Here is a 144179-nt window from a genome sequence, read left to right as displayed (position 1 = left end):
CAGCAGGTGAGGGGGACCCTGAGCGAAGGCAGCAAATAGGCTGGAGTGGCAGGAGTCCGAGTTCCACCCATGAGCCACGCCCCCTTTAACCCTCGGCAGCCACGTACCAATTCATAAAGCGGAGGCCGAGGTTGCAGACAGCCAAGCAGTGAGGGAAAGCACAAACGGAGGTAACCAACAGGCCGGTATAGAAGCCGGAATCCTGCACATGCCCTTTAACCTTTAGCAGCCCACATTCAAAACACAGCACTGGAGATCAGGAGCAGAGCACGCTGAACGCAAGCGTGTTTAGATCTCACCGGCACTGCCCCCAGCAAGTTGTCTGTGCGGCTGGCACTGGGGCAAAGGTCAAGACGGGAGGGCCATAATAAATAATTCTAAAAGCAAACAGAGCCATTGCAAGCAGTGTAAAGGAACCACAAAGCAACAACTATTGAACAAACTGCAAATCGATCAAGGCAAAGCAACTTGGTACAAAGGAAACTGGAAAGACAACAGTTATGAACAACTGTTACGTATGTTATGAGATTAAAGAAACACTGACGGCAAAGCAACTGAAATCTCTTTTCTGCTGTTTATGACACTTACAGGCAGTGTACACTAAAAAATTACAGAAGGGGCATACAAGGACAGCCAAAGGGTGACGCGCCTTGGCTGCAAGAGAGAAAAGCAGAAAAACCGGGGACTGCAGGCAAGGGTGACGTGACCTGTGTTTTGGCACAGACAACAAAAGCAGCAGCCTGTGAAGCAGTCGGAGACAGCCCGCGAGGGTGACGCAACTCGGCTGTTAGCCTAACAGGCAAAGGTAGTTGAGGACAGCCCGCAAGGGTGAAGCAGCCCGGCTTTAAAAGAGGAGTACAGCGGGCAGAAGGGGACAGCTTGCAAAGGTATATACGGGACACAGTGCCAGGGAGTAAAGGGCAGAGGTCAGACAACCTAGACACAAGAGGGCTAAAACCAGAAACATACAAAAGGGGCACACTAGGACACCCTTACATGGTCATCAGAGCCATGGACTTGGACAGTCTGATACGGCTGGCGGTAAAAGAGTGCTTCAGGTGCAAATAATTATTGATATATTTTCACTTTTGGAGAAACAAGTGGAAGGTTTAGACCTTACCGCATTTGATAAGAAGGAGGAGGAGGAGTATAAAAGGGAAAGGAACAAGTTGATAAATGAGAAATTTTGACAACTGGCTGCATATTTTCAGGATTATGGCCTGCGTCATAGTAGAGAAGTTTCCCCACTACGCAAAGGACCTATGGCTTTGTGAGTCAAAAATACATGAGGGACAGAGGCACTTTGTAGGGGAAGCTTGACTGGATTATGACAAAGGTTTCAGTCTACAAATTCAGGCAAACCCAGACATGGAATAGGATGAGGAGGACGTGTCTGGGTACATGCACAAAATGATGATTGCCAGGGAAGCCAGAAGCTGGTCCGGAACGGACGATCAGCCCTTTCGTGTGAGTTCCCATACGGGAAGGCAGGATAAGCAAAAGCACTTTTACAGGCAAACACACTACACGCACTGGAAGGGTGCACAGGATGGGAAATGGCCATCATCAATATGTTTCAAATATGACAAGGACGAGCGCACATGGTGTCCAGCTTGCAAGTTCAGGCACGTATGTTCCATCTGCAGGGCCACCACAACAAAGGGAGACTACTAAAAAGGCGGGGAATCCAGCCACAAGAGAGATAAAGAGAAGAAGAAATAGCCCATTTAAACCCAAGAGCTGGGGTGCTGGGGGGTGGGGGGTGGAGTTGCCTAGGTCCCCCATAGATACCCACAGGCACAGACAACTAGCCAATGGATATGACAACAAAAAGGATGCAAGGATACTGAGCAAAGGTTTTGAGCAAGGTGATAGAATCCCATTTAAAGGGGTCTTTCTAACAAGGAGCCAAAGATCCTTCACTCAGTAGACAAGTACCCTGAGATAGTCAAAAAGAAAATCATGAAGGTGAAGAAACCAGAGAGGGTGGAGGGCCCCTTAGGGAGCAGCATTCCACTGGGCCTGGTTGCCTCGTCACTTGATCTGGTGCCCAAAAAAGACCCAGGAAAATTCAGACTAATTCACCACCTCTCATTCTTGAAAGGGGGCTCAGTCAACAATGGAATCAACCACAAAGGTGTGCCTTCGTAGAGGATGCAAAAGAGATTGTGCGCACAATGGGGCCGGGGGGCCCAGATGGCAAAGGCAGACATTGAGCTGCATTCAGAGTACTCCTGGTACATCTAGAAAGTTACTATCTCCTGGGATTGAAGCTTAAGGGGGACACTTACTCTGACAAAGTGTTATCCAGGGGTTGTTCAATATCTTGCGCTTATTTTGAACGCTTCAGCAACTTCCTAGAGTGGATCAAAACGAGAGAAACTTCATCATCTGAATGATTTCCTGTTTGTAGGCAAGCCCGGGGGTTCAGAGCTATTGAGAGCTTTCCAACACCTAGCGGCAGAGTTAGGACTTCTCCTGGCAGAGAACAAGACAGTGGATCCAGCTACAAAGCCGACATTCTTGGGCACTGAGATGGACTCCACAGCAGGCACATCGTGCATACCTGCAGATAAGGTGCAAGATCTGAGAAAAGACATCAAAACACTAGTAGGAAAGAAGGCCATGTTAAGGGATCTCCATGAACTTATTGGTAAACTGAATTTTGCAGTCTGAGTTATCACAGAGGAAGGGTGTACGCAAGGAGACTCATGCACTTGACAAGGCAGTTGCAGAAAAACATCGTCACACAAGGTTAGGACAGGGGTAAAAAGAGCCTCAAAATGTGGCTAACATTCCTGGAAGATTTTAATGAGATCTTCATCTGGAGAAAGGGCTGAGTGTCAGACCGGCAGAAAGATCTATATACTGATGCATCCAGCAGCCTGGGTTTTGGGGCTACACTTAGGAGCAGGTGGTGTGCAAAGAAATGGCCCCAAGAGTGGGCAAGGGCAGCACTTATCAGAAACATTACACTCTTGGAATTATTCCCCATAGTGGTGGCTCTAACAATATGGTAAGATCAGTTAAAAGACATGAAGATCACACTATGGTCAGAAAACCAGGGAGTGGTTCACGCGGTTAACAAGGAGGCAGACAGGTGCCCGCAAGTATTAAAAGAACTCTGGTAACATTGCAGCTAGCAAGAAACCTAGGTGTAAAAGCATGGCATGTCCCGGAGGTAAATAATGCTCAAGCAGATGCACTCTCTCACTTCCAGATGGGCAAGGTTGGGAATCAGAGCAGCAGATGACACCATTCCCAGACAGCTTGTAAACAGTAATGGATGTGACCTGTCCCACCTAATAGCACACGGGTTAATCCCAAAGAAGGCCAAATACTATGCAAAATACACACACACTGTCCAAAAGGTGACGGGGCTAACGGTTTTTGCCAATCATGAAGCAACAGGCATGGCAACGGAGATATTCATACAATGGGCTTTCAACCAAAAGAAGTCAACATTATGGGTGCAGGCCCACATGAGGGCAATGGTGCATTTCAGCAAGATCAAAGCAGGTAGGGCCCCCACAGCTCAGCATACATAAGGGCAGCCATAAAAGGGTGGGGGAGGCTCGAGGGTTCTACAAAGGATACAAGGCTTCCAATCAAATTTCACACACTAACACAGCTAGTGGAGGTGATGGAACGTTGTGCACAGACAGTTTAGAGTCAACACTGTTCAAAGTAGCATTCACACTAGCATTTTTCAGAGCATTCAGGGTAAGTAAACTAGTGGCCACCTCAAAGCAAGGGGGAAGCGAGGTGAGCTTACAGAAGCAGGACACACAGCTAAGCATGGGGCAGATGCAAGGCATACTAAGGATGTCCAGAACAGCTGGCTAAAGAGGTCAAGGTACAACTGAAGTGCCTCTCCAACCTTACCTTATGCCCTGCGGGCAATATCAGGAGATACTTGGTGGTAACGCCAATCGGGATGGGGGTTCTGTTCAGACCCATCAGCCAGAATGCTTGAGGCTTTTTCTGTTCAAGACTGTTTTAAGGATGGCACTGACCAAGGCAGGGCTGCCAGCAGATCATTTTAGCATGCACTTGTTCCGTATTGGGGCAGCAACCTCTGTGGCTCCTTTTCGGCCTTTGCCAGAAGGCGTCAAAGTGGTGGGGAGAGTGTGTTCCAATGCATATAGAAGCTATGTCAGGGGTTCGCACCCCGGGCAAAACTAGAACTGGGCAAGCCCCCCTAACCAACAGCAAACACATCCGCCTCAGGGAATACATCCCGGTTGAGCAAGGAGGAGGTGTGGGTCTGACTGTTCTGCACTTACATCACAGCAGGGACAACACGCAAAGCTGTATGGGTAGTCGGGCACTCATTCGTGCACAGAATCCAAGTCTCGTGAAAACAGGGGGCAGGGCAAAGAGGGGCAATCTTCCGCAACAGACAGACATTGAGTGGTTTTGGCTGCTCGGAATGCGTTGGGAACAATTGGGGGCTACCCTTGAAGAGTTACATGACAGCCGGCCAAGGAAACCGGACATCCTGAATATACACCAGGGGCAAAGACCTGGGTAGGAGGGAGCTCCTGGCTTGCATTAGGATTGATTTAGCGGAGGCATTGTAGTTATTTGGAAACAGTGCCCTGGTCTGGTCTGAGATCATACAAAGCAGAAATGGAGGTGCTTGGTCAACAATAGCCCTGGATAAATCAGGAAAGAAATTAAACATGGAAGTGAAAACATTTTGCATCGAAAACAGATGGAAGAACATCTGACACGGCCTCATCAATCTACAGAGGTTGGAATTCTGTCACAGTGACAGTGTACTCTTGTCCCCGGAGGAGTCGCAGGTGTTCTGGTCCAATTTGTGGGCAGCCGTGAGGCTACCTGGCTGCAAACGAAAGGACCAAAGGCTTGGGGGGAGCCACCATTGGGCTGGTGACGTGGTGGAAAGGAACTCATGGATGAAGGGGAAGCCACAGCTGACATAGCAGGGTGACAGAATGGCATGGAGGGGATACATGAAACACAGTGCTCGCTGCCCAGGTCCGCTGAAGGGCAGGAGGCAACAAGCCTTCAAAGGTAGCGAGTTAAGCCTACAAGAGTTAAAAGGAGTACACCCCCCCCACACACACACAAAAGGGGAAACACCAGAACAAAGACGCTAGTTCCTTACAAAACCTTGGATTGATTTATGGCAAATTGATTTATGATTGACAGGTGGTGACAAGGCAATGATGCAGAAAGTGATTTATGGTCCTGCGGATTTGGTGCATCATAGAAATGTCAAATTGATTTATGAAGGTAGGTCACACATGATTTATGACCCCTGGTGGGTCATAAAAATGTCAACATGAGTAAGCCTGTCAAGAATGATTTACATTTGGGAAGGGACACATGCTGTGAGTCAATGTTAAATTAACTGTCAATATTTCCAACCTACTAAAAGATCTCTGTGTATCATTGTTTGGGAGTAAGATGCATGCAGGGGTTTAGGGTGAAGGCTGTGGTAGACCCCCCACTAAGGTCAAGGAAAAGAGTACACTCAGGAGTAGAAACCACACATAAAAGACAATGGGCCCAGGAAGTGACGCCCGCGCCCCTTTGGCAGAGAGTGAGATAGGGGGTGCAAGAAACGCTGAACAGGGGAAAAAAGGTGCAAAACACCAGCGGCCAATCGGAGGCCTGGTGTACATTTGAAATTACACCTGAGGGAGGCCTTAAGGTTTAAAGGGGGCTGCCAAGGCATGGGGTGGCCGGGCAGGGAGAAGAGAGTAAAGCCACCCACTTGCACCTAGGAAGGCGAGAGCCCTGGAAATGTCACAGGCGGGGCTGAACTGAAGGGTGATGGAAAGGAATTCAAGGATCATGGGGAGGTTACACCCAACACAGCAGGGTGGATGGACTACATAGCTTGGGATACCTTACAACAGGGTATGGAAGTCAAAGGAGGGGGTACAGGAAACACAGCACTTGCAGCCTAGGTCTGTGGGAAGGCAGGATGCAACGAACCTTCAAAGGTAAAAGTTAGCGCGTTAAGCCTACAAGAGTTCAAAAGACAATGTCAAATGAACTGCAGCTATTTTTATCAACCTACCAAAAAATCTAAATGTATCATTATTGGGGTTAGGCCACAAACGGGTTTTGGGTCTGAACAAAGGGTTCAGGAGGATGGTAAGAGAATAACCATCTTCCTGTTTCCTTTGCTTACCTGAGGGTGTGACTGGAATCCCTGGATCACCCGTATATTGAGTGTGGAAAATCGGCTTTACTATGCCTAGCTGCATACTCTGTACCTGGTTGGAGCCTGTGGGGGGGCGGTTTCCCTTCAGGATGCACATGCTACTATCTCAGCCCATTTATGTTTTATACAGGGAGAGGCCAGGACCACTCTTTTAGCTGCAAATGGGCTGTAAAAGGGGTGCTTGCCAATGGCTGGGAGGAGCTGCAACACAGGTGGGGTCCTCAACAAAGCAGCTTCAGTAGCTTTTTCAGCTAATGAAATACAAACGATCTTGAATGTGCAAAAAAAACTCAAGATGTCCTGGAAGTGTGCCCTTGGTGTTTCCTTCTTACATTGAACCTGTTAAACCTGTTTCAAAGTGCAGGCATGTAGTAAAATCAGTAGACAGAGGCACGGGGAATGTATGATTTGCCCAGGATCAAACAATTTGTAACATTAATGGGCCCAAGAGTGTAGCAGACTGTATCTGCTGGAAAGGTTATACATTCACCACTAAATTGCATTTTGGTGAATATGCCATGAGACGGGGCACTTCTGCCCAAGAGCACACAATTTGTCCAAATGGGGGGCCAGGATTAGAATCTGTATTTCCTGGTACTGCATTCCACTAGATGACAACTCAGTGGTAGTGTTTCTCAGTCGCAGCTCGCGGGGTTAAAAGGGGCAGGGTGACGTGTGGCGGAGGAGGATATTTTAATAATATAAAAAATTTAAATAGTAAAATAAAAAACTTACCTGCTGCGCCAAAACCTGCTTGCTTTCTCCTCAGCAGGCACAGGCTCCCAGCCTGCCCTGCGGCCAGTCCTAACACTGCATGAAAGCAGCATAAGGATTGGCTGGAGTGCCAAGCCAGGGCGCTCCCAAGCAGACTGGGATCCTGTGCCTGCTCTCTCCAGCCCAGCAACACAGTGCCGGGTTGGAGGGAGCACAGTGCACATGTGTGTTTGTCCGGCCCGAGAAGCTGGCCAAACACACATGCGCACTGAGGGGAATGCACAGTGCACTCCACATTGTCCCCGTCATCCCCCATGGCCCCGCCCATTTAACAACAAAACGATAATAAACGTAGTTTATTATCATTTCATTGTTAAAGGTTTGCAGTGGCTGCTGCTTGTAGGGATGAGGGGTTGAGGGAGGGAGGGGTGACGCTCCTCCGCCATAGCGGAGGAGCCGCCGCTGGTGATTCTGGTGGCAAGGCCAAGGGGCTGCCTTTCCAAGGGAAATGCCACTGTGTTGTGGGCCCTGCCCAGCTTTAGAATGCAGAGTTTATTTCAAGCATATTTAGGTCAAGTGGTAAAGCTGAGACTCAATGCCTTATAGACTATTTCTATGGCTAAAATATACCCGCTGGACCAGGTTTAGTGGAAGTAGGTGGCTACTGCCAAAAGCAGCAATAGCGAGCATCAAGCTTACTCCAGGAAGCAGTGAAGGGATTAGTACTCAAATACATTATGGATAGCTGTCACGTTTGGTAAACTTAATCTCCAGTTGAGTTATCCTCGCTAGACATCTTCTAATGTCTCTACATGTCTCTGCACACATAATGTGTCTCTATACATGCAAAGCATCCTGTGAAGTGATAATGGAAAGTTGCCCCAGCTAGGTGTAGGCGACACTACCATGGACGTGCTGCTGTGCATGTGGTTGGGGTGACAAAGCAGTCTGCTGTCTAGGTCGTGTACAGGATAGACTGCCATTTTGGGATTGAGCATGGTTCTGTGTCATTGCCTATGGTGCTGGTCTATTCTGCTCACATTCACTGAAGCATTAGAGCATAGAAAAGGTCCAAAGGCCCAGTTCTTCTTTGTTGTACTTATTTTATAACCATGCATTTGGTACTCTGACCGGGGTCCATGCTATACTAGATCTTCTGTGGAAAGTTAGAGGGCAGAAAAGCCGCTGGTAAAAAGGGCTGCATTTTTAGGCAGTTTTCAGAAGGTATAGAGTATACAGTGCAAGTACGATCACATCCCAGAAAGGGACTACGGGGTTCTGGGTCATGGAATATTAGATGAAGTGGAGGCGCATATGGTTTTCTCCATAAAGGAAGGTATTCAGGAGCCGGAAAAACACTAGAGAGACAATAGCAGAAACTATCTAACTTGACCAGAAACATATCCCTCACTCAGGGCGAAGAAGAGGTGTGGGATACTCTGTCTACATTGTGCCAGAAGGTCAACCAGCCTGACACTCACACAAAAGTTAAAAGGAGCCTTGAAACCCCCAGCGAAACTGTGAACCTTTCATAGGCTAAGAGAGGTTTTTCTAACTAAGCAGCTACTGCTGCAGCCACCACCCTCGGGCCTGGGAGCCAGCTGTGAGCACAGATGTTCGTGACAACACAGTTGCCCCAAAATGACACCATTGCTTTTGAAGAAGGCACAGGCACAGGCCAGAGGAGGGGTTAGATAGGGAGGAGGTGTTGGATAAGGTTCGACTCATCTCCTTTTTGAAGCCCCGGCCAAAGACTAACATTGAAAGGTGGATCAAGATCAACGACTCAAAAGACTCTGACACAGTAGATTACAAAGATGAGGAAAGGAGACTCATTCCTGATACATTATAAGCCTAGTTTCTCTGAGTGGACATGCTCTGACAAAGTAACTATGAGTATATTGAAGTATTTGCTCGAGCCCCTATATAAATTATTAGGATGGATCCCAGGTTGAGAGACCTGGTGACACCAGAGATGGACCTATGGGCCAATGTTATCTATTTGGTGACTCTTTCATTAAAGAGTTGTGAAAGTTTCTTGACACTTTTACCACCATAGACAAGATAAAGGCATTCCCTTGCCAAATTTTAGCCAAGAGGATTTTCTAGGGACCCATCATAGCAGGGGAGACCTGACTAGTTGACAATTCAGTGAAGGACTTTAAAAAGGTCAGGATTTGAAAGGGCAGCCAAAGGAACATCTCCCAGTCAGAAGCAGAGAGGACGAGCCAACGGGGGCAAGGAGTAAGGTTTCTTGGATTTCGCAGCATGCTATGCATGTATGATAAGTTAATGTTATGGAGTGTAGGTATATTGTTGGCAACAGTTCCTAAGGAGTCGGACTATCAATGCACTAATGCATACTCTTGTTTTTTTAGGGGATTAACAAAAACAAGAATACAACTGTTTTTATTCTGAAAGTCCTTCAGAAGAATACAAGGTGATTCGGTGCAAAGGAAGAGGGAGTTGCTGAGGCTCACTATCCTTTGTTGGAGGAATTTTATGTTTTCATTGGTAACTTGAGTCACAAGATGTTGGTGTTGTTACTTCATATTTTGGCTGTTGAGAAAAATGTTTAAAAAACCAGAGCATAACCGCTGCCTGTATGTCCTTAACAGAATCTAAATGTTCCTTGATGTTAGCTAATAATAAATATATTTTATATCCATATGGAAGCAAATACCTGCATCAAACACATCACTGTTAAAAACGCATCTCCACAGCTAGGCAGCACATTTTAACCATAAGAGCCTCCTTTCCCCTTTCCTCCCGAATAGGAACATTTCTTGGGAGCCATAAGTGTCACCGTGGAAATAAATCCTGAGATAGAGGGTTATACTGAAGGGAAAGCTCTGGCTTCTGAGATTTTGAAAAACGAACATTATTTACGTTGCGCATCAGATGGGGTGTAGGTCGTGTTGTTGGAAGGCATACAAGAAACATAATCCCTGCTGGACAGCCTGATGCAGAAGCTAGCTCCCTGGGGGCGACCTGTTTTGAATTCACCTCATTAGCAGCGGCTCTCAATGGATTCGAACCTTCCTCTGCGCGGGAAGGCATGAGATCCACCTGCAAATGCTTGAAGGACCAAGCGTTGCAAAGCCAGTATGTTTGGCCTTGGCAAACTGGCACTTGCCACAAAAGGACAAAGAAGAAGAAAACAAATAAAATACAATACTGCCTAAACATATTGGCACACCAGCCCTGGTACTAAAGTGAACCTATTTTTAAGTGGATGTGCACATCAATCAATCATTCAGTTTTTGTAAAGCGCGGCTACTCACCCGTGAGGGTCTCAAGGCGCAGAGTGGGACCCTCATCCGAAGAGCCACGTCTTGAGGGTCTTCCTGAAGATGGTGAGTGACGGGCTTTGTCTGAGGTGCAGGGGGAGGTTGTTCCAGCTCTTTGCTGCGATGTAGGTGAAGGATCGTCCTCCGGCAGTGGTTTTGCGGATGCGAGGGATGGTGGCCAGGGCCATCTGGGTGGAGCGGAGGGGTCTGGCGGGGTGTGGAAGGAGACGCAGTGGTTCAGGTAGGCTAGTCCTGCATTGTGTATGGCCTTGTACGTGTAGGTGGATAGCTTGAAGGTGATTTGTTTCTCGACCGGGTGCCAGTGGAGGGTCCTCAGATGTTGGGAGATATGTTCTCAGTGTGGGAGGTCCAGGATGAGTCTGGAGGCGGCATTCTGGATGAGTTGTAGCTTTTTGATGTTTCTAGTCGAGGTGCCAGCATAGAAGGCATTGCCGTAGTCAAGCTTTCTTGTGACTAAGGCGTGGGTGACTGTCCTGCGACAGTGTGCAGGGATCCATCTGAAGATCTTCCGAAGTTTGCGGAGTGTGTGCCAGCAGGAGGAGGTCTAGGAGTAATCAGATGTCATTGGTGGCTGCCAGGAGTGCTGTCTCCATGCTGTGGTTGCTGCTGGAGACGGACTGGGAGCTGTCCAGGGAGTTGTTGGCCTCAATGAAATTCCGTAGTTGTGCGTTGATTGCTTTCTCCAGTACTTTGGCAGGGTAGGGTAGCAGCGAAATAGGCCAGAAATTCTTTAGTTCTGACTGGTCGGCCGAATGTTTTTTCAGGAGAGGGAGTATTTCAGCGTGTTTCCAGTCCTCGGGGAAGGTGCCAGAGTTTGATGAAGCAGTTCATTGGGTTCTGGAGCTCAGGGCGACGGATGCGCTGGCTCTGATGTATATGTGGTGTGGGGAGGGGTCCGTGGGGGCTCTGTAGTGGGGGCTGTTCATGATGCTGACTGTTTCCTCCGTGGTGAGCGTGGACCAGCGGTGGATGGTCTGGGTGGGTTCTGGGGTGGGAGGGGTCTGTCACAGGTTCCGGTACCAGGATTTTTCGGGAGGAATCTGTTGTAGATGTCCTGGATCTTGCAGTGGAAAAAGGTGGCAAGTTTGTAGCAGAGGTCCTACGACAGGGGGATGCTGGTGGCTCTGAGGGTGCATCTGTGAACTCGTTGATGACTGAGAAGAGTTCCTTAGAGTTGTGTGTGGAGGACTTGATGCACTCCCAGAGTGCGTCCTTCCTTGTGTTCTTGATTTTTCGGCAGTGGATGCAGCTCTGAAGGTGGCGAGGTCTTCGCTGGTGTGGCTGTTCCTCCATTCTGTCTCTAAACGTCTGCGGGTACGCTCTGATTCTTGGAGTTCGGTGGTGAACCAGCTGGCTTTCTTAGGTATGCGTTTGGCCGATGTCAGCCGGAGGGGGGCTAGGGTGTCAGCGCATTCGGTGATCCATGCGTTGAGATTGCGTGCTGTTGCGTTGGTGTCATCGGAGGGAGGGATTTGGTGAGAGATGAAGTGAGTTGCACGTTGGTGATTTTGTTCCATTTTCTGTGGGGAGTCCTGGGGTGCGGGTGCGGCTGCTGGGTGCGGTGATTGTGAAGTGTATGCAGCGGTGGTCGGTCCACTGTGGGGTGGAGATGGTCTTGGTGGTGATCCGGTTCATTGAGGTGAAGATGGGGTCTAGTGTGTGTCCTGCGATGTGTGTGGGTGTGGAGACCAGCTATCTGAGGCCGAGGGTGGTGAGGTTATCGAGTAGAGCAGTGGTGTTTGGATCGGTGCGGTCCTTGAGCTGGAAATTCAGGTTGCCAAGGAGGAGGCAGTCGTCTGACCCCAGGGCCTGGGGGATAGCAATGTCTACAACGCCGTCTATGAAAGCTGGGCAGAGGCTGGGTGGACTGTACACCAGGGTGCCGCAAATGGAGGAGTTGTGGTTAGAGTGAACCAGGAAGTGAAGGTGTTCCATGGCGGTGCATTGTTCTTCTGGGATGGCCTTGACACTTAGTGAGGACTTGTGTACGATGACGAGTCCTCCGCCTGGGCGGGAGGGCCGGTCCCTCCTTAGGATGCTGTATCCGTTGGGAACGGCGACGGCGATGTCTGGTCCCAAGGTGGGGTTGGTCCAGGTCTCGCTAAGGAAGGCGATGTCTCTTCGGGCGATGTTGATCAAATCCCAGAGTTCGGTGGAGTGTTTGTGGAGGGAGCGGATGTTCAGGAGCAGGCAGTTGATGGGGTTGTGGAGGTTGTTGGTATCTCTATGTGGAGAGTACCTTCAGTTTCTTGAGGCTGCCGTTGAAGTTGCAGTTCCTGCAGGTGAAGGATCCGTGGGTGTCCTTTGGGGAGATGATACAGCAGTTGCTGAGGCGTCCGGTGTTGAGGTGGTGGAGGGTCTCGGCATCATAACAGGGGCAGGCCAGGGGGTGGTTTAACGGAGACCCAGGGTTCACTGGGCGCAGTGATCAGGTTATTCACCTCACTCACTGTGCGAGAGAGATAGTGACTAAAGTGGGCTGACCCACTGCTTATGCTTTGTTCTGTGGGGATGGAAGCAAAACTTTGAATTAGAGCTGAACAGACAATGAAGGAAGAAGGCAGAGCTAAAGTCTTCTATTTATGTATCTATGCAATGTAGTAACAGAAAGGGTTCCGCTGCATTCCTGAACTGGCAGAGTTTTTTAATTGATTTTATGAATGCAATAAACATACACAACATGCTGGTATCAATGGTGCAGAGCGAGAAATAGAAGTTTAGTACGAAAAAAAACGGCATGATATCTCCCAAGCCTGCTTAAACTTTTCCAATTCTCTCCTTCTAACCAAGAATCCCAAAAAATCAAACAGTGCATTAGGGCCGTGACAAATGCACATGCTACGTACACACATTTAAATTAAGTTCCTCCATCCCCAATGTGCTCACCCAATGGGCCCCCGCGACTTATCAAATTTCCTCGAATATCTAGGACCCTTCTTTTTTTGTAGACAGGTTTTATTGGGTTTTAGTGGTTAGACATGCACATGTTTTATACAAACGGCTTCTATCACTGATATTTTTCCCTGCGATATATAGGTCAAAAATACATTCACATATGCTGTAAGTGACATCTATATTAGCACTTGGGGCACATTGTAGGCAGCTCCATATTTTCATATGTTTCATCCTTAAACAGTTCGAACTATAATTTTTTAATATTCTAAAAGCCCCTTGTTTCTAATTCACTGCCCACCCGTATCTTGTGCTATAAGTGCCCCACAGTACGTTATGCGTAAAATATAGTAAGTGATCTTGCCTGTGTAGTTCCCGTGAAGATGCCTCACTCTGCAGGGTGATGCTACGTGTTGTGGGTTGTGTACTGATATCTGTGTTACGTGCGCTCCTTGTAGATAGCTCGCTATTTGTCGAGCCTACTCAGATGTTGTATTGCAGTTATGTCTACCTTATCTTTCTTAACGGGAAGAGAAACTGTTCAACGTTCAAGTCCCATAGGATTTCCTCCCAGGCTCTAGCCGTTTCCATGGAGCCCTGTCCTCTTTCAGCCTCTCTAAGGATGTCAATGTTTCCCAACGTGGCCCATCGGAGAAGTTCGCTTTTCCATTTAACTATCCCAGGGCTCCTTGCTGGGTTTCAGTTTACTGCGATATGTTTTTGCAATGATCAGTGCCAGGTCAATACATTTCGAGGTGACTTTATACGTGGCAGGGCGTGGGAACTGACCCAGCAGGCATGTGGTTGTTTTAGTGATGCTGTGTGAGTGATATCATTTATAGTCTCTACAACGCCAGCCCAGTATTCATTTAGGTGTGTACAATTTCACACAGTGCTTAATTTGTAAATAAAAAGGTGCCGTTGCCCAAAGCCCTCTTCTTAAACACGTGGCATCTGCAATTAAATGTGCGAACACAGAATACAGAGGCAGCGTAATCCGGAAACCATCTCGGACCTCTTCAATCCATTTAAGCCACTCCCTGCCTCTTCAGCTCACACCTGCAGCTTTCTGCTTTCTCTCAGTGTGGCGCTTTTTTGTATATTTTGCTCGCAGCAAATGCTTGAGGCAGAAGTCTAAGGGGGTCATTCCGACCCCGGCGGGCGGAGGGGCGCCGCCCGCCGGGCGGAAACCTCCAAAAGACCGCACCGCGGTCAAATGACCGCGGGGGTCATTACAACTTTCCCGCTGGGCCGGCGGGCGATCTCCAAAAGATCGCCCGCCGGCCCAGCGGGAAAGCCCCTGCAAAGAGGAAGCCGGCTCCGAATGGAGCCGGCGGATTTGTAGGGGTGCGACGGGTGCAGTGGCACCCGTCGCGATTTTCAGTGTCTGCAAAGCAGACACTGAAAATCTTTGTGGGGCCCTGTTAGGGGGCCCCTGCACTGCCCATGCAAGTGGCATGGGCAGTGGAGGGGCCCCCAGGGGCCCCACGACACCCGTTCCCGCCAGCCTCTTCCTGGCGGTGTAATCTGCCAGGAACAGGCTGGCGGGAAGGGGGTCGGAATCCCCAAGGCGGCGGAGGATTCCCTGGGCCAGGGGAAAACCGGCGGAAAACCGCCGGTTCCCCTTTCCTGACCGCGGCTTTACCGCCGCGGTCAGAATGGCCCGGGAAGCACCGCCAGCCTGTTGGCGGTGCTTCCTCTGCCCTCCACCCTGGCGGTTTGAAACCGCCAGGGTCGGAATGAGGGCCTAAGTGCCGGCCCTCAAAAATAAGTGCCGGTGCTCAGCACCGGAAACAACAAGCACAAATTAAGCACTGATTTCACACCATATGGAGCACGTCAGCGTAGTATACTCCACATCTGGGACACCCTGTGTGAGCGTGTGGGAAATAAATTACTTTTGCAGGGGATAGAATATGCCCTGTGTAGATAGCAGAAATTAATTTCCGTGAACCTTGCATTCCTAGAACATTTTGGGACTCTCTCCAGCACTGTCACCTATCCCACGACGTCAGTTTGTGCACCAATATTGTCCGCCCACCTGCCTCGAAGTGTAAGGGCAGACTCATATCTGTCCTTACAGCTCTGTATAGCCTGGAACTGCCTTCTGTTTACCTGTGCTCCTGCATTTTCTATGGCATCCCTGATGAGGTTAAGTTCCTCCAGGCCCATCTTCCATTTTTTAGGGTCGAGCCTGCGTTGCATGCGCTCGCGCATGCGTATCGCAGCGAGACGCTTTAGTGTTTAGAAAAGGGCTCGGAGCCCGGTCAACGTCATGTCAGTGTTTTTTATTGGTTCGTGGGCTTGCCTAATAAAATCTGCTTGCTTTCATTAGTCGAAGGCACGCATACGTCATGCCTTTTCCGGTGGCTAGCCCTCCTCGAGCGCATCGACCAAGTACAGAAAACATGCGAGGCTCGCTGTTTACCATCGGGCTCATGGACTTCTTTTTCTCTAATTTACGAGCGCGATCTCGCTTGGCAAAAGTCGAGCGCTTTACATAGTTAATTGCACTTTTTCGGGTTACGTATATAAATGCACTTTTGCCCGATAGGTGAAAAGTCGGGTTAGGAGTTTACAACACTATCAACTCTAACATGAGCAAACGCGAGACCCGTTGCATTGCAAATGCTTGTTCTTTATGGTCACTACCACTGTTCCGTAGAAGATGAATTGTCCCGCGGACGATTCAAACTCTGCCCAGAGCTCCTCAAATGGTTGTATTTTCCTCCTATTGTACATGTCTCCTAGCATGTTAATCTCTTTATCGGTCCATTCCTTCAAGCAACCCTGGGTGGTAACCTGCACAAGTGTTGTTAGTGATTGCAGTGGGAGGTCCAGAGAGGAAGGGTTTTCTATTCTAGTCTTTTATAGGCAGCACAAGGCCCGTAGTTTATTAGATCCTGTTTGCACTTGTTTTGGTTCTAGTAGTGTCTGTAGTAGCTCCACTCATGAAGGTGGACCCTCTTCCACGTGTCACCCTATTAATTCTAGTATTCACCCATCTCATGAGCCATTGTGTTTACGCTGCTAAGTAATATGACTGGAAGTCTGGGGCTGCTAGACCCACACCTGTTACTTGACGCTGCAGTTTAGTCAGGGCTACTCTTTTTCTTCCCTTGCCCCATATATGATCAACGAGCAGTGAATCCAGCTTGCGAAACGTGTCTGGGGACTATCACTGGCAGGATAGTAAAATAATATAGTAAACATAGTAAACATAGTAATACTATCATTTTCCTGAACGCAACTCTCCCCACTACCGACAGAGGAAGCGTTTTCCAAAAAGTTATTCTTGTCCACAGTGAGGTGATAGCTTTTCCAACATTCCTCTCTAGTATACTTTGGTCATCTCTGTATAATCGAACCCTAAGTATTTCAGTGATGTTTCTACACATCTAAACCCACTGGGGGTAAGTGCTCATCTTGTTGTGATCTGAGGGGCTGGTCTTTTGCCAGTTGATGCATAAACTGGAAATTTCACCAAATTCATTCAACAATCATGTAGCTTTTGCAGAGTCGGACTGGATATCATTCAGAAAAAGTATCATAGGCCAGATGTACGTCTATTTCATTTTACGAGTCTTTAATAGCGACTTTTTTCGAGTCACAATCAGAGACTCGCAAAATGAAATACACAAATGAGTCTCAGACACATTTAGCGATTTTCAATGGGGTTTCAAAGATTTACTGCATCAATATTCATGAGGTAGGTCGTAATTTTCGACACCGTTGGCAATGGCTGCACTCACAAGAATGGTGGCCTGCCGGGACAGCAGACCACCATGTCTGTGCCTGCTTTTAAATAAAGCCATTTAAAAAAAAAATGAAGCCTGTTTTCTTTAATGGAAAACGGGATGCATTTCAAACAAAAAAATGAAAAGTTTTCTTTTCATTTTTTCAGGGTGGGCAGTGGACCTCGGGACCACTGCCTGCTCTGAAAAAAAATGTACGCTTCCATTCACAAAAGAGAAAGGGCCCAGGTGACCCCCAAGGACCCCTTCCTGTTTGCAAATGGGTTACCATTGCTTGAAGTTCGTGGTAACTGTGAATGTTTTGCGACCAAGTTTATGGTCGCAAAACATTCCTACATGCCAGTGCAATTCGGTATTAGGAAGGGACGCCCTAAACATGCCCCTTCCTAATACTGAATGTCAAAAGCAAAATGTGATTTGGTAAACAAATTACCGAGTATCCTTTTGCTATGGTACATAGCAAAAAAACATTTTTCTCTTTGTAGTCACACAGTTAAACACTGGAGTTTTTCTACATAGTCTGCTAATTTTTCTTTTTCTTCTAGTAGGGTTGTGTGTAGGTTAGCATTACCTGGGGTTTCATGTCCCTAAGTGTTTTTTCCTGGCACCTGTTTCTTGTAGAAATATGCAACATACTTCACTCGTTTCTGCTGTGTATTGTCCTCTAATTACTGTCTTAAATGCATCCCATTCTATCAGTACAGGTGACACTGTATGTTTATTTTCTACAAAATAGTTTCAGATCCCCTCCCCAATAGTGTGATGAAAAAGTGAATCATCTAGTGATTCAACCATTAGTCCCCAACTAGGGCTACATGTTCAAGTCGGAACCCAATCCAATCTGATACCAACAGAGTTGTGATCTGATATGGTTCTGACCAAATATTCCGTAACTATGATCGCTATTTGAACCTCTGGGGTGCACAGGAATTTGTCTAACCAAATGGGCAGGTCATATAGTGTGGCGTAAAAATAATGTTCTCTGTCCTGGGGGGATCACTGACAGAATATCGATCACAAAAATATTATATAGATAGAATACAGTGTCAAACATATCAAGGACCAAAATACAGAGAAAGTAAGTGCAATTATGTAAGTATAGATTTACTATTCCTAATTCTACATTTGTGTACATTGAAGATATATATATTGTCAAGGTACATATATGTAAAGTTATACATAGGACTTTGCTTACCTATAGAAACTTACCTTCACAATATTTTGTCCTAAACATTCTTAATAGGATATTTTGTGCACACAATATTTTTTCTCAATATTTTGTCTAAACACTGTCCTGTGGGTGTGTCACTCTCCACGGGCCATGAGTCCCCAATGGGTCTGGCATTCACTAAACTGCCTAGATAGTTGTTTAGTAGGGGAGTCTGGTAGTGGTGGATGAGAGCGGTGTAGTTCAGGGTTTCCCACACAATTAAAGTCCCCGCCCATAACTACTGCATGGGAAATGTGTATAGTCAGGAGCTGGAAAAGTTTGTCTAAGAAGTGGCCTTGGTCTACTTTGGGGGCGTATATATTAATTTTTGTTATACTTCTACCACCCAATCATCCCTAGATCGCTAAATATCATCCGTTCTTATCTATCTTTTATAAGGTGTGAAATATGTGTGAGCCTTCTATCTCTTTTGTAGTGCCAGTCCCTCCGCTGCTGTTAGATTGGTCTCCCACAGGAGTGCGATGTGAACCCCTCTTCGTTTTAAATAGGCCTGCACTTTATATCGTTTAACCATATTGCTTAAGCCTTGTACATTCTGTGATATTATTTTATAATTATTACCATGTCCTGCCATTTGGTCATGATATATGACTCATCACAAATAGGTGTTGTTGTGGGCCCGTCTTGAGAGGTGAAGCAGGTAGTGGTACTATTTGTAAGCAACCCATTGGACCAAAACAGCAGACCCCTTAAGCCCTTCCCCAGGATAGTAAGGCAACATTCCCCAAACCAATATTAATAGATCTAAAATTGGGTGCTAGTCGCACAGTCCCAATAAGTGAGGTAGCGGGTATCGATGCAGTCAAGGCCCCAGGTCCCCCAGACCCTATCCATTCCATGATATCCATGAGTTATCAACTCCTCCCACCCCTGTATTACCTGCAGATGTCGGTGGGAATGCCCCCTATTGATCTCTTGCACCCCTTGCTTCTTAAACCACCCTGCTTGTGTCAAATAATGTCTTCCACTGAGAGATGTGATTTTGGGAGATCATTCTCTAAGTTCAAGTTGAGGGTTCAGTCTGAGTCTGTATCAATTTCTGATAGTCGATCCTGTTCCGCATTCCTTAGGCCAGATGTTGCCTCCACTGCACGCTGTTTGTCCCTCTGTGACTGTTCTTTGGTGGGGAAGGGGTTCCACCCAGCGCAGCCTCGAGATCCCGGTCGCCAAGATGTAGGAAACTGGTGCCGAGGGAGTGGTGTGGGTCTGGTTCATGGTTGTCTATTTATTCCCACACTTCTTGCGGACAAGTAAAGAATTTATCACCAGAGTCCATTACAACTTGGAGTTTGGCTGGACAGAGCATGGCATATTTCATTTTCATTTGGCAGAGTTGATTTTTAAACTTCCACCAAAGAGGCCCTTCACTTTGCAGTTCTCCATATGACTCTCCCCTTTTCCGTGTGCTTTGTTCAAGATGAGGTCTCTGTCTCTATAAAAATGCATTATTGCCACTACTTGGTGTGAGGGGCGCCCCTGGTGGTGATGGCCTGGCTGGGACTCTTTGGGCACAGTCAAGGGCAAATAATTATTCAGGAGTCAACAAGGCCCTTATCTATATTCCCAGAAATGCTATCATTTCGACACCTTCTATACGCTCCAGGAGGCCAATGATGCAGATGATTTTTCATGCTCTGCCCTCTGCATCTTTGGCTTTTTGCTCCAGCATCCACAGTCTCTCTTCTATTGCAGTTAACTTTCTTTTCGAATCTCCAACTTCAGGTTTCCCTTCCTTTATGCTTTTTTCATTGATACGTATTCTCTCCACCAGTTGATGCTGACAGTCATACAGAATACAAAGGTCATTGACCACTGTTCTATTTTGCCTCCGAAGGCCTCCCTAGTGTCTCGGACTACTAAAAGTATGCAGTCTAATGTGGCCACAGGTGTGTTGTCACTCTGTTGGGATGATTGGAATGATGTTTCCTCTGCAGTGATGTGGGAGATGGTCAAAACTGATTTTTCGCCATCAATCTCAGTGCAGAGGTGTCGATTGCGTGGTAAGCTGTACTTTATACTGCCAACTCTGGGTGCGCAGGTTTTCCTTCCCTCCCCCCCCCCGACTCCAGTTGCAAATATGACTGTATGCAGTATAATCACCCCCTGACATTGCATCTGTGGGCTGCACCTCGCTTCAGGGGGTTTTAGAAGGGCTCCAATGTAGAGTTAACTGACAGCAAAGCTACCCGAGGATGTACAGTGGCCGTCTTTGTTTTGCCTGCGCTAACAGTGGTGGCGCCTTTGTTTCTTCAACCACTCAGTCAGCACCAGCATTTCTGCATCTCGCCAGGGTCATAGCCCCTTTCGGCACTTTTCTCCTTGTGTTTGGTATCTCAATGCATTGGTATGGAGATAGAGTTAACTCATCTTACTGCGGGGGTTGTCGGTATTAGTGCTGTCAGTGGGTGGAATCGCCTAGGTTCATAACTGGCTAGGGTGTTTCTACTGCACTTGGCGCTGCCTCCCGCGCACTGCACAGGCTGTCTCATTCAGACTGTCTACTCCCTGATTCCAGTAGAGGTCAGATGCCCCGCTTGGCAGCTCCAGTACTCCGAGACCCAGGCAACCAGGCACGCACCCCCAGTTAGCCTGAAAGGGCTTCAGCCGCCCCTCTCACAGCTGGGGGTGGACAATGAATTCTGCTCTGCTGCCAAAGTTCCAGAGTTTTGCCCACTCCGTGCAGAGCATGGAGTTCCCAAAAACTCAGTGGAGTGGCGCGGAGCAGAGTTTTTCTTCTCGTTCACGCTCGCAGAGTTTTTCTTCTCACTTACACTCACCAACTGTAGGTTGGCGAGTGCATGTGAGAAAAATCAAATAATAGACCGGTGAGATTTCTCAGAGCGAGCGATGGCTGCAGGTCTTTATGGTCACGTTGAGAAACCTGCCGCTTGCGTTGAGGAAGCTGCTGTTCGAGTAGAACATCTACTCGAGCGGCAAAAAGAAGCAGTGCCCTCTTGTGCTGAGCATTGTGCCAATCATGCTGATTTCACAGCATGGCATTAAAAATCAGTGCGAGCAGCGCAACTAATTGCACTCCGCCGCTCACGGAACTCCGAGTAGTGTGGCAGAGTTTTTTCTGTACTTTGCGGAGTCCTGTGAATGGCCAGGTGCTTTAGGATTACTCATTGAGATAATGATTGCCCATTATCACTGTGATGAGGGAGGCAGCATTTCCACTTGAAAAGGATCCCTGCCAAGGCTGGTCTGACTGTAACAGGCATTCCCCAGTGAGGCTGGACAAGTGGGGGGGGGGGTGCTTTTGTTACTGGGGGCTGGTTTTGTAGCGGTGCAGATTTTGTTGTATACCCAACAGTTTTCAGGCAACAATAAAGTACCAAGATAACTATGGTGATTAATGTACCTCTTGGATAGAGCTCAGAGTTTTGCCTGGTGGCAGTTTTGACTCAACTAAGGTAGCACAAAGAGTTGATGTGCCTGCTGCACAGATTGTGTAGTATGCAGAATACAGAGCAGTATTTTATGTGCATAAATTAGTGGGATGCTGCTTTCGTCCCAGGGATCCTTTTGTTACTGTGCAGTTCATAAATTACAATCATAATCTAGCACAGCGACCTATGAACTGCAATCAAAGAGCTGCATGCAAACTGCATGTTACACATTAGAAAGCTATGTTTTTTCCCAGTGTTATCCCAGGGTTATCCTAATTTTGCTAAAAAGGGTTTGTTTGGGTAGGAATAAATTGTTATTAGTAAAGTCAACCATAACCACTGTTACGCTCTGAATCTTGAGTTGATGCTCTCAGAGTGCCCAAGTCAGCATCCGGGCTGTGCACGATTCGGGTCCCCCGTCACAGCAGCACCCGCAGAGCACTCCTGTCTTTCACCACGCATCTCATTCTAGGTGGGCAGGGCTCTAGAGTCGATGAAGGCAGTTGAGCCCATAAAGGTTGGTGGTCCAGCCCACACACCCTACACTGCTGTGAGGGCCTTCTCAGAGGATCAAGTTGGGGAACCTCTCAGTCTATTCATTAATGTTGCTCCTGACCAGGAGTCCCTGCATCAGCCACCGCACCTCGGGAACCACTCTGTACTCACATCAGGATGGCAGTGTCCATCATTCAGAGCCCCTCATCGAAGCCGCAGAGGCAGCCGTCTTGTTTTTCCCGTCTCGGTCCATCGTACAAGCCGGTTATTTCAATCAGCTCAGGGCTGTGGTACCAAATCGGTCTCGTTTTTTTAGGAGGGAATGTGGCCCACAAACACCTACACTGGAGTGGGGCAGAGGGATGTCGTTGGATGGCAGTGGGGTTCTGGGAGCTCCAGAAGTCACCTCTTACTCCATTAGTGTCCAGCCACAACCCCCATCCTTCTTAACATAATTTTCCATGGCCATAAGCTAGTCCGTACCTGGGATCCATGCACCTATAGTAGAGGGCCTGCCTTTCCCCACCAGCCTTCACATTCAAGGCCATCATTGAGTATTGCCACCCTCAGGCTTAAGTGGTACATTAATTTTGTATATTTCAGCAGAGGGCCATTGCTCCAAATACCCAATAAAAGTAGTTTTGGCCTGTCACTTGTGTGGAATTTTGTGACATGTGAAAGGCAACACTAGCTCAGTACCCAAAAGGGTTTCAATTGAAGGCATATCCATAAGATTTGGAAAAAGGTTCTCACCTGTACACATTCTCTATGAGGCAGATCGGAGTCAGGGTTGCTAAACTTAACATTTTGCGCTCACGTATGTACATTTTGTGGAGAATCTTAATTTGCACCAACCTGAACCCATTCTGATGGACTCCTCCCGTAGGCATTAAAAAGCTTACTCTCTGTCTGTCTCATCCATCTGCCACAAATATGCTCCCTATCTTCTCCGAGTTCTTCCTTAATCTATCAGGTGCATTGCTGATTAAGGTTTAAGATACATTGGAAACTGCTCTCCCTCCTTGTGGCTCTGTCAGGAGCTTGTTTTCTAAATGTGAGCAGTTTTCGATTTGTACATCACAAGAGAGGTGGGGCAAAGGGTGTTTGTTCTGGAAACAGCAGAGCACCTCACCATGTGTTAAGTCTGTATTGTCTTCCCAGCTGTTCAAAATATATCATTACTGCTTGTCCACAAATGTCACATAACTTGGTAATAATTACAAGGTATGTTTCAATGCTACCTCTTGAAGCCTAACTCCCCCTTGTAGTGAAATATACTTTGTCAGTGTTTTGTCCCTACCTAGACACACATTTGAATCCTCCCCCATATCTTTTCACTGACCATGTATGATTGGTCATCCACGTCAGTCGCCTTTTAAAATACAGGGCATATAAATCGCTACAGGGCTCCATTGCGTGTTGTTCCACATAAGCGTTGGCTTGTCCTGGGATGAAAAAACTCAGTCATTGAAACTACTAGTTGAGGCGCCAAGTAATATTCATGGCTATTTGATAAAGCTATACCTCTTCCATCATCCAACAACAGAACTTTTGAAGAGACATCTTAGGAGGGCCACCATCCTAGAGCAAAGCAGCATTCAGGCTTCTACAGAAATTGACTGAAAGACAGTGGGGTGGGTCTGGAGCAGTTACAGGAACCATGACAGTGTCATCATCTTAAAGAAGGCCTCTTGGCCTAGGAGGGTGAGTGGTATAGGGGTGTGGAATTTAATAAAATATCTACTTTCCCATGGGACAGGTTGCTTCTTAAATCTATTTGTCCTGTAAAAAGAAAATCTGCTTGTCTCCTTGGTGCCATGTAGTGCTGCGACAAATTACGACGGCAATCTCATTATATAAGAGCTCTGATAATAGCCTCTCTGATTATGCCGGGGCTACTACCATAGTAAGGTTTGAACACTTGCAATTTCGATCTCTACTATAGCAATTTCCTTATTTTACCACATTTCCGCAGATCTACATACTAGGGCTGAAGGAAGCAGTAAACAATAGTTCCATGGCTGGAATGTTTTTGGGTCTGCAAACCTACTAACTTGCATGTTTTAAGGATTTTCACCAGCTCTTCTCTAATGTTTTCCCATAATGAGAAAGGTTTGAAATGTACTCCTGAAAATGGCAGAAGTTGTTCCAGGGTTGGAGAAAAAAAAAGTGGCTGGAGTGAAAGTTAACTTGTAAACGCTCAATAGATTTTCATTTGAGCACATCTACACATGCATATTTGCTCATCCTAAAATACAATTCACAAATATTTTCTAGGAGTATGATTTCCTGATCTACTTCTGTAAGTTCTTGTGAATCCATGAAAGCCACTAATTCACAGACATATACCATGGGTGCGCTTTTGTGAATTTCTTTAAAAATTGGGTACCTAATTAGGTCTGGCATTAACAAAGACATTTTGGGGGTGATTCTCACCCTGCCGCCCACCAGAGTTCCCCCCTCCAGAATACCGCACCGCGGTCATTAGACCGCTGCGGGTATTCTGTGTTTTACACTGGGCTGGCGGGCGACTGCCAAAAGGCCGCCCGCCAGCCCAGTGTAAAACTACCTTCCCACGAGGACGCCGGCTCAGAATTGAGCCGGCGGAGTGGGAAGGTGCGACGGGTGCAGTTGCACCCGTCGCGAATTTCAGTGTCTGCAAAGCAGACACTAAAATTCTTTTTGGGGCCCTCTTACGGGGCCCCTGCAGTGCCCATGCCATTGGAACAGGATGGCGGTATGGGGTGTCAGAATCCTTGCTGCGCCGCCATGGAGGATTCATTTGGGCAGCAGAAAACTGGCGGGAGACCGCCGGTTTTCCACTTCTGACCGCGGCCGAACCGCCGCGGTCAGAATGCCCAGCGGGGCACCGCCAGCCTGTTGGCGGTGCCCCTGTCATTTTAGCCTTGGCGGTCTTGGACCGCCAGGGTTAGAATGAGCCCCTTTGTTTCTATTATTATCTATTTCTCTATCTATTGGTTGGCTTTATTGTGAGTGAACACATTCTGCTCTTCCACAAGGAGCATATTGGCACACAAAGTTGTTTTATTCACTGCCAGGAACTACTGTGCCAATCAGTGGCGTAACAAAACTGTAGGCCCCCCCTGCAAAGAACATGGAGGGCTTCCCCACCCCCTTCCAGACTCACTCAGGGCAGGTTCTGTTCTGAGGGGGACCCCTGGAATGGGGCTGCGAGACCTTTGCTATGCCACTGGTGGCTATGTGTGCTTTTTGAGACCAAAAACGTTTTTTTTCTTTTTGCCAGTTATTGTTAGAATGGTGAGGGCCTGGCAGCTCCCACAACAATAACATGTTACAAAAGCCTTGTCAAAACAAGACACGCATTGACGAAACTAAAAGACTCACAAAAAATGTTGGCTCCGTTGGCTGTGCCAGTGCTTGTTCATTTTCATGTTTCCCATAATCTTGTTGAAAATGGTAACATTGATTTTCCATTAGGAATATTTTTGGGAAATACTAGCATCCAATAACACATTCTACTAAATGACGCTTCAAAGAAATAGTACCTACAATTTCACGGTAGGGAAACATTTTTTTCCTACTTGTATTTTTTTTTCTGAACATTTTATTTTGAAAGCAAAGAATCATCACTCATGCTTACAAGCTTCTGCAAACATTTGCCTGTCTCTCACAATACAGTCTCCAACCCCTTAGTGTGTGTCTGGGGCAGGGCCAGTCAAAGGCATGGTCTTGTGCACTACAAAGACCTTCCTTTGAAGTTTGCCCACTTCAAAGGCAGAAATGAGAATAATTATTAGACTGCTGATCCCACAACTTCATATTACTTCTGGATCAAGAGGAACCTCTACCATGGAGAAGAGCTTGATGCTTGAGGAGGACCTACCATTCTGCCTGTTGCTTTGCTTTGCTGTGCTGGCCTGCTGCTGCTGCTTCTGCCTTAGAAGGAAAAGGACTGGGCTTTGCTTTCTGAAATTCTGCTTGTGAAGTTTCTCCAAGGGATTTGACTGAGCTTGCCCCGTGTTCTGAATTATCAGGGGCATCAAACACTTCATGTGCCAGTGCCTGAGCTCTTCTGCTGAGAGTCCTGACTTGCTAAGTGGTGCCAAGTCCAGTTCCTGGGCCCTTAGACGTGGAATCTGGTAACCTGCGGGAGAAAATCCACGCACCGCTATGTGCCCATCAGAAAAAAATCAACACAGCTCCTGTCCTCCCGCTTAAAATTTGACACAGCGCCTGCCTCATGGCTTGAGAATTGACACAATGCCTGTTCTTAGTGCGGACCCTTCGCACAGCGTGTCGGAATTTTCCATGCATCGACCCTGGCGTCAAAATCTTCAACATCACCGCACAGACCTGAGGCTGCTGGTCCAGACATCGAAGCGTCCATTCCCTGCGAGGAAAGAATTGATGCATCGCTTGCCCGGAGGGGAAAAGAAACAACGCACGGCCTCACTTGCGAGTAAAGAATCAACGCATCAGCATACAGTGCAAAAGCATAGAAGCTGAGAACAGTGTGGAATGGAATAGGACATGCCTAAATAATATCTTCAATTTCTATATAGTAGTATAAATTTGTTGAGTCTTGAAACTAACAATATTATTTTTATTACAGATTGAAAGTTAAAATGGATAACTTATTGTCTCTTTTTATACAGATTAAAGGACGTTTTTACTGCAGTAATTTAGGTGACTAACTACATATCTCTATCCATAAATGTACCCAATTACAGATAGTTAATTATACTAATACACCAACACACTAATGTAAATATAGCTATGTATATAATTATGTATAAACTAACACACTCAGGAAACACTGATGCTTAACCTTAAATACTAAGAGAATCACTAATGCATACACTGATGAATGAAAGCAAACACTGGTATAGACTCTGACACATCCGGTCACTCACTTATGTACAGCTTTATACATGCAGGTTTGTCGAACTACTGGCAGTGATACAGCTGGTGACACACTGACTCATACATTGCACACCTAGATACACACTAATGCATACACTAACACATCCAAGCACACATTGATACACATCCTGATACACTCATGCCCATACTGATGCATACACTCACACACCCAGGAACACACTGCTGCATACAGTCACACAGCCACATGTACAATTATAGATACACTGACACAGCCAGGCACACACTCATGCATACTATATTACACTCAGCCATCCACTCATGTACATGCTGAGACACCAATGCACACAGTAACACACACACAGGCAGATATTTCATGATACACATACTAACACACTCAGTCACACACTGGAGCATCCACTAACACAGCCACTCACACACTGACACATCCAGGCATTCACTAACACACACTGATGCAAACACACTGACACACCCAGGCACACACTGACCTGTATGCTGACACACCCAGTCACACACTGGAGCATCCACTAACACAGCCACTCACACACTGACACATCCAGGCATACACTAACACACACTGATGCAAACACACTGACACACCCAGGCACACACTGACCTGTATGCTGACACACCCAGTCACACACTGATGCATACACTAACACACCCAGCCACATAATGACACACCCAGGCATACAATAACACACTCCGACACACACTGATACAAACACACTGATGCATACACTAACACATCCCGCCACATACTGATGCATACGCTGAGACACCCACACAGACACTGATCCATACAGTGAAACAGCCAGGCACAATATGATACATACAATAACACAGCCAGGCACACAATGAAGCATACACTAGCAGAACAAGGCTCACACTCATACATACACTTACACACACAGGGACACACACATACATACATATATATATACTAACACACCCACTCACACATTGAAGCATACACTGACACACCCAGTCACAATGATGCATATACTAGCACACCTAGGGGAACCTTGATGCATACACTACCACACAGAGCCACACACTGATACGTACACTTATACACCCTTGCATACACTAATGCATACTCTGACACAAACAATGTGTACAATAATACATGCACTGACACAGCCAGACACACACTCATGCATACACTAGCACACTCAGCCATCCACTCATGTATATGCTGAGACACCCAGATACACACTTATGCACACAGTAACACAAAGGTACACACTTAACGACACACTCAGTCACACACTCATGCATACACTAACACACCCAAGTACACATAGAAGCACACACCCATGCACACACTGATGCATATATTCTGACACACTCAGAAACATACACTAACACACCCAGGCACACACTGACACATACACTTACACACCCTGGCACGCACTCATGCATACACTGATACACACAGAGACAATTTACTGACATACCCTGTAACATACTCATGCATACACTAGCACACCCAGGTACACACTGAGACATACACTGACACACCCTGTCACACACATGCATATACAAACACACCCAGGCACAAATAGATGCACACACTCACAAACCATGCATACACTGATGCATATACTGACACACCCAATCACACACTGAGACATACACTTACACAGCCCGACACACACTCATGCATACTCTGACACACCCAGACATACACGGTCACACCCTGTCACACACTCACGCATACACCAACACACCCAGGCATGCACTCAAGCATACAGTAAGACACCAGGGCAGACACTGATACATAGACTAACACAGCCAGGCACACAATGATGCATACACTAGTAGAGCCTGCCTCACACTTACGCATACACTTTTACACACACACACACACACACACACACACACACACACACACACACACACACACACACACACACACACACACACACACACACACACACACACACACACACACACACACACACACACACACACACACACACACACACACACACACACACACACACACACACACACACACACTGATACATTCGCTGACACAACCACACAGACGCACAGTGACAGATGGAGGCACACAAACATATACTACACAATAAATCTACACACATATTCTAATAGAAGAAAAAACGACACAGCTGTTCTTTCAGGGAATGGAGTGGTTCTAACAAGAACCTTTTTTTCCCCAAAAATTTCTGATCTTTTTTTAACTTTTTTTGGTGTTTGTTTTGTGACAAAACTGGCTATAAAACAGAAGAGCAAACGAACAAACTAAGAAGCAACATGCTTCATCATGAAAAACACTTGAAAAGTGAGTTTAATGATAGAAAAGAAAAACTGTCAACGCTGGTTGCCAATGGCATGAAAAAATTCTGCCATCAATGACACGTTTGCAGGTAGTAAAATATGTCATTTAGAACAGCAGGTAACTGTTGTGCCTATGTCTGGAAAAGTGGATGGCAGTTATTGAAGGTGAAGACTGTCCCTTGCCACTGGTTGAAGTAGCAGAACCTTCCCTCTCACGTAGGATGCTGTTCTATGTTCTTTCATGGATTGTCTTCAAGTGCTTCCACATGGAACCTGTTCCATGGGAATACTTCTTCGCAGTCCCGTGTGAGAGTTTCTTCCCGTAGATATTGCATGTGACATATTTAGCAGTCACTTTTTTTCTCCAGGGCTGATAGTGAAGTATCTCCACACTTCATTTTCTTTCTTTCTTTCTTTGCAGGAGGTGCACCTTCCTCTTCCTCCATGCTGGGATCCTCTGGTTCCACTAGTGCTGAAGAACTAGACACCTTCCTTGGTGGAAAAAAGTTGGAAAGCAAAATAGCCAAAGGAAAAAGTTCCTGAAAACACTCTCTTCAGAGAGTTTAAAGCCGACATGAACACTGTAGGATGTGGATGGAACTGATATAGGGTGTGGCCCACAAACAACCAATGATATTAGGTTATTTCTCTTTCATCATCGGGTGGCTCCGCAGCTCCCTTCGTGGATCTGTGGTTTCCGATTACACATAAATGAATATATTTACATATAAAACAACTATAGGAGAAGTGATATCTAGATGCAACCTGACTCCAATATAAAAAAAATAGATGTCTCTATATACTAAAAGTAACCTTATAAAAAGTTGCGAGAGCCGCGGTGCCTGTCTGATCACATGATCGAACTAAAAAAAACATAGAGTACAACCCTCTGAGTTTTCAGGCACTGTGGACCCGGATCCACGGAGCCAGAACATTTTGTCCAAATAATAATTATAAACAAAACATATCTAAATGTATTCATACTTATTAGATAGACAGAAACTATGTATCCTGCAGTATCATATATACTTACCGGCTCATACAGTTACTATCATATGAAGAGAAGACCTTTTATTTCTTAATTACTGAATAAAATAATTACTCATTTAACAGTGTTTCTAGCCTATTAGAGGTGAACGTTCATGTGGATATTTGTTGTCAGATATACTTTTAATTACTCAACCTATATAATAAGAGTCATACTTCTATTTTAGAAGGATAAAGTTACACATACGGAGTATTACGTACAGATATACAGCATACTATGGAGTTAATAGATGGACAACTTTGAGTTGTTGTGTTTCAGTGTGTTATGAGTCCACTTGTAGACTAATATACCTATTTACATATGAACTCTGCTATCTGTACTGCAATTTTTATAAACATACACAACACTGTAACTGTGAGAAATGGGGTCTTTGGTTGGCAGTCAGGTTACCCCCCTGTCCAAACAAGGACCCTCACTCTAGTCAGGGTAAAAGAGAATCACCCTCAGCTAACCCCCCTTACCCCCTTGGTAGCTTGGCATGAGAAGTAGGCGTAACTTCAGAGTGCTAGGTGTAAAGTATTTGTACCAACAAACACAGTAACTTAATGAAAACACTACAAAATGACACAACACAAGTTTAGAAAAATAGAGAATATTTATCTAAACAAAACAAGACCAAAAGAACAAAAACACACAATACACAAGTCAAGTTATCAATTAAAAAGGAAAAAAAAGAGTCTTCATGTAGTTTTAAACACACACTAACATTGTTAGCGTAAAAATGTACCTTGGGTGCGTCAAAAATAACCCAGCACGGGAGAGTGTGCATCAAAAAGGGCTTGTGATGCGTTGATTTCACTCATGAGGGAGACCTTGTGTCATTTCTCCTTTCGTTGGGTCGGGCGCGTAGTTTCTTCTCTCAGCAGGAGAGCGATGCATCGATCCAATCAGACCTCTCAGGTCTGGGCAGGCGTTGCGTTGTTTTTACATGCCGAGCGGGACTTGCGTCGGAAATCCAGCCGCATGATGATCCGAAAACCACGCAGCGCGGGTTGCGATCTTCCAGCCTCTGTCAGCGATGCGGAGCGTCGTTTCTCCAGCTCCGTGCGTCGATTCTTCGGTCGCTTTGCAGGTGAACGTTGATTTTCAGCCGGGAAACTGGCAGCATGTCGATTTTTCAGCCGCGGATCGGAGTCGCGTCGATCTTTTCCCAGCACGGCGTTCTGTGCAAGGATTTCTTCCTCTTAGGCTGCCAGCTTCTCCTTAAGGGTCCCAGGAACTGGATGGGCACCACTTGGCACAGCAGGGGTCTCTCCAGAGACTCCAGGTGCTGGCAGAGAGAAGTCTTTGCTATCCCTGAGACTTCAAACAACAGGAGGCAAGTTCTAAATAAAGCCCTTGATCTTCCCAAGATGGAAGTCCCGCAAAGTCCAGTCTTTGCCCTCTTACTCTGGCAGAAGCAGCAACTGCAGGATAGCTCCACAAAGCACAGTCACAGGCAGGGCAGCTCTTCTTCCTCAGCTCTTCAGCTCTTCTCCAGGTTCTTCTGTGGTTTTGGGTGCCCTTCTTATACCCAATTTCTCCTTTGAAGTTGGCCTACTTCAAAGCAAAGTCTCTCTTTGTGAAATCCTGCCTTGCCCAGGCCAGGCCCCAGACACTCACCAGGGGGTTGGAGACTGCATTGTGTGAGGGCAGGCACAGTCCTTTCACGTGTAAGTGACCACTCCTACCCTCCCTCCTAGCACAGATGGCTCATCAGGAAATGCAGACTACACCCCGGCTCCCTTTGTGTCACTGTTTAGTGTGAGGTGCAACCAGCCCAACTGTCAAGCTGACTAAGACAGGGAATCTACAAACAGGCAGAGTCACAGAAATGGTATAAGTAAGAAAATGCTCACTTTCTAAAAGTGGCATTTTCAAACACACAATCTTAAAATCAACTTTACTAAAATATGTATTTTTAAATTGTGAGCTCAGAGACCCCAAACTCCACATGTCCATCCGCCCCCAAAGGGAATTTACACTTAAATCAGATTTAAGGGTAGCCCCCCATGTTAACCTATGAAAGGGACAGGTCTTGCAACAGTGGAAAACAAATTTAGCAATATTTTACTGTTAGGACATATAAAACACATTACTATATGTCCTACCCTAACCATACACTGCACCCTACCCTTGGGGCTACCTAGGGCCTACCTTAGGGGTGCCTCACATGTAAGAAAAGGGAAGGTTTAGGTCTGGCAAGTGGGTACACTTGCCAAGTCGAATTTACAGTTAAAACTGCACACACAGACACTGCATGGCAGGTCTGAGACATGATTAAAGAGCTACTAATGTGGGTGGCACAACCAGTGCTGCAGGCCCCCTAGTAGCATTTGATTTACAGGCCCTGGCACCTCTAGTGCACCTTACTAGTAAATCAAATATGCCAATCATGGATAAACCAATCAACCATACAATTTACACAGAGAGCATATTCACTTTAGCACTGGTTAGCAGTGGTAAAGTGCTCAGAGCTCAAAAGCCAACAGAAACAGGTCAGAAAAATTAGGAGGAAGGAGGCAAAAAGTCTGGGGATGACCCTGCGAAAGGGAAAATTCCAACAGTAACAAAACACACAATACCAATTTATACATTCATACATAGATTCACAAAACACTGAAGTATAGTGTACTGTGGTATGAAGTCAATAAATTCACATATACACCATTCATGCAGCCATTCACTCAAGGATGTTACAGTAACTAATTAAAATTTAAAAAACATAGAAATTCACTGAAGAAAACAAAGGTTATAGGGATGTTATAGTTAAGAAATAGAATTTAAAAAAAACAAAACGAAAAAAACCTTAGAAATTCACTGAAAAAACAAAGGTTACAGGAATGTTGTAGTTAGGAAATAGAATTAAAAAACCTTCGAAATTCACTGGAAAAAAAACAAACGTTACAGGAACATTATAGTTAGGTTCTGAATGTACTCGTACAAAAGCAGAGAAATCCATCAGTTATAGTTACCTCAGCTAACTATAACTTGGGCAACCATAATGCCCTGCTTATGACCTTGTATTAGATCACTCATGACATGGTCAATGACATCACTGATGAGATATCAAATGACATCATCCAGTAAATTTTTGTGGTTGTATAGATGTGTGAGTGGGTATCTGAGCGACTATATGGGTGAGTGAACGATTACTGCTAGGCAGGGGTGGTGTTGATTCCTTATGGTTGCAAGGGAGGCGAGGCAGCGTTTGTGGCAAGACATTGGTTCCTTATGACAAGGCAGGGGTCGATGAATACAGCAGGTCAAGATGCGAGGTGTCAACATTGCGGTGCCGTGATCACACCACAGGACCAAAGGTACTGCAACAGAGTCTGGTGTCACGGACGTCGGTGTCAAGGCACTTGGGACTCATGCTGTGGTGGGACTTCAGAGGCACTGGGGTGCCGTCCGGCCTGTTTTACATGTTGCAGTCGTTGCACTCAGAGGGGACCATGGCTCTGGTGCAGGCAGTGGCATGGAGTCAGAGAGCAGAGCTGGTTCCCAAATCACTCTAGGGTCGATGTGCTCAGTTTCTTCTTAGTTGCACCAGAGGTCACTTCCAAGGGCTCAGGAACTGGATTTGACACCACTTGGCAAGTCAGGGCTTTCAGCAAGAGAGCCCAGGCGCTGGCAGGTAAAGCCTTTGATGGCTGTGAGATTACTTAACAGGAGGCAAGCCCCATTCAAGTCCTTGGAGAACCTTGGACAGCATGATGTAGAAAACAAAGTCCAGTCCTTACACTCCCAGAAGAGAAGCAGCAGGCCAGCACAACAAAGCAACAGGCAGAGTGATAGTCCCTTCTACAGCATCCACCTCTTCTTCCTGGCAGAATGTCCTCAGTCTAAAAGTGTACTACGTGGCATCAGAAGTCCAGTACTTATACCTATTTCAGTCTTTGAAGTAGGCAAATTTCAAAGAGAAGTCTTTGTAGTGCACAAGACCCTGCTTTTCCCTGCTCCGGCCCCAGACACACTCCAGGGGTTTGGAGACTGCTTTGTGTAAGGACAGGCACAGCTCTATTCAGGTGCAAGTGTCAGCTCCTCCTACCACTCTAGCTCAGGAAGACCCCATCAGCCTGGTGATGGGCCATCATAATACGCAGGGCACACCTCAGCTCCCTTCGTGTGACTGTCCAGAGTGAATGCACAAACAGCCCATCTGTCATTGTGACCCAGACGTGTATTCTGCAGAATGGTTAAGCAAGGAAATGCCCACTTTCTGAAAGTGGAATTTTCAAAGTTACAATTCAAAAAACAACTTCACCAAAAGTTGTATTTTTAAATTGTGAGTTCAGAGACTACAAATTCCATAACTCTATCTGCCCCAATGGGAAATTACAGTTATAAGATTTCAATGCAATCCCCATGCTACCCTATGGGAGAGATAGTCCTTGCAATAGTGAAAAACACATTTAGCAGTATTACACTATCAGGACATGTAAAATATACCAGTACATGTCCCACTTGTTAAATACACTGCACCCTGCCCATGGGGCTGCCTTTGGCCTACTTTAGGGGGTGCCAGGTCGAAATGTCATTTTAAAACTCCACACAGACACTGCAATGACAGGCCTGAGACAGGTTTGCAGGACTCCTCATGTGGGTGGCCCAATCAGTGCTGCAGACCCGCTACTAACATTTGATCTACAGACCCTGGGCACACATAGTGCACTTTACTAGGGACTTACAAGTAAATCATATATGCCAATCATGGATAAACCAATCACCAATACAATTTACACAGGGAGCACGTGCACTTTAGCATTGGTTAGCAGTGGTAAAGTGCCAAGAGTCCCAAGACCAGCAAAAATAAAATGCAGCACACAGTCAAAAACAGAAGGTCAGAAGCAAAAAAGGCAGGGAAAACCAATGGCAGAACACTTGTGTCTACCTCCTCCCCCACCACCTGAAAGTGGGGAGAACTACCCAACCTCCTTGGAGTTCTCATCACTAAGGCAGAAGAACCGGAACAGACCATCAGCATTGGCGTGTTCTGTGCCAGGGCGGTGTTCCACTGTAAAGTCCATTCCCTGTAGGAAGATTGACCACCTCAACAGTTTTGGGTTCTCACCACTCACCTGCATTAACCATCTGAGAGGCCTGTGATCTGTCTGAACTCGGAAGTGAGTCCCAAACAAGTAGGGTTTTTAGCTTCTTCAGTGCCTAGACCACAGCAAAAGCCTCCCTTTCAATTGCACTCCATCTCTGTTCCCGTGGGATTAACCTCCTACTAATGAAGGCTATAGGTTGATCTAGGCCCTCCTTGTTCAGCTGTGAAAATACGGCCCCCACACCATGCTCTGAGGCATCAGTCTAAATGAGGAACTCCTTGGAGAAGTGGCTGCTTCCTAGCAGTCAGCTCTGTCAAGGGGGCAACAATAGTGCCATACCCTATGACGAATCTGCGGTAGTACGCAGTGATGCCTAAGAAGGCTCTCACCTCTGTCTGAGTCTTGGGGAGTGCCCAAGCCAGAATGGTGCCAATCTTATCTTGTAGAGACCCCACCTGGCCGCTTCCTACCTGATGTCCCAAGTACACCATAGACCCCTGCCCTATCTGGCATTTACTGGCCTTGAGGTGGTACAAGTGGTCCTCCCAGCTAGAACTGAAGACCGCAGTGTGGTCTAGGTAGGCAGTACTGAAGTCCTCCAATCCAGGCAGGACCTTGTTGACCAATCTCTGAAATGTGGCAGGGACGTTCTTCAACCCAGAGGGTATGACAGCACTGAAATTGCCCCTCTGGCATGGAGAACGCAGACCTCTCCTTTGACCACATGGTCAAGGCAATCTGCCAGGACCTAGACGTTAGATCAAACTTACGGAGGAACTTGGCAGCTCCCAGACGATCGATGAGCTAATCAGTTCAGGAGGTGGGGTCACGTCAGTCTTATTGATTAAGCCCACGCAGAACCAGTTTAGTAGTGACACCTTTGGGGCCAAAACCACCAGGCTGGACCAAGGACTGGTGGAGGGCTCAATCACACGCAAAGTTAACATCTTGGAAACCTGTTCCTTGAAGCTAGCCCTAACTCAGTCAGTCAACCTGTAAATATTGTGCTTCACAGGTGGGCCAAGTATCAATGTCATGAGTGCACAAATGGGTGACTCCTGAGGGGAGTGAAAACAGAGTTGCAAACTTTCCCAGCAACTGGCGACAGTCACTCTGCTGCTCGAAGGTCAGTGTAGGGGAGGGGATCACACACTCCACTGACCCATCCTGCTCCTGGACAGACATGAGGTTAGGGAGAGGGTCACTTTCCTCTTCCACTCCATCATCATTTGACAAGAGCATGGTCAACTTTGAACTCTCGAAATGGGGTTTGAGGCAGCTCATGCGCATGACCCTGAAGGGGTTCTTATGAATCTGCAAGTCTACCAGGTAGGTGATGTCACTCTTGTGCTCCTTCACCTCAAATGGGCCAGTCCACTTATGTTTTAGAGCGTGGGGTTCCACTGGCGCAATCACCCACACCTTTTAACCAGGCTGTAATGCAACCAGAGTGATATTCTGGTTGCACCAATGTTTCATGTCCTTCTGCCCAGGTTCTAGGTTCTCTTGGGCGAGGTTCCTGAAGTGGGCTGTTTGGTTCCAGAAGGCCAGCATGTAACTGATGAATACATCCTGAGGTGGCTTCCTTGGAGCTTGCTCCCAGCCCTCCTTTACCAAACGGAGAGGTCCCCTCACAGGGTGCCCATACAGAAGCTCAAAAGAACTGAAGCCAATCCTCTTCAGCAGTACCTCACAGTAGGCTAACAGAAAGCATGGTAAGAGGACATCCCACTTAGGTCTCAGGGGTTCTGAAAGGCTTATAATCATGCACTTGTGTTCAGTTGAAACTTTCAACCAACCCATTGCTTTGGGGGTGGTAAGGAGTGGTGAATTTGTAGTTCACTTCACATGCCTTTCACATGGCTTTCATGTACAGTGACTAAGTTGGTACTCCGGTCAGATACCACTTCCTTGGTGAATCCCACATGGGTAAAGATCCTCTACAGAATGCAACTAATTTTTTTCTCATTTGCAGCTAGTAAAAGTGGGTGACAAGTCTGTCAAAGGTCTTGCCCTGCCCCAAATGACCTGTCAGAGGCACATCATGAGCTTAAGAAGGCTCTGAATCGCTGGGGTATCACCAGCACATGGGCTGCCCCAGGTTCAGCAACCTGAGGCTCCCAATGTAGGAGGCCATTCTCCCAGTAGATCAGGTGAGATTCAAATTCTTTGCCAGCACCCTGTACCTCGGCTTATTGCAGAGGACCCACAAGAGTGGAGCACTCTCTCTGCGCTGCATAGAATTTCTCCCTGCTGGGACCCCTTTACGGTGCCAATGGGTCAGCTCAGGCAGGTTTCCCAGCTCAGCCTCTTCCTCCCCTGTACATCCGGGGTGTACCTCTCAGGTTCAGCCTCCTCCTAGACCGAGGGAATTTCTGGGGTGAGTTTTTGGCACTTCCTTCTCTTCCTGACAGGCACCTGGGCCACTTTTTCAGGCTCCAGATCCTTCTGATCACCCTTGGCTGCCATGAACCGTGTGGTCAGGCACGCCCACTCAGGTAATCCCAAGATTTCCAAGTGCGACCTGTACTCCACCTTCTTCCAGACAGTGTATTCCAGGTCGTTTCCAAGCTGACAGTCCACTGGCATGGATGGGCTCACAGCTACACGCAAGGAAACGGAGATCCACCCCCCCAACACTCAAAGGGAACCTGTGCCACTTTACAATGGCGCAGACTATTGTATAGTGCAACCACTTGGTGGAGTATTCTAGGGATCGCTTGCTCTTCAGCCACCAGGTGACACCTGACAGTGGTCACACTGGCTTCTGTTTCTCTCAGAGCCTCAGCCCTATGTCCATTAATGGTCACCCACTGCCTGTATTCCTTAGTGTTATGAGGCATGAGGGTTCTCTGGACCATCGCACTGTCCCCTAATTAAACATGGGTAATCTCCACTGGTCCCCCACACCTACTTGGGACCAACTCCCACCCAAGCGCAACACTGGCTACCCCCTGTGACCAATACATGTCCTACCTTTTAAATAGGTGGGCACCCTGCCAGAGCGGCTCCCTTGGACCTACATTACGGGTGACTTGCAGTAGTAAAAGGGAAGGTCTGGGCCTGGCAAGTGGGTGCAATTGCCAGGTCGGAATGCAGCTTAAAACAGCACACACACTCTTCAATGGCAGGCCTGACACATGTTTGCAGGGCTACTCATGTGGGGGGCATAATCAGTGCTGCAGAACCACTAGTAGCATTTGAATTACAGGCCGTGGGCACACAGTGCTATTTACTAGGGACTTACTAGTAAATCAAAAATGCTTGTCGTGAATAAACCAATACAATTTACACAGGGAGCACTTGCCCTTTAGCACTGGTGAGCAGTGGTTAAGTGCCCAGAGTCCTAAAGCCAGCAAAAACGAAATGCAGCATACAGTCAAAAACAGGAGGTTAGAAGCAAAGACAACAAGGGAAATTATGCCAACCGAAGCCAGGTCTAACACTTTTGTGCAGGTTAACAGTGAAGGCGAGACTTGGCCTGCTCTCTGCCCTTCCGATTGATAGTTAGTATGTCCCAGCCAATTACAACAGCCAACCCAAAAGGGTTGGAGACCTGAAGGAAAGTGAACAATCGCTTAAGAATGGAACAGGTTTTGTGGACCCCAGCACAGGGAAATCCCAGAATTGTAGTGTGCCAAGTGCAGTGTTAAATGCCAGTTACTGCCATGAGTAGGGGCTGTGAGGGGGGCAACATGTGCCATTATGCTCCCAATCAATTAATTCTGAGGCTTGACCTGCTTCCCAGCAGTGTTTGCAATGGAAAAAAAATTACACACTCTACACTCAACTTAGACTGGATAAGCATCGGAGGCAGGGATGCGGACACCAAGCAACTGAACACAATACATATAGAAAGATCCAAAACAAAAGGGCTACCGATCAACTACACATATTCAATGTTCCTATGTTTACTTATCCTTCTATTACTAGAACACTAATTTATAAAAGGTACATCTATACAACACTTGCATTCCTAATTAACTAAAGCACAAAGTCCTGCAAAACAAATTTACGTCAGTGTGAGAAGGTAGTACTCATCCATCTCTGGAGTTGCCGTACAGGATGTTTCAGTGCATTTTAGTACCCTGGTTTCACAAGTGCCAGGTGGTAGGAGGTTCTAGCTATGTGGGTGTAAGAACTTGAAACTGACAGGGTGGTTTGATAGTGACAAGGTTATTATGAGAATATCACAAATTTCAGGGAGGTGAATAGCGATACAGGATGCCAGAAAGTTTGATATGGGTACATGCCATTCAGAGCCATGGATACAAGTGTTAGCAGCTTATTTATGGCCCCGATTTATGAAGTCAGTCTGCTTTGTGATGCTATGTTGATGTGGAAGCATGCCTGGGTAGATTGTGCAGTTTTCTGGACTCTGATGAAGGCTGACTGGAAGTATTTAGGATGCTCCCTTCTAAACATCAGCAGTAATCAGGCCTGCCTAATACTGGTGAGTTAATGAGTATTTTGGATGTCCTGAATGCGATCCAAGACTAGATCCTATGTATGTTTAACATTTGGCTGCAGACTCGGCGTCCTTGTTGGCTTTGTGGGATCCCATTTTAAGGTTGCAGCCTACCAGACAACACACCTGTCTGGTTTACTAAAGACATCTTGGGGACTTTCAGAAAGTTGACCTAGGAATGCATTCCACCTGTTGATTACCATTGGCTTTGTAACTCACATTTTCTGGCTTTCTATTGGCTGGCTGTATTTGCTTTAGGCTGTCCAGGGTCAGTTCGTCCCTCCCGTTGCTTAAACAGTGTTTACTGTATTCATCCACAAACTCCATGTATATAGGCCTTTAAATCTTGTTCTTCTCGTGTCACACTTGCTGTGCATTCAAAGAACGAGGTCAAATGTCAGGCACGGTCTTCTGAGGGCGCTTGTTTACTTTTCTTTCTCAGACTTCAACGTGAGAGGATTTATGCCACAACCTTGCTGGATACTGGGGGTAGGAAAGAGTTTTTTTCTAGCACACCACAACATTTAAATGAACTGTGTAAGTATTTCAGAATATATCAGAATTAGGAACACAAATGAAGCACATTTTTGTTATAACTGAAGTGTGTTGGAAACAAACACTTTGATAAAGGCTTCTCCAACGAGTAGCTCCTAAGCTACTGGTAGCGCCCCGTTGACCCATAAGTAGCTCTCCTGTATGCAGCCCAGCCCATTAATTTTGAAGCTTTTCTTAGCTGAATAAATATAAGCACACCAACATTTGGGAAAAAGTGTCTGAATTTTCAAAATATAGTTAAAGTTGGTATTTGAGTGATAAATAATGTAGCACTGGGGCACTTATTACTAGTGTTATTACCTTGGTGCCAGGAGGATTTAAGCTATGTAGTACTCATGTAAAGTCACTCTTAATCAACAAATCCCTTTTCACATTACTGCTATCAACCGTGCCTGCTGCACAAAGGTGTTCACTGCTGGTAATCTTGCACATGGCGGCCACTAATATAATCCTGTTTGATGTGGTCACTGTTACAACATCAATATTAGTAGCTCTGGATGATTTTCATTAACTAGTAGCTCTCATAATAGAAAAGGATGGAGACCCCTGCTTTAATATGATTGGGGGAAAGAAAATTACACTAGGTGATGCAATTTCCACACATTTCTGTTTGTGCACTGTATAGTTTTATTACTAAAACTACGTCTGCGCAAATGGAATGGTCATTTTAATTGAAAATGTGTTGTCTGTAATGGCAGTGCGATACCATACAACGCATATTCCGCTCTGCACCCCTTCACACCACTGCACTCTACCCTGCACCACTCCACTTTATGCCACTGCACTCTATGCCAATGCACGATATGCATCCCTACTCTGTCCTGTACCAATCTACTCTATGGCACTGCACGCTTTGCCACTCTACATCACTTCACTCTACATCACTCCAGTCTAGGACAAGCCAATCTACTCTGCACAACTCCACTCTATGCCTCTCTGAGGCGGTGGGTGTAAATGGAGAAAGATTTGATTGTCAACGGAATAAAGTTGATTTAACAATCCAAACGAAAAGCTATGCATTCCTTTCCGCCAAAGTGCAGGACGCCCAAACCCAGAGCAGCTATTGCTGTAGGGGGACAACATCCAACGCAGGCACCTTGGCATTCTATGCCAATACACCACTGCATTCTATGCCAATACACTCTAAGCCAATACACTTTACTCTGTAACACTCAACTCTACGACCCTGCACTCTACGCCAATCCACTGCATGCCACTTCACTCTACTCTGAAACGATCTACTCTGAAACTATCTACTCTGTGCCACTGTACTATGCCACTGCACTCCACTCTTCATCACTGTACTCTACACCACTGTAATCTATGCTACTCTACTCCACTGTACTCTAGCCACTCTATTACACTGTACTCTACACTACTTTACTCACTCTGTATCACTGTACTCTACACTACTCTGCACCACTGTACTCTACTCCACCCTATACCACTGCACTTTGACACTACAACACTGAACTTTACTGTGCATTAGTTCTCTCTGCACCACTTCACACATCTTCATTGTATGCTGCGGAGTTTAATGTCACTGCAGTCAATTCCACTGCATCCTACACGGGTCCACTCTACTCTGTGCCATACCAGGGTACACCACTCTATGCAACTCCACACTATGTCACTCCAATACATGACACACACTTCCACTCCAGACTAGAACACTACTCCACTCTACGACACTCCACGAATCTCACCTGTACGTCACTACATTTTAGCCATGTTTAACAGCAGCCACGCTTATGTACAACATGACTAAAACTAATTGGCAAAGCCAGTTGCTCTTGCATTGGCGAGACCTATTGGCTTTGCCAATTATTGTTATTCATGGGTTGAAAAGAATCTAGAGGTTTCTGGCTGAGGGGGCGAATTCCAGCCTTTTTGGGGGAAAGTAGATCATATTGATTAAAGAGACGGCAGCTACAGAGGAGGGAAAATGCACAATCACTGTTTTGGAGGAGTTTAGCATGATTGGCCTTAAAGCCACCCACGATTGAATGGTGGTGAGGCAGTGACTGAAGGTGGGTGTAAATGTAAATGGAGAAAGAGAAAGATTTGATGGTCAACGGAATAAAGTTGATTTAACAATCCAAACGAAAAGCTATGGATGCCTTTCTGCCATGGTGCAGGAACCACGAGCCCAGAGCAGCTATTGCTGTGGGGGGGGCAACATCCAACGCAGGCACCTTGGCCCAGGCAGCAGCTGCCAAAAGGGAGCACCTCAGCTGAAGGGAGGGTGAGCACTGCAGCTGACAACCATGTGAGCAGTGCCCCGGAATAGAAGAGACAGGAGACCCGCTCAGTACTACCTTATCTCTACTGTTTCAGTCATCACCCACCCCCCCTTTAGAGAAAGCAGTACAAGGTGGAAGACCTGAAGACTCTGGCGAAATGTAGCCTAGCAGTCACCTCACCCCCATATGTTTAGAACTGTTCCATCACCGAAACACTTATCAGCAACGCCCCTCCCCCCGACTCCAAGATAAATGTGCATTGTGTGGCACTTCTTCAGTTTATTTGATTTTAATCAGCAAAAGCCAGCATTATACGAAATTCTGAAAAAATAAATACGCTTTCTGATGCCCAGTGTGTGGAGAGCGGGTCAGGCAAGGTCAAACCTATTCCATTTGTAAATACTTGTTTTATAAAATTGCCCATACCCATAATTTCCTTGAAGGTGTATCTGAACCATTTATTGGCGGTGTGGGGGTACAATTTCAAGCCCACTGGGGCACATTAAGCGAAGACCTGGAAGGGTTTTCAATTAAACAACATACAGTTCGTATTTTGCTATTTTATAATGTAACATTCTATGGAGAACTTACTTCCTTGAAAAAATGCTTTTCTAGTTCCTGCATCAGGAACTCAGAAAAGCTGCCACAGGCCAATGTTTGGTTTATTCACTAAGGGCACAGTGTATATGAAGGTAAGTCGAAAGAAGCAACGCCATTTACAACAGGAGCCTCAAACCGTTTTTGTAATAGCAGCTACTTATGCTCAATGAAAACCATCCCAAGCTACTAATGTTACTAGTGTGAAAGAAAGCACTTCATACATAAATACATTAGAGGCTACCCCATGCAAGATCACCAGCAATGACCACCTTTGTGCACCAGTTAGGGTTTCAAATAGTAATGCGGATTTTTTTTTTTTTTTGATTTCGGCATAGGTACACGGAGGAGAGGCATGCCTGTTGTCAGGCAGACTCCCAGGTCCCGGCTTGCTCGCCTACAATACCTCCATCCTTGCCTCCATTTTGAGATGTATTGTAGGAGAGCAGGCCAGGCGGGGACCTTGGAGTCTGTGTGACAATAGGCACGCTTCTCCTCAGTGTTCCCATGGACCACTATTAATTGCCTCAATATATACCTATTTACAGACATCAAGTAAGCGGTTTATGTGTGCTTGACTTATGTATGGTAAATTCTCCAGCTACATCAGCATTATGGAATAGATGTGGATTGTGGTAGTATAATTGGCCCTGAACAAAGTCACAAGTATTTGGGAACATAAGTGGCAGAAACATGTTGACCCTAAGAGGAATTAGGGGTAACTAGGGCCCCAGGACGTACTAACTTTTCCCCCTGTTTAATACCAGATTAAAATGTTAGGGCTACCAGGCAGGTATTTTTTAATAAGTAACACTAACCCCACTTGCTACCCTATTTCTTTTCCAACGAAGTGCTCCAGTGCATCTCATAGGGTGGAGCACACCTGTTCCGCAACGGAAAGGAACTTGATGAAGCATTACACCAAGGAGTACCCTTCGTGGGTGATAGTTCTTTAATGAAGAGATTTTTTCTCCTTAGGTTGACGGGAAGGTTCTTACATTGATCCAACACAGTTGGGGTCTTTAGTTTGTGTAAAGATCTGGGCCAGAGGAACTTTAGCCCATGCTTTACAGCACCTTTTCACTACCCTTACTTTGTTGATGTGGCCCTTTGTAATTTACACTTTTTTATTTCAGAACGCTCCTCAGTTCTACATCACCTTCTCGCCTATCTCGCATACATCTTCAGGTCACCAAGAACAACTATTAAAAATAAAAAATAAACACCACAGAAAGCAAATCGTATTGTGCCATTTTCCAGTTTATTGCAGAGCAAATAAAATCTGACATACTTAAGTCCCAATTTGACTTTATAAAGTACCTTTTTCCACCGACCCTTAGTGGAACAGGAAGGCTGGATGATTAGGGCTGGCTGTAAATCACAGTCACAGCCTGTGTTATGCAACATACAACCCTGCCCATCTGCATCAACATGCCCTACAGTAGTGTCAACATAAAGTAAAAGGTTTGAAAAGGCCTCCGGATGTGTCAAGTCCGTCTCCGACAAACACCACAAGACACAAGTTGTCGGTATGTGGGCAAAATATTTACTTACTCAACTAACGACCAGAAATAAGTAAACGCAGTTAAAGGAAGTGCAATAAAGAGGACTCCTGTCCAGCTACGAGTTGCCTCACCACCACCAGCCAACATTAGCAACAAGATTCCATTCTGGTACAATTAAATTGTACACATAGCTTTCTATCCAAAGGAAGACATTAAATCTAGATATGTAACTTTGTGCGTGTCATTTTTAGCGGTATGCGGTTGTCCTCGCTAAACATTAACAGGACTTAGACCCTGCCCAAATCGGCTCACATTATAAGTGCTTTGTTTTGAAAAACTGAACATACAGTGAAAATAACCATTTTATCTGAAGGGCCATAAAAGGTGCACTGTTTAACCCCATGCAGACACTGTACCAACCGAACAGAAATGGCCCACCCTGGATACTGCTTCTAGCTCTTAAGGCAGGTTAGTGCATGATCCTAACAGCCCTGTTGTGCATGTAGATCGTAGGTGTTTGAATAGGATCCTCGTTAAATAGAGAGGTAAAATGATCAACTCCTGTGGACCCACAATGGATCCCATACTGGCTGAAATTCCAAATTCCTCAGGTTACTTATGGGATGGGCACCAAGTGGTCCCTGAATTATCCTGTTACACTACCCTTTTGATAATGCAACATTTGTCATTTGGGGGGCAAAATTGCCCCACTGGTAAGCTTGACACCTGTCACTTATAAACAATGATCACAATTAGCGAGGAGGGGCGACTGTCTTAATGACGAATCTGATGAAATAGCCTTGGAGCGGTAACACAAGGTTCTCTGTACCATTCAAGGTCCTCAGCCATCAACTGCACCATGTTGGGACGAGAGAAGCAGTCACAGTTGAAGAGGACAATCATGCTGGTGAAGAAACATTATAAAGAGGAGGGCCCAGGGGAAAAGGGGGGAGTGGTAAAAAAAAAAAAAAAAAAAAAAAAAGGGCAATGAAGAATGGGAACACAAGCAAGCACACCCAGTTAAGCTCGAGTCTGCATAGAGGTACTGTGAAAAGCTTTGCTAACAACCACTCAGAGCTGAGACACAATATTGTTGGCCAGGCTGCAGCTCAAGCCGGTGCCATCTTCTTCGACGTTGATAGACTTCACGATGCCATTATCGATGACCATAGAGAATCTGGGGAAGAGCACAAAGAAAGAGAACCCATGAATTCCAAGCAGTCTTTAATTTAGAACATGTAACGCCAGCCTAGATTTACTTGTGCTAGGTAAGAAAGCATATGGGCTTAAGCAGGACATTCACTATCCACCTGGCTATGCCTTGTTTTGATATATGATTACCAGAATGGGGTTTTTGGAATGCGACGAACAACTGTTTAGTTTTACGAAATTATTTTGTTCTGTTGATGTAATACATTAGAGCTCTTTTAATATCTAATGTATGTAGTGCTCTTTCTGCCACTGTGTCTGGCTGTGGGAAGAAGACTGGGAGTTCCACTGTTTGGTTTAAATGAAATGGTAAGATGACTTTAGGTAGAGATTTAGGGTTTGTGCGGAGTACAACCTTATGTTTGTGTACTTGTATAAAGGGTTGCTCAATGTTGAATGCTTGTATCTCACGAACTCTTCGTAATGAAGTGATTGCAACTAGAAATACTACTTTCCAAGTTAGGAATTGAATCGGACAAGAGTGCATGGGTTTAAATGGTGGACCCATGAGTCGTGTAAGTACAATGTTAAGATTCCATGAAGGTACTGGTGGTGTTCTTGGAGGTATGATTCGTTTTAGACCCTCCATGAAAGTTTTAATGACTGGTACCCTAATTAGAGATTTGGTTTGTTTATTTTGCAAATAAGCAGAAATTGCTGTGAGATGTATTTTGATGGATCGAAAAGCTAGATTTGCTTTTTTAGGTGAAGTAAATAACTTACGATGTCTTGTATGGATGCATCTAAGGGTGTTCTGTGTTTTGCTTGACAGTAGAAAACAAATATTTTCCATTTGTTAGCATAACACTGCCTGGTAGTAGGTTTTCTTGCCTGTTTAATGACTTCCATACACTCTGGTGGAAGGTTTAGATACCCAAACTCTACGATTTCTGGAGCCAGATTGCCAGATTGAGCATCGCTGGATTGGGGTGTCCGATCTGCTGTTTGTTCCGTGTCAGCAGGTCTGGCCTGTTTGGGAGTTTGACGTGTGGTACTAATGACAGGTCTAGCAGTGTGGTGTACCATGGCTGGCGTGCCCACGTTGGTGCTATAAGTATGAGTTTGAGTTTGTTTTGACGCAGTTTGTTGACCAAAAATGGAATGAGCGGGAGAGGGGGGAAAAGCGTAAGCAAATATCCCTGACCAGTTGATCCATAGAGCATTGCCCTTGGACTGAGGGTGTGGGTACCTGGAAGCAAAGTTTTGGCATTTTGCGTCGTGGTTGGTGGAAAACAGATCTAGGTTTGGTGTCCCCCCACTGACGAAAGTATTTGTGAAGTACCTGGGGGTGCATGTCCCACTCATGAGTTTGTTGGTGATCTCGACTGAGGTTGCCTGCTAACGGATTGTGAATCTCTGGAATGTATTGAGCTACCAGGTGTATATTGTTGTGAATTGCCCAATGGCAATTAATTTGTGCTAGAAGGCAAAGTTGTGATGAGTGGGTTCCTCCTTGTTTAAGTAGTACATTGTTGTCATATTGTCTGACAAGAATGTGTTTGTGAGCAAGAAGAGGTTGAAACGCTTTTAGTGCTAGGGAGACTGCTAGCAGTTCTAAGTGATTTATGTGAAGCTGCTTTTGTTTGTTGTCCCACTGTCCCTGAATATTGTGATTGTTGAGGTGTGCTCCCCATCAAATCATTGAGGCATCTGTTGTGAGAATGGCGTGAGGCACAGGGTCTTGAAATGGCCGCCCTTTGTTTAAATTTGTGGGATTCCACCACTGAAGCAAAATGTGCGTTTGGCGGTCTATCAACACTAGATCTTGGAGATGACCATGTGCCTGCGACCATTATTTTGCGAGGCACTGTTGTAAGGGCCGCATGTGTAACCTTGCGTTTGGGACAATGGCAATGCATGATGCCGTCATACCTAGCAGTTTCATGACAAAACGGACAGTGTAGTGCTGGTTTGGCTGAATTTTTGGCAATATGGTGTGGAACGATTGTACTCTGTGGGCTTGGACTTTAAAGCGCCTTTTTTTGAGTGTTTAGTGTAGCCCCTAAGTACTGCTGAATTTGTGATGGTTGCAGGTGTGATTTTTGGTAATTTATTGAGAACCTTAGTGTGTGTAGGATGTCTATTACATAACGTATGTGATGTTGACACTGTTTTTGAGTGTTGGCTTTTATTAGCCAATCGTCGAGATATGGGAATACATGCATATGTTGTCTCCTTATGTATGCTGCGACTACGGCAAGGCATTTTGTAAAGACTCTATGGGCTGTTATCCCGAAGGGTAATACCTTGAATTTGTAATGTTTTCCTTGTATAACAAACCTGAGGTATTTTCTGTGAGCTGGATGGAAGGGTATGTGAAAATACGCATCTTTTAGAACCAGTGTTGTCATAAATTCTCCCTGTTGTAGCAGTGGGACTACATCTTGTAGTGGTACCATCTGAAAGTGTTCTGATTGAATGTAGAGGTTGAGAGTCCGGGTATCTAATATTGGCCTTAATGTTTTGTCTTTCTTGGGAATAAGGAAGTACAGGGAGTAAACCCCGGTTCCTTTTTGATGATGCGGCACCAGTTCTATGGCTTGTTTGAGTAAATAGTGCCTATACTTCTGTTTGCAACATTGCAAGATATTGCGATGAAAGTTTGTGCGCTTTTGGGGGGTGGGGGGGGAATGTCTGGAGGAAATTGTGTGAACTCTATGCAGTAACCATGTTGGATAATGGATAGTACCCATGTGGCTGTTGTGATGTCTAACGATTGGTCGTGCAACATTTTCAGTCTTCCTTCCACAGGGGAAGTGTGTTGAGGGAAGGTGATGATAAAGTCACGGTTTGTTATTAGTGGCTTGTTTTGAGGATTGGAATTTTCCTCTAGATTTGGGGGAATTGTCCTCTATAGGATCCCCGAAATCCCCCTCTTTGGTATTGTGTCTGGCACGAGGGCTCGGATTGTGAGGTGGATGGCTTGGAGGGCTGTGGCCTGAAGCCTCCCCTGTATTGAGGCTTCCAAAATGAGCCTCTATTGGGATGAGTAAAGCGCTCCCATCGCTTTGGCAGTGTCAGCGTCTTTTTTCATCTTATCTATGGCCGTATCCACCTGTGTGCTGAATAATTGTTGCTGATTAAAAGGCATGTTGAGGGCAGCGTGTTGGATTTCAGGTTTAAAACCTGATGACCTGAGCCATGCAAGCCGCCTAATGGTGACAGCCGTATTAACAGTCCTTGCGGCTGTATCTGCTGAGTCTAGCGCCGATCTTATTTGATTGTTCGTAATTGCCTGTCCCTCCTCTGCTACCTGCTGAACTCTTTTGTTGTTCTTTAGGGAGATGCTGAATAATGTCCTTCATCTCATCCCAATGAGCCCTATCGCATCTAGCTAGAAGGGCGTGCGAATTAGGTATGCGCCACTGATTGGCTGCTTGTGACGCCACCATTTTCCCTGCAGCATCAAATTTTTTGCTTTCTTTGTCTAGAGGGGGTGCATCTCAAGAGGACTGCGAGTTAGCCCTTTTCCTTGCTGCGCTGACCAATACTGAATCGGGGGACAGCTGTTGTGTGATATAAACTGGGTCTGAGGGTGGTGGTTTGTATTTTTTTTTTTCCTAACCTTGGGGTTATAGCCCTTCCTTTAACCGGTTCTTGGAATGTGGGCATGTTTGAGCATACCGGGGAGCATGGGTAGGCTTTGGTATGTGGCATGAGTTGAGGACAATGTATTGAACGAGAAGTCGTCCTCTAGAGGTTCTGTGTGCATGCTCACGTTGTGGAAAGCTGCTGCCCTAGCTAGAACCGGTGTATACGAGTTGCTACCCTCAGGTGGCGATGGCTTAGGTGGGTAGCACTCTGGCCTATTGTCTGAGATTGGGTCGTCATAGAGTGCCCATGGGTCTGTGTCCTGATGTGACTGCATAGTTTGTGTTGGAGACTGTGCAGTGGGAGTAGGAGGTGGGGAGAGTCCGTTGAGGAGAGTGAGGATGAGACTGGTGAGGAGAAAACTGGGGAGGCGGAGATTTCTCTCTTGGCACTTTAGCCGTTGGCTGATCAGTGTCCAAACGTCCCTGGAAGGCCAGTTTTCTTTTTATTTTGAGAGGAGGTGCTGTGAGGATCTTGCCAGTGTCCTTGTGGATCTGTATTCTGGCTTGTTTGTCCTCGAAATCCTCCATTTGTTGTAGTTCTTCTTCAAATCTATGGCTTTCTCTTAACTGTTTCGAAAGTCCATGCTCCTCTGTATAGGAATGTTTTTTCGGCTCCGAAGCTGTTTTTTTTGGCACCGAAGGGCCTGGAGTAATTGTTGGCCTCGGTTCCGAAAGTGACTTCCGGGGTCTCGACTAGATGGGTCTGTGTTGTATGCTTTCGGAGCCTGTGCCTCTGCTCGAGCCGAAGGCTTTGTACCGGGCGTGGCCTTTTTCGGTGCCGAAGATGTTACTTGGTCACCGGTCGATTTTTTTACGGGTGGAGCCATGGCCTTCTGGCAGTGGCGTCCCCAAGGCCTTATGTTTGGGCTTGGTTGGGGCAAGCGTACTCACATGCTGGCCCGCTGTTAGTGGTCGGCTGACGTCGGACTCTTGTTCGGAATCAGATCCCTGAACAGAGATGGCGGTGTGAATCATCTCCTCCTCTTCTGCGCCGAGGCGTTCGGTGCTTCTGGACGCCATCTGTAACCTTCTTGCTCTTCGGTCTCGTAAAGTCTTTTTCGAACGGAAGGATTTACAGGCTTCACAAGTATCCTCTTGATGATTTGGGGATAAACACAGATTACAAACCAGATGTTGATCTGTGTAGGAATACTTGGCGTGGCACTGAGGGCAGAATCTTAAGGGTGTCCGGTTCATGAGGCTTCGACAATACTTGTGGTCGGGCCGACCAGGCCCAAGTTGGGCGCGGGTGCGCCGAAGGGCAACCGAAGATGTGTATCCTTCGGTACCGAGGTGTCGATGCTGGATGGGACGCGATCGAAAACAATACAGATGATTTTCGATGGATTATAAGTTTTCTGACTCGAACAACCGGAGTGAAGAGGAACACGTCTATCACTCCTACCTTACCCTCTGCGGGAAAACAATCTAAGATGGAGTCGATGCCCATGCGCAATGGAGCCGAAAAGGAGGAGTCACTCGGTCCTGTGCCTCAAAAAGACTTCTTCAAAGAAAAACAACTTGTAACACTCCGAGCCCAACACTAGATGGCAGGATCTGGGCATAGCATGTGTATCTGCAGCTACACATGCCATCGAACATATATATATATTTTACAGTTAGGAGATATACCAAAGTCAGTTCAGTGCCTGTTTTTTTAATACGTGATTTTTCTAACACTGTTGTGGTTCTTTCATGTGTGTACATCACTCACTGACCTATGTGGTATTTGCAACTGTTTCACACACTCCTTGATAAGGCTTAGCTGCTCTTCACAGCAACCCTTTCAGAGCTCTGGTTATCTGGAACCACTTACATCATCACTAAGAGTTGCCTGGACTCAGTACAGGGCGCCTCACCTATAGGTGTACACCATATAGTGAGCCCACTTCCTACACCTGTTAGAAAGCGTGTGACATTCAAAGCGCATTGTATGGTATTTCAGGCTCTACACCAGTAAGGGTCTTGTGCTTCAGAGCATAGCTTTTCATTAGTACACCCCAAAAACATCTTAGGTCACCTTCCCTTATGAAGGTGACTATTCCAAGATTTCAGAAAGCTAGATGGCGTGGACGCTCCTTTTCTGTAGCTGCTGCCAGATTGTGGAACACTCTGCCCACCGATTTTGCTAGTCTGGATTTTTATGCAGCCTGCAAAGTTCTGAAACAACTGAAAATGTGTCTCTTCTCGCTTCCTTAATGGCAGTTCTCTTGGATTTTACGGGTACTCCTTTCTTTTGTATTTTGGCGCTTTGATGCCATGGCAAAATGTGCTCTATTAGTTCCCTTCCACTTACTGCTAATTAGATGACTATCCCAGATTGATTACAGCATGGCAGCGCAAGATGCCACCAACTCTGGTCCAAAAGCAAGTATACATTACATTCGTCCTACAAAAGCATAATCTCAAAAGAAAGAACTAAAATTATCTTGGGTGAGGGAGAAGGTTAATCTGTTTACTGTCTCCCAAGGCTTCGCCATAAGCACCTTGGTGAATTTTACTTCCAATAGTCTTACAATGCTTACCTCTTAGAACGTTGGTTTCCAAAGAGAGGCACAAGCTTCGTATCCAGAAGCAAACCTGCTGCCTAAAAAAGAAACATAACACAATCAGGATACCGTCACCTCATCAGTATTTCACGCCACGGTCAGCAGGTGTCGCTGAATCCACACTGACTGGCTGTTCATCCTTAGAAAAAGTATAGGAAGCATTCTTAGCTCTTCCCCGGCAAGAGCAACACTTAACCCTCTCTCCCCTGGAGGTGCATTAACTCAGCAGCACTCCCAATACCTTGCCAGGAAGTACCACTACAAGAGTAATACTAGGCTCCCCTGCAGGAAACGTGTTCTCTTAGCAACATCTGACCCCTTCCCAGAAGGTGTCACTCTAACATACCTACTTGGCTCTGCCTCCCTAGGATGGGCTTACTCCAGCAGCAAACTCATCCACTGCCAACAGGTGCCACTGTCATAGCTGTATTTGTCTCTACCTTCCCAGGAGCAGTTACTTCGGCAGCACTCACAGCCCTCACCAAAAAGGTACCACTGTAAGAGCAAGAGGTGGCTGTTTCTACTTACTGCTGTTGCGCCAGCAGGTGTTGCTTCATTCCCATTCAGTCATCCCCTAACCCCCTCCACCAAATAAATGGAAAGGAAGAGGGTAGTGTACGAGAAGATTTGGAGTAAAGCAACGAAGGGCAGAGTAATTGAAGTGTCATACCTTTGGGAAGGCCGCAGTGGGATCAGCCAGCAAGCGCACCTGTGAGAAAGAAGAGAAACCAGTGATTAGACCAAGGCACCTTGAGGACAGGGGCTTCGTTGAAGTCACACGGAGGGAGTGGGACAACCAAATCCCACGGGAGGTCCAAGTAGGAGAAAAGACTCCAGAGATCACAGCAAAAGTGCAAGTCAGGCCTCAGGACCTATGCTGTGTGTAGGAGGTGACCTGACCATGCTAGAAGACTAACTCTAGTGAGCTACCACAACTTAAATCTAGAGGGAGGCATAAAACATCCTAAAGTTATTTCTCGACTTGGATGAGAAAGGGCACCACAGTGAACTCTGGCCTGGTATTTGGAAGAAGCGTGTATTTACATTTTAAAATGAGAAAATAAATCTCTTTAAGAAAAAAACAATAAAACCTTTCAGGTCATCCCTAAAAATGAGCATACCTCGAGTAATAAGAAACTTACGCATCATCTCATCGATCTAGCTTTAGAATTGTTAGGAGTACAGTCTGTAGAATAGGAAATATCCCTAACATGAAGTGTCAAGTCCAATTCAGCAAGCATGGTCAAATCAATGTTACAGAGGTATAAGGGGGCAGATCTCTTCTGATCCTTAAAATGCAGAAGCAAGCCTTTAATTTTTGGTACTACATCAAAGAAAGTTCCCTATTTGTCCATCACTACACTAAGGCCAACTAAAAAAATGCAGCCCATTGAAACATTATATTTGGGGTCAGTGTCGTACAATCTGGCTGAAACGGAACCCACCAGCATTCCAAAAGTGAAAAACACATGCAGAATGTAGGAAAGTATAAATTAATCAAGGCAGGCATTATGAAGAACTACATTATGCGCCGAGACACACTTGGGGCAACAACAAAAAAACAGCCTGTGAATTATTTCTGAGACAAAAGTTCAAACTTGCAGAATACCACATTCTGATCAACACAAACAGTCGTCAGATATAGAGCACAGGGAGCATGGAATCCGACAAGGAAGTAGTGGAGATAGAAACGTCCTTCTACCCTGTCCTACTAAAGTAAAAAAAAAAAAAAACCTCCCATTACACGTATCGTTCTGTAAAGGGTAAGGAGAAGGACAGCTTTGCTGGTAAAACCGAAGGTCTGCATCTCATTGTTACGCGCACTACCAGAAACAGTGGAGAAGTTACCGAAATATATTCAGGCATGTTACCAAAAGATACACAGGGAACTAAACTATATAGACTTTGTAAAAATCCTTGAAAAAGAAAACACACCCGATAGAGTGACTGTATATTTATATGTAGCCTCGGCATTTACTGAGGCCGTTTTCTTACTGGTCATTCAAATTGACAAATTGTATACAGGGAGTGCAGAATTATTAGGCAAATGAGTATTTTGACCACATCATCCTCTTTATGCATGTTGTCTTACTCCAAGCTGTATAGGCTCGAAAGCCTACTACCAATTAAGCATATTAGGTGATGTGCATCTCTGTAATGAGAAGGGGTGTGGTCTAATGACATCAACACCCTATATCAGGTGTGCATAATTATTAGGCAACTTCCTTTCCTTTGGCAAAATGGGTCAAAAGAAGGACTTGACAGGCTCAGAAAAGTCAAAAATAGTGAGATATCTTGCAGAGGGATGCAGCACTCTTAAAATTGCAAAGCTTCTGAAGCGTGATCATCGAACAATCAAGCGTTTCATTCAAAATAGTCAACGGGGTCGCAAGAAGCGTGTGGAAAAACCAAGGCGCAAAATAACTGCCCATGAACTGAGAAAAGTCAAGCGTGCAGCTGCCACGATGCCACTTGCCACCAGTTTGGCCTTATTTCAGAGCTGCAACATCACTGGAGTGCCCAAAAGCACAAGGTGTGCAATACTCAGAGACATGGCCAAGGTAAGAAAGGCTGAAAGACGACCACCACTGAACAAGACACAAAAGCTGAAACGTCAAGACTGGGCCAAGAAATATCTCAAGACTGATTTTTCTAAGGTTTTATGGACTGATGAAATGAGAGTGAGTCTTGATGGGCCAGATGGATGGGCCCGTGGCTGGATTGGTAAAGGGCAGAGAGCTCCAGTCCGACTCAGACGCCAGCAAGGTGGAGGTGGAGTACTGGTTTGGGCTGGTATCATCAAAGATGAGCTTGTGGGGCCTTTTCGGGTTGAGGATGGAGTCAAGCTCAACTCCCAGTCCTACTGCCAGTTCCTGGAAGACACCTTCTTCAAGCAGTGGTACAGGAAGAAGTCTGCATCCTTCAAGAAAAACATGATTTTCATGCAGGACAATGCTCCATCACACGCGTCCAAGTACTCCACAGCGTGGCTGGCAGGAAAGGGTATAAAAGAAGGAAATCTAATGACATGGCCTCCTTGTTCACCTGATCTGAACCCCATTGAGAACCTGTGGTCCATCATCAAATGTGAGATTTACAAGGAGGGAAAACAGTACACCTCTCTGAACAGTGTCTGGGAGGCTGTGGTTGCTGCTGCACGCAATGTTGATGGTGAACAGATCAAAACACTGACAGAATCCATGGATGGCAGGCTTTTGAATGTCCTTGCAAAGAAAGGTGGCTATATTGGTCACTGATTTTTTTTTGTTTTGTTTTTGAATGTCAGAAATGTATATTTGTGAATGTTGAGATGTTCTATTGGTATCACTGGTAATAATAAATAATTGAAATGGGTATATATTTTTTTTTGTTGAGTTGCCTAATAATTATGCACAGTAATAGTCACCTGCACACACAGATATCCCCCTAACATAGCTAAAACTAAAAACAAACTAAAAACTACTTCCAAAAATATTCAGCTTTGATATTAATGAGTTTTTTGGGTTCATTGAGAACATGGTTGTTGTTCAATAATAAAATTAATCCTCAAAAATACAACTTGCCTAATAATTCTGCACTCCCTGTAGTATTAGGGCCAGCGATGGAGAGTGGGATTTTTTTTTCCTTTTACAATGGAGGAAAGTTCTCTTCCTAACAGAGGAAGCTTAGTTCAGGCCGTTTTAAACAACCACTGACAGTACCAATAGGTCTGCCTTTAATATGATGCACTGGACACTCACAGACGCACTGCTCACCATTTACTCACACAGACACTGCACTCAGCCAACACTCATAGTAAAGGTGCTCACCATGCTTGGGTTAGACTCGGACACAAAATAGGCCAAGGCGCTATAATAAAAGTGGCCCGGTTAGTGAATCACGTAGCTTAAAAAGTGGGCCACTTTTGGCAAATCTGGGAACGTTGAAAGATGTGTAGGTGTTTTGCAAGGTATGGGAAATTGCATGCATTTGTTCTTGCTGCAGGCAATATTTGTGGTAATATCAGGGAACCCACCAGAACACAAACAGTCAACAAAAACACAGGCCACACATTGGCACTTCCAGAAGAGCTGGTCTGACTGGTAGACTGCCCTATAGGAAAATCCGTCCCTGCACCTTTAAGTCACACAGACACTTCACTTCCCGTGCACTCTGACAGAGGGCAGCATTGGGGACTTGCCACCTTGCTGCAGTAAACCTCACTCCTTACCTGCACTAAGAGGTGAATCTATAGGACCACACATACACAGAAACCCAGCCTCGTGTCACTGCTGTGACTAAAAAAGGGAAGAAGAGTTTATCTTGGCATTTCTGGGATAGCTCCATGCACCGCAACTGTGAGGACGAAGACTGTTCTACCAATTCTGCTTGGATGTTAGCAGTGCATTCTTTATGAAGAGTCTGTGAGGGTGAGCATCACCTTAGCAAAGAACACGTGGGTCTAAGCACTTGATGATTGTGGAGGACACACACAACCAACTTCGTGCAGAGGGCACGCAATGCCCGATGAGATGCGCCATGGGTACCAAGAAGGAAGACAGCTATGAGTAATGCTTCCAGCCCATTACCACCACCAATCCCAGCCCCAACCTGAAGCAAAATGGCACTGAACTATTTCTGTAAAAGCTCTGTCGTCTGCATGGCAGCTGTTTACAGTGTTGATCCCCCCCCAAAAAATATAGTAATCAGGTTGACTTATATTTGGTGTTTGTTTCATCTTCATTCCAGATGTGTTAGTGCTGATGTATGTGGACCTAATGCTGGGCCCTCTGCCAGTCAGACTGCCCTCCATAATTTTTAAACTAGGGTGCGGAAATAACATGGGGAGGGCAAGTAGGGGGATGAACATAGCACCATGACACTCTCTCAAAACTAACCTTGCACTCTTATGCTTAACATTTAGGGCAAATGCAAAAAGAACAGATGATGGACGGAATGCAGGGCAAATCAAACATTCACCCCCAGTCACAAAGATCTGGGTTTAATCCATCATTTTTTTGCTCACCACGCTACCCCAGGTTGGACCAAGCCATATGCAAATCAGTCTTGACCCTGTTCCTCATGTGAACAGTCCAGCCCGAACTGCCCCCCACCCCCAAAACAATACACAATCCAAATAGGAGTAAATGGACTGTACGAATATCTCAAAATATATCAGTAGTTAAGAAAGCACTTTTTCAAATTCTGAGATGTGATGGAGACAAGCATTTAATAAGATTAAAACAAATGAAGGCATTTTAGTGACATGCAAATGATAATTACTCACCGAAAGCCACTTTCTAAGCGTTGTTTGTGCTCTATAAAGTTTTATCAGTAAAACTGCATGTCTATGCAAATTTAGCTGGCATTTCAATGAACAATGTGCGGTCTGGAAATATGAGTGAGCTACCACACCATGATTTAGTGATAGATTTGTAACAGTGTGCTCCAAAATGCACCACCGACTACATACCATACCCTTACCACTCTCCTGCTGAATGGGCGTGGCTTATTTGCTACACTTGTTTTTTTTGTGTACCCTTGGATTTTTCACAATCCCTATAACTTGGATGATGTAACATTGACGGTAGACCAAACTTAGAAAACTGGTCCAGCACCACTAGGCACGAGGAACAGGGAGGTGAAAGTGATCTGACTAAGGTCACTCAGAGCACCAGCTGTTGAGCTAAGAATGGTCTGTGGCACTGGGAATGGAAGAGACTGGCTTGTGGTCACAGCAAGTCAGGCAAAAGGTGCTCTGTAAAACTGGGGCAAAGGGTGATTAAGGGAATCCCCTGCCCCCCCCCCCCCCGACAGTCAGTTGCAGGGCCAAAATCATATTAAGTCCCCAGAAGGGGATAGATACCATATTGCTGTGGAGCCACTTTAGGGAGGTCTCTGGGCATGTTATTTTAGCAACTAGGCCTGCTGCTAGTGCCCTTTAGCCTAGTAACATTTTATTCCGCTTCATTTTATTATTTTAGAATCTGCCACATTTGTGGTGGTGTTATTTTCTTTATCTAGTTGTCCTTTCGCCTAGGGAAGAATTACATTTCTTAGCACAATATTCTCTTTACTCTGTGCTTTCCTCAAGGCTGTAGCGAGATAGGATTGTTGGCACAAGTGGTACACTGCGTCACTAACATTCACATAAACAAACATATTCTTACATGGGGACATTTTCTCAGATCAGTTGTTTTATTATAAAAACACTTCTGTCCCATACACATTAGAGGGAAGTTGCAGCCAAATGACCGCTACTGCCTGCTGTCTGACTTCATTACAGCTGCTTGCTGAGATCACCAGTAACCTGGCCCACATGGCGATGGTGTCTATGGATAACAGGCATCTTCACCACTGTCATATTCAGGTATAGGGGAATGATGTCTTCCCAGGGGAGAATCCTGAAGGGCGGATTAGGGCTACTCTAACATAGCCTAAGTAGGATTCGCATATATTGTACACAGTGACCGTATGGTGGAACTTTTCCTGTGTTTCACTTTCCTTGTCACCATTTTGCTTCTAGTATGTTTCATCATTCTAATTATTGCATTTCATGCCATTTTATCTAAAACGCAGCTGATTCAATAAACCATATTGAACCATTTCCTGTCTCAGTTTGCCTTTGCATGAGTGAGACTAATGTAACTGAGAGAAAAGGATGAGATCTGATCCACCACAATTTCCCTGAGAAGTCATGTCATGGACCCAGTTGCCACAAACCATCCCTGCTCTTGGGCAGAGATGAGGTGAGGTGAGGTTAACTGTCCGGAAACAGATTAGGCCAACCGTTGTCACATAGTGTGGGACTGGACTCAGTTCCCCACAATTCAGGTGATGCTGCCGCCCAAATCCAGGAGCCTCATTGGTACAATGAGAGCCAATGCGACAAAATGACCTCACGGCTCTGGAGGGATGGGCTGGGCTTAGTCTCAGGAACGGTGAGGGAAAGAAGGCCTGTCTATTCCACTTCCAAGTCCAGGGTGTTGAGCTGAGCCACAGAGAGCCACACACATGCCCTACACCCATGTAATTGCTACAGTCTTTCAGCTGCAAGCCGTCACCTACTTTGTGCAGCTTCCAGTTTAAGGAGTTATGGCAGGCCTTTGCAGTGTTTGTGACTTCTGCTGCTGCGTGCAAGATGAGGTGAACAGGCATCTGAGCTGGCCCTGCCGGGAAAACAAAGGACCCAGACCCAGTAAGTACTGGAGAGGGAGGAGGGGTTTGCAGGCAAGTTCTTCTCAGGAGGTGAAAGGCTGAGGAAACCAGATGTCTACGGAGGGTATCTGTACTGGCAGAAAACAGAAGAGACAACAGTGGGGGGGTGTAAGGGGCAGGAGAGATGTAGAGGACACTGGAATGACAGGGACGGAAACCAGCACTGGCAAATCCAATAGTTCGCACCTATACATGAGCTATTGGCTTTGCCAATGTGTTTTAGCCATGTTTTATACCAGGTTGGCTGTTGTTCAGCATGGCTAAAAGTTTGTGTCCTACAGGAGAGTGGAGCCTTGTAGAGTGGCACAGTGTCATAGATTTGAGTATTGTATCGTAGCGTGGCATAGTGTCATAGATCAGACTGGCCTAGTGTGTCATAGATTATAGAGTGTTGTGAAGTAGAGGAAAGTAGCATAGAATGGTGTGGCTTACAGTGCTGCAGAGTGGAATGACGTAGAGTGGAGTATGCAGGGTGTGGTAGCACACTGCCATTACATACAACACATTTTCAATTGAAATGGCAATTACATTTGCACAGATCAACAGTTTTACTAATAAATGTATATAGCGCACAAATGATAACTAGTGGCAATGTCAACCAAGTTTATTGATTTGTTTAATTAGTTTTTACTACATTCCAGAATTACAAAAAATATGCTTCATTTGTGCTTTCCTAAATATGATATATTCTGAAATATTTGTGAAGTTCATTTACAGACATTTAAACATTGTTGAATGCTTGAAAGAAAAGAACATCCTACAGCCTCTACTCTCTCATGGTTACCCAGCAGGATTGTCTCATAAATCCTTTCACTTTGAAGTCGGAGAGAGAAAAGTAAGTAGCAGGCACATTAAGAAGACAGAGCCTGATATTTGACCTCGGTTTTTTTTAAAGCAAAGCAAACGTGACAAGATAAGAACAAAATTTAAAGGCCTGTTTACGGAAAGGGAGCATTTGTGGAAGAATACAAGTAGCAACAGTAAAAAGGTGATGCTCAATGGGATGGGCAAAGACACAACGGACAGCCTAAAACAAATAAAGTCAGCAAACAGAAAGCAAGTGTGAGTTACAGAAGAAACAAAGCCAATTGTAAGCAATAGGCGGAATGCATTCCTAGTGAAGCTTTCAGAAAGTCCAAGATCTTTTTGCAAACCAGGAAGCTCCGCTGTCTGGTAGCCTTCAACCTAAAAAGGAAAGGTAGCTGAGGTACCCAGAAAGAAGGTAAGTGAAAGGAGAGGTGAGTGTGGGGCAGTATGGTGAGAACAAATGGAGGAGAGGAAGCAAGATGAGAGGAAGTGGAGGAGAAAGGCAGGAATGCGGACAGCCGGCAATAAAAATTATGTAAAGTAGGCAAACAGAAGATGAGGTGGGGCAACAGGAATTAGTTAATCAACTGTAACACTGAGAAACTGGCATGACTATTGTGAACATGTGTACATTCTTTGAGAATTTCAGTTTACTGCACAATGTGCAAATTACTTCATTTTTTATCCATATGGAAGTTACATCCTTTTTTTTAAACAAATGGGTGAATAGCTAAAATTGCTTCTGCCTTGAACAGGCTACGTAGATTCCACGCTGCAGACTGCGTGCGTGTGTGTGTGTGTATACAATCACCAGAAAATAACAAACATATCTATGACAGACACCAGTGGTGCAAAGCTGCAGTTACAGATCGGTAAACACTTTTCTACAGCAGTGTGTCCACAGCCAAACCTAAGATTTATGGGGCCCAGTCAGAAAGGGAGAAGGCGAGACATGCTAATTGGAATTTTAAATGGCATGACATGAACTTGCAGGACAGAAGTAACAGCACTCCACTGTTCATTCTCTTTAGCAGCATAGAAGCAATTTTACTAGAAGTTAACCTACCTCGGGTGAAGATCAGTAAAATGTCTTAACTTCTGTTTTATTATTCACCGTTACTATTTCACTCTGTGCCTAGTGCTTTGAAGCTACAGTACCATATTGTGAGTGCTATATAACACATGATTAATCAGGGCTGATATGCCATCACATTTGGTGTACCAATGGTAGCTATGCCCCGAGGAAGAAATAGTCTGTACACAACACCCGTTGCACTGAAAGGTGCAATGTCCTGTGCCAGTCTGATTTGGCGGCCTTTTACATTCCCTAGCCTGCCGACTTATCTTAGCAATGTCTGAAATTAAACAATGCCTGGGTACATGCCACAATAAAGGTAGAAGCCCTTCCAAGACAATCTAGCTATAAATACAACCATCATCTGGCAAGCCGCTCCTCCTCCAGTCCGTCCTATCGTCTCTTACCTAGTTGCTGTATTATTCTTGAAAAATTCCAATTCAATACGTTTTGTACACCTTCCATCACAATGATCTGGCGAATTCATAGGCGAATTTGAAAGGTGTAGCATGGGTCGACTCATGGTGGTATTTGACGAAGGGTCCTGGGCAAAAGCCCCTCTGGCTCATGCCTTGCACAAGCCCAGAATTTATCTTTCTGAGATTCATGTGTTCTTCTGTACTGAGTGTGGCGACAGCACCCCTGCAGCTGGTCGCTCTCCTGGATCCCACAACCTCACTCCACACCAAATTTCACCTTTGTGGAAGAATTTAGGCCACACATTAGTAAGCAATTAGCAACTTACAAGTGATCCTTCAACCACCATTTTCGTCTTTATTCCACCAGCCTGTGCCCTCCTTACCATTACCACAAGTACTGTGCCTTACATCCAGTGCTTGCCAGTCTGCCCAGGTTACTTGTCACCTTGGGTGTAACCCTTCCCTCCTATTCCGAGCAAGCGTCTGCTTCCAACCCTCATGGATGACCCGTCACTTCTGGGTTAACCATATGTTTTCCTTCCAAGCAAGTGTTCAATTCCAGTCCAGGAAAGGATTGGTATCCTAGGTGGAAGTCTCCACCTTTCCTTTCTTGGTAACTCTGTCACCTAACCACTAACTTCTTCCAGTCCTCAGGCTCTGCCACTGATTATACTCACCATTGGTTGGCTCCCAACTTGCTCTCATTTCCTGTTTTCCTATAGGTCAGAGGTTCCTCCTGGTACCCAGCTTCCTCCTGGGCATCATAATCTTAGTCCATGTGGTGGAGCATGGACCAAGCACCTCTTCCTGTGGACAGTATCTCTCCACTGGCCGCAGGTACTCTCCTCTCCCCTCCCACCCCCCTCCCCCACGGTCGCATGTGCAGTCCTCCCCATCACCCCTGCCTGCTCCTCCTCCTCTGCTTGTCTGAAGGTATGTTGCTTTTTGCTAAAAATCGACCTTGATGAGTGGAAGGAGTGGAATGCTGTGGAAGTGTCATATGTGTGCGGTTGCCTGCTTCTCTAGGTAACGTCCGGGAATGCCCCTTTAATTGGTTCATCAGTGGTGCAGCTGGCAGCTCACCGTAAGGATTTACTGGTTGAAAATGCTTGCTTGTCGAGTGCGAGAGTTTTTAGATGTGTACCGTGGTGAATAGTTGAGTGAATATGACTGTTTAATATGAGTGCGCTTAAGACTTGCCAAAGCTTTGTTGGTTGATCTCCCATGGCGATTTAAAGTACTGGTTCTAGTTTACGGCTTTCAACTCATTGTCTAATCACATACGCTTTTTAACAATGTATAGGAAAGTGAACTCATATTTTGAGTCGTACTTTTCTTTGGAAGCAGCTCGTCTCTCATACAGAACAAGTGCCTGTAGCAGAACTTCAATAAACGTTACTTTTCTCAGGAAGGGATTTAGAAGTCATCAATCCGCTATTCTCGCAGCTCTCTTGTATCAAAGGCACTGTACTGCATCACGGACAATGCTGCGCGAGCTGTAAAGGCCTCCCTTGGGAAGGAGAGCTATAAGGAGACGGGAACAAATTCCTGGGCGTGTCCAAACACATCACCGCTCCTATTTGTCTGTCATTTTCTCCATTGATCTGAGAGAGGAGATCCTCCGTTACACTCTCTTTATGTACTCTTTGATGCACAAAGCTCACTCTGTTCCCAGTGACTTCTCAGCTACCTTGGTTTTGGTTTTTGTATTTCTAGATGCTCTGTGTTTATAAAAGGCTGTAACATAGTATGTTAGGATTATATATTAAACTCACAAACAGCGGGCTGGCATGGGTTAAATGGGAGAAAACGAGCTAGTTCTCCTTTGTTTTTAAGTGCTCTGTAGTGATCAACTCTGCGTCTGCAAGGCCCAAATTAAGCTCTCACTATGGGCTCAGCATGCTGTAAAGTTAAAGGGGAAACATCACTCAACACGTTTTTTTGGACATGCAACACAATACAAAATAGCAAAGTCATATATCCATGTTTTTCCATTATAACTTCTGCCACTTTGTTTTAGCTTTAACAACTGAAACACTACTCTTTCGGTTGTTATCGTTCTCCTCCCTTGCTATTCTATGACACATTGCAATTGGAAGAGAAGCACGTTACTTTATGTAGAGCGCTTGTTTTACACTCACCTTGCCTTCAGAATGCTGTGTCTTGCCCCATTCAGTCATCACGAAGACGTCATTGACAGAGATGCAGGCAATGACTGCAATGCCCTTCCCCTTCAACTCTTCAGCTTTCTCCACGTAACCAGGGAGGTGGGTCTAGACCATAGAACAGAAGGAGGATGGGAGAGTCAAGGTGGACAAATAGAGAACGGAGTCCTAGGCCCTCCCTCCACCTTAACGCTCATAACTAGGGCTTCTACACCAGGAAACGCACTCGGGCCACACTCAACCACTCAAGTGTTGCTTTATCCACACTTTCTCAACCCAGTATCACCACAATCTACCTGAAGGCATCAGCCCAGAAAGCTGAGGGGTTAAATGTTCAGCTCCTCTCTACACTTCATGGACCACTCACACAGACAGCGGGACGGATTAAAGATGGCTACCTCGATCTGGTTTCAGGTGATGTATCCAATTCCACTAAAACAAGCATCCCAATTTTACATGCAAACCCTTGCTTAATTTACAGATAAAAAGGGAGCAACGGGGGCTACCACATTCGTTCAGAGAAGAGGAAACATTTCTTATACATCATATGCCAACATCCTCTAAGGGCATTTGGTAGATAAAACTAACTACAACCTTCTCCAACCTATGGCGATAAGGAAGCTGGGGAAAAGCTACTCGTAGAACAACCATTTCCTGAACATATAGGAGCTACAGCCTTGCCACGGGCCAGTGAATGGTAGGGTCGGACTTTCAGTCATAAACTGCCATGCCCATGAAGGGACTCACAATAATTTGTTAATAAAGAGTAATAGGGAAATTTGAGACCAAACCGAGCTGGAGAAGTCATGGCAGCTAGCAGTGCTAACAAATGAACGTTTGTTTGTCACAGCTAGTCTCGTTACAAATTTTCTAAGGAAGGAAATTAAGAAACCACGTAAAGTGCCAAAACACCTGTATCAAAGAGCTAAAAGAGGCCGCAAAGGGGAACAGAAAAAGCAGAAAAAACCCATTGAAGTAAGGGGGTGGAGTCTGTGGCAGATTACTGGAATCTGTGGGCAGAGAGGAAATGCTAGATTTCAACGCTCTCCTGGGCTGTTATGAAATACTTTGAGAGCTGTTTCCTGGTTTCGAATTGCACCTCTTTCAGTGTGGGCGACTTGGCTGTCTCAAGGTGTGAAGAAACTGCATCTGTGCCACAACCTCACCCAGTCCTGCCACCCCACCCCCTCCCTGACAGTTTCATAATTTATAAACTGTGATACCTGCCTAACTAGAAGACAATATCTTACAGATCAGGTAGACACGCCTGGCATCCAGAGCCAGGTACAAATTATTTATTCATTTGTTTCCTCTTGCCTTTACACTGCGCAAACCTAGCCACAAGGTCTTAGACGCGACAAAAAGATATACATACATTAGAACAGAGTAACAACTGTTTGTCTATTAACCTTTAACAATAAAACAGCTGAGTAAGGGGAGCTATTCGGATTGGAAGGTGGAATCTCCCCTTTTCCCACCTGGGTGCCTAGTAGTAAACTTAGTAAACTACCTGCCATTTTCATTAGCACTTTGGGAGGGCATCTTCACCAAAAGTGCATGATGAATGGGCCATCATGTTACATAGACCACAGAGCATCCATTTTTGTATTTCAGGAACAAACACCTAAAGTTGACCCAGGCAGGAAAAAAGACTGATGAACAGTCACCCCTTGAATAGGGCAGGCCTCGTGAAGTTTAGAAGCTTGTGGCCTGGGGGTGGATGGCCCTAAAAGTTCTCAGGTGACTGAGTCGACTAGGGCTCCTCTACGGAAACACGGCCGTTCTCCATCACTAAATAATGAAGTAAACACGGGTTTGGCACCATGAGATATCAAGTGGTTTACATTTCCTGTCCCGGCCAAACCTTAAATGATCCCTTTGGTCACCCAAGAGGTTCTCTGAAAACCACTTTTGAACTAACCCTCACGCAACTCTGCCAACTTCCAAAGCCCTCGGATGCCAAGCTCAGAACTAATCATAAACTCAGTGGTGAACACACAAGGACCTCACTCACCTTGGAGCAGCCAGGGGTGAAAGCTCCAGGCACCCCAAAGAGGATTCCCTTTTTGTCTTTGAAAATTTCTGCCACGTTGACTTTGTTGCCCGGCTCGCCCTCGTAAACTTCCACAGCTGGCACTGCATCTCCAACCTGCAACTGGAGGGAAAAGTGTGAGTGTGGGGATGCGACTTGGATTCGCTCTGGGGAATCGGAGACATGCACACCACAAGTAAAATGTTATTCGGGGAGCTCTTTCGTCGACAGAGCAACACCACACAGCCAAAGAGAAATCACACCAGCCCTCAGCTGTAGGGTGATGTCTTACTGCAAAGATGGGACCACCCCGGCTCTAACATGCAGAGTAGAGAGGGGTGAAGGCAGTGAATGTAGCTGGAGAAAATGACCAGGGACATCAATGGGTTTGAAAGAAGAACCAAGGAGGGCAGAGTTGTAGTGAAATGCAAGGCCAGCAATATGTGAAGAGGCAATGGATGAGGATGCAGTTGAGGACGAAGGAAGGGAAAGGATGGAACTCGGTGGAGGTGGTGGCTCTGAGCAGTAGCAGGGTTGGGATGGACAGTCAGTGTACACTATTAAAGGATTTTTAATGAAGAACCAACCCGACTTTCTGGGATACCTTAGGTGCTTCACAGTAAATGGAAATACCCCTTTAACCTACCTTCCTAGAGACCATTGTCACAGACCCATGAAAAGAATCGCAGAGTACGGCATATGCATTGGCCAGGGAAGCACCGAGATCAAGTACTAAAATGAATTCAGTATGTAAACACTCTGGCGTATAAATCAAACTAGTGTGAGTTTTATTACTAAAGAGCAATACCAGTTTCCACATATTCTGAACTGCAAGAACCCAGATAATTTCTGAAGCAATACTGTCTATTGTTGTGCTAATAAACACTGAGCTTACAATGTCACTATGGAGTGACAGACTGCCATGTACATCACTGCCACCATGCATTAAGAGGTTGCTAGGCATATGAGCCCAGACATAGGAGTGGGAGGAGTTGGACATGGGTGGCTAGAAGGTGGCCAGTGTAGGAAAATTAACAGAAGCCAGGTGACTGTGCTCTAATGCTACAAACTGAGGGTCAAACAAACTGGTCCACTGCCTATCTTTACCTTTGTAACAATTGGCGATTCTTTTGGTTTGTAGTAGTGAGCTTTAAACATCAAACATAAGAGCACAGAAGTGAAAGGTATGGCGAATGGTTTTAACTATGGATTATGTTTTTTTTTTTACTGGGAAAAACTATCATGGGTTTATACACACCTTTCAATGGCAAGATCTACGCGGAACCTCCAACTGTTTCTCTTACAGAAGGAGCTGGAGAAGCTCCTAACCCTTTTATGCGAGAGGAGGTAAAAAAACAAAAGAGTATTAGGACTTCAAATCCCAACTACAATTGGACTCCAGAACATTAACGAGGTTCCAGGCAAACTAGAAGAAAGGCAAACCATTAATTCACTGATTTGGTCTGTGGGCCCAAAACAATGATTATAGCAAAAGAGGGTGAAAAAAAACTGGTATTCGTCCACAGTTAGGCAGCCAAATTAGATTGTTTGATATGGTTCACAGGAGTCCAATTCCTAAAACCTGCAAGAAGTGTTTGGATAGTAGCCAAAAGTCTGTTAAAGAGGTAGGTACCGCTTCACAAATATCTACTTCTGGTATAAGTGGGGCAAAGGAGATTGAGGGCTAGATGGGCATTCTATAAAATGGCTACGGGGGCACTATTCTTAGGCAGGCAACAAGAAGCCAAACTTGTCCCACACCTCAGCTTCCCACCGTAAAAAGGTAAAGTAAACCTTGCGGGTTAGAGGATCACACATTCTCCAGTGGTGGACAGTAATGTCCACACTGCCTCTTAGAGGAGAGTCCCGAGAAATTCTCAAAGCTTATTTGCCTGGGGATACACCACAGATACTACAGTGCGTGATGCCATTTTAGTAAGAGTAGGGTGAGTGACCGAGTCCCACATTAGAAATGAGAATTCCAGAACCAGGCTAGAGGAAGGGGACCCTGTTTGTGAAGATTACTTGTGTTATGTACTGTAGTGCGCAGCGATTCCGTATACAGCATGTATAATCCAGAAAATTTGAGCATTTGAGTTTTGCAAGACAAAACAGAAATGTACAAGAAACTCTAAACTAGATTTATCGACCTGTTCAAACCAAAAAACAGACGATCATGCAAAGTCCTTAACAACAAACCAGCATAAATGCACAATTGGATGAAAGTCCTCAAACTGGTCTTCTACCTGAGAACGTGAGATGAGATTTAACTAGACACTTAAAATTGAACAGAAGAGGTCATTCTAATTGTGGTGATTTTGACACATAGCATCTAGAGATCAAGACGTGTCATTCCACCACCACCGTTTGTGCCTCTGATGCTCTGTTGAGTAATCTCAAGGATCAGATTCCTAACAAAATAACTAAAAATGAAGCTTTTAATTTTGTGGCAAAGATCATAGAACAACCATAGCAAACACTTGGAGCCCCTTTGGAAACAACGTGCAGGTAAAGGGACTTAGTAAAACAAGCATTAGTTAAGTGAAAAGGTCTTAGGTTTTGTTACAGAACATGGTTGGTAACAGTTTGGAAAATCTGTGTGTGTTGTTTTCCAGGTGCCCAAGAAAGAAAGGCCCATATTGAACCAACATATTGGCTACAACCATATGGACGCTCGGTGCTGTGCCCGTCTGCTGAATAGACTGCATGAACAGAGTTAAGCTGTATCCTCCAAAAACGGTGTTAAGGAGCCAGAAGAGGAAGTCTGCATTGTAACTGTTGAACTTAAGACATACAAAGAAAACTACTACACAGTGAATGCTTTGACAAAGGGGCAGTATTTTCGTTGCAGTTTAAGTCAATGTGTGGGCACTTCTTTAATTTGTGAACAAAAAAAGCTTTCACCACGGTAGAGCAACAATAAAGACAAACAAATAGACACGCAAGGGTGGGGATTAGCGAATAGCTTGTGTCTTAATAACAGGCTAGGCATCCAAACAGCAAGCACTCCCTGAGCAATAAATCCATAAACTAACAATTAACGTGTGGTTGTGCAATCAAAGTAAGCACATCAAGGAACATACACTGGCTAGCCATGAGAAAAAAACAAGTACTGGGAAAGCCAAAAGGTTTCGCCTATGTGAAATCTATTGGCTTGGTCAATGCCTTTTTTTTCTTCACATGTTGTGGATGAAAGTTTAAAAACTAAGCACTATGACGGAGAAAAAAAAAAAGAAGCGCTATGACGTGGCCAGCATTGACTGTCCTTGAGTTTTTTTTAGTTTTTTTTTTTTACCTTAATTGCTGTGCAACATGAAAAAAAAAAAAAAAAAAAAAAAAAAAAAAAAAAACACACACTGACAAATCCAATATATCGCGCATAGGCAAAACCTATAGGCTTTACCAACGCTTGTTTTGCTTAGGCACAAGGAGATTAAGTGTTTTGCCCGGAATCACAAGTTGTTGAGCCAATGCAGAGAACTGAACTCACGTGATCTTAGAAAGGCAAAAATTATTCAGTATATACATTTGCACCAAACAGCTCGGTGCAATTCATTTCCACAGCAATAGAAGAGCGCAGCAAAATCCATCAACAGAGGAGCAAATTACATTTAAATCTGATAAAAGCACGCTGCCTGTTTATAGAACCTATAATTTCCAAACGAGGGATAAAAAATAAAAAGTGAGGACATTTTCTTCACTTCTCACACTGCCTCCTCACAGTCCTGGGGTTCTGCTGCCTCCAAAGAAACAGCTCATTTGGTTAAAATGTGCATCTGTTTTCCCACAGAAGAGCGTGAGGGCAACAGACAAAGATGTGTGCAGCAAAATTGTTACAGTTTAGTCACTCTGTAGTGAAAGCAGCAGCTACAGACAAAATGGTGATGGTTTAATTGCCTCATATATATTTATCGGAAAACCGCACAAAGTAGAAGCACGGAATTGCAGGGGCTGGAAACAATGTGCCAGTTTCAGGACATTATCTATTTTGATATAATACTTTTTGATTTCCAGAACAATTGGAAAAAATATGTACCTGCACTGCAGGAGCCTGGCCACAGGAAGCAGTACTTGGTCCAGGCTCCACGGCAGGATAAAGACTCAAGCCAGGAGGAAAGATGGAGGCAAGGTGAAGGAGCCTCCCAATAGGATGCAAGGAAGTGAGAGAGTGACGTGGGAACCAGCCAATCACAAGTAAAGTTAAGTAATGGGTGTGCTCTAAGTCCCTTTTAAGATTTATTTATTTATTTATTTTTTAATACAAGAAATTTTGCAAGCACAGTGCAGGAGCTGGGCAGACAAAATCTAAAAAACACATTAAAGTAAATGGCTGGAGGGGCACCACTCTGCATTACTTATAGTACTTTTGTTGAAGTATTAGTGACATGAGGTATTGGCTAAAACTGTGTAGAGCAAGGTGTAAAAAACAAAAACATACACAACATACAACCTAGACTTAAAAAGCTCATCGAGACCTTTTGTGAAAACAATGAGAAGGGGTGGATGAAAAGCAGACCCTTAGGTATAGCACACCCACAGAAAGAACTGTATGAAAGCAGGTAGTGTATTCACTTCAGGCTGCTGTGTTGGAGAGGAGTTTTTAGTCCATAATCACAAGAACTGTGAAGTGATCTTTCACACTGTGCTCAAGACAACTTATATGGATTAATACCCTAGAACAGACATGAACCTTTGGAAAGAGTGATCTGGATTTCGTTTCTGACGGCCAAGTGGTACTGTAATTATTAATTGACAGTCATAAATCCAGAAGTAGCATTAGCCAGGCCACAAGTAATTACCAAAGAGGTAAACCCACTAACATAGGATGTATTTTTTACCAGACAAATGACAACACTGAATTTACCACATAAGATTTAAAAACATAGTTAACTGATGTCTGCCCAGAGTAGGTGTAGACACTGCTGGTGCACTGAATGATAAATTCTGTCTTCACAGCGGTGTTAACAGGCAGCTTAGACATGTTGAGAAATATGTGAATGTCTAGTGCCAAAACACATACAAACGTGTTTGAGGTTGACAGGCTAAATACCCTTGCATAAAAGAGGTATGATTATTGCTCACCCGTAATCGGTCTCAACAGGTTCATAAAGAGTGGGTACTATTGCGGCATCCCACAGTTCTTTGTAATATTTCCTGGTGTTGATGAAATCCCATTGCTTGAAACCCCGAAATAATGTACCATTAGTTTGGAAGATCAGTGATTCTTTCCCCTTAGGACACATTGAAGTGACGAACCCCCACCACTGCTACCAGAACATAAATTGATGCAATAAAGAAATCCTGCTTGGAGACCCATAACTTAATTGGCACCCCACTGGTCTTCAGTGGATTTACTGTAAAACTTTGTGCCTGAATATACTCCGATCACATTCCAAATACCAGCCAATGGGATTTGATGGTTCTACATAGGCTTACTAGGAAGAGAAAAAAAAACTGAGGTGAACATTCACTTCCTGGAGAAACAGTTATGACAACTTGGGGGTGTGCTCAGGCGTGTGATGAGAAGCCAAAAAGTGACATGTTGCTTTATGGCACCATCCACTTTAGTCAAGCAATAGGCAGGCAAAAAGAGTAAGCCAACCAGAAGTAAGAGTGAGTGACTTCAGCTTAGACCAATGCGCAGTTCAGGACTTTTGTGGTTTTGGCATACTGTTAGCAGAAATGTATTTCACTATATATCGCATCTATGGAGCCACACTCAAATCTTGCACACGCCCAATTGAGAAAGGCGGCATTGACACGGAAGTAAACAAATGTGTTCAAATAAATTACTATGTGTTCTGCTTTGGCCTAAGCATTGAAAAAAAACACCCTAGACACGAAATAAACTGATGTAGGTTTAGGCTAGGTGTATTACAACAGAGGAGAAAAGTTCATATTGTTTTTGTAAGTACCACTGTGAAACGTAAATATTCAGCAATAGGTTGGAAATTATAAACACCACCTCCCTTCTACTGCGGGGCAGATTTCACTTGTGAGGTTGTCCCAAATTGGTCTGAATAGACGAAAAACAATAGTCACACCACCAGTACAATTAGCAGCATAGGTTATAATAATGGTGCTGCATGACTGTTATTGCCACCAGAGTGTGAATATATATATATTTTTTTTAATTAAGTGGACTAAGTAGGCCTGTAGTCCACTAGGAAGTAAACGGCAGTCTAAATTATTAGCTGGGAAAGTCACACTAAGGCCAGCTTTTTGTCTAGGTACTGCTTGCATGAAGAAGGGGGGAGCAGCTGTTCTGGTGTTTTGCATAACAGAGGAACGGAACAGCTCGCAGTAGTACAGAGAGCAAGGTGACACCGCAGAAGATGCAGTCAATCGCATTACTGCTTCACAAGGTATAGATTTCATTGTACTGTTAGTTACGCTGAATACAGGAGGAGTAAATAAATAAAATAAAATTAAAAAAAAAAAAAAAAGCTTTTGAGCTTTGGTTCAGATAAAAGTCTGACCTCTGTTTCTATGAACCAGTTTATCACCACCTTCGGGGTTCGAATTCTTGTTTAAGTCAGCCAAATAACGTAGCTTTTTATTTTGTTTGGGATGCATCCTGTTTTCGTTATGTTGTACGAGGCTAGACCAAAAGGGGGTGAGCCAAGGTGAACTGGATAAGGGCGGGAGAGACCCTGGAAAATGGAATGAGTAAGAAAAGCTAAAGAAGTCTTTTCCTAAAACCCAGCGAAACACCTGAAGAAAACCTCAGAAATCCTGGGGAAATCCAGAAAATCAAAACCCTATGCTGGTACATGTAACAGAATAGGTGATAATATATGAAAGGATTCAAAATAAAGTAGCACTTTAGGTATTAAAAGGGATGGAACTGCCCCATCCCTGACTAAGAATGGTATGGGAAAGTCAGACATTGAAGGAAGGTCCAAAAGGACTGGGGGATGAGGCAAACGAAAAGCAAAATGAAGACAACTAGGAAGGAAGGGGGATGATGAACTCAAAGTGGTGAAAGACAGTCAGCTGAAATGGAGAAACGAGAGTTGGAATATGTTTCATTGTGAATGACCGTCCATTGAACCTCCACTCTCCCCACCAGGGCACAAAAACAAAAATCTGTAAACTAAAGAGGAGAGAAGCGATAGTGAAAATTGGAGGATAGCCTTGTATAACCACCATAGAAGGGTATACTATGGTTACTAAATTTTAAGGGGCTGCTCTATGGAAAATGTTACAAGAGGAAAATACAATATAGTGATGGGAACAATGGGCCAGATGTATCATTCATTTTAGCGATTGCAAACGGCCCTATCGGGCTGCTTGCAAACGCAAAAATGCATTTTGGTATATATGAATTTCAATTTGTGATTCGGTAACTTGTTACCAAATCAAAAATTGGAATTGCGACTACATACCCATTTGATATTAGGAAGGGGTGTGTCAAGGGCATCCCTTCCTAATACCGAATCGCAGTGGTATGTAGGAATGTTTTGTGACCGAAATGTGGTTGCAAAACATTAGCATTTTACCACCTACTTCACGTAGGTGGTAATCCATTAGAAAATGGGAAAGGGACCCCTTCCGCTTTGTGAATGCATGCGAAAAAAAATTTTAAGAGCAGGCAGTGGTCTCACAGACAACTTCCTACTCTTAAAAAAATGTGAAAAGAAAACTTATCATTTTTCCTTTTATAAACACATCCAGTTTTCCTGTAAGGAAAACGGGCTGCAATTCATATAATATAAAATAAAAGAAATTGCTTTATTTAAAAGCAATCACAGGGCCACCATCCCTGTGATTATAGCTATTCACAATGGGTCGCAAATTGCGACCTATCATGAATATTAATGAGGTAGGTCGATTTGCGAGCCATTGGGAATCGCCAATCGAAACTCCTGGAGTTTTATACATTCAAATAACGATTACGTATATGTGATTTGCAGATAATCGCAATTAGGTAATCGCTATTTGGATAAATGATACATCTGGCCCAAAATTCTTTAGAAAAATGATCTTCCTACATTTGGTTACATTCCAGCTGTAGAAGTTGTATGGCTCTTGGTTGTGGACTAAACGCATCTGCTTCTTTTACTCAATTTGGAAAGTCAAGGGGGCACAGACAACAATGGACTGATAGGGATGCTTTGACAAGAAAGAAAAATCTTCACCTCTTTTTAGGTTTAACAGAAGGAGATTATAATTTGACCTCACATCTTTCCAATGGAAAGTAATGCCCCACGAAACGACCTTACTTTGTCTAAAATGTACATATTCAAAGGCAAACAAAAGTAAATTAAGGGGATGGTATCAAAACAGACAGACTATCATGAGAATGAGGAGGTAAGAAAATCAAGAAAAGTCAGATTCTGACCTTGAGGCATGAAAGTAAGGTGGCAAGTGGATTGAGTCCAACAGAAAAATATAGTTGAGATTCAAAGCAAGGGTTAGGGTGGCAGCTGGAGAATGAATATAGATTTTGTTATACAATACAGAAAGTCAAAAGGAGGAAATAAAAAAAAATGAAGAGCAAGTAGTGTTTATTATATTATATAAGAGACGTGGGCTATAGAATTACATAGAGCAGTGGTTCCCAACCTTTTGACTTCTGTGGACCCCCACTTTACCATTGCTGGAACCCGGGGACCCCCACTGAGTCATTACTAAAGCCGTGGACCTAATCTTTTAATATTATTTAATTGTCTAATCAGTCACGGACCTCCTGAAGAGGCTTTGCGGACCCCCAGGGGTCCCCAGACAACAGTTTGGGAACCACTGACAGAAGATTCAAGGCTAATAAAAGGAGAAGAAAAAAAATAACAGATATATTGCCTACAAAAAGGTTAATATTTCCTGCTGCTAAGAGATGCAATGTTAAGAACGTAAGTAGTATTTCTATACCATAAACCTAGCCAAAAGGCAGCAGAACACCACACAAGGTCAAAGGCAAAGATACAGTCAAAATGTGGCTGGTGTGGTAACTAGGATCTGAGAGCAGGAGTGGGCATTGGCTGCACTGATGTAGTATACTCTAAGGAGGAGTGTCCAACTCTTTTCTTGAGGAGTGTTGGGGAGATCTTGTAGATACAGAGATGTTGCTTCAGATTGTGTGTGTATTGATGGAGAAGGTGTCTTATCTTCTTTCTGCACTTCTTTGTCTCTATTCTGGGGTTTACAGGCTGAAGATGTGCCAAAGCCCACAGATGATCGGAGGTTGCCAGAAGGACAGAGGTTTAGATTGCAATGTCACTGCGGAAAAGGCAACTGGTTTTGAAGATGGTGTGGGCAAGCATGTACAAGGATTGAGAATGTGCAAAAATAAATTAAAATATGGATTTATGTTTATTACCTCTGAAAAGAAACCTTGAGGCGTTGGGAATATTTGGAAGTAGATATTCCAAAGTTAAAGTGTAGTAGATAGTATACGACAACAGTATAGCCACAACACACTTGTCTGGTGGTTAACAGCAAGATCTATAAAGTCTTTGTACACAAAGGTTAAACTTTTACCTTAACAAATGGCATGTACCAAAGTGGAAATTCCATTTGTGACTGGGAAATTATGTTTTTCAAAATAAAGTGCTAGGGCAGACCCGTGTGCGTTTTTGGGTTGAGCCACCAGCTAAACGTGGGTGAAAACCAACAGATCCATAAATATGAGGTTATTCATAAAAATACAAGTATATTAATTCACCTTTTTTTCCCCAAAGGCAGGAGTAAGTACATGTAAAGACAGTGAGGGTGGGGATGGAAGACCTCCATTTCTAATGCTGGTGTAGGGGATATATTCCCCCAAGGGTAAAACTTCAGTATTTAACAACTTTGCACTTAGAATGTCAGCCAGCTCAAGCCTGTTGGTCCTCAGAACATGCAACTCCGGTGAATCGAGTAGCAGTGATGTGCCTGTGAGGGCTATGTGCCCATGTCCTGTATTGCTGCACTGATATCCAAGTGAGGGCCATGAGTTTGCAATTTCATACATCATCTACCTCAAGTTATAATGACAACAATAAGAAACATGCTTGCTTGTTCCTGCATCACCATGTAATCTTTCGTCAAACAGCAAGTTTCGAGTGCCACAACTGCTGTGAATTTTTCTTCTGAAAAGCGACAGTGTTGCTGCACTTTGGTATAGATATATATTAGGATTACTCGTTAATGTATTCCCTAAGTGAAACAAAGAATTTCCAAACTAATTGAGCTATTCAGTCACGAGAATGTTTAATGTTATACAATTATTTTTTTCATAACCAAAAGCTTATTATTTTATTGTGAAACACTAATGACAGTAAAGTCAAAACAACTGTGTCACAGACAGCACCACACTGCACATACATAAGTCGGTCAGTCATGCAAACCCAAATCATGATATCCCCACCATTTGCCTCACTTCCCATTTTTCTGTGGACAATCCCTGGAAGCATGGACTGGCTTCTCTTGTTGAGAAGCCCAATTCACCCACACCCGCCAAACAGCCAGTGAAGAAGAGTTCTTGGAATTCCACCCATGGCTGATGCACTTCTTTGCAACCCCTATGAACACACATTCCAGTCTCGGTCGTTTCCTGCCCCTCCTCCCAATTAGGTTGTGGAATACTAACTGACCGCTGAAGTCGTGGAGGGGTTATGTGCTTTAGATGGTGGTATCTGAGTTGGATCAAGATAAGGCGTGTGGAGAAGGATAGTTCCCAGGGGGGCATTTCAGCTGCCCTCCATTCTGTAATCGTCTTGTACCCCCACTCATGCCTCCCACCTCTGCATCATATATCAACTTATAATAAGTCATATTTCTTCTACAAGAACACTGCTTAAAAATTATTTATTGAGAATGGTGCATGTTTCACTTAAACCCCGACCTTCTACCAGGCAAAATCCTCCAACAGTAAACCTCGAGACTTCTACTTCTCTATTCCATGTAAGTCAAAGCCCAATAAGGAGGTGCTTGGCAATTCAGGGATCCTGTCATAGCATTCTCTGCATGCGAGACTGAAAGTGTCTCTAAAAAGAGAGGTCTTCGAGTCATCCCTAAATTTAAGTTGGTTCAGTTGGCTTTTAAGGCAAGAACCATGGATTTCAAGGGATCTTTCTCCTTGTGTTTTTTATTATTATTTTTCAATTAAGTCTCTGAAATCAAGGAAACAAAGCAGATTCAAGCTTTTGAATCACATATATGTCAACTTACTCAAATAGAAAAGTACTGGAAATCTAAAAATTAAAGTCCTTTTGCTCCAGTAAAGCGTAGTATTAAAAAAAAAGTTCACACTACCCTCTATCAGCATTAGGGATTACGTTTCCAGGGTTGGAGTATGGCACAGTGTCACATGGGACACCACCATACCTGCGATTAAGGATGACTGACACATGTGTATGCTTAGCTGTGATTCAAAGTGAACCTCAGGCATTGGTAAGTGATGTAGTAATTAAATTGTTAGTAGTGGAGGGTGCACGAAGGGAGACAAGTTAAGCAGGGTGAACCTAGGAGAGTGAAAGTTGGTGGGGAGTGTCAAAAAGAGCAGGAAGAGGTCATGGGCACAACAACTGAAAACAGATTGGAACCAGAAGGGATGCTGCAATCAAAAGTGGTTAGGGATAAACACAATATAGCACAATACTATAACCCCTTTACTGTGGCGCAAGTATTGATGGAAGAGAAAGAGGGTTAGGTGACAAATGTGCATAGGGAGTGGCCAGACGGACGAGGCCCAGGAAAGGGATGGAAAGTGTCACAACATTGATGTAGGGAGCCACTGTAAGTGCATACCATCGATTTCATAACATATTACCTTCCTGTTATGTCCCTAGGATCTTAGAGAAAAGGATTCTTTTCCTTTCAGTCGCTCAATGGCACGCCAACTTGATGCTGCTACTTCAATGATTTTACTGAGAGCCAGAGCAGGCCGCTGCAATCGATCCACCTCAAACCTTGTGCTGCTCATTCTCCTCCAGTGGACCTCCCAGACCCTCACAAACAATGCAACTCTGCATTTCCAGAGGTCATTCTTGGCGCCATGTGACGCATCTTTGCTGCTCTTAAAATTCTGTTTGTGGGTTCCTCTTTCAACACTGGCCAGAAAGATCCTTGTGGCTTACAGGAGGCTCACACTCTGAAAATGTTGTTAACACATGGTATCAGCAACTGAAGATCAGCAATTGAACACATCCTTGTATTGGTCTCCCTTCTAGGGCAGGGATCTGCTTTAATAGCAGTACAGGTTCACCTACTGGTGACACCAACTAGAGCTAGGACACAGTCTCTTCAAAGGCCCCATGAATTACAAAGTACTGGCTCATGGCTAAGCGGCATTTATGCTTATTTGGGTCATTGGTGGGAAGGCCTCCAGAGTCAAAAAAGTACATCCTGCTTTTGAAATTCCAAGCACTCCTTCAAACAGAGGGGCTGCAAATTCTTTGGTCAAATCAAATTGTTTCTTGGGCTTTCCAGGCAGGAAGGCAGCCGGCCCCATATTATGCCAGGTGTTTTGTATACTGGGCCCAGATAATCTTGGCCAAATTCCCATCATCGCTATGCCTAGTCCCAATACAACACATGAAGAGTACAGGTTTCAAAACAGTGGCTAAAAACTGGTCTTAAAGGAAATGAATGGATAATTCACCCCTGCGGACTAGACAGCCACCGTCTAGGTGGAGTGACAGAGGAACTAAGGACATGAAGTTTGCCATACTCAGAGGACCAAGGCAACACTTTGGGAATGAGTTCTCTAAATTTCAATTTTATTTATGATACAGAACTCCCATGGCAGTCTACATAAAACAAATACATACAAAAGTAAGACCATAAAATTAATTACCTAAAAAAACTACACGAACAGTTTAAATTTCCAATTTTTCACAAAGTAATTCAATGATTTAATTAATACAATTTTAAAAAGCTTAAAATACTGCAGCAAAACAAATCATTTGGAGGGGTAAAAAGGCCTGTAGTACTTCTGATGCAGTACGTGAAGAAAGCTGAAGGCAGATTGGACGTAACCATCTACGACGCTATAACAGCAAGGCCAGGCAAATGAAAACAACATGATTCAGGTCTTGGATGCCATATTGACAAAAATTACAGGTCGCTGAAGATCCATACCATTTAGCCCATAATGTATGGAGCAGGAGCAGCCCCTGCCGTAATAGGAACCAGAACCATCTGATCCCATGTGGCGGGTTCCAGATAAGATAGGGCTGCATTTCCTTCAATAGTACAGTATCTGTTACAGATTGGAAGCCCTGCCTGTGTGAACAGGCCTTTTTATCCAGGCTAAGGCTTTCAGACCAAGTTGCTTGTCTAAGAATGGGTTTTAGCTGTAACAGAGAGAGGTAAGATCTAACTGTAGTAGGTCCATGGCAAATGTGAAATTTCTGCCAATAGTGTATTTCGCCCTACTGCCCGCCATGATTTCTTTCTTTAACAAAGACCTCTAAGAATCGTCACCAATATTCTCCAGACTAACCACCCAGCGGACAACCCTGGCCAGTCCTTGCACAAATGTGCTTCTTAAACCCATCTCTAGCCTTAAGATTGCTGCTGAGAAGGCAGAGTTAACAGGTGGTAATTTCCTAAAGAAGCCACCCTCTAGCTTATCTGGGAAAAAAAAACACAACGCCACACCAGAACATTTAGAGACTCCTACTTGCTCCAAACCATAAAGTAAAGACGGGGGTATCTTTGCCCGGTATACCTCTAAGAGATGTTTAAAATGTCTCCTGCCTGTCGCCCTATAAAGGACGTCCAAGCCATTAGCTTGAGATTGTGCCTTGCTTAGGTTATGTTCTGTGTGAGCCCTGTCGCTGAGGTTTCCACACAATTTCCCCCCAAAAAGCATACGAGTTTACCCTTTCTAGTTCCCAATGACCAGCAGAACTTGTCATACTTAAGAATGCGCTCTCATGTGCAGACTCTCCGCGGTGCAATCTATTGACTCAAATAATTCCAAACAAGGCTTCCTGGTTACCCAAAAATTAAATGTATAACATAACACCACTTACACAACGCAGTTTAAAGAGAGGTGAGGATGTAATAGGAGAAGTAGGATTTTGTCTGGGAATAGATAATAGCTTACAGACTCAGGGTGCAGGTAAAAAGATTGCTTCACTGTACTATCAGTAAGCTTCTAGCAAACCTGGTGTAGCGTGAGGGACTGCACAGGTATAGATGGGGCTCTAAGGGTTGGGTGTATTCCCTTAGGAGCAGAGCCAAGACTGTACCGTTGAATACAATCAAAATGCAGGGATAAGGTGGATTTAAATAATATACAGGGAAAGGTGGCTCCTTGAATAGAGAATCTAAAGTAGAGATAGAGTTGAAGGAAGTAAAACCCTTAAATTGAGGGAGGATGTAAAGGAATTCCCTGTGAGAATAAATTAAGTAGAATTTCTAAATGGAGGTATTTTCATAACTGTGAGGAAGCAAAGCAATTAAGGGAGGCTTCCTGGGAACAGTGCCCACAAAAGTATTGCGAAAAACAGGTAAATTTAGTTTCACAATGGATATTTAACATTACCAAATTAGAAGCGGGAATTTAACGACACACAGTTGAAATGTAATCATTGCAAAATTTACGAAAGCATGAATGATTAGTCACCCAGTAAGGGAGAGCTGGCCACGAAGAACTGCAGATGCCTCTAGAAACAGACTTTATAACTGTGGCAAGATGACTGTAGGTACTATCAGTTATGGATGAACCCACTTAGGCAAGAATGAGAAATGTAATGTGGAAGAATCATTGGTAGCTTTAGTAAGTACCGGGTGACAAATTTAAATACACATCTGGCAACAATAAAAAGAAATTTGAATGGAAGCAGTAGCCGAAAAGATTCTGGGCCAGATGTAGCAAAGGGTTTTATCCATTTTGTGTCTATGGGAAAATGTGTTCGTACATATGGCCCTCTGTGTGTACTTCCCAATTTCTGCTTTTGTGCTGTTTGGGTTATTTTAGAAAGAAAGCTATTTTCAATTATCAAAGTTTCACTGGCTGAGTGAAATGGGAAAGGTCAAAGATTTTTCGCAATTGTGTACAACACTACTCCGATAAAAGCATTTTAAACTGGCTAAGACGAACGATTAATAGATTTCTACAGACATGCAAAGGATGGTGTGTGACACTCTTGTCTGAGGGCTGACTGCGTTCTTGTCTGGAAGGGATATGACCTGACCTTTTGGGCTGCACTGTTCCTATTAGAACAGGATCAAAACAGATTTTCATATGGCTGGTCTCTGTATAGACTGGTACAAAGGGCAAAACAATGGACGTGAATGTGGCCCCAGGGGATTGCCAGTGGCAGAGATTAACTTAAGCATTTCATACTTTTTTGAAGCATCAATTTTCACTATATGAGTGTGTGTGGAGGTGGTCTGGGTACCAATTAACTGCTTTGAGATGGGCTAGCCAACCCAAAGCTGAGCCAAGGGCCTGGCTCTTAAAGCTGTGTACGACTCGAGCCCTGAAAATGTTTGCTTTGTAAACCATACAACACACATGACGTAAAAATATGATAAAGTCTCTTCAAAATTCAAAAACAGTATTTCTTTAACACTGGAAGGTTTGACAATAATATGTCACATTGTAGCCCTGCATTGAGGAAGTACTTAAAGTGATAGTTTTTAGATATGAACTTAGAACCAGCCCTGTCTCCACGTCCCAATTAATAAACCAGAAGGCAAGATAGTCATAGGAACCCTGTAAATGGCCTAGTATATTATAGATAAATATTATAGTCCAATAAATGAAACAATAGTTTTTTGTACATATGGTATTCTGAGCACAGGCATTTGAAAGCACTTTCAGACTCCATTATGAAGAAAACGTAGTTTTGGATAAATAAAGTATTTGCCTAAGATCACACAATTTTAGCAGGGAAGCCACTATTATTCCTGGTTTCACTTTGTACAAATCTGCTACTAAATGGGTATCAATTTCTGCTTTTTATATAAATAGTTTGTTGCTGCCTCTTTGTGTATTTTTCGGCAGTTTTTACAAAGCGCAAACTCAACTTCTAGGCAAGGGAGTTTAAGTGATTTCTTCAGAAGCACTGTATGTTGAGCCATGTTCCTAAGTCGGCAGCTCGGACCATAACACCACATCCTGGGTAAAGCGAGGGTGGCAGGTAGAAGCCACATGAAAGCTCCGGTAGCTATTGGCTCAACGTTCCAGCAGGACCCGCGCTGAGCCAGGCTTAATGGTGAGTCACAACCATGTGTCATAAGTGCTAAATATGATAATTTAAGAGACACAGTTACACTACACTGTACGGTGTGCTGTAGCGTACAGTACTCAGTGCAAATACACTCCACAGTACTGACTACCTGGGCCATTCTGCTATACATATGGGCATATTAGTACTGCAGTGTACATTGCTGAGGCCATGAGTCATCTTCAGTAACACTCCACAATGCTGAGTATATCAGCCGGTCTCTTTAAGAAACTGCAGAGCCAGATGAGTTTGGTTGGCTAAGTACTCTGTAGCCCTGCACACTGAAAAGCAGACAGTTGGAGTATACATGCTACCGGGAAATTTTATGTGTTTTCCCAAGGATAATTAAGCTGGTTGTTGGTGTCTCATAGTTTCAGTTGGATATTTCTGCTATGTAGATTTTCACATGTTTTGTTTGCTGGACTATAACTTTTCAACATGCTGCACAGCACCTACGCTGCTCTACCACATAGCTTAAAAACATTGGCAAAGCCAATAGCTCTGGCTAAACACTCAAAGGTCCCAAAAGCTACAACTATTGGCTATGCCAATCTTGGTTTACTAAGCCCCACGCACAACAAACACAGAAAATGATAATCTCCCCACCCATGGGAATGATTTATTCCCTTTACTGGCATAACTTTGGCGTTAAGTCCTCGCGTGAGAGTGCATGTGCATGATTTATTTGAATAGGGCGTGCGGTAAGAGAGAATGTGATAATGTTTGGAATGCAGAGGGTATGAAGCCTGGCAGTTATTAGAGATGGGCTAAAGTGCAGATCTGTTTGACATCTAGTACACTGGTTCCTGACCTGAGAGGACCTGCATGACTATTAACGTGCTTCTCGCGTGCTCACTAATAAAGACAAAGATACTGGACAACAAAGCACGGGATTCATTTATTTACCGAAGACCTCTACGTAAATAAATATGAGTCGGTCAGGTCACCTGGCATACTTAAGACCCCAGTAACACACAGGACTCCGTATGAATGGTCTCTGCTTCTATCCATTTTAACAAAAGCACTTAATGGTCAACTCATTCCCGTTTTAAAGGTGACTCCCCATTTTCGCTCAAAGTCACCCTCCTTACAAAGTGACAACGTAGACTTAAAGTCTGAACTCATACTTAAAAGTGCTTTCATACTAGATAATGAAGAAAAAAGTTTTGGTGAAATTAACTATTTGCTTAAGATCACACGATTTAAGCAGGGCACTAACATTATATCCAGGCTTTCTGGTTTCTCGCTGTATAAATCAGCCAGTAAATTGCCATCCATGCATATTTCCTTATGTTAAAGCTTTGTGATTTTTTTTTAACTTTCAGTGCATTTTTCAGCTGCTCTTACATTTATAGCGCGAACTCGACCTGGAGGTATCGGAGCCCTTTACATTAGCACTTTACATTACTGGTAGATACATTCCCATGCATTGGAACATTAATTAATTTTCCCAGAATTACAAGAAGTTGAGCTGATGCCAAGACTCGAACCTGTTTTTCCAGTTCCACAGTCGGCTGCTCTGACTGAAAATACCACATCGTGGGTAGAGACAAGCAGAAGCCACATGAAAGGTTTCTCGTTACGGGGTCGACGCTCCAACGGAACCTCGAGCAGAGCCAGGCTTCAGGCTCGAGTCTGGCTCCAGCTTTTAGGGGCTCGCCCACCTCTAATTTAAACATTTTATATAACCCGCACTGCCCAAAGGCACTGGAGGCCTCGTCAGCATCAGATTACATTACATCAAACTAGATTATTTTTTAAAGGCATGGGGGCGTAAACGAGTTGCCTAGAATTACAGGATGTTGAACAGACGCCGGGACTCGAACCTGATCCCTAATTCCAAAATCGGTAGCTCTGACCGTTAAGCTTCATCTCCTTCCCTATCAGTGCAGCTTCTTCTCCTGTACCAGTACTGATACACACGTTTTCTCTGCTATGACCCCCAGTTAACGATTTCTAGTTCTCTCTCTGCATGCACCTGCCTTAATACACTCTTTGCGAAATGACCTTCGCACTGTACCTGATAACTCTACCGCTCTACTGTCTCCCCCAACCAAATGGACTCTGCTTCACCCATTCGCTATGGTTTGCCAAATAGCTCTCTGTAAGAACACCGTGTACACGGTTCGCTGGCTTTCATGTAACATTTCAAGGGAATCTACAATACATCTTTGTTTCAACTAAAGTACGCCTGGTGACATTAATTTGAATGTCACTAAACCGAGTCTACTCTGAAACCTCTAATACAATCGCAACAGTTATTGATGCTCTCTCCTCTTCGGCCTTCTCCGGTACCCACCCCACGCCTTTTGAAAAGGCTCTTTTCCGGCATATTTACCTGCGCAGACATGGCTCTGGATGCTACAAAGCTTCTGCTGGCTGATCTGACTGCTTTCAGCACCAAGAGTGACCGAAGAGTGATCAGTAACGGAGCCATAGGGAGGTTTGGGCATGCGCTTTCTCTTCACCACACCCCTATCCGTAGCCCTGCCCAAAACCCCTCCTCCCTGTTCTACTAAAATGTTATATAATATGGGTCTATAGGCCTGGCCCACTTCTTACACCACTCCCTACACTATCCCCGCCCAATGATGTCGCAGACAAATCACGGTCCCATGCCTTGCGTTGTCTGTGCCTCTTGCTTCCGGGCTAGTGGGGAATACAGAAACACAGCTTCCGTTCATACTAGTTCCGGGTCGGAGGTCACGGGCGGTAGCGCAGCGTGGAGCAAAGATGAAGTTGTTGACGCATAACATGCTGAGCTCGCACGTGCGGGGCGTTCGGCAGGGCTTCCCGTTAGGACTGAAGGTAAAGTACCAACTGTGGGAGAGATAAAGAGCTCTAAGTAACCCACACCACACTGGAGACCGTCTCTTTCAGTGACACCAGAGCTCTCCGGTTTGTTAGTTCTATTATTGAGTGACGTATTCCGGGTATTTTTGTCAGAATATTATACAAGAAAACAAATCCCGTAATGCAAAGTCAAACCCCAGGACTGGTCGAGTTATTCGCGCATGGAACTGTTGCATGCAATCGGGCATGGAATGGGAGATTTGAGAGCCCTGCTTCTTCATCATTCACATCAATCATCTCTAGAACATAGCCCAACGTCCTAGTCATCGCACCCCAGCATGACACAACCCACTTAAAGAAAGTGATATACCGCTCCTAGTAGGAGCCTCCTACTACATAAAGCCTTAACCGGCGACACACCACACAACCCTTAAGGTCTTAACACCCGCCAGAAATCTCAACCTTCGGTGCAGACACAAACCATTCTTCAGGAAAACTCACCCTTGTTCTTCCACGCAATATCGCCCAGATCGAGTCCCAAACACTATTATGTTTTTATTTGTTGGCTTCTGAAGCGCACATTCTGTCCAAACTCGTTTCTGGTCGCTGTATGGTTGCATATCTCGGTTAGCTTACTGAAATGCTCCGTCGTCCCATCAGTTTAAGGTTTCCACTGACTTGTCGGTTCCTCATGTACAAATCCCCTTTCTCTCTCGCCCAGGCCACTGAGGTGAAAGTGAACACTGTGGACTTCAATCAAGAGTTTGTGGCGCGGATGATCCCTAAACTGGAGTGGACAGCGTTGGTGGAGGCAGCGGATAATGTACGTATCTGGGACATAGTCTTAATGGCATAAAAAGGACACCTATGTGAAATTGCCAGACAGGAAGGGACAGCTTCTCTGTATAGCATAAGAGGAGCGATGTCCCTGCAAGGGTATGGAGTGCAGTTGTTTGCCTCGGAGCTGGTTAATTGCTTGGGAGAAGGGACTACGGAGTTACATCACAGACTAAGGGTGCAACACGCTGTAGTCATACTGTGTGAGAACGTAGAGAAGTTCAGTGATGTTTGCAAGATAAAATTCAACTGGCACCCTGTAATATACAGAGTCCATCTATCCTTACTAATTAACCTAGATTATGGGTATGTCATTCAGTATACCTTAGTGTAATAAAATAACCTCATTACCGACGCTAAAGAAAACACAAATAGAATGCACTCTACAGGGTTGCATATACTCAGACACAATGTCAGTAGATCTTTCTGATCATAGACTCTATGCTGCATTTTCCTACACCCAAAATGAGTCCTATATTTCATGGTCAGTTTACAGAGCTCTGCCAATGCCCAGTTCATCCAACATGTTAACAACAACACCTATAACATTACATTTTCGAGTCATCACAGCAATACTCACATTGACTATTTAGATGTTACTTTATACATAGAGACCAACAAAATATGTTCCAAAATGTATAGGAACCCTACAGCCTGTCATTCCACACTGCATGCCAAAAGCTCTCATCCTCAATGCTAAATTAGGGCCATCCCTTATGGGGAAGCCACCAGAATCAGACGGAATTGCAATCAGGAAATGGAATTCCAAACTGAACTACATCTGATGGAAAAGCAATTTATGATACAAGGCTATCCCAGAAGCTTAATAAATTAGGCTAGTAACAGGATAAAAAAACAAACAAATAGGCTACTCTCCTCACTACCTTGAATAAGGGTGGACATACAGAACAGTGAAAATTGTCTCGCATTACCCCATATAGTGCTCTTAGTTCCCAGATCTATAATATTTTGCACAAACGCTGGTCCTTTTTACTAGCTGACAACACACTCAAAGGTGGGATTACATCTAAACTAAGCTTCACACATAGTAGGGGCCGTTCAATAAGGGATATTCTGTGTCACAGCTTTTTATCACCAAACACAAATAAAATATGGCCAACAAAACCACCTTGTGGTTTTTACAAATGTGGTCATTGTAATATTTGTTGCTATGCTAAGGACAAGATTGTTTCAGCAGAACACTAAAGTCTCATACAAGATCACAAAATTCGTCAATTGCAATATTAGATGTGTAGTCTATTTGATATGTGTGTGCAACCGTATCTATGTTGGCAGCGCGATAAGGCCATTTAAAGAAAGGATTCAGGAACATATATTTGCGATCATACATAATAATAGTCTATTCCTTTGCTACGCTCTACAACACCGTCCACGGACAGAGACATCTTGGTTATAACATTCCATGGTATTGATACAATAGACACGTTACCACAGGGTGGGGACAGGAGTTTGGCATTTAGACACATGGAAAGTAATTGGATTATTCGACTAAGAGCAGGGGACGAGGATGTGAACACTGATAAGGACTTGCATGTGTTTCTGGGAACTTGAACTTATACGTGATCTGGAGGGGAACCCTTTTTTCATGTATTGTATTTAGCCATATTTCATGTATTATATTCAGCTTTATTTCAAGTTCACAACATGTTTTATATGAGCGCCTATGGATAAATTGCCAGCGAATTTACATCAAATGAAGATGTGAAAAAACTTCTTGTCAATTTAGCGAATACTCCTCACTATCAGGAAGGTGTTTGGTAATTCCTGGATTAAACTGTTAGTCCTCTTTTGTGGTCCATACTTCCTTGTTTCCAAGATTAATTCTACCTCTGTGCTTATGACGATGCTCAACTTCATTTACTTGTTTTCACATGTTAGTTCTTGGATATGTAATCACCATACAGCACATGGTTATTCTTTTGATTATTTTTTTTGCCGAATGGAACGTATACTTCTTTGAATTCTTGAAAAAGAAGAGTATTGTCACTATATTTTGCACATTTCAAAATGGTGCCTCCTTTTTATCTCTGCCTGTTGCACGGCTCTTGTGTGAACTCAGTCCTTCTTTGATTGCAATGGGAAAACTGTATAAACTCATACTTACACCGCGGCTCTTCTTGCACGACTGGCACTTTTTTCTACTCCTCACCGTTACTAACAATAAGGTGAGGCTTCGGGTCTGGTGTGTACTGGGTTTTAGATATTGGCATTCAGGAGTATTAGTAGAAAAAAATTGTCATGCGTGTGGAACTTTAAGTGTCATTCGGGTTTCTCTGTTTTGAGGAGGTTGCATTGTGAATAACATGTGCTTTCCTTGTTCAGTATGAATTGTCCTCAGCTGTTTTTCAACCGTTTACATTTGCTATGCGTAGATACAGCTATTTAATGTTTTACTTATAGTGCTGGTGCAGTTGATTCCGTGAATAGTATGTCTATAAATGGTGCTATAGGCTAGGACTCAATATTTTTACTTGGAAACTGTATTTTGTATGTCATAGCCATATGAGGGATATGTTGGATGGGAGGTATGTACTTATCTTTACCTCAACCTTCCGTCTCCACATACTATAGTTATATTATACAATTATAAATATACTTCGTTTAATGATTTCCTGTGAACCATATTACTGTGTGGTGGTTCCCAGTGTTAATTGCATACCCTGGTTGTTAAGTAATCATGAATCATAAGGCTTAAGGTAATTTTTTTAGGGTGCATGGATTGCTTACATTAATAACTCTGTCGATGGTTACTGTTTTCTGTGTCCCTCACAGGCTTATCACGGCCAAACGTTTTTGATTTTTTTTTTTTTTTTTTGAACCATTACTATTTACACAAGGCATTCTGTTATAGGTATGTTTGTTTCGTTTTTTTTACTTTGGTGGCATGATTTTTTTATTTTTACGCTGGCTCACATACTTGTAAATCGATCGGAAATGCTGTCATATCAATAATATATGTAAGTTGCTATAATATTAGAATATTATGCGGGGAAGTAATTACCTTCTAAATACTCTATTTTTAAATTTGGTATGGATAATGATTCCCCCCCTCCCCCTTTTTTTTCCCAACTAAAAGATTTTGATGTTGAGAGAGTAATTCTTGAAATACATTTGTAGGAGGCTGGACTGGCTTGTAGTGAGTACCAAGGGGTACTTGCACCTTGCACCAGGCCCAGTTATCCCTTATTAGTGTATAGGGTGTCTAGCAGCTTTGGCTGATAGATAATGGTAGCTTAGCAAAGCAGCTCAGGCTGAACTAGGAGACGTGTGAAGCTACTACAGTACCACCTAGTGTCATATGCACAATATCATAAGAAAACACAATACACAGTTATACTAAAAATAAAGGTACTTTATTTTTATGACAATATGCCAAAGTATCTTAGAGTGTACCCTCAGTGAGAGGATAGGAAATATACACAAGATATATATACACAATAGCAAAAATATGCAGTATAGTCTTAGAAAACAGTGCAAACAATGTATAGTTACAATAGGATGCAATGGGGAAACATAGGGATAGGGGCAACACAAACCATATACTCCAGAAGTGGAATGCGAACCACGAATGGACCCCAAACCTATGTGACCTTGTAGAGGGTCGCTGGGACTATTGGAAAATAGTGAGAGTTAGCAAAATAACCCTCCCCAAGACCCTGAAAAGTGAGTGCAAAGTGCACTAAAGTTCCCCTAAGGACAAAATAGTCGTGTTAGAGGGAAAATGCAAGGAAAACACAAATCAGCAATGCAACAACGATGGATTCCTGACTGAGGGTACCTGTGGAACAAGGGGACCAAGTCCAAAAGTCACAAGCAGCTCGGAGATGGGCAGATGCCCAAGAAATGCCAGCGGTTGGTGCAAAGAAGCTCTTACTAGGCTGAAGAACTGTGAATACTGCAGGAACGACAAGGGCTAGAGACTTCCCCTTTGGAGGATGGATCCCCCACGCCTTGGAGAGTCGTGCAGAAGTGTTTTCCCGCCGGATGGACGCCAACAAGCCTTGCTACACGCAAATCGTGCGTTTGGCGTTTTTGGACGCTGCTGGGGCCCAGGAGGGACCAGAAGGTCGCAAATTGGACCTGCAGAGAGAGGGGACGTCGAGCAAGACAAAGAGCCCTCACTGAAGCAGGTAGCACCCGGAGAAGTGCCAGAAACAGGCACTACGAGGATGCGTGAAACGGTGCTCGCCGAAGTTGCACAAAGGAGTCCCACGTCGCCGGAGACCAACTTAGAAAGTCGTGCAATGCAGGTTAGAGTGCCGTGGACCCAGGCTTGGCTGTGCACACAGGATTTCCGCCGGAAGTGCACAGGGGCCGGAGAAGCTTGCAAAGTCGCGGTTCCCAGCAATGCAGCCCAGCGAGGTGAGGCAAGGACTTACCTCCACCAAACTTGGGCTGAAGAGTCACTCGACTGTGGGGGTCACTTGGACGGTGTCGCTGGATTCGAGGGACCTCGCTCGTCGTGCTGAGAGGAGACCCAAGGGACCGGTAATGCAGCTTTTTGGTGCCTGCGGTTGCAGGGGGAAGATTCCGTCGACCCACGGGAGATTTCTTCGGAGCTTCTGGTGCAGAGAGGAGGCAGACTACCCCCACAGCATGCACAAGCAGGAAAACAGTCGAGAAGGCGGCAGGATCAGCGTTACAGAGTTGCAGTAGTCGTCTTTGCTACTATGTTGCAGGTTTGCAGGCTTCCAGCGCGGTCAGCGGTCGATTCCTTATCAGAAGGTGAAGAGGGAGATTCAGAGGAACTCGGCTGAGCTCATGCATTCGTTATCTGAAGTTTCCCCAGGGACAGAGACCCTAAATAGCCAGAAAAGAGGGTTTGGCTACCTAGGAGAGAGGAAAGGCTACTAACACCTGAAGGAGCCTATCAGCAGGAGTCTCTGACGTCACCTGGTGGCACTGGCCACTCAGAGCAGTCCAGTGTGCCAGCAGCACCTCTGTTTCCAAGATGGCAGAGGTCTGGAGCACACTGGAGGAGCTCTGGACACCTCCCAGGGGAGGTGCAGGTCAGGGGAGTGGTCACTCCCCTTTCCTTTGTCCAGTTTCGCGCCAGAGCAGGGGCTAAGGGGTCCCTGAACCAGTGTAGACTGGCTTATGCAGAATTGGGCACATCTGTGCCCAACAAAGCATTTCCAGAGGCTGGGGGAGGCTACTCCTCCCCTGCCTTCACACCATTTTCCAAAGGGAGAGGGTGTCACACCCTCTCTCAGAGGAAGTTCTTTGTTCTGCCATCCTGGGCCAGGCCTGGCTGGACCCCAGGAGGGCAGCTGCCTGTCTGAGGGGTTGGCAGCAGCAGCAGCTGCAGTGAAACCCCAGGAAGGGCAGTCTGGCAGTACCAGGGTCTGTGCTACAGACCACTGGGATCATGGAATTGTTCCAACAATGCCAGGATGGCATAGAGGGGGCAATTCCATGATCATAGACATGTTACATGGCCATATTCGGAGTTACCATGGTGAAGCTACATATAGGTAGTGACCTATATGTAGTGCACGCGTGTAATGGTGTCCCCGCACTCACAAAGTTCAGTGAATTGGCTCTGAACAATGTGGGGGCACCTTGGCTAGTGCCAGGGTGCCCTCACACTAAGTAACTTTGCACCTAACCTTTACCAGGTAAAGGTTAGACATATAGGTGACTTATAAGTTACTTAAGTGCAGTGTAAAATGGCTGTGAAATAACGTGGACGTTATTTCACTCAGGCTGCAGTGGCAGGCCTGTGTAAGAATTGTCAGAGCTCCCTATGGGTGGCAAAAGAAATGCTGCAGCCCATAGGGATCTCCTGGAACCCCAATACCCTGGGTACCTCAGTACCATATACTAGGGAATTATAAGGGTGTTCCAGTAAGCCAATGTAAATTGGTAAAAATGGTCACTAGCCTGTTAGTGACAATTTAAAAGTAATGAGAGAGCATAACCACTGAGGTTCTGGTTAGCAGAGCCTCAGTGAGACAGTTAGGCACCACACAGGGAACACATACATGCACACCTATGAGCACTGGGGTCCTGTGTGACAGGGTCCCAGTGACACATACATATAGGCCACAACCTTATGAGCACTGGGGTCCTGACTAGCAGGATCCCAGTGACACATAACAAACATACTGAAAACATAGTGTTTTCACTATGAGCACTGAGGCCTGGCTATCAGGATCCCAGTGAGACAGTGAAAACAGTGACAAACACCCTGACATACACTCACAAACAGGCCAAAAGTGGGGGTAACAAGGCTAGAAAGAGGCTACCTTCTCACACAACCCCCCCCCAAACGAAGGACAATAAGGCTAACCTTGGCCAGTTGAGACTTTATTGTCTAAGTGGTGATAAGTAGAGAGTAGCTCTGCAATAGACTGGTTACTCCCTTTATCATCCACTATATGGTTACTTCCCTGTGGGGATGTAAACCACCCTGTTTGAAGTTTTTTAGCTAAGCAACAATGTGAAGATGTATTTTCAGAGTTTCTATCAGTAAGTTTTAGTTTAGAGCAGTGGGAATTGTCCACTGAACCTATTTGTAGTGATGGAAATGCCAGACAGGGATGCTGTCTCAGAAAAGCCATAGCTGGGCAAAAACTTTGTCCATCTGGCTGGAAGAGAGAACAGGGATGCTGTTTCTCTTGAGTTGGAGCAGGGCAGGGATGCTGTCCTATGAGCTCCACACTAGGGCAGGGATGCTGTCCTAAGTGTTGTGAGGTAGTGCAGGGTTTCTGCACTAAAGTTTCTCTGGGAGGGTTGGAGGGATGCTCCATGTTAACTAAAATGGTGCTGTTTTTCTCACCAATGTTAGTTATCCCACAGAGAGGTACTTCCACCTCAGGGAGTCCAGCTTTGCCAGCTGATGATTCCCTTGGAACAGGTGCCACCCCAGGAGAGGTTTCTCCCACCACAGGAATAGTATCCTGAATGGTAGGGTGGTTAGGGGATACTGTGATACCCTTTTTACCTGTTGATGGAGAGGGATCCTGAGTTTTCAGGCCTTCTCTCCTTTGCTTTTTCATTTCACTTGAAATGAGAGGGAACAATTCCTCAGGGATGCCCAGCATGGCTGCATGGGCATAAAACTCTACATCAGCCCAACCTGAGGCCTCTAGGTCATTACCTAAGAGACAGTCTACAGGTAAGCTAGGTGATACCACCACCTGCTTAGGGCCAGTAACTCCACCCCAACTAAACTGAATTATAGCTAAGGGAAGAAACTTAGTGGAGTTATGGACATCAATAATCTTATACTGTTGTCCAATGATGTGTTGTTCAGGAGGCACTAGGTTTTCAGTCACCAAAGTGAAACTGGCACCTGTGTCCCTGTAGGCCAAGGCCTCAACACCATTTATTGAAACTGTCTGCCTGTACTTATCCATTGTAAGGGGACAAGCAGCCAGTGTGGCAAGGCCAGTGCCACTAGGTGTGACAGAAACTGTCTTGGGGCTGATTACATCAGTTTCCACTATGGACCCATAAGTGAACCCAACTACACCCTTTGCTTGACTGTTGCCAGCAGTCCCACCACTAGTACCACTACTGCTAGGGGCACTAGAGCTTGATGTATTAGTGGTGGTAGGCTCAGGGGGTTTACCTGGACAGGACTTATCCCCTGGCCTATGGCCTCTGTTTTTACACACAAAGCACCAAGGCTTTTTAATGTGTGCAGGTTGGGAAGAAGAGGAAGAATTTGTTTTATCCCCACCCTCTGAAGAGTGTTTAAGATTTGAAGTGGGATCTTTGGTTTTACCCTTATCCCCATGCTTATCTTGAGATTTTTCACCATCTTTCTTCTTATTGCCATCTTTGTCACCCCCTGTATGAACTTTTCTGTTCACCCTTGTTCTGACCCATTTGTCTGCCTTCTTTCCCAATTCTTGGGGAGAGGTCAGATCAGAGTCTACCAGGTACTGGTGCAACAAATCAGACACACAATTATTAAGTATATGCTCTCTCAGGATTGTGTTATACAGGCTTTCATAATCAGTAACTTTACTGCCATGTAACCACCCCTCCAAGGCCTTCACTGCCTGGTCAATGAAATCAACCCAGTCTTGTGAAGACTCCTTTTTGGTCTCTCTGAACTTTATCCTGTACTGTTCAGTGGTTAAGCCATAACCATCCAGGAGTGCATTCTTAAGAACTTGGAAATTGTTAGCATCATTTTCTTTTACAGTAAGGAGCCTATCCCTACCTTTTCCAGTAAATGATAGCCATAGGATAGCAGCCCACTGCTTTTGAGGGACATCCTGTACAGCACAGGCCCTCTCAAGTGCAGCAAACCACTTGTTAATGTCATCCCCCTCCTTATAAGGGGGAACTATCTTGTGCAGATTCCTGGAATCATGCTCTTTTGCAGGATGACTATGGGGAATACTGCTGCTGCCACCATGGGTATCTAAACCCAACTTCTGTCTTTCCCTCTCTATTTCTAAAGACTGTCTATCCAAATCCAGCTGTTGATTCTTGAGCTTCAGTCTGGTTTGTTCCACTCTCAATCTATTGAGCTCCCTTTCTAACAATCTGTCATCAGGGTGGGTGGGAGGGACATTTCTAGATACAGAGGTATGATGGGAATGAACAGAAGGAGACCTGTCCCTTACAGAGGGCACCCTAACAGCTTGGCTACCAGCATAATGTGAGAGCACACCATCTGTATGGTGTGATTCAACCTCTGTACCAACTATGCTAGACTGTCTAGTAATGGGCAGGCTGAGAAGTTTCTTTCCTGAACCTTTTCCTGGGGGAGTCCCTGGATCAGATTGAGAACCATTAGCTACTTTTTCTACAGATTGGGCACTTATGGCCTTATCCTGTACTCTAAGCATATTAATTAACAGTTCTAAGGAAGGATTCTTCCCTACACTCAAACCTCTCTCTATGCAGAGACTCCTTGCTCCTTTCCAGCTAAGGTGATCATATGCAAGTTTGGACAGTTCAACTTTTTGGCCTGTTCCAGACATTTTTAGAGAGAGTTAAAGTGATAGACAAAGAGAAAAAAGTTTTCAGAACTTTTTGTAAAGACAGAAAAAACTTTTTAAACTTTTAAGAACTTTTTGAAAGTTTAGAAGTACTTTTCAGCACTTAGAAAAGAGTGAAAAGAGGAAATGCAAAACTTTTTGGCTATGTGTATATACACTGACCTTGTTTTGTATATTTTTCTCTTATGAAAAGTACAATGACAAGAGTGGTAAGTAGTCTCAAAGCACTTATCCCACCGCTGCACAACCAATGTAGGAGGCTGGACTGGCTTGTAGTGAGTACCAAGGGGTACTTGCACCTTGCACCAGGCCCAGTTATCCCTTATTAGTGTATAGGGTGTCTAGCAGCTTAGGCTGATAGATAATGGTAGCTTAGCAAAGCAGCTCAGGCTGAACTAGGAGACGTGTGAAGCTACTACAGTACCACCTAGTGTCATATGCACAATATCATAAGAAAACACAATACACAGTTATACTAAAAATAAAGGTACTTTATTTTTATGACAATATGCCAAAGTATCTTAGAGTGTACCCTCAGTGAGAGGATAGGAAATATACACAAGATATATATACACCAGCAACAGTACGTGTTCTGAACTTTGTGTACATGTTATATACGATATAGACTTTGTGGACTATTTCAGTGTGTGCCTTGGTAATCTTTAAAAAATGTGTTCATTCCCAATACAAGTTGTCCAGTTAGGCAAACCACACCCTTGGTGGTTGGGTGTAAATACCAGGACGGCACCTAGTGGTTATTGTGCAAGCTTATAGATCACTTCCCCCCTCCTCCAGCATATTGTTCAGGTATTTGGGATGTGCGAACCTGAAAGCACAACCACCTGTATTTTGTAAATCAAGTCAGAATAGTGGTTCTTTTAGGGTAACAGAAGTAGTATGTCACTACTTTGTGTGGGCTGAGGATACCCTTGTCAGCACCGCTGGGCTGCAGCCTGCATTCTGTCAGTCCCACCTCATGTAAGTGGCCTGGTCCGCCCCCAAGGTCCTGAGCCCTCGGTCACTTCTGCGTCCACATTTTCAAAGCTAGTTACTACCTTCTGCCGCAGGTCTGCTAGTGGGTTCCCAAGAAGCACTCTGTAGTCCTCTAAGCGCAGTCCCATTTCCTCTGCCCTCACCTACCTCCGCCTTCCACTGATTGTGTGGCGGGCCATCTTTTGATTTCCAAAGTCTGACAGTGTCCGTAAGGGCTACGCCAAACACTATACCCAGGAATTTATTCCCCACTTTTGCAGCTGTCTGTCGGATATAAAATTATAAAAAAAAGAGACCTCTGCAGTTCTTGGGCCCTGCTGATCTGCGGCACACGCTAGCGCAACCATCACCAGCTCCCAGAAATATGTAATCACTGGGCAGCTCTAAACGAATATGGCCAAAATCTGTGTCTTAGTGGGCACACCTGGGACAACCCATATCTTTCATGTAGAACAGAACATTCATTCGGTGGAATGTAAGGTAGTTAGTATGGAGATAGTTAATTTGTGTGTACTTAAAACGGGTGTTTTTTGAGTTCTTGTTGTGCTGCAAAGTTCGATTTCCTCCTCCTTTCTCACAAATTGCCTTCCCATAATAGCTTTTAATCTGGCTTGTGCATCGGGGAAACCGTCCCGGGCAAAAACAGTAATCTTTTGGTAGAGCCACAGCACAAGGTTTTGGCTGCTGCCAAAAATCAACTCCATTTAAAGTAGGTCATGGATGGGGGCCCTTGATCTGGATTCCCATAGAGCCAACACGTCTGAGCACCCCATACACCAGGAACTGCACTCCCGGGAGATGGGCGCTCTCCACCAGGGCCTCTAACAGTCAAAGGGTGCCCTCTTCATAGCAGTCCCCTAGTGTCAAGTCAGCCCCCATCCAGTCAGCCACTCGGCATGACATGAGATAACTGGCTCTGACAGTTTGCAGTTCCACCAGTGGCACTGCTGGGAAATATAACAGCCTTGTTCCCAGTCCTTATATTCCCCCCCCCCCCTTCCAGCAGTGGAGGGCCTCTGCCAGCATCCTTGGTTTCCTCTTGGAGCATACTTCTGTTTCTGAGAGCAATGTAATAAGGGCTCCTCTCCTGTGGTCTCCCCCCAAATCTACCTTGTCTAACCCAGCAAGCCATTGGGCCATCCACTGCAGCTGTGCTGCAAAAAAAAAAAGTTTATATGTATGTATATATATATACACACACACACACACACACACACACAATTCGATGTTCGGTACCGAAAGTCCCCCTTCCAGTGGCAGCCTCTGGAGGATCTGCAGAAATACTCTATTGCGTTTCCTGTCCCACACAGTTTTCCTGTCCCACATCAATTCACGTAATAACACTCTGTGGGAGTGGAACCATATCTGGGGGACAGGCTGGGAGTTTAATGAAGTAATAGAGTAGTTGGGGCAAAATGATCCTCTGAGTCAGCTTTACTCTGGCCATAATGTAGAGCTGCAAAGTACACCAGAACATCGCGTTGCCCTTCAGGGCCCCTAGTGGGGGTCTGTAGGTTGCCTTTTCTGAGATCACCATCTGTCTGACAAATCCTACTTATGTAGCGAAATGCATGCGGTTGTCAGCTAATCCCTTTGTCTAGCACTATCTCTTGCAGGTCCCAAATTGTCGCTGCTAGAGGGAAGGCACATGTATTGGTCCAATTTGTGTGGAGGCCAGACACCTCCCCCTGGTCTGCCATTATCTTCATGGCCCACTGTATCCTGCAGATACAATAACATATGAGTACAGTGATATGACATGCTTGCCATCCCACAGAGGTATACCTCTACCACGTCCCTTCAGTTCTCATCACACTTTCCAATGGTTCAGCTGCCAGCACAAAAAGTATCAGAGATACCAGGCAACCCTGACTTTTTCCCCTGTTGACCCCAAACGGCCCATTCAAAACGGTGCGCTTGGAGCAGTCTAAAGAAGCAATAACAACTTACGCCGGTATAGCGCACAAATCACCCAAGGGGGTATACAGATGCTTGGCTTGGTGTGTGGTCCCCAAGGTGCTTATACGAAGAGCCAGGTCTTCAGCTTCTTGTGGAACCTAATGCCATCCTGTCCACGACCTATCCCAGGTAATCCCGTGGTAAGATGTCTAAGACCTTCTTAATATCAAGAGAGAGCAACACTGCCTCCGGGAAGGTGGTGAGAGGAGCCTACACCAGCACGAGGTATAAACGGCAGGTATTGTCGGGAGTACTGCATTGCAGCATGTGACGGGCTGGATACCGATCGCCCGCACACGGCCCTATCTTGTGCTGACTCTGCCCTTGGTGCTATCGGTCTGGCACGCCTCCCGTCCCGTGATTGGTGGGACGGTCACAAATGGCGGGCCGACTGGAGGTCAAAACTGCCACTGGCAGCACTTGCGGATGTCGGAGGTTCAGGAGCCACAGACGAACGGCCACAGGAGGAGGAAGGAAATCGACCACGGGAGGAGGCGGACAGCAAACATCAGACAGACAAAGGAGAGGAAGAGTGGTGGAAACTCGAGACCAGGGAAACGGCGAATCCAGTCTTCTACTCGGGAAGACAACCGGAGGCATCTGACGAGTTCAGCGGAGACAGGCAACCGGGAGGACGAAACGCTACAGCCCGCCACGCTTCTGGAGAAGTGTGGCAACTCCAGGTGCGTGGGACCACGTCCCTGTGAGAAAACGAGAGTGAGAGAGAACTGTATGAGAGAGGTGGGGGGAGAAGAAAGAAAGGGGGTGATAAAAGGAACAACACGGGCACTGAAATGAGGGGAGGGGGAAAACAGTAAACCACCATTGAGCACAATAAAGCACTGTAATTAGGATATTTCACGTCCAAGGCACCTCGCACCACAAATCGGTATAGGCACCAAAGAAAAGGAAAGAGGCATGGAGCAGTAGGATAAGGCTACATGGAATGTTCGAAGACAGTGCCTAGAAAGACATAAAACAGAAGAGGGACAGATACCGAAGCTCTGAGAGGGACAAGAGAAAGACAGGAAGGAAAACATAACAGACCAAAACAAAGGCAACCTGACCACTTACCGTATTTCCTCTGTTCTCTCCACATGTACTTCCCGGGAGAACCTGTACGCCAAGGAGACAGAGAAAGAAGAGTGAAGAATAATCCACAACAGAAACAGCCATTTTGCCCACCCCCAAGAAGAAAACCTTAAAACATACCTGTACCTGAACTCACCAATTACCAAATTTATCCAATAAAACTCTGGTACATAGGAACAGCGAGTTTGAGTATTCCTTCCGCGTGGCCCGGTCACACAGCATAAACCAGTTCTGGTCAGCCTGTACCAGTGAATGCAAGTGAGGGTACAGGTGGGTAGCCAGCATCTTGCTAAGGATTTTAAATCTATGTCCTGGGGTGTGGAAATCTATAAAATATCTATTTGTCCATTGGACAGGTTGCTTCATAAATCTGCTTGTTCTGTAAACAAATCCACTTGTTCCTTTGGTGCCACGCAGTGCAGCTGCAAATATATGGTAGCAATCTCATTATGTAAGGGCTCTAAAAATAGCCTAAAAATAGCCTGTCTGATTATGCCAGGGATCATACTATATTAGGTTTTGAATACTAGCAATACACTTACTTTGCCTCCTTTCCGTAGATCTACATACTGTGGCAGAAAGTAGCAGTAAGCAATAGTTTCAGGGTTGGAAAGACTTTTGAGTCTGTGCAAACCTACCAGCCTGCATGTTTTAGGGGTATTCACCAGTTCTTCTCTAATCTTTTTCCATACTGATAAAGACTGGAAACGTACTCCTGAAAAAAGCAGAAGTAAAACTTCATTTAGAGTTGAGGAAAAAAGTTTTTGAAGGAAAAGTGGTTCCATGAGCAAATCTACACATGCACATTTGTTTACAGTTCAGTTCACAGATATTTTCTTTGAGTACATTTCTTAGCTTCGTTCTGTAAATTCTTACAAGTTCATGAAAGCCATAAATCTGCTCTAATAACAACCAGGACATTTACCATTTGGTGTACCTTTGTGAATAGAATTGGGCCCCTAATCAGGTCTAGCATTAAACGAGACCTTTTGTTTTTATTAAAATTCTATCTATAGGCTGACTTAACTTAGTGACAGCATTTTGCTCTTTCACAAGGAGCATATCAGCACACAAAGTAGTTTTGTTCATTGTAAAGGACTACTGTGGCAATGTGTGCTTTTTGAGACCAATCTATTTTTGCTTTTTGCCACTGTTTGTTATGGTGAGGGTCAGCAGGTCCCACCTCAAAAAGATTTACAAAATCATTGTCAAAACTAGAAACACGTTGACAAAACCAAAATGCTGGCCAACAATGTCAGAGCTATTGGCTTTGCCAATGCTTGTTCCCATAATCTTGTTGAAACTGGTTACACTGATTTTTCCATTAGGAATATTTTTGGAACTAGTAGAGTGCATTAATACATTTTACTAAATGATGCTTCAAAGAAATAGTAACTAAAATTTCACAGTAGTTTAGCGAAACGTTTTTTCCCCTAGTTGCATTTCGCATATTGAAAGCAGTGAATCATCTATATTGCTTTCAAGCTTCTGCAAATATTAGCATCTTATCAGAGAGCAAGTTGGGTGCATTACACATATCCTCATATTGTTAAACTTTGTAAATGTGTGTACACCTTATTATACTGCAACCATTGTCAGTAGTGCAGTCTGAGCTTAAACCACTTCTTAGTGTGCTTACCCTAATGATAAAGGGTTTGCAATAATGAACCATAAATACAAGTTCGTACATTATTAACATATGGACACAAATATTACCTTAACTGCAAACAGCGCCTTTCCCAGATCCGTAATGTACTGTAAACTGGCAGCTAAAGGGTTTGTGCTTCTGGGGACTGGGCCTACTTGACTAATGACAAATTAAACATGAAAACTTGTCCTTGACCCCAAGCAATATTTCCTGGGAATCGGGCTATATGAATTCCACACACCTAATTATGTTAAGCATGTACAGAGGGCGATAGGACATGACCTCCAGTACCTCCGCAGTAGGCTTTGAAATGGACACTCAGTGCTTCCTTGCTATTGGTGGGTGGCCTCCCACAGGCAAATGCCCCTGCATACATTTTCACCAGTTGAGATGCCAACAGGGAAGCATGTGTTTGACAGAACTCAGCTGGCAGCCCAGCCATGCCTGGGATCTTGCTGTGCACTGGCCCCCTAATAATGCCACTAATTGCAGGTTCTGTAATCAGATCTCTGAATCCTCTCTTAGGCGCAGGAGCAGGAAAGGACACTATGGTTGTTACCTGGGTCACAGAGGATGCCCCGGAAAGATTCTTGTAATAGTGTGTGAACATCACATATGTTGTACATGGGCCAGTTCCTCAGTGGGGGTCCAGATTTGTGCCCTGCCTCCTCCGCATGACCAGCCAGGGAACGTTCCTCCCCTCTCTGCCTCCTACGCATGTGCCACAGCAAAGTATTCCAGTTATTTAAGGCTTGGGAAGAGACAGAGAGGAGGTAATGGGACAATGGTTGAAGAGAGTATGCATGTATATGTGTGTGTGTGTGTGTGTGTGTGTGTATATATACACACACAAAAATACTTCTTAAAGTTTTAGTAACGGGCATAAACCCATCTTTATAGGCACCTATATGTACATAGAAGCAGCAGTTTTTAAAAGGTCTGCTATACGCATGTACTTTGTGGTGTAATATACATTGTTCCGTTAAATAAACATATTGTATTATAACAGGAGGCATAGTTCAGTGTACAAGGGCACATGTATAACAACCTCCTCTCCATATCGTAGAAGGATAGTTTGCCATGTCTGAGTATTCTGTTGTGAGTATAGTTGTCATGTAGGGAGGAGCCAGCTTTTGACTAATCTTCTGAAGGTGAGATAGTTGTCAGTGGAACGAACATTTGTGGGTAGTGAACTCCATAGTTTGGCAGCTTGAATAGAGAAAGATACATCACCCATAGTTTCTTTTTTCCTGAATGTAGTAATTTGGAGACTGGGCGCATTCTTGAGCATATTTTCATTTTTTGAATGTATTTGTTGTTTTTTTTGTCCTGATGAAGAGTGGTCCTTTGCCATGTATTGCTTTGTGTGTATTACAACGCAGCTTGGAAGTGTATCTTCTGGTGACTGGTGTTGGGCCCTCAAGGCAGGGAAATGTGTGCTTGTGGCTTTACATGTAGGAGGAGTCTAGGGGCAGCGTTCTGAATTCTTTATAATCTTCTCATAGTTGACAAAAGTGAAGCAAAATACAGACCATTAGCAAAATCCAGTTTTGATAGGACAAGAAAGAAGTTGAGGACAGGTAGCATGCTACTGCATCAGAGTGCTTGGGTGGAAGTGTGTTTCTGACACATAGCCTGTATGAAATTGGTTTATTAGTTGGGTGGCGGGGGTAAGTACCCACCTCAGGTAGTATTTGCAAGTGAACCTTCAAAGTCTCTAACCTGAGCTGAACTTCGTGATATCTATGGCACAGAGCAGACAGGCTTATGTTAGCGGAAAGGTATTATGCAGTACTAAAACAATAGTAAAGTCGAAATGCAAATCAATAAAAAAATCACAAATAAATTGGAAAAATAGAATAAAATCCAGTAAGGGCAACCAGAGATGATTTTAAAAAAAGTTTTAAGTAGAAATTGGGCCAAGAAGCACAAAGTGCCAGTAGTCAGTGTATAACGGGACCTAAGCGAAACTTAACACCGACTTTGATGGAACACGGATCTGAAATACTAACCAGATTTTTTCTGGTCAAAGATTTTACATTCTGACTTAATTCTTTAAGGTACTTATAGACTTACATGGTGGCAGGCAGAGACCAACAGGAGAGTCTAGTTCAGGTCCAATTGCCAATGTTCACCTGGGCATTTTGCTGGAAAATACCTCTTGTAGCTTGTTCTGTGCCTGTAGCTTTAACAGGAGGCCAGCCTTATGACCCTTTGGGGGCCCACATATTTGTCCTGGATACAAGAGTGAGAGCATGTCCATTCCTATGGGGCTCCTCTCCTCAGGTGTCAGGCAATGGGTTCAGTCCTGTTCTAGTCTTCCACAGGTACAAGAGTGTTCTGAAGTGGGTTCCTGGGGATGCTGATTTATGCTAGTGGGTGGGAATGACCCTAGCCAATTGGGTCAATGTTTCCAAGGCTAACGCAGCCCACTTTGGGCATTCTTATGATTGCCGAAGCCTTTGACCGGACTAAACTTGGACTCTGGGAGGGTGTGTGTGTGTGTGTGTGTGTGTGTGTGGTAATCCTAGTGTCCTGCCACATTTACTACTAAAATCCAGTTTTTGGCAGTTTCTGTATCCCTAACAAACAGAGACTGGAGTCTGGTAGAAAAAAGCAGAGTTTACAGCAACCAGACAGTGGATTCACACATATTGGTTTGGCCTTCGTTTCCCTCCTTTGAAATGTCATATGTAAACATAGCAGACCTGCGAAATGGGATTTGCCACTGGTGCATCAAGAAGAAGCCCACTGTGATTGGGGGCTGGGTGATTTATTATTATTATTTTTTTTTTTATTTAAAAAAAAAAAAAATTGGGGGGGGGGGGGTGGGGTGACTCTGCCCAAGTATTAGCTCTTACTTGCCTGTGACAGGGTAGGCCTCTTTGAAGTATGCACCATATGTCAAGCAGCTCTTGACACTCCAGCAGGATCTGATACTGTGATGGTGACAGGAGGCCCACTATGGTGGAAGGCAGTCTGACTGGGGGACAAAAGAAGGGTTTTAGGCCCCTTGTGTTAGGTACATCTGCTTGTGACAGGTTAGGCCTTCTATAGTGAATTATGTCCTAGTGCCCAGCCTACAGGATAACACCTGACTTGCCTTAACAGTCAAATTAAACAGTAGAGGTAAGTTTTCAGAAGTTATAAAAACAGCAGTAAATTTAACTGGTTCATTAGGGTGATTGGAAGCTTATTTAAAGCCCTTGAGGTGAGATGAGATTGCCTTTCCTTCTCTTCTCACCTTTTGATTGGGCTACACCTATAGCAAATTTTTGGAAGAATAAACCACCCAGGGTGGGAGTATAACGTTTGTCAGTATTGTGAAAAAGCCAAGGTTGATTTATGCACTACCCAATAGCAAATGCAGACAGATTTGAATAGGGACCTCTTGCAGATTGAGGACCGAATCAGACTTGTCTAGTGCAATTCTTGTGATGAAGATGAACTAAAATAAATATAGGAGCTGCATTTTGAATTGGTTGCAATTTTGCCAGTCATTAATATGAGGCAGTCCAATATTTTACAAATGTCTGTTATTGCCTTATACGTACAAAAGGTGATGGGAGGAATGTTTGCAATAATTCTAACAACTGGCAGTCACTCTCTGTAGCATTCCAACCCATCGTTAATATGCCTTCCGTATTGCAAATCAGTACCCTGCTCTGATGGAAACTTTTCAGCCAGAGTCCTCCCTGAACTGAAACACAAGCAACCAGAGACCAGTTTTACCTTGATTGGGGCTCATCAGTCACGTAATGCTTTATTAGCATGGCACAGTGAGCATGGGACCCACGTCTGGGCATACATTCTCTTGCCACTTAGGGCGATACCTCAAACCCAAAAAGGTGATGGGAGGATTGCTAGCAATAAGTCTAACTACTGGCAATCACTCTGGGTAGCATCTCAACCCATTGTTCTTTTGTCCATCATGCTGCCTCCGTTTGCACACAGCCATATGTAAATCAGCCTTAACCCTGTTCCAAAGGAATAGTTCAGCCTAGACTGTCAGGACAAGTCCAGAAGATGAGTAACCCAAGACCGGTTTGGTCCTAATTGGAGCTCATCAATTGGGTGTACTATGGTTCCAGTGAATACAGAACCACATCTAGGCATACTGTTTTCATTTGAGGTGGTATATCAAACATACAAAAGGTGATAGCCGGAATGCTTGCAATAACTCTAACCACTGGGGTTGGCCACGTAGGATGGAGCATCAGACACACAAAAGGTAATGGGAGGAATACTTGCAATAAGTCTGTGGACGCCCTAAGCAGTCATTGCTGGTCGTTAGCAAGCATAGGGAACGACAAGCAGATGGGAGCACGTGAAGAGATTAGGGGGAAAAACCAGACAGGGCTTCTGGCCCTAAGATCTCCCTTTCTTTAACTCACACAAAAAGGGAATATGGTCCAGAAAGACCAACTTCTTTTCCTTTTGATTGGATGTGATCTAATGTCTATCAAGCCTTTTGCTGGGAGAAAATCAACAGTGCATACACTACAGCCCTACTGAGTTCCTTAAATAAGTGAAAATTGGCCAAAGTAGGCCTCCTCAAAACTGATTGGTGTGGCTGGGCAACAGAAATGGCAGAAAGCAGGCCTTCCCAATGACGTCTCTCCCTCTGGTCCTGCACAAGGACGGTGTGGGCAGATGTGCATAATAAACACACTTGATGTTGGAGGTCACTTGTGCACTTTTCCCGACTTGCGTGGATTTTCCGGCGTAAGTTGTGTTATTACCTTCTGATTTTAATGCTTCTTGAGAGCACTTCAGATTAAGTGCTGTTCTAATCATCTACAGCAAAGCATTTCAAAGATGTGCCACATTACTTTTCTGTTCAGCATTTTGGAAAACGACTCTCAAAACATATTGCTTATTCTGCTTCCCATAAAGGGGCTAGATTTTGAGTGTGTGGGATTGTGTGTTATGAATACACTCAGAAGGAACTGCCTCCTTTTGTTAGGCAAATGTACTAATTGATTATTGGCCAGTTTTACGGTTTTGTCGTAGCAGGCTCCAATTAATCAGTCAATGGGAAAAGGTTCCATTGCTGAAGCATCCGGCAATGCGTTTTAGCACTTGATAGCCTGGATAGTTATCATGGTAGATCTGAGAGGTCCTTCCTGGTGTAATGTTGGATTTTATCCACCGTATAAGATGGGATCCATTGTAGTGATCTGTGGGTAACATACAAAACCTGGATTCTGTAGGTAACAAATAGCTAGGGGTGTGCAGAGCTCGTAGAGTGTTACTCCCTGGAATTCCACTGAGTTACCTAAAAACTCTGTAAGATTCCACAGAGTTCTACCCACCTCCATAAAAATGGCAGTGCTCGTACCCGAGAGGCTAGATAAAGTGAATGCAGAGAATAACATTTTTTCTAGCTATTGCACAAATAATTTTCAATTCTATTAAGGACACGGAGGCGAGGATTATGCTTCTTTCTTTACTGTCAATCAAAACGGCAGCCAATGAGTTTACAGAAAATGAAAAAACGACAACACCCATGAACACTTGTAGTCCGGCCTGACAAATCCCTGGCTAGCCCCTCACTATAAGGGTCACCATAACAAAAGTCCTTCCTCTTTCTTTGCATCAGACGACCATATCTCCATTAACTCATCAACTTGCAGCGGAATATGCTGTCCAACAATCAACGGAAACGCGATCTCGAATCATCCTCTATCCGAAGTATCACTCGCCTTTATTACCTGCACCTAAGGATAAAGGAAAAGTACCAATAATACCATTTGGAAATGACTGAATCATAAGGGGGAGGGTGGATTAAAAACTTTGATAGATATAAATACATTTTATCATAACCATCATAAATCATAAAAAAATTAACCTTTTAATACAATCACAGTTTTCGGTATAAGGGTGGGATAATCCTTGCCTCCATATCCTTAATAGAATTGAAAATTCTTGACGCAATAGCTAGATTTTTTTTTTTTATTCTATGTCGGGACCGGAGGCTTCGGATTATGCTAGTTTAAAGTCGTTCCACCACTGTTGTAGCTATATCAACATTAGGCTTATGATAAAACACCTTAAACGTACTGGCTGAAGACCAATCTGCCGCTGCCATGATATCTTCCAGTATAGAGCCAGCTCCAAGGGACTTAGATGTCATAGCTCCCCCAAACCGAAAGAGTGCCAAAAATAGAAGTGTCTATTCAAGCTTCCCCCAAAAGCCATTTAACCCATCTAGCTAAAGTAGCTGCTGACACAGGACCATAAGGTTTTTGCAGAGAGATCAACAGTTGATCCCCTACATCCCTACAAATGCGTACAATTTTCGTAAGCCTTCAAACCCTGCACAACACACAACTTCTGATTATGGGGAAAAGCAGGATATGAAATACATTTAGTTGCAGTTTTAGTACGTCTAGAGATTGTGAATGAAACTCCAGAGGGATTAAATACTCTACCTGTCAAGTCCAATGCTCTCACGTCCGATACACGTCTACATGAGATTAGACACAAAAGAACCGTAAGCTTGGCAGATAACTACTTACGTGACAAATCATCATTGGATGCCCAAGACCTGATAAAACGAAGGACAACATCCACGTTCCATAGGACCGAATATCTCATTTGAGGAGGATTAACCATTTGAATACCCCAAAGGATTTTTTAGAAATCAAAGGGTGTTCTCCAACGGGCTTACCATCCACATGCGGATGACCCGCTGAAATTGCAGATCTGAAATTAACAGCTCTGCAGGCGAGGCCTTGAGTAGCCAATTCCGAGAGAAAATTAGCAATCATGGAAATCTGGGCCCCCAAGGGATCAATACTCCGTTCACTGCACCAACTCACCCAACTCCTCCAGGAGGCTTCATAACGTTTATGGGTGCAGGAAGCCCATAAAGCCCATAACTGATATAGGAAGAACATAGCTTCTCCTGAAACTCCTGGCATTTGCCAACGTCTCCGGAACGTCGCCAAGCCATGAGGTTTAATTGCCTTTGCACTACTGGAGGATGGGGAAGACCCAAGGGTCCAGAAGAACGATAGGAACAATGGAAGAAGAACTAGGGATGCACATGATAGGGACATCACAACCGGAAACCAAGCTTGAGCTTTCCAGAGAGGTGTCACTAACATGATCTCGGCAGGTTGTCTTTTGACCTGAGCAAGGACTCTCTGAATCATTGAGAATGGGTGGGGGGAGCATAAAGAAGATCCCGAGACCAGTTCTGAAGGAATGCATCCGAGCCTATTGCTAAGGGATCTGGCCTCCAACTGAAAAACTGAGGCAGTTGGCAGTTGAGCCGTGATGCAAAAAGATCTATTGAGCAGGGACCCCATCTCTGTGTAAGATTTTGAAAAATTGACTGGTGAAGCTTCCAGTCACTGCCGTCTCTCAGAAAAAAAGAGTAACAGTCCGCCACCACATTGAAGTGACCTGGAATTTATCCTGCTATCACATGAATCTGGTTCTGTAGACAATGCCATAACTCCTTGGCGATCTCCGCCAGCATGCGAGACCTGGTCCCGCCCAGTCGATTTATATATCTCACTGCTGAGATGTTGTCCATTCGAAGCAGAATGCAACAACAGGCTTTGCTGGGGGAGAACCAGCGAATCGCAAAGGCTCCCGCTAGCAGCTCCAAGCAATTAATATGAAGACTCAATTCCTCTGAGGCCCACTGTCCTCCTGTCTCTACTGAGCCACAACGAGCTCTCCAGCCCCACTGACTGGCATCCGATTCTATCACAATCTCTGGCAAGGACGCAAAAATGGCCCTGCCGTTCCAGGCTTCCATATGGTTCGGCCACCAGCTAATCTCCATTTTGGCTTCCTCCGATAATGGAATCTGTTCCGTATAAGCCAGACCTTTGCAGAGATGCGAATCTTTAGACATTGAAGAGCCCGATAATGTAACGGGCCAGGAAAAATCACCTGAATGATGCAGCCAGAAACCCACCAATCGGGCCAAAATCCATAAGGATATAGTCAGAGAGGCATGGGCTTTCCGTAACTCTCTCCTGATCAAGGACCGTTTCGCCAACAGTAACTTTAGTTGGGCCTGAAAACCTAAGAATTCTATACATTGCGAGGGGAGTGTTACTGACTTCTCGCTGTTGATCAATAATCCCAGATCCTGGAGGAGTTGAATCGCCCAGGTCAGATGGAGTAAGGCTAAGTCCTTGGACTGGGCCATGATTAGCATGTTGTTGAGATAGATGATGAGGCGAACGCCTCGTTCCCGAAGGAATTGCATTACAGGGCGTAGCAACTTAGTGAAACACCAAGGGGGCGGACGATAGACCGAAGGGGGGAACCCTGATTCGTACCACTGGTGCCGCCAAAGAAACTGCAGAAGCGTTGGTGCGGACAGAAAATTGGCACCGATAAATAGGCGTCTTTGAGATCCAGACGTACTAACCAATCTTCTTCTTGCAGCAGATCTTGTAATAGGTGGATACCTTCCATCTTGAAATGGCAATAGACTATCCAGGAACTGAAGTCTTTCAAGTTTAGTACTATGTGAAAACCTCCTCCCTTCTTTTGCACAAGGAAAATAGTACTGACAAAACCGTTTGGGTGTGGTGTTGAGTGGACTATTGCATTTCGGTGAAGATCCTCGATTTCTACATCTATAAAAGCACTCTCTGTTTGGGGGAAAAAAGTAGAGGAAGAGGATGATGATTTTGAACTGGAGTGGAATAAAATTCCAGTCTGAAACCCTGTACCGTTTGAAGAACCCAGGGATCTTGTGTAATACGATCCCATGCTTGAACATGACTCTCCAATCTCCCCCGAAGGATTACCTCTGAAAAGGGAATAATTCTCACCTGAGGTGGAGGAGTCTTGACTGTGTTCCGACCCCCTTCTTCTAAAACCTCGACCTCTTCTGGCTCTGGATGGATAAAATCCTGAGGAGGACTGGTAGTAACCTCGGCCTCTAGGGGACGTAGTTGGTGGACGTCTGCTGAAAGCCCCGGCCTGGCACTCGACCTCTATAGCGCCTGACCCTGGTAAAAAGGCCACCACTGAACATCCGTTTCATCGAAGACTGGGCCTTATCTAGCGCTGCAAAGGTAGATACATATTTACCCAGGTCCTTAACAAATTTGTCTCCGAAGAAGAGTCCATTAGCCAGGGAACCTGGTTCAGTAGGAGCAAGCTCTGCCAATTTGGGGTTGATGCGCATAAGAAATTATTTTTTACGCTCTGTGGACATGGCACAATTTGCATTTCCCAGGAGACAGATGGCTTTCTGAGCCCATTCAAGAACGGCCTCTGGATCCAAAGGCATACTGGTCTCGTTAGCTTGGACTGCTAATTCCAGAATTTTTGTAATGGGGCCTCAAAGATCTAACATTTTGTCCTGGCAGCCCTTCCAGGCACGATCCAGTCCTTTCTTGGGGTCTTTCGTGAACTTCAAGAAGGTAGCCACACTAGGGTCAAGCTCCGGAGTGTCAGCCGCCTTCCCCAACAGAGAGGGACTAGGACACTCGGAACACAAGGTGCTGCACACATCTTTGTCAACTTCTGCGCAGTCTATCCTGCGTGAACCTGATGGCGGGGGAAAAATATCAGAAGCGGCAGTGAGACCAGGACCTTAAGGACCGCACTTGCCATCTGAGAGAATTTTTGCAGAGGATAACGGGCCCAAGGATGCTCTGGGGGTAAAACCGCCTTCCTCAGATTGAGCTTTCTAATCCTTGACCCAGAGTTGGAGGTCCCATCAACTCTTTTGCCCATATCTGACCAAGGGCACTGTAAAGTGTTTCAATGCTTTAATTAAACCTTGCTTAACTGAGTCTTGTACATGGTGGCCAGGGGCCTATACCAGTCTTTCCTCCATCTGTTCTGGGAAGGGTCCTTCCACCTCTTCCTGATAGTAGTCATCTTTCTCAGCAAAATAAGCCATGGAAGGAGCACAGAAGGAGTTCTGTGGGGGGAGGAAAGCCCCCACAGGTCCAATTAAGGCCGAAAAATCGGTCCTGAAAGTCACAGAGACACTGTCTCAATAGGGCTCAATAATATGTGGAGGGAGCACCTTTATTAACCTTCTAGGCAAGGTCTCAAACGTTTTTGCGCCCCATCGGGCGTTCCAGGGGCAGTAGAAATGTTTGCCTAGTTGGCACGCGGCACACGACCAGTCGTGTGCATGCGCGAGGGCAAAGCGAGTAAAAATAGAGAGCAGACTGCTCTCGGAGGCATCGCTCAGAAGGCCTCCCAGGGAGGCCTGAATTTGGTTTGTCAGAGTCGCCGACCCGCCTCGCCAAGAAGAGGAGAAACCTCGCGCAGGTGGGACTGATGATGATGATGATGAACATCAACCAGTAAAATGCATTCTTAAACCTCACATATTAAAATATTTACATGCCTAAAATTTAATTCATAAGAAGGTTATTTAAGAAACAACTTTGTGTATGCCATGCAGCCCCAATGAACTTGCTAACTGCAAGAATTAAAGGTTTAGAAATGTCACTGTTTAAAATCCTCATTGCTGTACAACATTGGTTCAAGCCCAGATCTCGACAAATTGTACGGATCCATTTTGATTGTGGAATAGAGTAGGCAGGACATAAAAACATGAAGTACTCCACCGTTTCTGGGCCACCATAACAAGCTGGACATGGATCAGATGATGGAATAGACCCCCAGCTTCTTGATAAATATAACAACGGTAGACTCCCAAAGCGGAAGCGTGCATACAGCCCCTTCCCCAGTAAATCGGGTATAAGATCTAAATATGATTCATACTGAGGAGGCCACTTGAAATCAATAAATGAATGAGTCAAAGGACCATGGGATTTGCTGCAGATTGACTCCATTCTTACATAAGACCAGTAAGTTATTTTCAAAACTGTGCTATGTTTTTTTCCAAGCATTGCAGATTTTCCCAGAAACTTGCCAGTCCCAGAATATGAAACCAATTTGACATGTGTTTAACCCATAAAATGGAAGTCACATTTGATCTTTTTAAAAGATCAAGAAAAGAGTCCCTATATACAACAAGTTCGGGGATAGTCCAAATCCTTATCCAGTAGAGTAATGGTTTTAGGACTATAGTATCCATTATACGATTGAACCCAAGATCCAAAAACATTGGAATTAAAGGTGTACTACGCGGGCATGCTATTTTGGCCCTGGAAAAAAATTCTCCCACAGCTAAGCTTTTGCAATCAGAAAAAACCTATATTTCAGCACCATAGGTAGCCGCTCCAGCCGCCTTTGCCAGATAAGTTTTAATAGCTGGAGATACAGCTGTAGATACAGAACTCTTATAAAAGCGCAGGATAGCGGCTGCTCTATTCTGGAGAAGCCCCACACTCTTGCTAATCTGATCTTCCCAATGCAAATTACTTGATATCCTCACACCTAGATAGTCTATTGAGCTAACCAGATTTAATGGGGTCCCATCTAAATTAATGGTACATCTCCTGCAAGAACCTGGGCTAAACACCATTAATTTGGTTTTGTTAACATTCAGCTCCAAGCCATAGTCCGTGCAAAAAGATTTAAATCGAACAACAAAAATTTGTCCCACAGGGGTCTTAGAAATGAGGAGTGAATCGTCAGCAAAAAGTAGAATAGGGATCTTCTGAGCATTCAATGTGGGGGCATCGTTTTGGCAGGAAGAAAATATGTGTACCACCTTGTTAATAAATAAGGTGAATAAAATGGGGGCCAAGACACAACCCTGACGTACTCCCCTATGGATGAGGTTTTTTCCTTCAACTCTCCTTGGTCACCCCATCTCACTTGCGCATAAGTGTTCTCAAGTAGCCGCCATAGGAGATAAACTATATTTGATGGAATTTTCAACCTATATAGTACTTTCCATAGTTTCTCTCTCGGGACCAGATCAAAAGCTGATCGTAGGTCCACAAAGACAACGTATGAGGGTTGCTTGGCAAGGACTACATACTTCCAGTATAGAAGCTCCAGTCAGAACACCTGATCTATCATGCTAGTTTTGAGGCGAAAGCCCACCTGCAGTGGGGAAAGAACCTGTTGATCTTGTACCCAACTTAACAGTCTCTCCGGGAGCTGTTTGCCAAATAGTTTTTGTAAATTATCAATGAGGCAAATAGGTCTATAATTGGCGGGCAGATTTGCATTGCCTTTTTTTTTTAATGGGGATTATTTCAGCACCCTTCCAAGTACTCAGAATTGCACTGCCTGCGGCAATTTTATTCTAAATCAAATTTATGTACCAGGACCAAATAGGTTCAGATTTATATAAATCTCCCAGTATCTTGTCTGGGCCGGGAGCCTTACCAGATTTTAGGGAGTTGATCACGGCTAATGTTTCCTCTAGGGAAAAGAAAATACAACCCACAGGGGTATGAGTCTCCAAGCTAAATACGTCTGAACAATCACTGGAGCTTGATGGTAATAAAGGAGTTAAATCACCAGTACGGCAATAACAAGTTAAAGAATTAGGGGGAGCAGCATAATGTTGGGTGAAATGGGTCACCCAAGTCTCAAGTTGTATGTGGTTATAATGCTGCTCTTACTCCCTCTTTGTCTTTTAGATAGTAGCTCCCAAAATAGCGAGTTCTTATTAGATTTAGTTGCAGCAAGCAAATCCTGCCAAATAGAATCTTCCCATTACTTTTTTGCTTGCATTATGGCCTTCTTGTATATACATCTAGTTAATTGGATCTCGCCCGGAGAACCATTCGTGATTGCAATTTGCAACACAGACTTAGCCTTTGCACAATCCTCATTAAACCATACAATGATAGTTGTCGTATTAACAACTAAAGATTTAGAAGAGGTATTTTTATAGAAGAAGCTCTGCAGTTTTTTCAGCAGTAGTTTATGAATACTAAGAATGGGAATGTTGTTAACTTCCTATTCTTCATAGACTATCTCATCAATGAATGATTTATAAATCCCACTTATTAGATAGGGGTTAGACAATACCTTCGGCCAACACACTCTTGTAAGGTTATTACTCAACAGTGGAGTAGGGACCGATGTGCGATGATCATGCAGTGATCTCCTAAATAAATCACCACACAAGGTAAGAAGCAAGGGATTATGGTCACTCTCGCAGCGAGGTTCCACCTTCATGTCTTTTAATAAAGGCCACAACCTAACATCCACTAGAAAATAATCAATAGTACTAAAGGAAATACCTCTTTTAAATGTGGGCGCCATGTTTGAATTGGAGGGTGTATGTCCATTGCAGGCCCTAAGTCCATGTTTTAAGCATAATGTGGCCAACTGAGAGGCCACATGAGAACGAGTACGTTGACAAATATTCATTAGTTGCGGGATTCCCCACAGTTCATCTTCTTCATCCGTTAATCCATTATTCAGAATAGAGGGTTCAAAGGTGCAATTCAGATCACCTGCTACTACTAGCAGGATTGAAGGATGTAAGGAATCCAAAAATTCAAGCAATTTGGTTAAAGCCTGAGACTCAGATCCCCGGGGGGACAGAACGAGCATAGACATTAATTAAAACAATCTTAAAATCCTGGTGGAATGTAAGTTGGACTCCAATATATCCACTGAGTCTATTTTTAATGGCGAATAGACACATTGTAACTTCCTATTTAATATCCTCAGTAAACCTCCTTTTGCACGTCCTGAACCCTTCCCTGAAGGTTGGGCTGCGATGCTATATTTCGTATACCCTTGCATATAGATCTGTTCCTCAACCCGAGTTTCCTGGGAAAAAACAAACATCCTGGCAATTGATGTAAGTAATCCACTCTAGGTCTCCCAGTTTCCTACTATTCCTAAATTCCATGACATTAAAGATATCTCAGCATTAGCCTACTCAGTTCCAGAGGTGGAAGTAACAGTCCCCTCAGAGTGTATAAGCCCCTTGGATACCCCAAGAAACACTCCCGGTTCAGCATTTAGTCATTCAGTAACTATTGGTGTAGGAGGGGTTTTAAATTCCACATGCGATTCACAGTCTAAAATGGGGACTGGGTTTCCCATAGAATGAAACCAAGGAGGATTTAAAGCAAGACTAATGCCAGCCCCTCTCAAAGGTCTTCGATAATGTGTGCGTTCTTTAAAATCCATAAATTGCTCCACCAAAACCTTATCAGCGAAACAAACAGAAATAAAATCAAAATTTTACCCCGGAACACTACATCTATCCACCTTAAGAATGTCAGAGCAAATGACTGAAAGGCAGTTATGTTGGATGCGTAGCCAATGAATGGCTTTATTAGTCAGAGACTCATGATTCTCAAAAGAACCTGGCGATATCTTAGGCACATCAATCATATAAATTGTACTATCTTTGCTTCCCATGCCCAGACTCTGATCATAATGAGAAATAATATCAATATGAGGTTTGGGAAAATGGGTAGAAGATATAGGGAGACTAACCACCTTACCAGGGAGTTGGGAGATAAGTTCCCTTCTATCAACGATAATATCTGGCTGCGCAACGGTATATACATAAGATCCCTGGTGATTCCTATTGTTGGAAGCTCCATTATGCTTCCACCTTGTGTTAGCAAGTACTGGCTGATTATCTTCAATGCAGAGTATAGATGGATTATCTGGAGGCGGGGTAGAGCAGTCACTAAAGGAGAGGTATTGGTTTTCAGCCCTAAACCTCCCAAAACAATAATCCCACTCCCTCTTGTCTCCCCATTGAGCTGCTGGCATCTACAGCTGCTCTTCTGCATTAATTTCTCCTTCATAATTTCCATTAATAGTGACACCATGGTCTTTACTTCATCCACTTTCTGGAGGACAAGAGCTAAATCAATCCCCTTGCTCAGCGGATGCGGGCCATCTAGATGAGGGGGAAAGGAGGTCGAAATATTGGTATCAGTAGCAACTCCAGATAAAGGATATACAGTATAAGCGGAAGGATCTCCATCCTCTGCTAGTGGCTCAAACCGATTTGAACACAGAATATTAGGGACCACCCTAACAACTGGGCTTAGCGGAGGGGGAAAAGTCTGAGCCCTTGGGTAGAACATCCCTCTGACATACCGAAGTGCCCAAGGCACAACAAGATATTACAGGAAGAGAGTGCAAGGGATTTCCCCCAGAGGCATAAAGGGCCTCGCTCATAATAGTCTCAGCAGAAGGATTAATTATTTGTGTCTTCTTCCTCCTTGTAAAAATTTCAGGAATTTTCTCCTTCTTGGATACTCCACTGCTAGTAGTCAATGAACGAGGGTTACTCTTTAAAATAGCCTCAACCTCTTCAAATAGTAAGTCAATTGCTTGTAGGGGGTTCAAGTCTTTATTCGTTCCCGAACCTACTTGATTACTAGATCGCTTTTTAAAAAAAAATGTATGCCACTCAGAGGGGCAGGGACATCTGTAGCTTTCCGTTTCTCCATTCTAGGCAATAAGAAAGAAATAATATAATAGGTCCTAAAGCACCAGTTAGAGATCCTCAATACACTTACTTCTCACAAACAGGGGTGGGCCCTGCCCGGCCTGTCGGGCGAAGACTGGCCCGCCCAAGATTAATGAAGAGGAGCCTGGGGGATGTAGTCTCACCCTGGGCTAGTTTGTTGACAAGGGGCCTCTCACCTCACGTTCACCTCAGCGTCCCGTGCAGCGTGAGGGGCGCACTCCTTTTATGGCTAAAGATTAATGAAGAGGAGCCTGGGGGATGTAGTCCCACCCCGGGCTAGTTGTTGACAAGGGGCCTCTCACCTCACGTTCACCTCAGCGTCCCGCGCAGCGTGAGGGGCGCACTCCTCTTATGGCCCAAGATTAATGAAGAGGACCCTGGGGGTTGTAGTCCCACCCGGGGCTAGCTGTTGACAAGGGGCCTCTCACCTCAAGTATAAAGAAGCCGCACCACACGACCGGGAAACGGAACACTCCCCGATCGGCAAGTGGCCTAACCTGAACAGGGCAGGACAGCAACTGTGTCTGAAGAGAACAGCCCAAAACCGAGTACCGCTCAGCGTGGCTCCTGCTCCACAGGCCCAAATACACACAGCAATAAATGTCAACAAAACAAGATATTGAGGTAAGATAAAAGGGGACTTATCTCCGGCTGCGCAGCAGCAAAGAAAGAGGAAAGACTTTTGTTATGGTGACTCTTATAGTGAGGGGCTAGCCTGGGATTGGTCAGGTCGGACTACAAGTGTTCATGGGAGTTGTAGTTTTTTCATTTTCTGTAAACTCATTGGCTACTGTTTTGATTAACAGTAAAGAAAGAGAAGCATAATCCGAAGCCTCCGGTCCTGACATAGAATTAACGATGCTGCGACTTCAGCATACAAGAAGGTCACTGCCATCCTCTGAAAAATCTGGAGTCTGCCACGGACCTACGAGCAAAATAAATCATTTTTTGTCAATGCAGACGCAGACTTCAAGGGAACAACTGTAGGGGGCGCTGCGCAGGAAGAGGAATAGCAATGATCACTGCAGAATTCAAAAAGAAGGCTTCTTGACAAGAGCACTTCACATTTGGAGCACCTCCCTGCAGTAGCAGTACGAGGTTACAAATGGTAGCAATAAAGCAAGCAATCCACCTACACTGGGGAAGGGCGAAGCTCATGAGGCTGCATGTGTGACACGGCACAGTAGCACTTGCCTCTTTCGCCTTAGCTCAGCACTGCTCACAGTCCGTCCTTTCTCTCTAGTTTCTGCTGACCTGTGTGTTGTCACTGCAGGCGCGTGCTGTAGGAGGCGACGTCTGCAGCCAGACAGGTGTGCCAATCCTATGCATCTCAGTGCCATAGTTTCTCTGAACTAAGACATGCTAATCACCCCGGGGGGGATATAAACCAAAAGTAAATAGTAGGGAGTCCTAAATATGCCACAGAACCCCGACATTTAAAGAATGTTACAAGTTGTTTGTAAGTAGAGATGCTTCACACTCCGTCACTCACTTTATAAAAGTGCTGTGACCTTTAACCTTATTGATTTTCATAGCAATTGCCAAGTTAGTTCAGTGCCTGGAGTGCAGCAGGGACGTGGTGGGCAAAAAACACAGGTTACTCAAAGGTCTCAAGCTCACGCAAAGCTCACTGAACGTGCACTGAAAACATTTGTAGTACGAGCTGTCACCTTGAATATAGACCCTGCATGTGCAGTGTGTCAGATACTACTCACCAGGAGATACGTTTCACAGCAGTCTCGTACTTTCGCTGTGAAATGTCACTATCATACAGCAGTTTCTAGAGAAAAAGACAGAAGATGGGCTTTTTCCATGCAGCGGAATGTGAGTCTTTGGCTGGGCTAAGCTGGCATTTTTAGCACAAACAGATATTGATTATTCAACCAGTGTGAAGATCATTAAGGGGTGAGCACTGGTAAACTTCGGCATAAAGTAGTTGGTGCAGTTTATGCCGAACTCCGCGATCCAAGCAGAGTGGCAAAACGCCGTGAACTCCACGAGCGAAATTTACTGCCGAGCCCTACAAATAGCAAAGCGACTAGGATTGGGAGTATATTGTTTTTCATGGAGTCCAACTAGGAATCTCACAGCTACATATTCTGCTTTATACTTGCTGTGGATTGGTAGGGTGTCCAGAATAAAGGGTGAGTGTCGCACAGCCTGGAAATAGTTACGGTGCCGTCAACTATGGCTTTGTCCTCCTGAAGAATAAAAAAATAATGGATCTCAAGTGATTTATTTGAAAATGGCAGTCTTTGGTGTCTGGGTTAATTTAATTGAGCAAGTTCCATTTTGGAGTTCTAAAATCTGAAATTTACAAAAGGGCTTGTCTGATAATTTAGAGCTAAGAATTGTGAATGGGAGTGGCAGAATATACGCTATGTGGATGAGAAGCCAGCGTTAAACATCTGTTTTATTCTGGCTCATCTGAACTGTTATTCATAATCTGTTTTGTGGTAGAAAGGAACAGTTGTTAGCGATTTAGTATTGATTGCAGAGGTTGTTGATATCAAATGTAAAGTTGGGCTTTATTGGCCTTTGACTGATTTGTGATGTCACAGACAGGACAAAATTGTAGTAAATAAAATGGAAAGTAATTTGGGAGCTTTTGTTTCAGTTACAGAGAGAATAAAAATCATGAAGTAGCACGGGGTGAGGTGTGGACTATAATCCGAAATCAGTCTAGTCCATGGTACTATCAGGGACCACAATGGGACTAACAAGCAGCTGTGAGTTTGCTGTGCTCTAATCTGACATGTTGTGTGCTTTTTCACATACAATGAAAATTGAATGCTTGGTCTTCTAGTGGGTAATTGTTATTTTAATAGCATCAATGAGTCCTATGAGGAATAGCACGAATCCTTGTAATGGCTTCAGTGTTCCTATTGCTTTAGTTTATTGGGAAGGAGTGCTATGAATAATTGAGACCAATTTATCAAGATGTCTTTGGCTGTTGGGAAAGTACTTCCTGTTCACGTTATTCAGCAGGTACTCCATTTGGGTAATAGCAGTGCTACAAAAGAGTTCTTGTTTGTGTGTGTGAAGGTTTGTTTTACCACTAGCAGTTGAAATCCTATCTGAAAGAGCAGGTGTGTGTTTTTTTTTGTCCTGAATGCTTTACTGTCATTTTGTGTCAGTTTAAAAAAAAAAACCAAAAAAAAAAAACCTCCATAAGATTTTCCGGGTATTGCACCTATCATGCTTAGCGTCTTTCGGCCATGTTTCTTTCTTGTTTACATTCTCTTGTCTAGTTGAGATCAGAATCGTTTTTTTTTTTTCAAGTTGTTGGTGCACGATCGCAGAAAGAATTCTGAGTTGGGCACAGCACATGAACCAGTATTTTTTTGTTGCAATTTTAGTACCAAAGCTATGTGTTTGTGCTTTTGAGATTTAGAGGTAATTTTATCTTATTTTGAAGTCTGTGTAGTTTCATGCCTTGGCATTGAGAGAAGATGATGCACATGTGACTTTGATAAATAAGTATAAGTTTTGTTAGGATTCATTGCTGAAATTTTCCCTGAAGCAATGGGTGGTTTGTTTCTTGAATAACTTTTTAACCTGGGGCGTGAGGGGTGGTTCCAAATCAGAACGCCCAACTTGCTGACTTAGGGCATTTATTGCCTCTGGATAATCACCCATTCTCCTTTGCCATGAAAAGAGCATGGATACATTTTGGGTTTTTAACGGTTCAGACACGGGCAAATGCTGGGAACCTAAAAGAGAATGCTTCCTACCCCTTGATGACATCATAAATCCATTAATACGATTCATATTGCCTCGAAAGTAGAGTACCTAAAACGGTGCCTTCACATTTGATTACTTGAAACATGTTCTGAAGTGCTTATTTTGCTTTATTTAACCCTTGCTTTCACTACTTGATTGATTATTGTATAATTTTGAACGGAATGGAAATGTGTTGTTCACTTGATATTTTTTCTAACAAAGAATCTTTTGTGGTATAAAAACTTTTATCGGAATTGTTTCTAAAAGGTTGCGGGTAGGATGATGACTGACTTTGGGCCTATGAGTACTAGGGCCGTCGGGATCATGAAGAGCTATTTTTGGAAAAAGGTGGATGTTTTCACTTCCTCTGGACGGTGGTATGAGCCACTGAAGAGTGAGGAAAAATCGCAGTATGAGGAAGTCAGGGAAGTCTTGACAGTTGTCACAGGGATAGACCAACAATACAGGCCATGTGTTTGACTTTTAAATCCAGCTTTGGCAAGTGTTGAATGAGGCGTTGCTTTGTTTTGTGATGCATGGATGGGCAGAATCGTATTGAAGACTATTTGAATTTTGTACTCAGATTATGGGCAGTGAAAACCAGTAGGTCATTATTTCGGCTGTGAACATTTTCAGGAGGATAGCAAACTTTACTTATAGATGTTTTTTTTGTCAGCATTTTAGAAGCGTTATTTGATGTTCAAAGTTCTGTGTTTAGATTTGAGTTGTTTGGTAGTGTGAGCAAACCAAGGGAGATGCCGGTTTTATGGGAAGTGATATTGAGCAGGCAGTGGTGTATTATTTTTTTTTACCTTCGTGTAGTTAAATATTTTCTGTGGAAATGTGAACGGCGGTGCAAGATTTGCGGTACATTTAGACCATAATCAGTAGAAATACAGACATGGAGTAACAAGCAATTTAGAGAAGCAAGAGGCAGTTGCTGGCAACATTACTTGGTAAAGGCACCAGCTCTGGGTACCAAGATTGCAGTCCATAAACCAGTTAAGATATTTGATCATTCAGTGACAAAGGATCCTTACTGTGACATGCAACATTAACTTTTTTTCTAGTACCATGTCTCAGCTTTTCACTGTTACAATTCTGCTTCCCCCTACAGCTGGGCCACCTGTCAGATCTGCCTAGGGAACTGGTCGCAGACTATGAAAGTAACGAAGACTTCCTGCGGAAAGTTCATCACGTTCTCCTAGAGGTAATGTCAACAAATCAGCTGGCAGCTCTCCACCCCCTAGTGCATTTGTTAGTCTAGTCCAGTGGTCTTCAAAATGTTTAATGCACCCCTACCTTATATGAAGTCTTACCGCTACTTGTAATTATGTTGTACTGCTTGTCCATCTTCACAGGTCGTTGAGAATTCTGTTCCAGCAGGTAGGACAACAGATGGCTTGTCTAAAGAGAATGCTGTCACTTTAAACCTTTGGAGCCTTCTGTGTATGTTAACACCCACTCCCCATCCTTAGGTCTCCAACAAACATGCATAGTTAATCTTTTTTCTACCTATAGGGCAAGGCTCACTGACTTACTTCTCAACTCTTTTCCCCTCTGCTTACTGCTACACTTCCTTTGTGATTGCTCAGCTTATAAATGACATTTAGCTTTTTCCCTTACCTGCCTTTGATATACATGCCTTGTACACCATATTTCAAGCATAGCCAGGGTCTATCTCAAGGGGCACAGGATGAAAAAAAAAAAAAAAAAAGTTTCCCATTTGCGAGTTTGAAGGGATCCCCTAGAGAGAAGTCTGTTCCCCTTAAGGCTGCTTGCCTGATTCACAAAAGGGGAACCGTGCCCTTGGATCTGCTTCCTCTTTGCAAATCAGTTACCACCTCAACTCGGGGGTCAATAAGTAACGGTTTGTAAAAATTCAATTTTCCAGGTGTATGCCCTGTGATTTGGCAAAAATGCTTTATTCTTAAGGCGTACACTTCTTTAAATTGACATCTTATTGCATTATTTAAATCAAGGTTCAATTGTGTTTTGTCAATTGCTAATGTAACTAGGCCTTTATTTATTTGTTATTGTTTATTTCACCTTAAGAGCTGTTTTTGTCATCTGTGCCTCTTCTGATTTTGGATCTGTCTACTTTCCCAGTATCATCGGGGAAAGAGTCTGGCAGTGCTGCTAATCTGATATTTGCCATGTATTGTATTTAATCAATTTCTTTAAGGCTTTCAGAATCCGGTTACAGATTAAGATTCCTATACCCGCACCGGAACCATTGCTGTCTTCAGTTGCACTTTTGTTAGCCACTGATTTGGTACTAAGTGGAGCACAAGATTGATACCCATTGATTGCTCTTTTTTTGGATTCTATAGAGTAATTCCTGCCTCGGCGTTTGGGAGCAAGAAGGAATTATTGCAACAAAGACCTGCCAGCTGCAGCTGCTGGATCTTTGATTCGTGCCTTTTTAAATTCACAGATGGTCACACAAATCTGCTTTCCATCATAACACACAAGCCCATAATATGAATTCATTATTTGACAATGCAGCAGTAATTTCACCTTCAACAGATGAGGTATTATGGAATTGTAAAAGTCTGGTAGTTGCAGTTAGACTTTTTTTAGAATCGCCACCATATGTTGGACACTAGATTCTTATGTCACACACCTTTTAATGCCTTCAAGACTAAGCAGTAGTTGAATAGACATTTTTTTTTTATCGGGCCCAAAACTTTCATATCAAATGAAACATAAATCAATAGGTTCTTCAACAGCCACAAATTAACTTAGAAAATTATTGGGTGTGCATAAGGCTTACTTGAATCTCGTTGGGCATGTATCTCTGGTTGGAGGATCACTACTGTCCTTCCACCATTAGTGAGCAGACATCACTTTGGACAGATCCATACTTCCCATCATCTAGGAACAACCGCGTTGTAATCCTCCTTTCTTCTCCTTCATACAAAGTAGGTGCTTCTTGAAGCTGTTGAGCTAGTCTTGGGGAATGAAAGTACTGAGATTTTATTCCAGAAATTTTATTGGGCCTATAGCTATGGGGCTAGTATGCTTATAATAGAACTTAATGACTTGATCAAGCTTCTCGTTTTGGGGCCTTTCCATGTGTTGGCACAAACTCAAATTCTCGAGTCTATACAGATAAGGAACTGAATGGCTTTGGTATGTATCAGTCATAGTTTGGTTTTAATAAGGAAATTGTGCTGGTACGTTAATCTAAAGCTTAGACTGCGTAGAGTGTAATATAAGCACTATTAGTAACGGTGTCTTGTGCTCCAGTGTGAATTCTGTTCCCAGGATGTTAACAAGGTCTGAATCCATTTAGATGTTTTACTGATTTAAAATTCAGTTTCAAACTTCCCATGTGGCTAGCTTTTGTCTGATTTTTCACCAGTTTCCAATCTGCTATTTTCCATCAACCAAAGATGCACTCTCTTATCTGATCCTACTTACATAGATGCTTCAGTTTAAAGAAGCAATGATGGACTCCTCCGTATATCTGCGTTTCCATTTCCAAAAATAATTTTCTTCCTTAATCATGCAATGTAACAATATTCTGATCAGCCTTCAGTTGGATGGTTTCATAGGCTGTGAGGTCTTGAGGCCTCTTACAACAATTGTGTGTACCTAGTTCAATGCAGAAGATAATTTTACATCATCATGTGCCTTATCTTCAAGCATTCTCGTCAGACTGCACCATCCTCCCTAAGTGGTGCATCATTTGAAATGGGTTGATTAACCTGAAAAACCTGGGACTACCTATGTATACTCTTTGTTTTCCAAAGAAAACACCATGTGGCCAAAGTTGCAGGAACACGTCCCTGTAAAAGCTCTTTTTTTCAGGACTAGGTTATTTTTCATCCATAGAGGTTCGCAGAGGAGGAACAGAGGAATGTTTAAGTCCTGCGGTTTGTTCTATAGAACCAGACAACTATAGTATGAAAAAGAGAGAACACATCATGTGAACAAGAAATTGAGCCCGTAGGCAGGCAATGATGTGTGTTAAATATCTAATGAAGACCTTTATTTAGGACTTTTGGCCATTTCCCACACAAGGTCGCATGTTGCATCCCTTGACCCACTCTTCTGTAAACCTCTCAAACAGGGGGAGTTCTTTTAGACCTTACAATCCTTAGCTATTATTCACTAACATAGTGTGAAAACACAACAGAGCTTTTTTGGTTCTCCGTGAATACCCCCTACGAATGTAGAATTGTCTGGTTGATTTAACATCATTTCATTTTGTTAACCTATGACAAGCCCAAAAAGACAAAAGACTAGTGTTGACCCTTTTTGTCTGTATGTATAGATGAGATGTGCTGTCTGTGACCTTCAGAGCGAAGTTGGAAAGTCAGCTTAGCAGGACGACTTGGCAGGGCATAATTACTTTCATGGTCATTTTTTTCTGGAAAAAAACAAGCATTTGCAATGCAATGCAATGGGTCTCGTGTTTGCTCGAGTTAGAGCTATCAGCATTGCAAATTCCTAACTGGACTTACCTTGCCAATTAAATCGAAAATGAAAAGTAAAACAGTTGATATAAGCGAGCCGATTCAAAGTGCCATGACCGCCAGGAGCATGAGCGTGTAGAAGAGACAAAAAAGGAAACAAAGTTTGCTAAGTCAAACATATTAGCAAATGTGCTGTTATCCATGTAACAGGGTCGATGCCAAGGGGGTAACAAAACTGCCTCAAGGAGGGACAAACGTAAAGCACTCACCAGTGATAACAAAGGATTTTTGAAAGGCAAGCTCATAAATGAGTGAAAGTGATGGGTGTGCTGGTTAAAATCCCACATAGATACCAACACAACGGAAAATCGCTTTACCTAAAAATGGGAGTGTCCTGGAAATCCGGGACTCTTGGTCACCCAAGTCTTAGAGGTGCTGGTAATTTGGCCCCAGACCGGATGAGTCTGGGCACCAGTGTAGCTGACCTACCCGGGAAACGTCCTCGGTTGTGCACCGAGAGGGGCTTTTATGAGGTGCAAGGAGGATCAAAACAGTCACACTGACAGTAAACCCAGAAAGATAACTGAATGGGTTGCACACATGCTGAAAAGATCTGCTCCAAGTTCAAATCCTGGCAGGGCAGAGCCAGCTCTTTGTTTGATCCATCTGAGATCGAAGACACCAGTACCATCAACGCTGGTGATGAAGCGGGCAAAACAAAAAATTTGGTTTATACTTTTAGGGTAACCAGAATTTTAAGGCAAAAAACCTGGGTATTTCACAAAAATAGGACTAACAATTTTACTTCAACCAAGCGCACAGAATGACTGCGCTCATCAGCACAGAGTTACACAAGAGGCACTAAGAACATAAATAAAATGCAATTTTTAAAGCTAGTATAATGCCCTTTAATTAAATTGCTTTCTGGAAACACCTGCTAACTATCTCTTCTTTGAAAAACAAAAAAATTGCCTCCCACAGTTTTCAGGCGCCCTTCTCTAAAAACCGGACATGAGCTAAATTTCCCGAAATCTGCTGGGACAGCTGGTGACAAACCAGGAATGTCCAGGCAAATCCGGGACGTCTGGTCACCTTGCATTTTGTGCGGTAACAGTCAGTGGTGATTAGCATATGTGTGTTATATACACCAGCTGGTGTGCAGTGACCCCCCTATGGACCCCTTTGCTGCTGATCACTACAAGCCTGTATGCATTTGATTTGCACTTTTTCACAGCTGCATATAGCGCTTCATGCCCCTAATGAGGCGCCATAATGCTTGGAGTGGACGGATAGCATGCTAATCCACATGTTTTGAACCATGACTGGAAAGTGGAATTGTATTTATTGGATTGGAAACTTTTCCCAATATGTATCTGGAAGAACATTGATATTTGAATGGTAAAGCTGGATTTCCAGTGCCTGCTAAATTCGACAGTGTGCCCTGCAGATTAGGTTAGTGACGCACAGTGTTCCTAAGGCTGCCTTCCTGAGAGTGTCATGTGGATCTGCCTCAGAGTGCGGGGCTGTGCCGCAGAAGTGGGAAGCGGCGCCAGTGTGGCAGCAGGGGAGGCAGTACGCTAGCGTGGAAGATAGCAGTGCCAGTGCATGTGGGCAAGGATGTAGCTGGGGGGGTGTTTGAGGTGTCACACACCCCTCTAATAACTATATTTTCTGAAAAATAGTTGGGTACACAAAATCTTCTGTTTTCTCTAATTTGGTAACCCTGCCAATCTGCATTCCTCTCCCTTCCACTGCACCTTAAACCCCTCTTGTGCGCCTTCTTTATAGTATGATGTAATTATCATTACATGCCATTCTGATTGTTGAAAATCTGAACCTCGCACCCCCACCCCAATCTCACTGCAAGGTACATCCCTGATTCTGGAGGCAGTGCCAGTTTGTGATGGGAGGCAGCGCCAGTGTGGGTACCAGCACCAGGGTGTGATGGGAGGCAGCGCTAGGGTGGGTACCAGCATGTGATTGGAGGCAGTGCCTGTGTGGGTACTAGTGCCAGCGTGTGATGGAAGGCAGCGCCAGGGTGTGATGGGAGGTAGTACTAATGTGAGTGCCAGCACCGGGTGTGATGGGAGGCAGTGTCTGAGTGGGTACCAGCTCCTGGGTGGATACCAATGTGAGAGTAGCGGCAGCGCCTGTGTGGGTACCAGTGCCAGGGTGTGATGGGAGGCAGCGTCGGTGTAGGTACCAGCACCTGTGTGGGTGCCTGCGTGAGATGGGCGGCAACACCTGTGTGGGTACCAGCACCAGGATATTATGGGAGGCAGCGCTGTTGTGGGTACCAGCACCAGGGTGTGATGGGAGGCAGAGCCAGTGTGGGTGCCAGTGTGATGGGAGGCAGCACCAAGTTGTGATGAGAGGCAGTGCCTGCTTGTCTCCTTTCAGGCCATTCCAAGTGCCCAGCGTTGCCCATAGACATCACTTTGCACCATTGGAGTGTCTCAACCAGCCTTCATTTATTCCCTGAGTTCTGTGGCTTGCAGACCTATATTTACAATGAGGAAAATTAAAACTACAAGGGTTAGAATAAAATTGTAACATAAGACTGGGAGTGGACCATGTGCTGACACCTGACACAGAACCAGGAGGCCTCAAAACATGCTTACTGGGGAGCAAGTGAACTAGGAGTCGCTGGGCGCAGTTTTGCAGTTTCATTCCATAATCCCATACTCTAAATTAACCCATATTAAAAATATAACTTGATCGGAAATGAGGGGGGGTTGCTATTCATATGGTTTTTTAGCTCTGATCCTTTTGCCACCTCCTGCAGTCAGCCTTGGCTGCTCGCTGGTGTCACTTTTGAGAGACAAGTTTACAACAAGCATTTTTACCTCACATTTCAACAAAGAAATAATGAAGTTAGCAGAGCAGCCTGAGAAGATTTATGGCATCAATAAAGAAGATAAACAATGCCCAGTGTGCGATATCATGAGTGCTGGCAGGGAGGGGCCCGGGAGGGAGGGAGGGAGGGAGGGAGGGAGGGAGGGGGAGAGGGAGAGGGAGAGGGAGAGGGAGAGGGAGAGACTGAGACTCTGCGACTCTGCGATGCAAGGGCATATGGTGTTTGTTTAGTAAAATAAGCTTATTTTAGGAGCTGGTTATGAGGACAGCACTGAATAAACCAAAAGCAAAAATGTCAATGACATGGGAGGAGGTGGGAGGAACTGAATTCTGCAGTAAAATGCAGTCAGCTACCAGTCTAAAACATGCACAGTGAAAGGGGACCACTAAAGAAATGTAAAACAAAAGTCACAGCAACATATAAAAAAAACAAAGTGGAACAATACAGTAGTTGGTCACTCCTCTGAAACAGAAAAAGGAGGGAGAAAAAGGCAGAACTGACCACTAGCATGCAATAATTGTTAAAGGACATTACAACCAACAAATGAAATTGCTTCCTTCCACCGTATAAGTATACTTAAGTATTCACCAGTTTTAACACTTTCGCTCAACCTAAACATGAGTACTGGGTTTGATGGTTGGTGATGCACAAGTGATGGTGACCCTCAAATGCGTGGAAGGATACTGGAACATGGTCGGCAGCTGCATTGGTTTAAGTGAACTGTTTTTCTGTTCTTGCAACCCAGTGCAGGCAATTTTCAACTAGCTGTAAAGGAGGGACAGCAACAACTAAGAGTACAAGACCAACAAGGAAGATACTTTATGTTTGGATGGCTCTTCATAGCATATCTTTATTAGCACTCAAATGGATACCTCAGTATAATAATAGAACACTTTCTCACTATCCTGACCTAAACCAGACTTCTGCAGCAACAAAAGCTTAGCGGTGAACAGCAGTAAGCGGGTTACAGGATAAACCTGCCTGGCGTTTAATCTCCATTTAAAGTTCCATATGTAAGAAATGTAAGAATGTGATATGAGAACAAACTTTTAAAAAGCAATCAGTTCTTATCCAGTCAGTGTCTGTCTTTATTCCATATCTACATTGACAGTTGAAACTGTCAACAGCCACAGACAACACTTGTTTTGCGGTTCCTTTGCTTCCTCATGGCTGTTCGATTTAAAACACAAGAAATACATATCTTACAAATTACATTGGATAATCCAATTGGAATCACGCAACCCAAACATGAAGACTTATAAGGATGTTTTGTGAGAATTTGTTGCAACTGCAGGTAGAGAAATCCTTCTTAATATTTGAAAGAATCTTTTTGAAAAATAATTTCATTCCACAGGGCCCCACATACAACAATCATTGGATACTTCCAAAATGCAACCCCATGATACATGTAAAGTGAAAAAGAATAAACAAGAAAAAGAAAGAGACCAGAATGAAAGAAGAAATTGGTAAACACAGAAAAATACTGAAAACATATAGAAAAAATATCAATGCAACATACATATAAGTTGACATTATTGGACGACCTGATAATAAATATCTTCACTGTGTAACCAACCCTTGAGGTAAAAATAGAATACCACCCAATGTTGAACCAAAACAATAGAGGGGATGTCCCGAACACATCAAGTCTAACAATCGTTGTAATTGAATATACACTTTGTCTAAGCCCATTAAAGGAAACAAAATGTAATCTATACACCATCGTATTTGATTAAACGCATGGAATTGAAATTTTGACATCCTAAAATGGAACCTACTTTTCAACAAAACCAAAAGAAGAAATGATGACAAAACAAAGTATTCAACCTCGAAATTTATGACTCATCCAGATTCAAGGTGTGACCCCCCCCCCCAAAAAAAAAAAAACACCCATATGATCTCTTTTACCACGTATAGCTCCCTCACCTAACTGATCTACAAAGGGTCATATGTTGTTCATACAATAATGATCAAGTTTTGAAGACTATAATCATTAATTCCAAAACACTTTATTTTACTATAATTACCTACCTTGTATATTCACAAATGAACCTTCCAATCTCGCTACATCAAGCGTAATTCCAAATCCCCATTTATAGTATCTATAATATAACGTAGATAACAGAATGATATACCTCCAACTATTAACCTAAAAACTACTGATACATCTCGAAAAATACATACTTCAAAATGATCTTGATATCTTCGAATCCACCTAAAGATTTTCCACCAATGTTTCTTGCAAATCGTCAGTGAAAAGATATCTAAAAAAAAGAATCAAATTCAGAGAATTTCTTAGTGAACACCAATTAATCCCATTACACGCATCCCGTCATTCTTATCAATCTAAATGCACATACCTTGTAATATGCCAGATGTGCTACATGGGATGCGAAGAACCCCAGTTGCTACCATGTTCCTAGCACCAAACTAAACAATCTGCCAACCCCATGTTGAATGTGGGCCATGTGGAATTAAATTATTTTTAAACAGATTCTTTCAAATATTTAAAAGGAATTCTTATAATACATCCTTATACTTCTTCATGTTTAGGTTGATCGATTCCAGTTGGAATATCCAATGTAATTTGTAAGATATGACGTACATTTTTATTCTCATTTTGTCCTGTGTTTTAAATTTGACAGCCCAGAGGAAGCAACAGAATCGCGGAACACATGTTGGCTGTCGTCTGTTGCTGTTGACTGATTCACTTGGTGATGTAAATATGGAATAAATATAGACATTGACTGGATAAGAACTGATCACTTTTGGCAGTTTGTTCTTAGATCACATTGTTAGAAAGCTTAGTGGTGTTTAGGATGAAGAAATAATCTTTTCCATGGGTAAATTAGATAATCTTACTAACATGCGTCTTCCATAGTTCACATTTTTTTTTACTTTCTTCCTGACTTTATTGTACTACATTCTTTATGAAATTCACCTCTTATGAGCCTTTTTCCAGAATGTAGAATAAGCCTTGGCATGCTCTTTCTTAATTTAGCCAGCAGATAATCATTCTTTACTTAATTGTAGGTAGGTCACTGTTTGTAAACTGCACTTCCTGCTTAGTGCTCCTTAAATGAATGCTGTTTTAGAATAAAAGGAGAAAGTCGGGCAGAAACAGTGATGCTCTTGCTCTGGTGTGGAGGGAAAAGGGTTAGGCAAATAAATAGGAAGAACTTTGTAGTTTTCATTGCTTTAAATTGAGCTGCATGGTGTATGTCAGTATGGCCTAAACCTTTTTGTTCTTTTTCCTTGGGGCGTAGGTGGAGGTCATCGAGGGGACATTGAAATGCCCTGAATCTGGACGGGAGTTCCCAATCACCAAAGGTATTCCAAACATGCTGCTTAATGAAGATGAGAGCTGAGGGACGGAAGAATTTTCCCTTGGGTGTACAGGAGCATGGGCTATTGGTGACCCCTAATTGTGCAGTCATTCGTGGACTGGTCAAAGTCGGTGGCAGTTATGTAGCTGACATTGTTCTAAATATATGCCATTGTCTGCTGATCATTGCTATTTCTGTTGTGTTTATTTTGTAAAGGTTTATTTCTTTTTATAAATTAAAAAAGGTCATGAGTATGGTTTAATTCTTTTTCATTCCATACTAATTTCTGTCTGGAATCGTCAATCTTCATGAATTTCCTTCTGCCAAATAATCAATCCTGATGTGACTTATGTCATACTGGTCAGTGTAACCAATGCACTTCCAATTAAATTGTAATCATACCCAATTTTATATTTCAGATTCCCATGTGTGAATCACTCCAGTTACCAGGACTGGGACTCCTGGTAACTTAAATAGTATTACACAGCATTTACATTAATGCATTGCAATACTTCAGTGTTTATTTGGTAGCACATTCAGCTTCTTGTGAAATGCCCAAAAACACAGCGATTGAGGTAAATACTGCCTGAACACCAATCCTCTAAGAGACTCCCATAGCCCAGGTTTCTCTTGCACACCAGGTGTGTGAATTTCCATCAAGAGTGTTGCTCTCTGCAGGTGTTACCAGCAGCTAACTTGTGAATCATGTTGTCGAGAGAGGATTGTTCGTTCTTTAGTTACTTCTTGTATTCTAAATCGTATCCAGAGTCTTTGCTGGACCTGTGACTGTTTTTTTGGACCAGGGCAGCGGTTCCTAACCTTTTGAAACCTGGGGACCGCCACCTAATTATTACTGGAGGTATGGGATCCCGGCTCAAGCATTTTCAATGATTTGAGCCACAAAACAATACACAAAATATATAAACATGCATACATCAAACAAATATACAAACGACTATATATTTAATTTAGTTCTCAAATATAAAAAAAATATATTTTCATTTTAATGAAAAGGTTGGGGCTTTTCTAAATTCAACTGAGGCTATCCATCTTCCGTACAAAATTCTGTTTGATGCATGCCCACAAATCAAGGACACCGTCTTAATTATTAGCCCCCATTTCATATCCCTTTATACTTATGGTGCGTTTAACATTTGCAATTCTACCTTTTGCTTCTTTATTTATATACATTTTTTTTCAATCTGCTAACATTTAATTATTTTAACAGTCCTAGGCCCGCAGGGATCCCAAGACTACAGGTTTGGAATCGCTGTACTAGGGGTTAGCCCCATCTACGTATTTAACTGGACTAAACAACATTGACATTTCATTATGCACAGCTCTTTGCACAATAAGGATTAACCTTTCACTAGATTCTTTTTTAAATGTGGCTTAGACACAGTCTTGGTGGTTTGCCAGCCACATGCAGTCAAAAGAATCCTAAGCCAAAAATGCATGCACATAGAGGGGCTTTGGATCAGCCCTTTGCATCCATTAGTGTGTTCAACTGTCACTCAGAAGTTGCTCCCCCCGCCATAGCATGCAGCATGGGGTAGCTCATTTCAGTCTTTGCCTCTCTTGCACTGTGAGTGACCTAATTTTACCTGATAGCATGCATGCATCTCCTTACAAAAGAGTACACTTTAATGCCAGGCTTGGTGGTCAATGCTTTACTTTTCCCACTGCTATTTTATTTTCATTCTGTATCCTTCTTTATATTTTGTCCTGTTATAGTTATTATAGACAATGATATATTTTCTTTGTCACAATAAGAATCCTATTTCCTGGGTGTACAATAAAACTAAACTATTTCTAAACCAGTTCTAAGTACTTCTGCCTGCTAGAAAGCGCTCTCACTGTTCTGTTAAAATGGTAATGTCAAAAACATTGACCAAGCCAAAATGTATTGCATATGCACCCTAATAGCTTTGCCAATGCGCTTTTTTTCTGAGCTGGGGGGGAGGTTTCATGGCACCAAAGAAATGGAGCTTGAAACTGTCCCTTTGAGTGGGTTTAGTATTCATTAATACTGCCCAGTGCCTTCAAGCACAGATTCATCGCAGAACGTGTTCATTTACTGAATACTATATCAACGCGACAGATGTTATACATGAAATAGACAGAACATGAATACAGTTGTGGTTGAATGCTGATTACGGGAGTCACTGACTTTCAAGCAGCACATATCGCACAAAATGTCATCTATAACTGTGCACATGCTCAGGCAAGTAACCCTCTGCACGTCCGACTGCCAAATGAAAGGCAATGACTTCAGACATCTCAGCTCTTCAGAACGGAATTCCAGCTGATTGCCTGTGTATTTATAGCCAATATCAGACACCGACTTTATGAAAGGTCACACCATATTTATCGAAGTAAACCGGGAAGCCTCCAGAACGAACACCGCTGAACTGAGACCTGGAAATAACGACATTACCCACCTGAACAGTGCTCGTGATGTTGACCTCGGAAAGATGAAAATCTGAGTAGACCCTTTAGCCAGTTGAATGATCAGCTCACCTTTTATCTCGCCTTCCATTACGATTGAAATATAAAAAGTGCAGCCAGTTTGCAACTTAACTCTGTCCTGCTAAGCATCACTACTACTTGTCAATAGGACGTCATTTCATTTGTATATTAAAAATCGTTTGCATAGTAAAATAGTTTATTTTGTACAGTGGCTGCTAATGCTACCTTCGGTGTACACTAAATGCATCTGCAAAATAGGTGGTTGAGCGCGAACCCCAAAATGTAACGGAAATGCCATTTCCAACAGGTATTGATTGGTCAGTACAAGTTCGCTCCTCTTCTGCTGGTACCCGATTAACTAAATGCAGATAATGTATATTGAAGTATTTTTTTTAAAAGGGGGTACATCTGTGGTAGGTTTAGCAGCGTGTCTGTGTGAGCTAATGTAATTTTACTCACCACAAGTGCATAATATTTTCTTTTTTTGTTTGTTTTTTGTATTGCCTCATAATCTCCTTTGATTTCCTGCTCACCCCAAGTGTCTGTGTTGCACAACTGTAACTGCAACTGTTAACTGTAAACTATTAATTAGAAATGTGGAAAAACACAAACCTATCTTTTAGGTTATGTTCTGTGAACAAAAACAAACTGGGACCACTGCACAATTACACTTCAGTCTCAAGGCTGGCTAAGAGAAACTGAAGCTTGTCCATTGATGCGTTTAACAAAAGAACTTGGTTCTCAAACTTACATTTTTAATTCATATTCAGACAATAGATATGGCTGTTTAATTTTTTTAGTTTATGGAAATCCGATTCAATCATGGCTGTTCTCCAAGAAGCATGTTCCTCAAGGGGAAGTCCGGTAATCGCTAGAGATTGAACTTGGTCTAAGCACATCACTAATACCTGGCCAGTCGGGTAGTTATAAATTGTTGTTGGAATTGGGTTAGTTTTGCCACACAATGTAATCACACTATGCTTAAACTCAATTGAGATAATATTCCCTACCTCTTTTAGGTTATTTATCTGTTACAAGAATAACTTTCCAGTAAGCAACGTGAGGGAGCAATAAGAGTGGGAGGAGGACGAACTCGAGACATGCGATTATAAGAGTGCGTGTTAAAAAGTGGAGAAAAAAAAAGTACCTGCAGGAGTTTGCTGCCAGTGGAAGGACAATGGCTGCAGACAGGAAGCTGTACTTGGTCCATGCTCCTTGGCAGGGACTTACATTATGCCCTAGGAGGGTGGTGAGAGATGCTCTAAGCAATAAGAAGCAGGGAAATGAGTGACATGGGAGCCAACCAATGGTAAGTAATCAGTGGCTTCAAGCACGTTTTAAGCTTCTTTTTTTTTTTTAGTTTGTTTTACAACAGATTTTGGAAGTGATGTGCAGGTAAAATCAGAAAATACCTATCATACCTGCTTCCGAAGGTGAGACCTATGTGCTTTGCCAGGACTGTGTTTTATCACAGGAGTTTGGGCTAGAGGTAGCATACTAAACATGTACGTGCAAAAGTGTGAAGACTGATAAAGAACCAATGCGCACACAATTTCATTTCCAGACAAGTCTGACCTGGTCTTTCATTCTTCTTGAAGTCTAATTGCATAATGATAACACCTGTCATTTAGATCCTTTACAAGTGGAATATGAAGCACTATAAATTAAAAATATTTTTTATTCACTTTTTCAGTTCCTTGTGTTCTACCCAGTACTTAAGTGTTCACAGATTGATACATATATCACAATTCAGTCAGTCAAGCTTTATTTCAACAATGCCACAAATTCACATAGACAGTAAGAATCACAGTTCAGTATAAAACATGTTCAGATTACAAACATGTTCATTATAAGACTATCTAAAAACGTATAATGCATATCGTAAAACCTTTATAAAATTATACATAGGTTATAACCATCTAAAAAAATTGATTAGCCCGATGGCCGGCATGAACGGTAGAGTCTATAAGCATTGGTGTTACCTTTGGTCTCTTGGGAGAAACAAAGTTTTTGTCAAACTCCAAATTGACATCAGATAACTGGAGAGTACAAGGCCATTGATTGGCTAGAGTCAGATTTCATGATTCTCAGGGCCTGCACAAAGATCGTACCCAGGACTTTCTACTGCTCTGGTAGGCAGAGTATAAATAAAAAACACGCTCAGGCTTTTTTTTCTGGGATAGCCACAGGAGGGACACACAAAGTCCTCTACTCTGGAGCCACATGCCCAGTTGGATGTGAAAGAATGGATGGGCAAGGTCCCATAGCGGAATTGCAGTAGCCTCCTGGCTGTAGCAGATTCCATCTCGTCTCTAAGAAATGTGTCCTTCATTGTCAGGCATTGATTAGGGATCCGAGCTTTGTCTGAGACTGTAACGAATTGTCTGTGGTGCCACGTACCTGGACTTAATGAGCATCGTAGGAATTGCACAATCCTCCGAATGGTTCCAGAGACTCTCGCCCCCAGTCTTAGTGAGGGTTGCTTTGACATAGCCAGGGTATGTTGCATGGGCCAGAAATATGCTATATTTCTTCTTCTAAGCCTTGACTATAACAGCACAGTTCATGGGTGGCCCACATTCTTTCCCAATAAAGGATCTGTCTTAGTCCTATCTTCTCAGAAATGGGTCTGAGCCCAAGGTCCAGCTTGAGGGAGAGTACTAATTGGCAACCCTGTCAACTGGTGCATAAATCCCCCGCTAATAATAGTGAATTTACATACCTATGTCCCCATAGGTCTGCATCATATAAAGCTGTACCTAGGGCCTGGTGATTGTAGCTGTGAATGGCCGATGAGATAGGATGAAACTGAGAGCCTTGGGACATTGTTATGACTCCCCCGGCTACTTGTTCCAGTTTGAGCCTGCCCTGGGATACATGAATGAGCCGGTCTAATTGCTCCATGAGTGTGAGCCCCAGATAGTTAAATGTGCATATGCTCTTCAGAGGGGTCCCCATTAGAGCAGGATTGGGTCTGGTGGTACGACGGGTTCACGACCATGAACTTGAGATTCCCTACATTAATCTCCAAACTCCTTTGTCTACAGAAGCATTTGAAACTGTCCAATATCTCTGGAGGGCCATAGGTGATTTGGAGAGAAGTATGGTGTCGCCATCAAACATGAGGGCAGGAACACTCATGTTTGCCAGACTTAAGGTGTCATTCTCACATTGTTCCAGGAAAGGGACTAAACCATGAATAAATAAAGTGAAGAGAGTGGGAGCAAGTACAACTCCCTGCCTGACACCTCTATTGACAGGAGTTGGGTCAGTTAGTTCACCCAACTGGATCAGTTCGTTCATCCAGTTGCCCGCATCTGACCTGTGCAAAATTGGTTACAAGGAGTCTGATCGTAACATCCAGCAGGTACCTAGGGAGCCCTTTTTCAAAAAGCACCTGCCAGAGAGAAGATCCCAGGACCAGGTTAAATGCGGATTGCAGGTCCACAAAGAGTGTAGAGGTGGCCACTGGCTATAGTAACAGTTTTCCAGAACAATAGCTGGAGCTGAAATACTTGATCAATAGTGCTGGTCTGTTCTCTGAAGCCTGCATGCAAAGGAGTCAGAATTTCATTGGTAGTCAACGACTTGTGGAGTCTAAGATTATCCTATTAAACAATGTTTTGGAGCTATCTGTAAGGCTTATGGGTATGTAATTAGTTGGTATGTCTTGGGAGCCCTTATGAATGATTTTGGCCCCTGCCCAAGTTGGAGAAATTGGAGCCCCTCATTATATCTTTGAAGATCACTGCAAAGTAGAAACCTCCCAGGGTTCTTATCTAGCCCTGGAACTTTTCCCGCATGATTCTCTTGATATCCCCACTAACTTCAAGAGATGTTATGTCCAAGGCCTCAGCTTGAGCAATTGTATCAGTAGGCCTGTAAAATATCAGCGTGGAATTGGGGTGCTGGGCCACTCTACCTTCACATGACAGGTACCCAGCTGATAACCCTGCTTGATCGCTGTGGTGATCCTCTGGGTTTCTGGGCAGAGAATATTGACTGGAAAAACGTACAACCCAGTCGCTTGCTTGCTTGGATCTTATTCTCAATATAGCAAAAGCCATCTTCGCTACCATTAGAAACTATATTCCAGAAGGATCGATGGTCGTTCCTCCTTGCGGCAGCTAGCAGGCCCTCCCATTTTCCTCGTTCCTAAATCCTTTTTGCCTCAATGATGGTTTTTCTGTAGGCCCTTCTGGTGACTTGGATTTGCAATCTGTTGTGCTTCCTACATTGTTTATTGTACCATGAGGGGAGGATTTGTCCTTTTGATTGCCGTCTTGGTCTCCGTAAAAGAGATTCCTTAGCTTGTGAAACAGCTGGATGTGAACCAAGCAGGTTCCTTCCAGAGATTCTGGTACATCGCATCTAAGATCAATCAAATGTATACCCTCAGTTCCGTTTGCTACAAGCCTGTTTATCTCCCCAATAGACTCCCTGGAGTGCTCAATGTAACTCTGCGCTTGTTGTTGTTAGTTATTCTAAGCCTTCTGTCAAATGGTTCTGTGCAGTTATTGAAGTTGGGATGGAATGGTAACCCAATGACTAGAACAAGAGAATTATGGTAATTATTGTGTCATTGAGTTATGGTCATGTCAAAGAGGTGAGGCTATAGCCTTACATCTAACAATATACAGTCAATAAAACTTGTGTTGTCAATACGATTAAATGTATAATTACTACGTTTGTCAGAAGGCATTCTGTCATTGCATGCTCTCAGGCCTTCACTACATGTAAGCTCATCTAATTGCACTGCCAGAGGAATCCATTTCTTGTTATGAGGAATTACTAGCCTCGCGATGGGCCAAACGCAGCCCTCCTCTACAGTTAAGGCCACACTATGTGTATTGCATGGCTCGAATATGCAGTTAAAATCATCCTCCACAATTTTCCTTGCAAATCCAGGCAATGCAGTTAGATGGACATTTAAAAGGTCTATAACCTGGGACTCCGTTTTGCCCCATGCAGGTCTGCACTAGACATTGTACATATAATAGAATTAATTCAGACGAGTGGACAACCTGATGCATAAAATGTCTGGGGGAAACCCAGCTTCATCTCCTCAATTACACAATATAAAGTGTTCTAACCCACACTGTGACTCCCCCTGATGGCCTGCCTATCCCAGAAGATACAACTTCCTGAATAAAATTCACACATCCAGAGCAAAAGAGAAGTATGAGAGACCATGCCTCCTGAAAAAAGCAAAAATCAAACTGGTTTATGAATTGACACCACTCTGGTCTGGATAATTTAGGGGTAGGGCAAGCTACATTCCAAGAGACCCGCTTGGTGGAGGGAACTAATGAAATGGAAGCAGGAGCTCTATAGTCTGGTGCGGCCAGAACTGGTCCAACACACACTACTGCTACGGAGATCTGGGAGTGGGATTCAATTTGTCTATTAGGTTTGCTGCATATCTGCTGGTCCATCCCTGAGGGAGATGTAGAGTGGTCATGAGGGGCAGTGGAAGGCAAGGGAACTGAGGTGTCCAATAAATATGGGTTACCTAAAGGCTTTCCTGCACTTCTTGCCAACTGTATGGCCTCTTTAATAGTACGCACCATTCTTTCCATGGTACAATTCTTTACTGGATGATACAACGCAGATTTCTTTTTACGTATTATCCCGTGTCTACATAAAAACTCCAACTCTCTTGATGGGAATTGCACCCGATTTTCTGTCAGTATGGAACTCAGTAACCCTTCTCACGCAAACACCAGAGTCAAAAAGTCAATTACTCTTGATGACGTTACCTCACTCACCCTTGCAATCTCAGGCCACCTAGAATACAAATCCCCCAAAACAATGACGAGTCTCTTTTGCTCCTTATCATTGAGGCCCCAAAATCTGAAGGCAGTTCATCCCATGCTTTTAGGGATTTTCTCACAACCATCGGTTGTTCCCTAGTCTTACAAATCTTGTCACTCATGCCACCTTCCATACACTTAATGCACCTCTCTCTCTATTTCTCTAGCCATCCCAGGCCACCAATAATCTGCACGCAAACGCTCCTTGGACCTTGAAATACATTGATGACTTTTGTGCACTATTTTGATACATTTACCTCATCACTGCAGGAAGCACCAATCAAATCCCTCTAAAAACTAACCTTTTGTCATATGACAGTATTTCCTTAATGCTCCAATAAGACCTCAACTCCCAATTCAACAACTTTTTTTCACCCCAGCCATTTTCTAACATACCAATCACACACTTTGTCACAGCTTATCATTTCTCACTTCTCTCTTCCATTCTTTCTCACAAAGTATACCCTCGGTCACAAGACAAACCTTTTCTTCCTTCAAACATCCTCCTCACAAACATAATCTCCTTCATCATCCTAGATAACCAATCTGCCACTAGATTACTCTTCCCAGGGACATGTACAACCTGAAACTGTAATGCCACAACCCACTTTGCAATTCTACTCGAAACATTATCATTCGCTTTCTTCATAAAAATGTAAGTGGTTTATGATCTGTCCTTATAACACATTTCCTGCCCAACAGAAAACTCTTCAATTTTTTCACTACCCAAAAAATGGCAAGAGGATTTCTTCTCAACCACTGAATATTTAGTTTCTTCTAGTTTTAAAGAACACAAAATGAAAGTCACTGTCCTCTCTTTTCCTCCACCACTCTGAATAAAAGTTGCTCCTAATCTCTTCACACTTGCATCAGTGCAAACTATATTGTCCAAATCAGGACACCAACTCTTCAAATTGTGAGCATTCTGCAAGTCCTCTTTCAACTGACAAAACTCCCTTTCACACTCCTCACACCACTTAAATTCCACATTCCTTTTAAGCAAACTTTTCAACTTGTACGTAGAACTCTACAAGTCCTAAAAACTATACCAATTCCCTTCTTGTTCTGAGGATTCGCCATCTCCATAATAGATCCCACTAATTCAAGCTTTGGTTTCAACCCATTCTCCATCAAGGTGTGTCCCAACAACTCTAACTCCTTGTGAAACTTGCATTTCTCATCTTGAGTGTCAAACCACTCTCCTGTAGTTTCCACAAGACAGCACGCATCCGCTCATCATGCTCTTCAAAAGTATCACCAAAAAACAATTTATCATCTTGATATACTTTCACACCAGATAATCCACCTAAATGCTCTCCATGGCTTTCTGGAAAATGGGATGCGGCCGACACCAAGCCAAAAGGCATCCTCCTGAATTTATAAGTACCTTTAAACATCACAAATGCCTCCTCGTAACTTTATCTAATGGTATGCTAAAGCCAAATCCAAGGTGGAAAACCACTTTGCATTCCCCAGCATACACACCAACTCATCGATTCCCTGGAATGGGAAACCTGTCCACATCAACTGTCTTGTTAAGACCTCTAAAGTCTACACACAAATGAACCTCACCGTTCTGTTTTCTTTTACGACTACTGGACTTAACCAATCGGTTCCCTCAACCTTCTCAATCATACCTGCCCTCTTAAGCTTCTCAAACTCCCCAAGCCCAGCATCCCGGGGCCTCAATGGGCACCTTCCGTATTTTACTCACAACAGGAGTAGACCCTTCCCTGACCTTGATCTTATGCACATAGCTTTTTAAGCACCCTAGGGAATCGGCAAACACTTCAGGGAATTCATCATAAAATGTTCATGACTGACCACCTTTGCTGTGTTCATCCATTCTGACATTCACATCATCTCTTAACCTAATGGGTGGATTGGAATTAGGATTCAATAGTGTCCCCAATCACGTTGGTGAAATTTACCACAGCATCACCTTTCGCCGCACTATACATTTTTCCTTACAGCCATCCTTCTTGAGTACTCTACCATACCTTGAAAATATCCCACCTATCTAATGGGATTGTCCCTATATCCTGTAGGTCTAACATCTGGCTTACACAAATACACTTTTCCTTTTAACCCATCTTTAAAAACATAATTGAAAATAATTGGTCAATTTTGCCCCTAAATCAAAACGCATCTTCATGCGCTTCTGACCCCCAAACAATGTAATAATAATGACACCTTCCTTTACGCAGTCATATTAGTTCCACACACTCTAGCATAGCTTGAAAATGTTTTTTCCACTTTTCCTATTTAATTAATGCTTCACCTGGAGACATTAAAAAGAAAGGAGGTGTGGTAACATTTTGCATTTTCCAACAATACAACTGAGCAATACAATATCGGACTCAAACTAGGTAAGAAGTGTATAATCAATCCTAAAATAAACTTTTGGCAGTTTACTCTGTACAGGCAATGCACTGCGGCCAAACCAATATTGTGCAATGCACAGTGTGTGAGATGACATGCACGTAAAGATTAGGCATATGAGACAGCAACGTGATAGCTCCCGCCGTCACAAGTGTGTGGCTCCCATGTTGCTAGGACACTCCCAATAGCCTGACCGCTCCTGTCGTCACACAAGCTGATAGCGTTGTGGAAGAAGCACAACGTGAGCGTGCTCATTTGAAAGATGTCAAGGTCAATCAATATTTTTGGGTGATCTAGTTGATTTGCAAGCAAGGAAAGCAGGTATTGCCGCACAGAGCCACAGAGTTTCTTAAGTATCACTCCATCCAATGGATTCCAGCCTCTCAGGTTTAAATGTAATTGACTGACTCCCGCCACTCCTGGACCAATCGAGGGAGTTTGGAACCTTGACAGAAAATGAGATTGAATTTGGTTATGCTCCAGTTCTCTGTTCTCCCCCCCTTGGAGCCTGTGGTGACTAGTCAATCAGCATTGGATCCTTTTGGCCGTGGTGAACAACTACGGCAATACACAGCAACCCTTTGACACCTGTATCTCCCCCTCACATTGACAGTCTGGACCACAATTCCATCGCCCTGGTGCACCCCACTACTAGGTTTGTTTTCTGGAACCTTGCAGCTCTTAAAAACAAGCTGTCCGGCCCTTAGTGGGGTAGCTTTGTGTACCGGTTTGATCTATGCATGTTCCAGGAGACTTGGGCTGTATTGCCATGTTTTAGGCTTGGGTTTGTCGGCTTCGATCTACCTGCATAGTTTTCAGGGAAGGGCGGACCATCAGGGGTCTCGCAGTCTGGCTGAGAACAGCTGTGGTCTGTACTTCTAAAGTTGTTGGTCTTGGTTGCCAGATGTGTTACGTGTACTGCTCCAATTCCCTGATGAGGTTTTACTATGTTTGTACAATGTCTACTGTAGGCATGGAGATAAAACAGGTGAGATAGCTGTTATTGATGTCATTAATGAACATATTTCGACTCTTCCAGCCAAAGTCTTTAGAATTGTAGCAGGAGATTTTAATTGCACTTATGAACCCTTTGACATCGCTAGGGTCTCCCTCAGTGAAGAGAAGAATGAGGCTTTGGCAATCCCGGAGTTTACACTACAGCCAATTAAAAAGTGGTCTGTAGCAGTCCTGCAACTTAATACCTCTACCCTCGACAACGGTTTGAGAATGTGCAACGGGAGGACTCTGTCAGACAAAGAGGGAAATTTTACCTTTAGTCGGAATAGAGCCGCAGTACCGGTAGCCAGAGCTTCCTACAAGGTTGTACTGGGCAGGGCCAAACAAGATTTTGAGATTGCTAGGTGGGAAGTTCTGTTGGTTGCATTTAAGGGGAAAGATCATCGCTCTTTTTGGCAAATTGTGGCTAATAAGGGTCTAGTTCCTGAAACCCCTCTATGTAGCAACATAATTGCTCCACCTTTCGGTGATTATTTTTCAGGTTTATATGCCCAAGAAGTGGGGACAAGTAAATTGGCCTAGCTAGCAGGGAGCCTGAGGGTATGACCCTGGCTATATGCTCTGGGGGCTTGGACTTCCGTGAAGAGCCGGCAAACAGTATATTTCCCCTGGTGCTCTGCTTGATACTTGCCCCACCTACCAGCCTGATTGTGCTCCTAGACCCATTACTGTGAGCGAAGTTGCTGCCACAATTGACTGTATCACACCAGGAAAAGTGCCAGGCCTTGACAAGGTGCACAGGGATTTGTTCAAAGTAAAAAAGGAGATATGGTGCCCTTATTTTACCCTCCTCTTTAATAACATCATCAACTGGTCTGCGATTCCACGGACTTGAGCAGGGTCTGAGATCGTCCCTATTTATAAGAAGGGTCAGAGGTCGATTCATTCTAATTACTGTCCAATTAGTCTTATTGACAGCTCGCAGAAGCTTTTTAGTCGCATTTTGCTGGGTAGACTTCAAACCTGGATTGAAGATGCGGAGGTGTTGACTCCTCTAGAAGCAGGAACTGGGACAAGTACTGTTGCCCAAGTACTTCAACTAATTTACTGGAAGTACATTACACTGGGGGGCGGGTGCCAGTATGTCATATTTGTTGACGTACAGGCAGCCTTTGATCTAGTTCCTAGGAAGGGCTGTGGGCAGACTTAATGCATATGGGAGTCCCAAACTATTGATCAATGTTATCAAGAGGCTAAATCTAGGTATTTATGCCCAGGTCAGATATGGGCCAGCGGGGGGAGTTGACAGATCCCATTCCAGTGTCCCGGGGAGTGAGGCTGGGGTGCATACTGGCACCTACCCTGTTCTTGTTGTATGTTGATGACCAAGTATCTACTCTACAGCTTTCTAATCACAATGCCCCCTGGTTAGCTTACAGGAAGATCCCGGCACTTCTGTTCGTGGATGACACCTTATTGGTCTCGAAATCCCCAATGAGCATTCAGAATATGTTGGACCAGTTTGCTGCCTTCTGCAGGCAGAGAGGATTGGCGTTCAACCCTAGTAAAACTAAATACATGGTCTTGGACCCCTACTAGACAGCAAGATCCAATCCAGTGCTTATGGGCCCCCCTTTAGAGAGCGTTCACACCTTTGAGTATCTGGGGCTTACCCTCAGCGAACATTTTGGATGGTCACCCGAGATCCAGAAAGAGCAAGCTCTGATTAGAACACGCTACTGTTGCTAATTTGAGAGCTCTAAAGGGTTCCAGTTTCCATCCAATAACTCCTACATTGCAGATTTATAATTTGCATGCCCCGGGGGGGGGGCGGCTTGTATGGTGGGTAATTTTGGGGACACAATATTATCAATGAATTGGAATTAGCTGAAAGTTGTTTTCTTCGATCCTTCACTAACCTCCTTGTTGGTATCCCACTGGTGCCACTTAGACTACATCTTGGCATACGACCTCTTGTCTCTAGGGTCAGACTTAGATTCATTTTGTTTTGGAGGCGGATCTGGTCCTCACCTGATTTATTATCTTATCGGACGGGTTTGGAAGAAATCTTTAAACTTTACGGACCTTTAAGATCCCATGGTTGAGGTTCATTTAGTGCTGTTTCGCAGAAATTGGGTGTGGGGATTTGTGGGCACATCCGGAACGTTATGTGGGTTTCCAAGCCTATGCTCAAGGAGCTTTACTGGAGGCATGTAGACAGTAAATTATATAGGTCTGTGGAGGTAGGCACCCTAACTTTGAGCTGTCTGGAGTTCAAAGATACTGTATGGAAGAGTTCATGGACGCAATTGAGTCCCCGTCTGTTAGATCCCTTTATTTTAAGTTTTGTGTGGGGACCTTGCCTCTTCAATCATTTACTGTTAAGTGGCAGTGTCCCCTTGTTGATATCGAGCCAGATTCGAGCTGCCCTTTTTTTGCCCCGCGGCCAGTGAAACAATAGATCATATCTTGTATGTTTGTCCACAATATAATGCTTATTGGAAGAAGTTGATCGTGCTGGTATGCCGTAATTTGGGCATCAGGAATCACAAAGTTGCTACCTGGATTCTGCAGACAGACACTATGCAATCAATAGTATTTGCAGTCTCCCGTTTTCTTTTAAGTGTGTGAAGACGTAGACAGAAAATGGCCGATTGTCCTAATTTTAGTGCCTAATCCCCAAGGTTTATGTGAGTTAATGGTTTATTTAGTTGATTAACAGTTTATCAGTTTTATAAATGTTATGCCGTCTCTTT

The 144179-nt window shown here is 44.1% G+C and overlaps 2 protein-coding genes across 2 annotated transcripts; one reads left to right on the top strand and one right to left on the bottom strand.

The window, feature by feature from the left end:
• Window positions 1-44366: 44366 nt before the first annotated feature.
• On the bottom strand, window positions 44367-84336 carry PRDX5 (peroxiredoxin 5). The gene is made up of 6 exons (XM_069207155.1): window positions 84180-84336; window positions 65658-65798; window positions 63620-63751; window positions 52651-52689; window positions 51957-52018; window positions 44367-45806 (listed from the first exon to the last, which is right to left on the bottom strand). The coding sequence occupies exons 1-6, from the start codon at window positions 84276-84278 to the stop codon at window positions 45701-45703; spliced, it is 579 nt and encodes a 192-aa protein (XP_069063256.1). The 5' UTR covers window positions 84279-84336; the 3' UTR covers window positions 44367-45700.
• A 142-nt stretch (window positions 84337-84478) lies between these two features.
• On the top strand, window positions 84479-130064 carry TRMT112 (tRNA methyltransferase activator subunit 11-2). The gene is made up of 4 exons (XM_069207156.1): window positions 84479-84649; window positions 85356-85457; window positions 120313-120405; window positions 129743-130064. The coding sequence occupies exons 1-4, from the start codon at window positions 84575-84577 to the stop codon at window positions 129842-129844; spliced, it is 372 nt and encodes a 123-aa protein (XP_069063257.1). The 5' UTR covers window positions 84479-84574; the 3' UTR covers window positions 129845-130064.
• Window positions 130065-144179: the final 14115 nt, after the last annotated feature.

Source organism: Pleurodeles waltl, chromosome 9 (genome assembly GCF_031143425.1).
Source record: "Pleurodeles waltl isolate 20211129_DDA chromosome 9, aPleWal1.hap1.20221129, whole genome shotgun sequence".
NCBI classification, from domain to species: Eukaryota; Metazoa; Chordata; class Amphibia; order Caudata; family Salamandridae; genus Pleurodeles; species Pleurodeles waltl.
This window is presented reverse-complemented; position numbering and strand designations above follow the sequence as displayed.

Bases quoted from the DNA above. Each gene is read 5' to 3' on its own strand.
- PRDX5 (XM_069207155.1), bottom strand. From the start codon at position 84,278: ATGGCTCCGTTACTGATCACTCTTCGGTCACTCTTGGTGCTGAAAGCA. The intron at 65,799-84,179 runs GTAAATATGCCG...TTTTCCCTCCAG, and splicing joins CCAGAGCCATGTCTGCGCAG to TTGCAGGTTGGAGATGCAGT. The intron at 52,690-63,619 runs GTGAGTGTAAAA...TCTTTCTCACAG, and splicing joins CACAGCATTCTGAAGGCAAG to GTGCGCTTGCTGGCTGATCC.
- TRMT112 (XM_069207156.1), top strand. From the start codon at position 84,575: ATGAAGTTGTTGACGCATAACATGCTGAGCTCGCACGTGCGGGGCGTT. The intron at 84,650-85,355 runs GTAAAGTACCAA...TCTCTCGCCCAG, and splicing joins GCTTCCCGTTAGGACTGAAG to GCCACTGAGGTGAAAGTGAA. The intron at 120,406-129,742 runs GTAATGTCAACA...CTTGGGGCGTAG, and splicing joins TTCATCACGTTCTCCTAGAG to GTGGAGGTCATCGAGGGGAC.